General features: G+C 39.5%; 2 protein-coding genes across 20 annotated transcripts; one reads left to right on the top strand and one right to left on the bottom strand.

Annotated features, from left to right (window-relative positions):
- Positions 1-26,555: 26,555 nt before the first annotated feature.
- ELAVL2 (ELAV like RNA binding protein 2) lies at positions 26,556-114,462 on the bottom strand. Of its 19 annotated transcripts, none has more exons than XM_054652547.2 (8): positions 114,328-114,457; positions 73,245-73,360; positions 69,337-69,577; positions 48,388-48,491; positions 37,012-37,165; positions 34,295-34,520; positions 29,786-29,824; positions 26,556-29,306 (listed from the first exon to the last, which is right to left on the bottom strand). In XM_054652547.2, the coding sequence occupies exons 1-8, from the start codon at positions 114,398-114,400 to the stop codon at positions 28,979-28,981; spliced, it is 1,281 nt and encodes a 426-aa protein (XP_054508522.2). In that variant the 5' UTR covers positions 114,401-114,457; the 3' UTR covers positions 26,556-28,978. The 19 variants fall into 19 exon arrangements, with proteins under 19 accessions (XP_054508522.2, XP_077028072.1, XP_077028083.1 ...); XM_077171957.1 differs by having other exon boundaries at positions 26,556-29,309; positions 114,328-114,456; XM_077171968.1 differs by having other exon boundaries at positions 26,556-29,309; positions 69,337-69,574; positions 73,270-73,360; positions 114,328-114,452.
- Positions 111,830-113,599, top strand: LOC143692232 (uncharacterized). The gene is made up of 2 exons (XM_077171973.1): positions 111,830-111,976; positions 112,636-113,599. Exons 1-2 carry the CDS (start codon positions 111,934-111,936, stop codon positions 113,412-113,414), a joined length of 822 nt encoding a protein of 273 aa, XP_077028088.1. The 5' UTR covers positions 111,830-111,933; the 3' UTR covers positions 113,415-113,599.
- Positions 114,463-144,179: the final 29,717 nt, after the last annotated feature.

Raw genomic sequence — 144,179 nt, forward strand, 5'->3', positions numbered from 1 at the left:
AAAACTCACATACAAAAAAATTTTACTGGCAGTTAATGGAAACATAGGCATTTGAGACTGGTCTGCCAATGTCTGTTTGTTACGCTCTGCTCTTTGGGGCTTCACCATGTTGTTTCCAAAAAATTCCAGAATCCTTTATAATGACAAGGATTTTAGGACACTAGCAATACTCTTGATGTCTCCTATTCTGTTCCAGTGATAGGTTTTTTAGTATTTCAAAACCAGCATGTGATAAGAAGCACTTGTTTATGCTCTACAAGCATTTGTAGTCTACCATTTTTATAAATCCTTCTGTTTAAGAGAAATTTTTTTATTACAGATGACAAGATGTAGCCCTTACCCTTTTTCCCCCTCCCAATAGCTGCCAGAGAGCTTTGATTGCAGCTTTTTACCACAAGTGCTGCCTCTTCCACATCCTACAGTACCAACCAAGGTTGCAAAAAGATGATTTAAATAACTCATGCTATCCAAAGTGCCATCCCCTATTTTCCTCAAGAACATGGTACAAATAATCTCAAGAGCACCAAGAGTACAAGAGCGATTACTTAAATGTCAGTAACAGGAAATTATAAACTACTAAATGTTAAACTACAATTAGATCTAAAACAATCTCTCTCCTTTTACTCAAGAGAAAATCTACATCACCTACCCTTGAATTCTCATGGTCCTTTAACCAATACTGAAAGAAAATCTGCTCTTAGTATTCAATTCAAATAAAGAATAAATATATCTTTTGTGAAAAAACTGTCTTCAACATCTAGTTATCCTTTCCAAGCTGGGTAAGGATAATTTCAAAGAATTTTAAGGAATTAAACAAACTAGAATGTTTTTTACTTATTCTGGGGTAAAGTGCATCCACATACACCCCCTTTTAACAGGAATATTTTTTTATTTTACCCCTAGATATGGGAAAAAGAGCATGAAATATCTTGATGTAGAAATAATTATAGTTATGGCTAACAATAGAACTGCAACTGCTATTACAAAGCATAGTAATGGAACCTGTTGTCGTCATGATTTATGACTAAAAACCACTAAGCATTTCAAATGCATGGAAACAGAACAGGGATGGAGCTTTCAGACTCCTTGCATCTAATCCTACACCATTGTTAATGGAAAGCATTACTCATTTCCTGATCTGTATTTCCAGTATAACTCCTAATCAGTCCATGAATACACAAATAAACTTGTCCATCATCTGTATGGAAATGCTTTCTGCAACAGCATCTTATAAAAAAAACCAAAATGAACAGCTAACCAAACAACCATACATATTTAAAGCAGCAGCTGAAACTTCATAAGCATTTAAGTACAGAAGTTGAAGAAAAAGCACAAACATTACCACTTTCCTGGAGATTAAAAGAAAAAGTACCATGCACTGTAAGTTTATCAGTTTACCTCATATACTTACAGGGAACATTTAGAGATTACATTGTAAGGATCAACAATCTTAAACCAACACAGTAATTGAAATTTCTCTGTCAAGAAATTTTCATCTACAAACTTCTTCGCAATTTACAGTCTTGCAGTGGAGAAATAATGACTTGTTCTGTAAAACAGAGCAAGGTGGAAATTATTTCAAATTGCCACATTTAGCGTGATATCTCTTCTTGCAGGGTGCTCAAGCTCTTCCAATGACTAAAGTACTGGAAGAAGAATATTTACACATGTATTGTTCCCCCACACCACCTTAAACAATGGTTTTTACATCAGCATGAAGTCAGCAAAAATTGATCACTTATGTTGTTTTGATGTTGTGCTTAGGCTGATCAGATACTTTTTATTTCTAAATATCATTAAGGGTCCAAACATTGTTTAAATTTCTTTTTATGTGTACACTGCATATATATAATTTCAGTGAATTTTAACATAAATTTTAGTTTAAAGGGTTTTAAATTCTATAAACAATTTTGTCTCATCTTTAATTACTTTCTACTAATATATAAAGAGACAAGAAGTTTTTAACACTATAGTTTGCACATATATTCCTTGAGGAATTTCTCAACTTTCCTTCATACACTTAGTCTCTGTTGGCAACAGGAAAAAAACCACACAATAACTATTATAATCTCTCTGTTTAATTTAATGAAAAGCCTGCATGCTTGCAACACAGGAGAACATATGCAAAAAAATCAGTGAGTTCCACTTCAGATAAAAATAATGCTTTCCTGTACTTCTGTGTCCTAAATTCTACTTTAACAAAATGTGATCCAGAGGACCAAAAGTAATTTCACAACAACTTTAATAAAGAGCTGTTGCTATCTCCTGTTTTCTTCCCTTTTCCTATCTAAACATAAATATAATTTCTCTTTGGTGTCACACATCCTTGTTGCTATACACAGGAAATTAACCTCCCCTGGAATTCGTATTTGAGAGTTATCAGAAACCAAAGAATTCAGACACATCAGTAGATTACATCTTGAAACATACTGAGACTGGCATGGGATGTAGAATGACAAAATGGATCAATTTTCTTGATTAGGTTGCAAACTTCTTATAACATTTCAAAAGGCATATTTTGCTAATGTGCGAAATAACTTACAGTAATCATTTAATTTAGAAAAGTCAGCAAGTGTTTCCAGCCAGAAGGACTTTCCTTCTTTTTCTCATCTGTGGGAATATTTTGGTGACTAAACTACCAGCAGTTCTCCATGGATGGAAGTGATCCCCACAGAGCCCTCATGATCCTAACCCAGCCATCTCATCCCCTCAAGAAATGACATCAGATACCAATTATGGTACACTTTTTTTTCCCCCCCCTAGCTGACAGCTGAGAAAAACACTGCGCTGGTAATACTGACATGTCTTCTTGGTTCCTATAAAACCTGTCCAGGGAAGGAGCAGAAAACATATAACTTCACCTTTTCTGAAGCAGAGTAATTCCTGAAAGAGAAGCCAGCTATTCCCATCTTAGTTTTACAAGTTTTATTTGCAAAACACCACCAGAGAAACAGCAGAAAGCCACTGCATATATTTAAAACCCACAGAACATAAGCAGAGTTACAAGCTTCTAAATGGGTCGTAGATTGTGCCTCAGGGGCTCCAGCACTTAAGGTGGAAAATATAATACCTAAACCAGTCAGACTCAGGGAGTTTTGGTATAGTTTTCTTTTTCTCTCAATATCTGTTAAGGTCACGGTTTTGCAGAGATATTCCTACGTTATCACAAACTTTCAGCAGAAAAAGACAGTAAGAGTACAATCTTGGCTAAGACATTTTTCTTCCCTTTGCCACTCATTTCCTGCAGGTGAGCCTTTAACAAATGATAAAAAAATTTCTTATTTAGCTGCACAAGGGAACACAAAGCCCCTGGCAACAGAACTGGAAACACTCTAAGTGCTGTGGTAAGAAAACTGGAATACAGCAGATATCTCACAACTTTATAAGAGCTTTGTATCTGGAGGACATTGGACTTCAAAACAGAGTTCATTTAAACAGATTGATGTATTTCTTACACTAAAACCTTAATATATATTCAATTTCAAGCCACTTAATGGCTGAAACAAAACCATAATTTCAACAAAGATGGTATGTATGACAGTATGATATTCACCTGCAATGTTTCTGGCTGAGCTGGAGTTCATTTCCCCCACAGCAGCCCTCACCTTGCTGCACTTTGCACTGGTAATTGGAAAGGTGCTGATAACACACCGCTGTTTTGACTATTGCTGAGCAGCACTGGCACAGCTTTAGCACTGTCTCTTCAACATTCCACCCCATCCTATTGCAGGGGGTAGGCAAAACCTTTGGAAGCTAAAATATTCAGGACATCTGACCCAAACCAAACAAATGGATATTTCATGTCATATGATGTCAACTCAGATGTAAAAGCTGAGGATATGGAAGGCATTTGCTGTTTACAAGGCATGTCTTCCAGAGAAACCACTACTTATGCTGAAGCCTTGTTTTCAAGAGGAATGTGCCAAGTGGAAGTGGCCAGATGTTGCTTGCTGATGGTAAGTAGGGAATAAAATATTTGGGAATTTTGTTAGTTTGGGTTTTTTTTCTTTTCTTTTGCTTGCATGCAAGCAACTGTCCCCATTGTTTCAATAAATCGCCTTTATCTTCACCCACAAGGGTCTCACCCCTTATTTCATCACCCTGTTTCCTGCTGAGGAGGGCAGTGGTAGAGAGGCTTTTGTGGGCAGCTGGTGTCCAACCAAGGTCAACCCACAACAGTTCCTTTGGCTGCTCAACTTTGGGAATGAGGAACCTGAGATAATGATAATAATTGGGAGGTGTAACTGGCAAAACAAGAACCGAAAATGTTAGAGAATGGTATGATCGTGGGGAATTTCTGTTGTTTTAAGAGATATGAAGGAATAGGTTTTGTGTTGATATGTTGATTTCGATGTGAGGATTTTTTTGTTGGAGAGAGTGAAGATTGTGTAACTTAAAAGTGAATTTTTAATGATAATAGTTAAATATGTGATTCACAGAGGCAAGGGATTGAATATATTTGCTTCCCCATCCTCCTGTGCTGTTGAGGGCAGATGGTAAAGAGTAGGGAATAAAGTTAAGCCTGGAAAGAAGAAGGGAAGAGGTGGGGGCAAGGTGTTTTTAAGATTTATTTGTCATTATCTCACTCTGGAGTCATTCTAATAAATTCATTTCCTCAAGATGAGTCTGTTTTTCTTTAAACAGTAAGTGAAAAACTGATTTGCTTCTACACAAATATTGTATTTTTAAGCTGAATTGCTTTTAATGTATCTAAATTGCTCTGTTACGGAATAATTATTTAAGACAAAGGTGCTGTTTTTCTGAAATGCCTAAAATAACTCCTTAAATCAAAATAAGCTTTTTCTTCTGCATTATTTTAAGAATATATATGCCTCAAATATTGGAATAAAGCAACATTTAAGGTTTAAAAACATATTTCAGTAAATCTAACGTTTTGGCCATTGGCCTAGATAATCTTATGTGCATAGAGAACAATGGAAAATGCAAGAAGTTCGTACACACATTCCAAGTTACTCCTAGAGATAGTAATAAAATATTTGGAGAATGTACAACTGAATACATAGATACATAGGATCCCCTTCAGCCTCATTTTTGTATGGAAAAACCTCTCAGTGAATTTATGGACTTCAGTTTAAGGGAGTGCTTCAGATATTATTTATTTGTCTTGCTTACATGTAACTTTTTTAAGGTGTAAATATTTCTCTTCTCAGTTCTCTACCCTCAATCATATAGTTAACTAATTATGTGAGAGAAGTCGGTGCTCTGAACATAAGAAGCTTCTTAAATATCAGAATGTAAAGGAAGCACTGCCATTTCAAGACAGCAGAAGAAAGCTATATTGGTAGATAATACCCTATTCCTGCATTGTAGTGGTCAGGCATGATCCCATAGCAAGAACATTTCTCACTGTTTACTGCTAAAGTTTTGCACAATAAATTATTCAGCTGTTTCAAATTGTCAAGAAAATCCTTTGGTGTTACAGACTTAAACATGTATTCAGTACAATTTAAAAAATTATCTTAAAATTATCATGCCAAGATAAACTTTCACAGGATTCACCAACAGACTAGTCACATTGAAAGAGAAGAGACACAGTTTGCCCTTAAGAGTAGTTTGTGCTTGTGATCTGAGAAGTCCAAGAGCTGCTCCAAATTTTCAGGTATCAGTTGATTAGTGATCTTTAATACAGCAAGGCCCAAACATTCCATGGCATTAAACTTCACATGCACACCTGTGCAGACACCAGCAAAAAGATTTTGGTTGGCATTGTTTCTCCAACAGCATGTGTGTGACATTCTGGCTGTTTTATAAAACAAGGGGTTTTTTTCTCCCTGCTCTAGGAGTGAGTCTGAATAATTTACACACTTTGCACAGCTGGACAAGTGTGTGGAGAACAGTACTGTGTACAATTAAATGCGTGCCAGTCAGCCTACAAGCTGCTAGAGAAGTAAGCAGCTACAGCCCCTAGGGTACTTGTTAAACAGAGATCATTACTTTATCAGATTATGTCCTTCCACCAGGACTTCTCCCACTATACAGTAGCAGCTGGAAAAAATGGTAACAATTCTTAGAGGAGTAAATCTGAAGTATGTAAAAGACTAGAGATTCCTTTTAAGAAACAAACCAGAAACCTCCTTCATCAAACTAAGCCACTGATGAAGTGGGGCTGCTCTGCTCCAACTCACAGCCTGAACAGTGACACCCGTATCAGTGATATCATATGGGAACTGCTTCCCCCAGCTTCCCTGCCCAATCAATCACCTCTGTGGCAGCCATAAAAAACAGAGGAATTACCCCCAGTTTATGTCCAACTGGCAAGTCTGTGACAATATTCATACAGGCATGGATTTTTTAGGTATCTAAGTGGCAAAATACCCACATTGTTAGGCATCCTAACAATGCCTGTCACTAAAGGCTGCCCTCAATAGCCCTCTCTGCATCTGCTCCATCACAGCCAAATAAAGAAAACCCTGGCCACAGATCTGCTCCTCAGCATGGCCAAGCTTGTTTTCCTTGTTCAAATTGTCATTGCCTTCATAAGAGTAAAAGTTGTGATGATGAATAATGCTGCTCTTGCCTAAATCTCTCCATTAAACACAGGCCCTCATAGAGGCAGAGGCTGTAATGTCAGCCTAACAAAGACTGGCTGATGTATTAATGAGAAAGACTTAGTAGCAAAATTAGATCTGCTGTTCAGCAAGGGTTATTGGCGTCTCCCTATTTGTATTAGATATGCGCTGGATGGCAACCAGGATGTCTGGCAGAAAACTGTCAAAGTTAAATGTAACCCTTCCCTCCACAACACAGCAGCTCTGATTTAAAAGCACTAAAAGAAACTAAACTACTCATCCTCTGGCTGACAATCAGCAAATATTTTCAGCTGGTTGAGGGCCCCCCAGCCATGCATGTGTTTAAGAAGAAAGCTTTATGCTTGAATGACAGACTCTGCGTCTGACTCAAAGTGTCACTGCTACATCTGTTAACAGTGCACTTGGCTGGTGTCCTCTTGTCATTTTTCTAAAACACACATAAAGAAAATACAGCTTCTTTGGGCAAATGAAGTAGAGGTGCAAATTGCAGTCACACCTTTCTGCCTCGCTGCAGTATCACTTCTTGCCTCCAAAACCAACACAGATTCACCTACCCAATCATAGCAGGTAGTCACAGTTCACACTTGAAGTAGGGATCAGTCACAACACATAAAGTGACAGGCTTCTATATAGCAGAAAACAATTAAGGACTTCAACTTTCTTATGGGTCTGAATAGGTGCAATTCTTTTGAAAATGTTCCCTGCCCTCACCTCAGGGCCAGTGCATGGGTAGGGAGAAGAGACTGCAATAATACATATGGTGGTTGTGCATCTTGACATCTGATTGTAGGTTTTACTCTAATCTGAGGACAAAGATTACATGAGATGTAAGTTCTGACAAATTAACCCTCCCAAGAGGAGAAAATTTTAAAAAATCACAGAAAACCCCCTAGCATTTGGACATAAGTTATTTTGCTTGAGCACAATAAGGGAACAGGCATTCTAGAAGTCCAGGGATAGTTCCCAGAAAACCCTGATGGAATATGAGATCAACACCTTTAAGTGATAGTTCACTTGCCAACAGAAAAATGACTATGAAAAAAATTCTTTAGTTTGGACTAGTGTCTTGTCCAAGTGTGTTCATTGAATAGAAAGATGAAGATGAAAACATTTCTTGGATTTTGGTGCTCAAAAGTAGATTTTTCTGAAATCTTAAAAAAGTCAGTTGTTAACTTGTTATTTACCAGTGAGTTACCACAGTTACCTGCTAGTAACTGTGCATGAAATAGGAAATGGGAGCCATACCCATGACTCATCACAAAACAATTTTTGGGCATTTAGTCTCCTGTGCTCACTAATTCCTACACATATTTTGGTTAAGTGATCTGGAATGTAAACTGCTGTGAGCAGAAGAAGAATACAAGCTCTAGAACCAGGATCCTTTTCAGTGTTACTGATCATCAGTTTCTCGGATCAGTATGTATCTGGAAGGAAAAAGCAGAAAAAATTGAAATGCAATTAATTTTGAAGTACTTAGCTGTAGTACCTTTTTCTTGTGCATTGTGAAATGCTTGTACAGACTTCAAACAGGTGACATTGCTTTCCTCATCTTGGTGAGAAAAAGTAACTCCTTCCAAAAACTGGAACCTATATAAAAGGCTCTATTTTACAGCACAAAAAAGTTTGTGTCTTACAGCTAACACAATGTACTCACAAATTTTAATACACAAATTGTAAAGTTTCAAGGATAATCCATACTTTCGTTTACATTGTACTCTCTGTAAATGCATTTGTTAGGTATGGCAAGCAGATACACATAAGCAATTATAGACTGAGTGAGCAGATAGCTTCTGCTTTTTATGCATCATATTCCAAATGTTTCTTTAATGAAGACAAACCACTTCTTGCTGAGACTGCAGCCCTTTTTAAAGTATAAATAAATATTTTCAGAGCTTATTAAAACTACACCTTCTAAATTTTTAAACATTTAGCTATTACAACCATCACAATTTCAAGGCAAAATGGAGAGATGCATTAAAACGCATTACTGTGCATGTAATGATTGAGCAAAGACATGGTTTTGTAAGCAAGACACCTTTAAAAAGCCAAAAGAAAATCACACACTAACCTCCTCTTTTCACATAAATCCTTATAAATTTGAATCTAGATTACCAGAAATTATTAATTTTGTGAATTCCTCTGTATTTTTCTGTTTCAAACAAGAGATATTTTCAATAGGATTATTCCACATACATTGTCTGTCTTTTATTTTGAAATAATTTTTAAGTATTTTGTCAACAGAAATGCAAAATGAGAGCTTAATTTGGAAAAAACATTTCTTATAATATTTAAGATATTCTGCTTTAAAGAACTTCCATACTGAGAAGATTTAACACAAATTCTCCATCAAGTACTTTAGAATTTCAAGCACTTTAACCATATATTAGGATAGCATTATGTTACAGTATTTATAGAAGAAAAAAACCTGCAACACAGAAATCAGTATCTGCCCCTCTACTTTCCCTCATGAGGAAATTGTAAACTGCAGTGAGTTCTCTCCTCAGTCTCCTCCAGGCTGAACAGACCAAGTGGTCTCAGCCACTCCCCATATAACTTCACCTCCAGAATCTTCACCATCTTTGGTGCCCCCCTTCAGATGCTCTCTAACAGCTCAATGTCTTTCTTATTTTGCAGCACCCAGAACTGCCCTTAGCACTCAAGGTGAGGCTGCCCCAGAGCAGAGCAGGACAATCCCCTCCCTTGCCTGGCTGTGATGCTGTGCCTGATGCACCCCAGGACACGGGGGCCCTCCTGGCTGCCAGGGCACTGCTAACATGTGTTCAACTTGACACTGACCAGGATACCCAGGTCCCTTTCTGCTCTCCAGCCTCTCATTCCCTGTCCTATCTGTACATCCAGGGTTGCCCCATCACAGAATCTGACACTTGCCCTTTTTAAACTTCATAGGCTTGGTGATTGCCCAGACCTCAGGGCCTCTCTGTCTTCAAGGGAGTCAACAGGTCCTCCCAATTTAGTGTAAGTGGTAGACCTATTTAGTATCACTTTCAAGTCCTGTGTTCAAGTCACTTATGAAGAAGTTGAAGAGAGCTGGGCTTAAAAGGGAGCCCTGCAGAACCCTTCTAGTGCCAGTGTGAAGGCCTGAGATTTCTTTCCCAGACAGGTGTAAAAACAATAGTAATAAAAGAATCACAGATGCAATGTCACCAGTTCTTTCCAAATACTTGAAGAGCATGAAGACTTACTGACTTTGGTGTTCCGTCACTTTTGAAAGAAGCTGCAGCTAAACTAAACCTGAATAGATAAAGAAGTCATCATACATGCCCACATATGATATTTCCTCAGAGATAACTCAATATGAAGCAAAATATTGAACTTCAAGCTAGAACTTTTTTAAATGAACAACCTGCAAGGGAAACTCAGTTTCCTACATGATATCTTGTTGCAGTTCACTGCTGCAAAGCATAGTTCCGTGAGCAGCAAGAAAGTTAGGCTGTTTTCTGAAACAGACTAAAACCAGAGGTCAGGATGCTAGAACTCAGCTATGGCTTTCTGTTAGCTCTCTTTTCCAGCTCTGCAGACAGGGAAAAACCTACCAACTGATGCTTATGTTTGTCTCATTTCAGGTGAGAAATAAGAAACATCTATCACTCCAGAAAACAGTTTCATATGCAAATACCTTTCTGGAGTAAGGGAAAAAAGGGAAAAAAGCAGATGTTAAAAAGCTGTTTACCTGGCAGGGTGGGCATTTAGTTGTTTTTCGCTTTTGTTTGTTTGGTTGGTTTGGTTTGGTTTCTTGCTTTGTTGGTTTTTTTGGTTTTTTTCCAAAACCATGCATTCTCCAAATGTTCAGATGATAAAACCTAGGAAATTCATGGAGGTCAATCTGGTTGTTGGGTTTTTTTTCACAAACACAAATTGGATTGTGCAGTAAGACCCCATGTACTCAACTAAAAATTAAAAGCATAAGTTTATCTCATTTCTTTTAGTAGAACCACCAATTGCAGAAAGTACTTTCTGAAGTAAACTACTCGGGAGACTCAGTGGTTTCCTAACAGAACCTTAATGCACACAAAGCCTTGATGATCTCTGCTGGAACTCAGTGTGCGAAACAGCTGCAAGTCACTGTGCTCTAGCCAATTACTGCCACAAAAACAAAACAAAACAAAACAAAACAAAAAAAAAAAAAAAACAAAAAAACCCAAACCAACCAAACAAACAAACAAAAAATACCCAAAAAACAATCACGGGAAGAAGACTCTCTGCCAGAGAAATAACACATTTTTAGGCAGCTGGTCTCTGCTCTGAATCTTGGTTCAAGTGTTCCCAAAGATAAAATTTCTTCTCTAAGTGGTCGTTCCTCTACCTGTTTTTACAGATCAGTAAAAAGGGTTGCATGGTCTAGGAATTATTTCAGAAAATATTTTCTGCACTTACATTTTCAGTCAAAGTTCATTATAGAGAAGAGCTTTATATTTTTCCTATTTCAGAGACTTTGGCTTATCTAAGAGTATGTACTCTTGTATACTCTTCATGGAAACATTTTATGGCATACCATAAGTATGGTTAAAGTTTATAAAGTGCGATCATAAATATAGCTTCTTAGGAATTGCTATTCAGCGTGCTTTTGAGCACATTTTCTATAACATCATGGTGTGCCTTATCCCAGATGAATGCAGGTGCTTTAGTGACTCTTCAGCATTCATCTGCTCTTTAGCAGTCATTGATTAGGCATTTCAAATCAGTGGCACCTCGCAGAGCACAAACTGATACAGCAATCTGAAGGCACTATCAAAGATGCTCCCTGTTTCAGCAGCACAAGACACGAAGAATAGCAATTATCAATAATTATGATATGCATCAGAACTCCGAGACATTGACAACTATACTCTGGATGCAACCACCCAACTACTTTCTTATCCATCCAGCAGCCCACTCATCAAATCCATCACTCTCCAGTGTAGAGGGAAGGCTCTTGTGCACTTAATCATAGAATCATTGAATGGTTTGGGTTGGAAGGTCATCCATTTCCAATCTTCCTGCCATAGTGAGGGAGCCTTCCACTAGACCAGGTTACTTGAACCCCTAGCCTGGCCTTGAACACCTCCAGTGATGGGAGCCCACAACCTCTCTGAGCACTGTTCCAGTGCCTCACAGTAGTGCTTTGAGGTGAATCAATGATAACTTGATAGACCCAGCCTCTGTCATGGTATTGGAAGCATACTATAAAGAATGGTTATAATAATATCCTCGCATGATTAATACACAAGAAGGACAAAGTAAATCAGCTCTCCTGCTGGAGAGGAGTGATTACAATGTCAGCATTTCAGGAGAACACTCCTGTTCTGCACTTAAATGAGGGCTTCATGAACTAGAGCCTTTCTTTGTGTTTGTGACACATCCATGGGATGCCACTGGGTTCAGTGATATGGCATTAGCTGACCTATCATTACTGATGAGTGCCACACTTTGAAGCCAGGAGGTTTCCTTGGTCTTGATCAGGAAAAGGAGAACACGTGGCTTTCTGAGAACAACGAGTGCCAAAAAAATTTCTTTTCATGAATCACTTCTTGTGACGTGTAGTCCTCTAGCTGATTTTACAAATTTGCCTGTTTTTCACAATAGGCCCATTTTTTAGTGAGTTTTGAACAAATTATTTTGGAATTGCGTCTACCTGGATAAAGATTTCATTTTCTTAATCTCTTTGTCTCTTTTCTTCTCCTTCCTGTTGGTTGTACACAGAATATTTGCTTCAGTGTTCTCAAACAACAGAATTAACTCTAACTGATGATGTCAGGTAATTACCCAGCTCATCTTATAACACCTCTTGGTATGCAGAAAAATACTGTTTCCACATCATAGAAGAGGAAGACTCATTTTGCCTGTGATCCTGTAATTCCAAGAAAATTGCACATAGATTCATCTTATAATGCTACATTGTAAATCAGTGGGAAGTCTGGTTTTCGTCTCCGCAGTGACGATGTGTAATAAAGAAATTATTTGTAGTGGAATTTACGTAACAGAAATTTAAAAAAAAGGTGCGTTGTTTTTGAGCAGTTTATTTTCCTGCAGTAGACAGGGTCAAAATATTTTTGCTTTTAACTCTGACAGGAAATAGGAAATCTTCTTACCAGACAGAACAACTGATAACCATTCTTACTGAAGGGAAATGAATTATTAATATTACCAAATACCTAATACTAAACTAATGCATCTCTCCTTGATTCAGAGTTTTGGGGGAGAAAGCATTTTCATAGATACAGGCCTTTAAAGATTAGTTCAACAATAATGATCTTTCTATACACATTTTTTTCACAAAAATCTTGGTTTCAAAATGTTGTCTGTGTTTCATTAGCCTTTGAGAAGAATGTTAAACATGAAGAGATGAGATAACCACAGAGGTTAGTGTCTTCATTAATTATAAATTTAACCTTAACATTTCAGATACAATTTCTAGCACCTTTTAAACATTTAAGTGTCCTACTTCAGGAAAAGTAATAACCCAGCAACTTTCAAAAATTTCAGTATTTACAAACTGAGTTTGAAGCAGAGAATATATAAATTGTTACAGAAAGAAATGTTGAGAAAGAGTAAAAACTGACCATTATTAGAATATTTTCCAGTTCCAGAAAAACAATGCAATTCTACCTCAGTGGCATTTTTCTCTTTTTTAATCAACAATATCACACAATTTTCAATTTTTTACAGAGAATTTCTGAAATTTCACAGGGTAAAGCCTCCTAAAAGCCAACCAAACAAAAAAAAAGAGTATCCCAGTAAGTCATATCAACATTTACCATCTATTTAAACGCCAGTTTCCCAAAAAACCTTTAACAGATTTCTGGCAGAGTAGTTGTCCTTAAACATTTAAGGCTTGGCCTGCCTCCTTGCCAAGGCCTGTCCCAGACAGTGAGCTATCATAAGTTCAGCAGCCCTGTGGCTAGACACAAGCTATACCATGGCCTCCAATATCCTCCTGCAGTAGTTTGGACCACTCTGGACTTGCATTTTGCCTTGCCTTCACTTTGGCTTTGATGAAAGGTGAGGATGAAAGGGGTGACTGGTTCCTTTTCAGTCCTAGCAAAGGAGATACCCAGCACAAATCCTAACTCTCACCTACAAAGACCAAGAGTCCTGTTTCCTTTCCCAAGTAGCTACTCATGTATCTTTAGCACTATACAACAGTTTATGATTCCCTGATGTGCGCTTTTAGGGATCTGCTACAGCTGTGAAGAATTTGAAAGTTTGGAGCCTATTCCTGTTAAAAATTCACTCTGCTATTTAGAAGAGCATACATGCCCAAAATAGAGTGGCATGAAAAATGGCATGCTTACATGGTATAAAAGCTGTTCACACATAACATGATGGATTTTCCTACCTCATCTCTGCCTCTCTAAGAATAACATGCTGAAGCATCAATATCAGAGATTAAAGAGGAAGTGGAGAGGCTGAGGACTATCAGGGATTGTGTGAAATAGACTGGTGGAGTCACACCACCAGTGTGACTGAGGGTGTGACTCCCATCCCTGAGGGAAATGCAGGAGAGGGAGACTAGGCAAGAGTCAAAGCAGCCCCAGCCCTCTTGCCAACCGGCAAAAGGAGGTGACCGTAAAGATGGGGGAAATTTAAACACATCCCTACTTGGGATGGCAGAAGAGCCCCCTCTCTGGCTCCCTGGCCTTCCCAGGTGCCCTTATGGAATGAGGCTCTGCAACTTCAGGGTCAGGCAAATGAGAGGGGAGATGAAGGTCTGTCTGGGGGCTGCCCAGAGCAAGTCAGTCACTGGGCACATCCCAACTACAGGTATTAAGAAAGAAAGTGTAATTGTTGTAGGCGCCTCTCTTCCAAAGGGAGCTGAGGGCACTGCATGCTGGCTGGACCCATCCCACAGGAAAGCCCTGTGGCTTTCCCAGGGCCTGGGTAGGAGATATTATGAAAAGGAGGGGTGGTGGAGTGGCTCTGAAACCCTCCCTTATTAGGGAGGGTTTTGACTGTACAGAGCAGTGATGATGAGGTTGGGTGCCTGTGGGTAGGGATCAGGGGAAAGAGCAACAAAGCAGACATCCCAGGGGGAGTCTGTTACAGACCACCCAGACAGGACAAAGGGGCAGATGAAGTATGCTCTAAAAAGGTGGCTGGTGTTTCATGATCACCAGCCCTTGCTCTTGTGGTGGGAGACTTTAACTTGTGGGATGTCTGCTGGGAACTCAACACAGTGGAGAGGAGGCAGTCCAGGAGGCTCCTGGAGTGTGTGGAGCATAACCTCCTGACACAGCTGGAGGTGAGCCTACAAGGGACAGTGACCCACCAGACCTGCTGTTTACAAACAGAGCAGGGCTGGTGCGAGATGTGGCAGTCAGGGGACATCTTGGGCACACTGACCATGAAATGATACAGTTTTCTTTGTGCAGTAAGGAAGAGGGGTCAACAAAACTTCTGCCTTGGACTTCCAGAGGTGGACTTTAACCTGTTCAGGACACTGGTTCAGACAGTTCCTTGGGAACTTAAAAACAAAATCCCTAAAATCAAAGGGGTCCAGGAAGGATTAACGTACTATAAGGAGGATATTTTGAAGGTGTAGATGTGGGCCATCCCTATGTGCCAAAAGAAAAGCCAGAATTGAACAAGAAGAGTCTGGCTGAACAAGGAGTCTCCACTGGAATTTCAGGGGAAAAAGAGAGTTTATGAACTTTGGAAGAAGGGTCAGGCAGCTCAGGAAGACTACAAAGATATTATTAGGTCATGTAGAGAGAAAATTAGGAAGGCAAAAGCTCAGCTAGAACTCAATCTGGCTACTGCTGTGCAAGATAATAAAGTGTGTTTTTATAAATAAATTAACAACAAAAGAAGGACCAAAGTCATCCTTTTTTGGACACATGGCGGAATATTGTCATCAATGATGAGCATAATGAGGTACTTAATGCCTTCTTTGTTGTTAACCCTACAAGCACTTATCCTCAGGGCAACCAGACCTAGAATTGGCAGACAGGGATGGGTAGCTGAGTAGATCCTCTGAAATCCAGGAGGAAGTAGTTAGTGACCTGACATAGACACACAAGTGTGTGGGACTGGATGGCATTTACCTGAGGATACTGAGGGAGTTGGTGGAAGAGCTCCCAAAGCCACTCCCCTTCATTTATCCTCAATTTTGGTAAACTGTTACCAGGACGGGAGGTTGGCCAGTGCAATGCCCATCCACAGGAAGGGCTGAAAGGTGGATACAGGCCTGTCAGCCTAACCTCTATGAGTGGAAAGATTGTGGAAAAAATCACCTTGAGAGTCATCATTTGTCACATGCAGAAGAACCAAGGGAGCAGGCCCAGACAGCATGGTTTCAGGAAAGGCAGATCCAGCTTGACCAAGCTGACCCTCTGTGGTGAGGCCAGGTGACTTGCTTGGTGGATGAGGGAAAGGCTGTTGATGGTGTCTACCTGGACTTCAGCAAAACCTTTGATAGGGATTCTCCATGGCTTGGACAGGAGCACTCATCACGGGGTGAAGAGTGCCAGTTAGGAATTGGCTGGATGGCCGGGCCCAGGGAGTGGTGGTGAATGGTGCTGCATCCAGAGGTGGCTGCTCACTTGAGATGTTCCCCAGGCATCAGTGCTGGGGCCAGTTCTGTTTAACATCTTTTTAAATTATCTGGACATAGGAATCGAGTGTTTCTGCCATCAGTTTGAAGTTACTTGGGCAGGACTTTTGATCTGCTAGATGGTAGGAAAGCACTGCAGAGGGATCTGGGCCAACAATAACAGCCAAGAGTTTGGGGTTCAATCAGGTGAAGTGTCAGGTCCTGCACTTCATCCACAGCCACCCCATGCAGTGCTACAGGCTGGGGAAGAGTGTGCAGGAAAGCTTCCCAGCAGAAAAGGACCTGGAGGTGCTGCTCAACAGTACCTGAACATGAGGCATCTGTGTGCCCAGGTGGCCAAGAAGGCCAACAGCATCCTGGCTTGCATCAGCAACAACGTGGCCAGCAGGACCAGGGCAGTGACCGTGCCCCTGGACTGGGCACTGGTGAGGCCACAGGTCAAGTGCTACGTCCAGTTCTGGACCCCCACTTGGAGAAGGACATTGTGGTGCTGGAGCATGTCCAGAGCAGGGCAAAGGAGCTGGGGAAGGGTTTGGAGCACAAGTTTTATGTGAAGTGGCTGAGGGAACTGTATTTTTTTAGCCTGGAGAGAAGGAGGCTCAGGGGTTGTAGCCAGATGGGGGTCAGTCTCTTCTTCAGGCAGTCAGTGACAGGGGAAGGAGAAACAGCCTCAAGATGCACCAGGCGAGATTCAGGTTGGATATTAGCAAGAACCTCCACACTGAAAGGGTTGTCAAGGACTGAAATGGTATGCCCAGTGAGGTAGTCGAGTCACCATCTCTGGACTTATTCAAGAATCAGCTGGACATGGCACTCAGTTTAAGTTTAGTCTAGTTTAACATGATGTTCAGTCAAAGCTTAGACTTGATGATCTTGGACGTCTTTTCCAGTCTTAATGATTCTACGACTTTATGTTTCATATTTAAAACCACTTGTGTTTTTGGTGCTACATTCCTTCCAAATCCTCCTTTTAACTCTGTGTCTTAGGTTGCAAAAGCAAGATGTGGCTGTGGGTGTATATTCTACTGCTATCTGTCAGAGGCAGGGCAGTTATCTTTTGTTAATGGGACCAGTTTTGTTAACTGGAGCAATTTTCTTTATCTCTTCCACAACCAATCTTCCCTCTGGGGAGATATCTTCTGTTAATGGGCCATTGAGTCTCACTGCATGACTGATAAAATGACATCACCCCATCATGAGATGCTCTGCCCAGGTGAAGGAGCCAAGCATTCCTAGCCAGATATAATCTGAGATTTGGAACACCAGATGCAGTCTTTTCCCACTGGACTCCCAGAGGAGCAGTTTTCCTCTCCAATGGATTTCCAGAGGAAGACCAGGCCTATCCACACCACAACTGGGCCTTCAGAGGAAAATTACACCCTTCTCTACAGGATCACTGCTTCAACAGAATCACATCTATCACTCCAGGAGGACTGCAGCCACCATTTAATCAGACCAACACCCTGACCCACAGTGTGTTAAGTCGTATTCTGACTCTGCCAGTGTTGTTTTGTATCACTGCATTTTCTTTTTTTTTTTTCCCGAATAAAGGACTGTTATTCCTACTCCCATATCTTTGCCTAAGAGTCCTTTAATTTCAAAATTATAATAATTCAGAGGGAGGAGGTTTACATTTTCCATTTCAAGAGGGCTCCTACCTTCTTTAGCAGAGAAGACACCTTCCTTAGCCTTGAAAAGACATCATCTTTTCAAACCAAGACACTCTGCAGTAATGAAAAGATTGTGCTTAAATCCACAGAATGAAAGAGATTACATTGAAGTTGTGAACAGTGCAATGTCTTCTTAACGGTAAAGGCCTCTCTGGCAGGGAATCCAGACGAGCTTTCAATTATTTAAGAGTCTTTCCACCCTCCTCAGTCCATGAGGTGGTTGGATCATCTTTGGGTCTTGTCCCTACCGGCACCTTGGACAGATGCATCAGGTCAACTGCATCCACACACCTTGCAGCCATAGCAAAAGCACGTGCAGTCAAAATTAAAGGGAAAAAAACCCCCCAGTATTTCCACATCAAGGTAAATCTCATACCAGCCTAAATCTTACCCCCATTAATTTTCCCCTATTGTTTGGGAAAGTCTGGTTTTATTCTGCTTATCTAGAGAAGCTGCAGTAGTGCCAGAGCACATGATTTCTTTTATAACTGGAACTTATGGTTTCCTGATTGCATCAGTAATAGATGCAAGAGGGCACTACTGTAATTTCAGGCAGAAAGAAATTAACACAGACATGTTTGAGTTGAATGCTGCACTTCAAGCCACACAGTAAAAAAGAGCACAACCCTGGGAAAACACGCTTAGCTTGCAAGTTCATGCCAGTAGCCAAAAGGAGAGAAAAACATACCAGTGTTCAAAGTGAAACGACACTCTTATATCCTCCTGCTCCCCTCTTCTTCAGAGTCTAAAAACATTACACTGGCCAAACTGATATACAAATATTAAAATACTTCGACATGAGGCATGCTCTTTTCATAAAGCATTATGCACAAAATATCAGGCCAGAGCTGAAAGTGACAATACATAGGGAGATGAGAGATGAAACAAAAAAATCCTCCCCCAAATTCACTTTGCTTGATTTCTTAGGAAATACCAATTCTTAAGAGGGCTGATAGAGCCCTCAGCCCAGCTGGTGATCAACAGTCTAGATTTGCAAAGAACAGCTCAGAATCTGTAAGTTTTTAGAATATCCAACGACCAGTGCCAACATGAATAAAAATGTACCTACGTTCTCAAAGCTCTGGTGTGCAAAAAATGTGGAAAAAGTAGGTCCATTTAGGTCAAGAAAAGCATATCAACATGTCTGATGGAAGACTAACATTAAATACCTCCAACAGTTTCTATCTCCCCTCCTCCACAGCCAGGCTGAGCTGTTTAGGAAGCTGAAATGCATCTCTTCTGGTTAAATAGGCTCCCACATTCAAGTACACAGCTGCTCACTTAATCCTATTTTTTACTGTCACTTTGCTGATTTCCTGCATTGCTGCATTGTGCACGAATTCTTGGAGAAACAATAGAGAAGTTCAAAGCCATATTCTGAACCCAAAGTATCTCCTCTTTGCCGTGTGTCTTAGTGACCAAGTGAAGCCAGAAAACATTAGGAACATGTCTCTCCCAGAGCCTGACACTTCTTTCTCCCGGTGTGTTAATACTTGGAGAAGACTGCTTTGCCCAAACACACACAAATAAACTTCCAATCCAAAATCCTGCTGGTACTTTTTACTTCTGGATTCTGACAAATAAATTTGATTTTGCAAGTTTACCCTTTAATTCTAAATAAATTTGATTTTGCAAGTTTACCCTTTAACTCTTCAAAGTCCCTTCTGCTGAAGGAATACTTAACAGAGAGTAGACTCATCAGATTAGAGGGTTCTTTTCTAAACAGGGTATTTGAAAAAAGCTAAAAATCAAAATTTGAGAAGGAATATTTGTGACATCTGTCACAATGTTGCCATATTACTGAAAGAACTTTTATGTTTAGAGCCATCTACAGAGAAAATGATTTCAAGTAGCAGCAAATATGGTCTCAAAATGTCTTGACAAGACTCCCTGAAATATGCCCTGAGTTAGACATTGTAAGGCTTTTTTATAGTTCAAAGTTTATAAAAGCAAAAGATGAAGAACGAGACCATGCTGTAAGATGGTCACAGCTTTAGCATGCTGACGTTGAAGCACAAACTTTCCCAGCCAGAATATTTAATGAAATTGATCTCCATCAATGGAAGAAAGTATCTGCTAGTTTTGAGAGAAGAGATGAAAGAAAGACTTTGTGGCAGCATCTTCAGGAATTTTCAAAGTGTTTTTTTTTCACTTTCTATGAAAATGGAGTTTCCCTTTCAGAGCCTGGCAGAGACAACTTCCTTCATGATACTCTAGAAGTCCTCATCTAGAGCCACTGCTAAGGCAAAGTATCTGTGTGGAACTGAGTATAAAGTAAGGTATTTTGCTACATTCAATAATTCAAATTCCACCATGAGGGAAGACATTTGATCATGAATTTCTCGTAAGGTTTCATTTCCTTTTCTAGATGATAGCTACAGAATTTTATTTTGAATAGATGCTTAGAGCAGAGGCTTTCAGAGTATTTTCAAAAATTTACCAAGAAGTTCTCAAAAAATTTACAAACTTCACTGTATTCACTGCGGCAATTCAGCCAGACTTCACTTTTAATTTACTTAATTAAAATTTTATTTGAAGTTCACTTCTATTTTTAACCTTTATTTTTTTTTGCTTTCCATGTTTGTGCAAGTTTCAAAGAAGGACATTATCAGCTAACAGATATGCTGAAATGTGGTATCACAATTTGAAAGATCTTTCTCAGGCCTCTGATGCCCTTGTTTATAGTGGTTTCATATCTTTTTTTAGCTTTGTTTCTGCTTTTCTGGATAAGCTATCTTGGTAGCAGGAAATGAAATATCTGTTTTCCTTGAGTAAGTCATAACAAGCCCAAGGACCAAAGAGGGTAGACTTTGAAACAAGAATTCTTCATAAACTTCAGGCAAAACCTGAATTTTCAACAACTTTGACAGCTCTTTTGGTCCAGACTTGACACTTCTGGGATTTCCTCCTCTTTTTCCCCTGGTTGCTCTGCAGGATGGCCACATAAGATCCTAAGGTATGAATTTCATGTTTATGGTAAGTCTTATTAAGCTATGTTGAATGTAGAAGAATGTTTTCAATATGGAAAGCAAGCAGTGTCATTCTGGAATTAGCACACTTGAAAATAAGTTGCTAATCAGCTGTGGATCCCTTTTGTTAACTCATGGACAGGCAATCTAGTGGAACTAATTGAAGACTAATTTTACCTTTCTGGTCTCCCCTGAAGTCTGTTAAACACAGAGATGCCTATGTTGCATGCACAAATCTATTTTCATGGCTAAGATGTGTGATGCACCAGGGCTGGTTAATAACAGACCAGAGCAGTGGGACAGGGGACAGTCAAGTGTGACTGTAGAAAGCATAATAAACAGGAATCTGAGGAATTATTTTTTATTAAAAAAACAGCAAAAAAAAAAAAGCATCTATCATCACCTATCATCACCAGCTACCATTTACTGCAAGCATTGCACTTACATTCAAAATTCAGATTTATAATGTACCTGAGTTATTGTTAATACAACTGGATAATGTATCTATGCACAATGAATATGCAACACAACACTTCAAGAAAAGAGTAATTCAGCCAGAATGTGTTGAGTCTTAACTCCTCAGAAAAAAACAACTGTTGAGCAGGGGAGGCAAACAGCTTGCAGTGAAGGTTACAAATGAACCATTTTGGATCCATCAGATATAGTGCCAATACTATGAAGGACAGAAAAAATAAATTTGCCACTCTTTGCCTGTATTTTGAATGATGGCACAAAGCACTGACCAGCAGTAGGAAAGAAGTATTTCACTTTGACCTATCTTCACCTTCCTCTTGCTATAACAGGTTGTTACAGAGTACCTTGTATTTCTAAAAGCTAATATCAAACTTTTGAGACAGGAAGATATCAAGAAGTGGTGGATCATCTTTCAGGGATATTTAATTTTTATTAGAGAATATTGTCTTTCATAAGTGCTGGAAAATAGCACTCTTTAATGAGGGCTTTTAATAGAAGTTTTTAACAGCTGTAGAATCTGTTAACATTCAAGTAAACACTTGAAACTAAGAACATCCTTGCACTCAAAGGAACAGAAACACCAGTGCCATACTAATGAAGTGCCCTACTGCATATAAGAGAATTATTTAGTAAGAATTGCTTCAAAAGAAAGTTCAGCTCTTAAGTTTTTGTAAAGTAGGCAGTATTTATAATCAATACTCTTCCAGCACTTGTAATGACTTCACTTACACTATTACAAGGTCACTAAAAATGTCATATGGATCTAAACTCACTTATGTACAGGAATCACGATACAATACATAAAATAAGAAATCAAGCTTTACTAACTCTGTTTAGTTTTTAAAGTGACCTTATAAATATTACAAAGGATATTGTTTTCCTTGTCCCAATTATATCTGACAGAAAATTGCTTGAAAAAAAAAAGAGAGTAATTACAAGATGAGACAGTAATCCATCTAACTTCATTACATGAAGTTAGAAAACCTCTTAATCCACTGAAGTTGCCCATATTGTTTTGAAAATACCTGAAAGTTTGCATTGCTTCCTTAATTTTTGCCACAGTTACTGAAACCGTGGGCAGCAATCCCAGCTTTTCAGATCGGAACTGCTCTTCACCCCAAGAGCAGCCTTTTTGAGACTATGACAGCGTGCTACCTCACTCCACCAAAAGACCCAATCTCTCCCTCAGCTTTTAAGCTGTTTGGCCCAGATGAGCACTGATGTGCTAGCACATCTGCTGCCCAAACCACCAGCCATCACAGCAATAGTTTAGCAGAAGGTGCCTCTAGGGTGAAGTTTAATTAGGAAAGTGTCAGTGTGAAAAAAGCTGCACTTCATTATGAAATGTACACGCTGAAATGCTGAGGTCCAAATGCCACAACTGGGCAAACAAAGCCGAATGTTAAAACACATGTGCAGGCACAGCTGGATCAACAGTGTTGATGTGGTTGAAATTGTGCAGTCCCAGGCTATTATTTTATTTTTGAGAGATAATACCATCTCTCAAATTGTATTCATTTCTCAAACTGTTATAGATAAAAACCCAGAGATACTATCTCTAGTCATAAAGTACATCTATAATTCTTTTCATAGAAAGTTGTAATTAGTTGCTGCTTTTTAATGAATAACTAAGTCACTACTTCTATACATTTAGTCACCTTCATGAGGTAACAACACAAAGATTTTTAACATGATTCAGGCCTTCTCAGCAGTGCTGGTAAGAATACCCCAGACTTCTTAGCACTTGATGACCACTGTGTGTGGAGAAAACAAAGAATGCACACTACATACCACCCCAATGGACAGCCAGCAACTTTAAAAATGCCTATTTTTCTTTCATGCTGGGAAAACACTCTCTTGCCAAAGGAAGGCTTTCCTAGATGTAGGTGGGCAGGCCACCTGTCATGACTGATCTTGTTGCATGTATCTTTGCAGAAGAGGTCACACAAACCTTAAGCATGTTTTGCAGTAACAAAAACCTTCTGCAAGTGCCCCAGCTAACACTCCAGTTCCCTCACAGGTATTTAGAGATGTTCCTGGAACACCTGCTATTTACATACAACAGGAACTATTCCTCCACGAATGGCATGAGACAGCTTCACAATTTTTCCTCTAGCTTTATAAAACTTTACTATAGTAAGAAAAGTACTATTATGTATAAGATGGTCAGCTACATATAATCAAATTTGTATTTTTTAGCACTGACAGCTCCTCTGTGCAACTGTGCTTATAACTGCTAATTTTTAGTGCTCCTCAACTGCTGCCTTCTCTGCAGCTAAAGAAGTTTTGATTTTAAACTGAATGCATTTACATAAATATATTTTCATATAGCAAAATACTTCAACAATAGTTAGTTACACTGTACTCAAACTGGTCTAAGTTGAGAACTAAAAGCTACCTTTCTCTGAAAGCTGAATGTATGTCCCTGCTAGAGTACAGAGCTCCTTATTTGCATCCTCTCATTACTCCAGCCATCCAAGCACATAACTATATAAAAAGCTACCAGCACCCAACTATTTCCTCAATTAATCAGTTTATCAACCATGACCAACATCGTGAGATGCTATTGGCTATACCACCCATGTAATCTCAATTCCACAACACTGTACTGTGATGCTTACCAACACATGCTACACAGTTTTGTATCAAAAATCTCACAGTAGAGATGAAAAAGGTGAAAGGAAACACTTAAAAAATAAAAGCTATTCTGCACAAGACACTTTTGGAATTGTGTTCTCACTGATGGCAGTTCACTCTCATTCAACTGAGTGAAGCAAATGGAGTAAGATGTGTATGTATCTCAAAAGGGCAGAAGAAAGCTGACTAGCTTTTAAAGATTTACTTCAAGTACTGGGAAGGGAAAAAACTCCAGAAAACTACATGCAATTAATGGAGCCTAAAAATTAATGCAGTAATTAAACAACAAATGGACATAATGATAAAGAATAAGTCCTCCTCTCTTCCTGTCCTTCATAAAAACATAAAAAGACTAGGGTTGTAACCTGAGGATGGTGAATGGTCACTTGCCAAGAAAAACAGCCCTAGTGCAGATGTCCTGAGGCAGAGCAGGGGATCAAAGTGAGCAAGGCCAGTTTCTAGAGCTGAGTTAACTGCATTTGGCTGAGGAAACAGAGATGGAGTAGCAGTAGCAACTGATTTAAACACAACTCTCTATTCCTCCCAGGCTACACTTCCTTGCTTTCACTCTCTGTAAACTGTTTTAAGTTTGGCCAGGAGCGCCTTGTTCATATGTGCAGGCTGCCTGCATCCTTGTCTGATTTCTCTTGCAAGGAGACAAGCCTTGAACATCATCCAGCTCTCCTGCGGCCCCCTTCCCTCCAGGGCTCTATCCCCTGGTAGTCTACCAAGAAGAGGCTGAAGTCTGCTCTCTGAACTCCAGGCTAGTGAGCTTGCTGTGCAACCTCCTTGCTGCTGTTTAAGCAAGGATCTCAAACTCCACCATTTCACAGGCACTGTAGCCCAGAATGTCCCTGAGCTTCACATTCCCCACCAGCCCCTCCCTGCCAGAACAAAATCCACCATAGCACCTCTCCTCCTTGGCTCATCTATCCAACCTGCAGAGGAAGTTATCACCAAAGAATTCCAGGAAGCTCCTAACGCAAGAGGTTTTTGTCTCTCTGCAATGTCCTTTCAACAGACACTTTTTGAAGTGTGTTTGAAGTCCCCCACGAGAATCAGGGTTTGTGATGGCAAGGCCACTCCTGTCTTTCTGTAAAGGGCCTCAGCTGCTTGGTCTTCCTGGTCAGACAATCTGTAGCAGACCCTCACTATAAAGACACCTGTCCTTTTGTGCCTTGAATCTGGACACATTAACTCTCAGTCTCATCCATCCCCAGGTGAGGCTCCATGATCTCCAGCTGGTCACTCACATCAGGGCAACACCACCTCCTCATCTCCCTTGCCTGACCTTCCTAAGAAGCCCATACCTTGCCATTTGAGTCACAGGAGTCAACCTACATTTCCATGATGCCAGTGACTGTAGTCCTGCGGGCCTGCACATATCTCTGATTCCTCCTCTTTATTTCCCTGGCTGTGTGTAAATTAGCATAGAGGCATGTGAGTTAGGTCCCAGACTCCTATGAAGCTTTCTGGCTGGAGTATCTGGAATTCCCTGATGTTGTAATTCAAGTGCTCTCCTGCTGACCCTCTCAGGCTCTAGGCACCTCTTGAGGAGCATGTCAGCCCACACGTTCTCACCATTAAATCTGATTATATCCCCTTCCCCCAAGTGGATATCAAGTTTAATGCCCTATCAATAAGCTCCACGAGCCCCTGACAAAGGACCTCCTTGCCCTTTTACAAAAGTGAATCCCATCTGAATTCATCACATCCAGGACCATGGAGGCCAACCCATTACACAAAAAGAATGAAAACTGTGGCAGTGCACCACCAGCCCCAGAGTCATGTATTAAGACTGGATCCATCTGTTTTTTTCAATGTCACTACCTGCACCTAACAAAAGTAGAGGAAAAACAACCTGTGTCCTTGATTACCTCTCCGACCACCCCAGGACGTTGAAGTCTCTTTTGACAGCCTCTGGACTCTGCATTGTAGCTTTATCACCATGCACATGGACGACCAAAACGTAGTGTGAGTCCGATGGCTGAACCAGGCTAGGAAGTTTCCTGGTGATGACCATAACTCACATCCCAAGGAGGCAGACTTTTCTGTTGGAGACGGACCTTTGTCCTAATTATCCACTGATTTTCCTACCACATCCAGAGCCTCACACTTACTGCACAAGGCAGCTGGGAGGGTGAGGTGGACAAGAAGGGCTTTTGTCTGTTGTGCCAAGCAAGGACTTGCCTCCTTTCACTCCTTCCCTCTGATCTACTGCCTTCAGCCTGGCAGGGGGAGGTTATGCAACACTCTTGATATGGATTTCTTTCTGGTTTCTGCTCCTGTCTCAGGAAGGCCAGAGCACAGTTCAACTGGTGCATCTCCACCCTGGAGTCCCTGATACTACTTAATCTTTCTATCTCATCTCTTGGAAAACACACTGGGGCATTCACTTAGCTACACTGCATAGCACCTGCTAGACAGACAGCAAATTAATTTTTACTGAATGTATTTAATGACACTCATTTATTATTTCAGCCTAAGTACTGAGTGGTTAATGCAAAACTAAAGTGAAAAGATTCTACATTTAATTCTAAGGTAACAGAACTGGTACACAGCTCCACTGTTTTACCTCCTTGTTGGTAACTAGGATCCTAACCTAAATTACAAGCAGCTCAAGAGCTTTGCAGAAACCTTTCACTGATATTGCTTACTCATTAAAGCAGTGGAAAATATGGTAAAAGACCAGCTTATGAGACTGTTTTCCCTTCAACTTTGTTTATTGATGTACTGAACATGAAAAAGTACAAAGAATCCAAACACAAAAGAAAACATGTACAACCTCTTAAATACCCAACAGAATATATTCTCTATTCCAACAAATGTGAATTAAGTCATACTATACAACTTCAAATAAATACCAGCCTTATATTTTACTAAGTGCTCTGATAAACACTGTAAAGTGAAGCCCAATTTACATGCCTTCTCATCAATGCCGTTAGTTGCTACAGTAGTATAGGAAAGAAGCACGTAGCTACTATTTCTCCCACATCAGAAAGTTTGTGATTTCTATACTATATACAACTTTTAATGCAGAGGATTAGCTTTAACAATCTAAATGCACCTAAGAATGAAGAAGTACTCAGGAAGCCAATTGATTTTTGAATAGCATTGAGTGGGTCAGCATGAAAACTTGCTTAATCACTTTAGCACGCGCTTCACAGTATATGTACTGTACTATACTGAAAATTTTATAACTACAATTTAAAAGAATAAGAACCAAAAACAACTGCAAATATAGTGTACAACTATGTTATGCATAGAACATTGCTTTTTCTAAGGGGAAGCATATGAGCATCTCAGTTTATACAAAAAGCAGGACGTAACTACATAGTTGTCAGTGCATCCTGGTGAAGGCATCAAACCCTCAGCTTTTTTTTAAAAATTTAATTATAAGCTAGATGCTAATCAGAAAATATTCTGTATTTGTTTTCCTTAAATTTCTTCAATACATGGTAAAGACTTTTTCTATTTCCCCAAATAGTGATTTAAGCATCATACAAAGTTAAACTTCAATAGCATACAGGTATTTATGGTTTTCATATGAAAAATGTAAGGAAATTTGCTCAAAACATATGTTTATACTTGTTTTTTTACCACAAACATATTTATAAACAAAAATGTTGCATCACCATAAACAGCTGAAGCTAGACTATCTACAGACAAAAATAGCAACAGATCTGATGCACTGTAAATTCAAGTCCTCTGGACCAAAAAAAAAAAAAGAAAAAAAAAAAAAAAAGAAAAAAAAGAAAAGAAGCAGACCTCAAGTAACAATGTTAATGCCATTTACAAAGAAAAAACTTATACAAAAACATTCAAAATTGAACATCACTTGGCATGTAACTTTAAAAAAAAAACTATAATCAAAATTAGCTGAAAGGTTCGTAACTTAAGTTCTTATTTACATTACACAAAGCTCAGGTGTTAGCCTTGAACATAACTTTCAAAATACCTCCTAATGCATCCAACTCAGGCCACTTCGGCTGATTTGCTACTGCACAAATCATGCTTGATGTCTTTTCTTAAGACAAAACAATTCTTCAAACAATAGCAAGTACATCACTAAACACCTTGAGCTCTATCTGAAGGGAATTCTTTAGGAAGAACAGATTTTTTTTCCCCCATATCTCAGTGTTTTAAGTTTTCTGCTTGCTCTTATATTCTTTTTTTAAATTTTCATTTGCTTCAAAATCACAAATTAAAGTGAGCCACCTATCACTTAATAACCAGGATGATCAATGACTCCACTGATGATTACAAAAATGAAACCAACAGTGCATCCCATTGACTTTACTTCTTAATACAAAGGTCTCAAAAGTAGTTCTACATCATAAATCTTTCTAAATTTTTTCCCAACAATTGCAAATTTCCTGGTAAGTTTTAAAAGCTCACTAGTTGTCATACGAAGAGATTTCTCAAAGTATTCAAGTCAAAATATTTGTTCCAGGACCAGTAAAAAGTTTCTCCAAATTTTTTATTTTTTTATAAAAATAGATGCTTTTTTAAACCCACATCAAAGAGGCTCTTATCTCTTTGGCAAGGTACTGCTTTACGAAAAGTTCTCCAGTATTCTTACAATAAGCTTTTATAATGTGTTCCCACTCCCCAACCCAAATGAAGATGATGAAATAAATACTGCTTATAACTTTATAAATAAAATGTAAACTTCAGATACTTTTCTTGAACAACAAAACAATATTGCATTACAATGTAAATTAAACACAAAGCAAATCAAAAAATGACAAAAAAAAATATAGTATTACACAAAGCCTTGATATTTACTCATAGATTAAAGGCAGTCATGTATAAAGAAAAAAAACTTCTTCCCTTAGCTGAAACATTTTAAAAGGTCCACCTTCTTCAAAGAAGGCAATAGAATACGCATTGTGACAGGTAAAAACCCTGTACCTCTTGTCAATACTCAAACACAAAAGATAGTTAAGAAGTTCTAATTCAAATAGTAGCAATAAAAAAATCTCACATATTCTTAGGATGCTAAGTAGTCATTTTATCCCCATTTCCACACTGGCATACAACAAAGGCATTTACTAATGCATAAAGCTTCCTGTAAATCGCCTTTGTTGTATAGTTTTCATGTATTAATGCACTGAGAATAACTTGTTAGGCTTTGTGCGTTTTGTTTGTTTTGAAGGAGACCTGCAGTACTCTGTCACCAAGGCGGTATCCGTTCAGGCTGGCTATTGCCATAGCTGCCTCATCGTAGTTTGTCATAGTCACAAATCCAAAACCTTTGCACTTGTTGGTGTTAAAGTCACGGATGACCTTCACATTGGTCACTGCTCCGAAGGGTCCAAACATCTGCCAGAGGATACTCTCATCAGCATCAGGGGCCAAGTTGTACACAAAAATGCACCACCCAGTTCCTGCATGTCCAGGGATATTAATTCCGGCCAAACTGGTCATTCCATCAATGGTCATTGGAGGAAACCTACTAAAGAATGAGGGAAAGCAGAACAGAATCATCATATAGCTGTTCACACAAAACCCCAGCAAAGAAATGTCAAAATAAAAGAAGAGAATGATACAGAGCTTTTCACAGAATGAACATGTTGCTCAGACTAGAAAGATAAGATCAAAAATAGTTTTTGCCCCCTAACTGCGCAAATACTATGTAAAAAATTATACACAAGTAGGGAGAACAGTGCTAGGTATGTCTGAAATGATGTAACAGAAAATCAAAAGGAAAGCATGCTATAAAACCAGTGAAGATTAGCAAGTAATTTGAAACAGGAATTCCATGGAACTTCTACAAAAGGCTTGTCTATTTCATGCAAAATGCATCAAAATGAACAATCTCAGCTGAAGTCTCAACATGCAAAAATCCAACATAAGTCTTACTGAAAAGTAAGAGTTTGCAAAATACTTCAAAATAATTTGGTTGTTATGAACCAACTAATCCTTTATTACCTCTTTACTCCATAAGCTATGTTGAGCAGATTGTCCAACCTGCAAAACATTTAGCAACATGTTCAGTCTTAAGACTTTTCCACCCTTTAAGATAAGGAAACTTAGCATATTACTGTCATATCCATTACACTGTACCAAACCTCATCCAATGTTAAAGTACCACCACTGAAAGAGCCATGGCACCTTATTACATCTGATAGTGAAGACAAAACAGATGTTCTTCGTGGAGATGCTTATTGGGAAATAGGTAGCATCATCCACCATCTAAACCCCATGCTGCTACAATTCTTGTGTAGTAACCACCACATACTGTTACCATAATGTTATAGTCAGTGACCACATCAGTCAAGTTTTCCACATTACTAACCTGGTTGAAAAAAAACTTTTACTAAGGTTTCTGACACGTTTGCTGACATGACTATCAAGACAGATGCAGTATTTTGGATCACTAGCAACTATTGTAACATAAACTCAAAAAAAAGATTTTGCATGTTCCTACTCCTTCTGGCAATCCCAGAATGTTGGGAGGCAGAAGGCTGAATTGGCTGAGCAGGACTAAGCAGAAAAAGTAAGTGTAAGGACAGTGGAGGCAAAATCAGGTGGATATGGAAAGAATACAGAGCTATTGCTTGCCACTGGAGGGAAAAAATTTGTGTGGCCAAAGCTCAACAGGAGTTGAAGCTTGCCAGCAATGTGGGGGACAACAAGTTTTTAAAAATGTCAATGTCAAAGAGCAGTCCAAAAATAACATCAGCCTGTTACAGAATGAAAATGGTCACCCCACAAACAAGGACACAAACAAGGCAGAGAAGTTTAATTCTTTCTTTGCCTTCATCTTTAATGTTGATGATGGGCTAAGAGGGTCCCAGTGTCTTGGGCTGTGAGAATGGTGAACAACCCTGAACATGTGTGGGATCTCCTGTTCCAACTGAGTCCCTTCAAATTTATCGGACTGGATGGGATTCATCCAAGGACACTCAAAGAACTGGCCAATGTCTTTGTGAGGTCTCTTTCAATGATTTTTTTCATGATCTTGGGAAGGTGGTGTTGACTGGAAGCTGGCTGACACTACCTCCATTTTCAGTAAAGGCAAGAAGGATGACCTTGAAACTACAGGCCCATCAAGTCTCACTTCAGTGCCTGGTAAAATTATGGAGATTATTCTGGGAAGTACTGAAAAACACAATCACAGCCAGCGTGGCTTCAAGAGGGCAAAATCCTGCTTGTCAAACTTCAATTTCCTTTTATGACAGGATAACCCACCCAGCTGACCAAGGGAAGTCAGCTGATGCAATGTTTTTGGATTTCAGTAAAGCCTTTGATACTGCCTCTCCCAGGATCCTTCTGGACAAAATGTGCAGCACACAGCTGGATAAATGTATCATGGGATGGGTGAGCAACTGGCTCAGGGCTCAGGCACAAAGGGCTACAGTGAATGGGGTGACACGCGACTTGGTAACTGACACTACTGGGATTCCACAGGGATTCATTTTAGGCTCAGTGCTCTTTAGCATTTTCATAAATGACTTGGATGCAGGACTTAAAGAACATATACTTAGTAAATTTGCCAATGACACTAAGTTGTTGGGAGGACCTGTTGACTCCCCTTGAGGCAGAGGGAACTCTGCAGAGACACCTTGACAAATGAGAGGCTTGGGCAATCACCAACTAACTACATGACATTTAAAAAGGCCAAGTGTCAGACTCTGCACCTGAGATGGGGCAAACTAAGATGTACAGAGAGACTGCGGAGTGAGACACTGAAAATCATGGCAAAGGACCTGGGGCTTCAGGTCAACAGAAAGCTGAGCATGAGTCAGCAGTGCCCTAGTATGCAAGGAAGGCCCCCATGTCCTGGGAGGCATCAAGCACAGCATCACAGCCAGGCAAGGGAGGGGATTGTCCTGCTCTGCCTTGCACTGGGGCAGCCTCACCTCCAGTGCTGGGGGCAGTTCTGGGTGACAAAACATAAGAAAGATATAAAGCTATTAGAGTGTTCAAAGGAGGGCCAAGAAAATGGTGAAGGGTCTGAAGGGGAAATTGTACGAGGAGCAGCTGAGGTCACCTGGCTTGTTCAGCCCAGGGAGCCTGAAAGGTGGCTGGCCTCCTCACACTCTACATTTCCTTGTGAGGGGAAGAGGGGGGGCAGGAACTGATCTCTTCTCAGTGGTGACACTGACAGGACCTGAGGGAATGCCCTGAATTTATGTCAGGGGAGTTTAGGTTGGATATTAGGAAAAGGTTCTTCACCCAGAGGGTGGCTGGACACTGGAATAGGATTCCTAGGACATGTCACCAAGCCTGCCAGGATTCAGGAATTGTTTGGACAATGCCCTCAGGCAATGGTGTGACTCTTGGTCCTGTGCAGGGCCAGAAGCTGAACTCAATGATCCTTGGGGGTGCCTTTCAATCCAGGATATCCTATGACGCTATGATTTTACCAGATGAAGTGTTTCTATAATATACATACACACATATATATTATTTTCAAGATTTTTCCACGTGGTTCTTGCCTCACTTTTCCCCAATTACAGAATGCCACAACTCTAAACCCCTCCTATCTATAATCCTATCTAATAATCTAGCCAATATCTGAAATATACAGTGCATACCACTCCTATTGCCCTTATTCCTGCTTCTTTCAAGAAAAGTTCACCCTGAAGAAGCTCTTATTTCTTTCTGACAAATCACAAAGACATGAAAAAGTCTTATTATAGATCAAAACTCAATAAAATACAAGCTTAGGTAAAAAACATACACTTGATTTAGTTTTCCAGAGAGCACTGACTCTGCAGTGAGCTGGGTTTGCAGGATACACTGACAAGAAACTACTGAACTCCTAAAAGAGCAGAAAAAGGAGATTAAAAAATACCTGACTACTAGCAGTAGACAGTGTAGATGACTGAGGTCTACTGTCACTGACATGAGTGGTGGAAAGCAAGGTGAAGAGTTCTACAAACACCACCACTTATAGCTCCTTGTTACAAGGGCTGTCAGATGAGGACTTTATACAGTAATGGTATCACTTGTATGACTTTTCAGTTATCTTGATGACTTGAAAACACTCTGGAAATATTCTCAGAGACTTTCAGTGGAAAATTTTTAAAGACGCTTTAAGTTATACATCTTACAGAAACTGAGGAACAATTATATAGATCTTCTTTTGAAAGTCTAGCCCAAGTTTTCACTTAATAAGAAAAAAAAAAGGAAGCATTGTTTTGATCCTGTAACTTTTATTGTTAATACTGAAGAAGTTTTCAGGCCTCTGTCAACTATTAACAGAGATCGGGCAACTGCATCAGGTCACTGCCAGAGTATGTTGAATAAGCTTGTGACACAAACCCCATGATCCTATTTCACACAATGCACTTGACTCCATCCTGCCATTTCTGCCCCCAGACTTTTGTCTATAGAATAATGGCAAGTCTACTTTTATGCAATATTCAGAACACTGTTGTATGCTATCCCTTTTATTACCTAGGAAATAGTAAGAAGAGCCACAAAAAAGTAAATAAAATTTGTTATCCCCTCTCCTACAGCAGAACACCTACACCTCACACCTGTGAGATGCAGCAGATAACACCAAAAAGCTGAATAGAAGAAAAAATTTAAAAATTCTAACAGAAGTGCAGGCCATGAACTCTTGAATATTTAGTATAAGCAAGCCTAGCCAATGCAGTGCATTCGAAATTTGGTATATTCTCTTTGAAGCAAGCTGTCAACTGTTTTTTTTCCTTGAAAAAAAAAAAGACAGAGATACTCTTTGAGTATATTACTATTTAACACAACCCAGTCACACTGTTCAGGGGCAGAGAGAGGGAAGAAAAGATCACAAAAAAAAAATCCAAGGTACTCATGGATGTAGATAGTACAGTGTTTGTTTCACTTTGTTCTCACCATCAGTTCTTTTCAATACACTAAATAGCACTGGGAACTATATAGCAATAGTTTCAACATGATGGAAATGTAAGCCCCCAAAAAGCACATGAAAAAATATGTCAGCAATCTTCATTATGAAAAGTTGTAACAAGAAAAGACAAAGTATGGCATGGAGAACATAGACACCGAAACAGGAAAAAAAGTGAAAGCCAGAATGCAGAGGAAAAATGTATGGTTGGATGAAGAAAAAGCTGGCTGTGGCATGCCATATGGCTAAGAAAAAAACATTGTATCTCCTAGGTCAATATGAACTGAATCAACTTGCACATTAATCCAGAATAACCTAGGAAATGAAAAGTAATCTTTGAAAAAAAATTTAAGTGACTGAGTACAAGAGAGATGTCACCTTGGTTTAACTAAGTATGCTTATTAGACACCGAAATGCTATCAACAGGATGGCGTGCATTTTGGTTTTAGCTGTACTGTGGTAGCATAGCTGAAGTTCAACATTCAGATGTTTCCTTCCCACACAGAAGTCAGACAAGCAGGAATGCACAAGAGTGGAGGCAGTCAAACAGGCCTTTGGGAACATGCAAGTTTCAGCACACTTGTGAACATTATTTGACTTACCTAAAACGTTGAGCCTGCTGAGCTAGAGGGGCAGGATACCTTCTGTTTGGAGAATGGTACAGCTGGGAAAGAATGGCCTGATTGGTTTTTTGGCTTGGATTGTTAGCAAACTTTACAGTGATGGGCTCTGTGGCACCTGGAGGTTTCTGGCCATTCAAGCCTTTGATAGCTTCTTCTGCTTCAATTCGCTTGTCAAACCGGATAAACCCCACGCCCCGTGACACCCCTGCACAAGGTGAAAAAAGCACACAGTAATGAATTCACAGACTCCAGAATACTGCATATTAACTTTTACTTGTGTGGCCAATTGCTATGTTGATGGTCGAATGCTGTGAACACATGATAACTTTGAGCTTAACAGAACTGATTTCTAACATAAAGTAAGAATTTCCTACTGTAATTTTGATTTAAATTTTTAATTTAACTGATGTAAGACACATTTGTGTAAAGAGATTGTGAGTCTGAGGGAAAACAGTGGAAACAAATTTAGTGAGCCAAAGTAGAATTCAGAAACAAAGCAATTTTGTTGGATGGAGATGAACCCAAACCAGCTGCACTGTTACCTCTGGTCAGCTCATGCTATTCTGCAGCACCTAAAGTAACAAAAATTCTGCAAATAGCTTAGTTCTCTGCTCTCTAGCAGTAAAAGATGGCTTTTGCTCTCCTGCAGTATCCCCTGAAGGTCTCTTCAGAGCAAATATGCTCAGAGGATGATGATGTGCACATACTATATTGCAATAATGGGAATTATGGCCATGTTTTACCAGCCACTGGTGACCTCTGAGTAAAATACTTGGTTTCAGTCAATCACCATACATCACTAGATGTTACTTTTGAAGGAAACTTTTCTTGATATAGAAAAGTCAAAGGCAACATGCAAAGGAATTCAAAAGTGTTTATGGAAGGTCATAGGAACATCATGCATCAAAAATTCCAAGTGTCTTAGACATAAACATATTGAGCTACATTGGATACTTGAACCAATTAACATTAAAGCTACTAACAGCCAACATTAGTTAGATCAATGTTTTGTTGTAATATTTCAAGTGCCATTTAGAGCCCTTTTAAATTTTGGTTCATGAATAACCAGACAAGTTAAACATTTGTCCTCAACTGAGAAAGACATTAATGACAAGAAATGTATTCTCTTCATAAACAATGATTTAAGCCATCAAAAGTGACAATGAAGAGGCATAAGAAAGCTTTAAAGAGGCAAATGTGACAGCTTCAACTTTGCATTTTTTATCTGTCAGTTTGTGTCACAACCTTATTATTCATACCATTCTGAGCCTACCTCTTCCAAATTACTAAAAAGAAAGAGGCAAGAAAGCTTAAGCCTTAACAACAATCTATATGCCAGAAAGGATGCTACCAATAGCATGATTTATGAATATTAATAGAATTATAACACATATTAGAAGTTCAATTATATTTACTTACTGGTCCATTCGTTAAATGCCACCCATTTCTATGTATGAATATACAGGAACCTATTGTGAACAGCTATTTATTGCACACAGACTAGGAATCTGTCCCACAAATCTGCTATACCTACAAGTCAAGATTTGGCCTTTAGCTTTCTTTTCCAGGCTTCTATACACCCTCAACAACTCAACCTATTAAAATACTTTCTAAGTACTATGTGTCAACCTTGAGATTTCTTTTAACTTAGTGGAAGTCAAAGGAGTACACATAAGTTCCTCTAAAGGTCAGCCAAGACTCACATACTTGCAAGTGCAAACTTTTCAAAATAAGACAATTAAAAAACCTTATGACCTTCTACAGCTGAAAGCTGTTTGCCACCCAAGAGGATATGCAGCTTTGAAAAGGTACAACTATTAAAAAAAAAAATCAAACCCAGCTTATTCAGGGAATAATTATGGGAGTAAATTACTTCATCTGTCCCACCCCTTAATGCTCTGGAAGGGGGAGAGCTTGGAGAGTTCTCCAAACCTGCTTCTTTGTATGTCGTTCAATGCTCCTGTCATGTACTTGGGCTTTTCATTCAACTGCTTATTTCTGGCAGAAACCTCACAGCAGGTGATTCAGAAAACTATAAAGATGCTCAAGATCAGCCATCTGAGACAGCAAAAAACCACAGACATTGCTATCCTGAGTCTGAAGAGTAACCACAAAGTGCCACTGACAACCCTTACTTGATTGACACGCATACTATAATTACGCCAATAACCTGCTACATCTTATACTTTATGGCACAGGTAATCACAGAATTTCTCTGCTCCTGAGGAACTCAAAGTTCATGTGTGTGCCCAAATTTAATGAGTTAGCCTTGAAAACAGTCTTAATAGCAACTGCCAGTCTGGGGCTTCTGTAATCCTAGCCTCAGAGAACCAGCTGTGCATTTCTGCATATAATTTTCTTTTTAGGAAGAAAAAGTTTAATAGCATTTTGTAAGGCACTGGGAAACTATTTTCATACAGCAGCTTGGAAAGGAAGATTATGGAAGCTGTAAATTTGTTACAAGTCATCAAACAAGCTTCAGAACTGCACCTTCAGGGTGGAAATGACTCAAGCTGGCTCAGTACGCTATACAGTCTATTTTTGTCCATGCATATTTATGAACAATTCCAGGAGAAAAAAGCATTTTCTGGCCTACATACACCTTTTATACATTATAGAGACAAGACTATTGTACTGAAAGGTGAAATATCTCGAACTGTGAGTCCATGAAAGGCCATGCAAAACTGCCTACTTACCAGTGACTTGATCAACCAGAATACGAGAAGTAATAATACGTCCATATTGGGAAAAGAGCTGTTCCAGTTCTTTTTGGGTCATTGTTTTTGGAAGTCCACTAACATACAAATTTGCATCTCTGATAGAAGCTGAACTTGGTCGTGCATAAGAAACCTTAGGAAAAAAAACATAAAAATATCCTAGAAAACAAACACTTTCAAACCAGCTAAAATAGGACAGTGTTATCTGTTCTGAGACATAAAAACATCTCCAACAGCAGACAGAACAGTTACTTTGCAAAGCCAGTTCAGTGGGTTTTTTTGTTTGGGTTTTTTTTTTTTTTTTTTTTGATTTTGGAGGTTTTTTTGGGAGCTAGCTTCCAAAACACAGAAGGAATGCAAGTTAGACTACACAGGAGCAGCCGACTACGTGAATTCATATATAAAAAGTACTTCCGAATAAATGAGAAAAAGCTAGGTACATATTCCAGCAGGTCTTGGTGGAGGAGAAAGCATATGATTAAAGTGACAAATTTAAGAAGTTCTATGAATGCCCCATGTTCCATGAAGTCTCATTAAAAAGCAGTAAACCATACCAGGAATTAAGATTTCAGTGTGATATGTAGGCCAAAGGCACAGAAAGACAGTCTGAAACACTTATAGGTTTGCAAGTATTTTTAAAGCGCTGTGTCTTTTGTACATGTTGAGCTTGCTACCAAATGACTCATAATGACAATCATTTATGAGATCAAGATAAACTCTGCTAGATCACTTTCACAGGCCTGAGAATGAATGGCAGAAGTAGGACTCCAACCTGTATTTTGCCTGCTCAGCAGCTTCTCAATTTCTGCAACAGAGGCCTTAAAAACAAATGCCATTTATAGGAAATTCTTGGATCCTTTTGGACAGAAGTTTTTTACCTGCTGCCTTGACAAGTCAGTCAAAATTTTTTAAGGTGATTAAGTAGATTCTTTGACCTTCAGACACATGCTACAAAACAGCACTTTCACTACTTCCTACTGAAGTTTGTACAAGTGGTGTTACTACAAGAATGATTAGGACAGAACATCTGTGCTTCTCCAACACGACAAAATACTTCATCTAGGCTTTTCACCTATGTAAAACATAAAAGTAAAAAGGATCCTCAAGAAGTAGTCAGATTTATCTCCTTTCCTTCCCTCCCCCTTCATGTACTATTAGCCAATACTGGGCAACTGGAACTTGATTCTGTCATTCTTTTTGCCTAATTCTTTGATATTTATTTTCAAATCCTTCCTGTCTCATTTCTGTACAGACCAGCAGACTCTTAAGACTGCTATGGAAGCAAAACAGAAGACAACATGCCAGAGATTAAATAAGCAGTACCCTGAACACTGCTGTGATCCTTCAAGTTCCACCCAGAGGCTTTGTGCAAGGTACCTTTGTGCTAGTTGAGGAGGACTGACCTCAAAAACTTGCAGCTATCCAGCATGGAACCTTGTAAGTCACACTGCCTTGTTCTTCCCACTTGAGAGCCACACAAAAGCTAAAGGCCTATGATCAAAGTTACAGGAAAACAGAGTAAAGTGTGCCAGCATTCAGCCAATGAAGCACTATGACAGTAACAGTTACCCTTTTGGAATGAACAAACTTGTTCTACTTGCCCATTTAGCCTTGAGCTTCTTTAAGAAATAAACTTCCATGCCTCAGTTGGCAGGATTTTAAGGAGACTCAAGGCCAAGGAATGGAGACAGACTGCCTGGGCAACAGGATTAGTCCTAGTAATATCTTGAATGACCAAAGCCATGCAGACACTGTCTTTCAAGGGGGAGTTCACACTGCTGGACACATGCTGCCACATATAAAAATATAAATTCACAAAGAGTCTATCAGAAGAGAAGAAACCTGAACAAAATATTTGCTAATTTACTGCAAGTTTATCTTATGATACAGAACTGGTACCTGTCAAGATACAAAGCAGCTTTTGCAAAACTCTTTCATTTTCCTCTGGTAAGAGAGTATGAGCTCTTGCATTATGACAGCTGGTCCAGTATTACCCATGCCCTCTCTGGTTAAAACAGTTCAAATTGTTTAACACAGCAGTCAAGGCCTACACTGAGTGCAGGTAAATGGAAGCAATACTCTAACCAGTACACCCTACTCTTACATATCCAGTTTCACTGTTACTACCCTTCAAGTGACTACTCAAATACACTGAATTTGGGCACATTAGTCACAGTAATAACACATATTAAACCAAAATCTGTGGTTCACCACCAATATCTGTACACTATCTCTCCCTACCTATATCCTGTCAGTTTGCTCATTCAGTAATTACTGATAGCTCTATATTTAGTCTCTTTAAACAACTTTTATATGGACTGAATTAACAACTGTGCCAAGATTTTCATTCCACATCTAATGCAATAGGTGAACATTTCAGTTACATGATGTCAAAACCACTGAACACAAGGCAAGTCAAGAAACAGCCTGAAAGCCTGCAGTTTTAAATATTGAATGATGACACACACTTTACAATATTGAACAGCATTACTCTGGAGATACCAATTTAAAAGCAGTTTTACTGAAATTTTCCACTGCAGTTAGTAGGAAAGACTTGTTTCTAAGTGCAAATATTACACCATTAAATCTAAGTCTTTTCACTGCTTTAAAACTTAATTTCCTAACAACAGGATGAACTGAGTCACAATTTTCAAGCAAAAACTGTGAACGCAGGTTAAACAAAGAAGTTATCAAAAATTATATAGAGGTATAGCCCCTACAAGGGAATGCTTCAGTTTCTTGTTATCTGCTACTACCTATAGACACCTCACTACCATGCTTCAAGCTCTTTTATCTTTTTATTAGTAGAGTAGTAGTATTATTAGTACAAATACAAACTATTTGTATTCTCTCAAAAACTTGAGAATTTAATATAATTTCTTCCTAAACACCTCTACTTAATGTAGTCTTCCAAGGCTTTAAATCTTAAATCTCTAAGTGCTAAAATCAGTATTTCAGTAAATATTCACATTCGCTAGCTCAAGTGTAATCTTTCTGCTTAAAACACAACTTGTCCTTAAGAGTAGTGTCCAATTCTTTTAGAATACATGTTTCTGTGGGGGAAAGAAAACTCCAACAAAAAACTACTACCCAGTATGTCCAGATGAAAATGGGTTAAAAACTTACCTCCAAAGCAGACAGATTTATATTGAGAAAAGGAGTACATTAGGAACAGGTATGCCTCCTCAGCAAGCACAGTAAAAACAAGGACATACTGCTTTTTCTTACAGCAATGTTTTCAGAGGCCATTGTGCCAGGGAAGTGTTCTCAATTTTCACTTAAATTTTTATGCGATACCACGATTCAAGAACTCTTCTTAATTTGATTTCTAGTAAGAAGATGTTGCAGCATATCGCAAAGATGAGGTCTCAGCTGTCACCAGCCAGTGACAGGTTGTTGCCCGAAATAGGAGAGTACATTGCTGTACATATCCTGTATATTCATCAAGTCCACCTCCCGTCTCCCCTCAAATAAGGACTGTTCCACTCCAAACAAAACTTCAAGGCCACTTTTCCCAATACACAAGACTACCTTACTGAACATGTACATGCTGAGTTCATGGTGGAAGCCTGCAGTAGCACACTTCTGTGGACAGTGCAAACTGGAAATCCAGACTGCCCTTTGTAAAGGCAACTTACATCCACCTCTGTGGAACTAAAAGACCTCAACACAGCTCACCTACAAGTTTAGATTAAGCTGATAAACACAACCACATCTCAAAGGTCCTGATTTTACAGCCTGTTGTACAATAAGGAATGCATTGAAAAAACAGACACTGAAGCAACAGTCTTTCAGCATTATCATCAGAAGGGTTTCCCTGTTTTAGTTCACCCCTCAAAGTGTTCCAGCTCTAACAGCTACAGCCAGAGTCACAGGCCTGAGGTGGGTCATGGGATCCACATCTGTTGCCACTCAGCTGAGGGCATGAAGGGACCAATCTGACAAATATAGACTTAAAACCAGTCTTTTTTATATTTGAGGGGACTAGGATGAGAAGTCTTCCTCAGGATATATAACCAATTAAGGACAGGACACTGCTCAAAAGGAAGACCTCATAAAATGCTGCTGTATGTAGCAGAGAGGAAGACCAGAAAACAGGCTTTCAGAAGATTTGGTCTGAAGTGACTGACACCCAAAAGTCCACTTGGTGAATGGAAGCAAATGTATGTATGTGCTAAGAACAGAAACCAGCTGAAAATCCTGCCACTGATGGAAACAGAAGCAGAGGTTTTCCCAGAAGTCTCAAGATACTGTAGCAGTTTTAAATCAGAGTCATAAGTGTCTGACAAAAGAAAAACAATTATCAAGTTCACTGCCATAAAACATGATATGGGAATTATGCACTACATTCACAGAATAGCGATTCTGTTTTGGCCTTAGAGGGACTAGTACAGAAGAACACTTTAAAACTTGCAGTCTGCAACTATCACTATCTTGCTAAAAATAGGAAATACTCAACTTAGAATTTAAGTACAAATAAAATATATAAACTGAAAGGAGATCAAGTCTCCAAACATTTCCTACTTTTCATATTCTTAAGAGTCTCAAAAGACGTTTCCTGTATTTCACATTTATAATTCTGATCCCGACTCGTGCCCAAACAATGAGAGCACAGGGATTTCAGATGCACTAGGAATAAAAAAAAGCAGTTACCTTTCAAGGAGGACAGGATACAGAGTATAATATTAAGCCCTCCACATGAATAATATAAACAGAAATAGAATCTTAAATACAAGACCTCAATTATTTTCCTGAAGGAAATGAGTAAACCTCAGGTTATACTTAAGAAGCTTCCACTACTGACAGAGACTCTGACAAACACAACACTTGGGCATCTCTTGCACTATTCCACAGACACATCTAGAGATGCACAAAACAAATCCATTCAACTTAAAGTTCACTGGAATATCTTACAACCCTTCTGGAAAAACTATTACTGCATGAATGAAAGACAAGAGAGTCAACATTTAATATGACAAAAAAGCTTGAAAACGTGCTAGATTAACAGAGGTCTGTTTGTCTCAAGACTACCATAACTTCAAAAGTAAGCATAACCATGCTTTACATTAATAAACCCTCTTACAAATAAGACAGATACTGGATTTAAAACAAAATAAATTAACAATAATTAAAAACCCCAACCAAAGAAAGGAAAAAAACCCCTCAAAACAGTAGACTGTAACAGATCTCCGTGCCTGGCATTTACAGCATTTTGAATCCATGCAGAAAGCCACAACCTTCTTAGAGAACTTTGCATAGCATGGGGAGGGGGTAGGGTGCAAAGATGCAGCATCAATCTTAGTAGTAACAAGCAGGTTTTTGTTGGTTTTTTAGTTTTTGTTGGTTTTTTAGTTTTTGGTTTTTGTTTTTTTTTTTCTTTGCTTGTCTTTACTTGCATAAGACTTGGCTTTTGAGCAATGCTTACAGACTTCCATCAACTTTACATAGTACTGTTTGCCCCTTCTAACATCTCCATTTCTGTGTCAGGAGTTGCCTATGCAACTCAGGAAGGACCTTACTGAACTGCTGAAGTGTTCTGGCTGCAGAGCTGTGCAGCAGCCTTAGGGTGAGCTGCACTGGTCCAAGGATTCTCTCCCTCAGAGAAACAGGGATGGACTCTTACAAGACACTAATCAGCAGCAACATGGAACTTGGGGCTCAAACAGAAAACAAACTGTGATTGCTAAACATGAGGACAGCACATCTTATGGTCTGGCCTGGTGCTCTGAGTGAACAGACAACCAACCACCTGCCTATAATGTGGTGTACAGCAAGTGACAGTAACGTGCACTAAGAACTGAATCCTCCTCTCAATATTATTCAGCTATGTGAAGAACAAGCAGCCAGCTTAAGGTGGGTAAGTAATACTCAAAATCTGAGGAGATTTGAATTTCAGTGAAGAACAAATTTTACCTGGGAGTGAAAAGATGTGTGTGTATAGTATTAAAATCAAAATGCTGTCAAAACTTTAACTTTTAACATAGCTGAAAGATTGCATAATTATAAATTTATGTAACTCTTGCAGAAATTTAAGGGAAAAGAACCCCACCTTTAGATTTCTTCCAAGATAAATTGTTCTGTTTCAGGTCTGCCAGCACAGTGCAATTTGACCTTAAGAATACAGTCCTGAGGTATTTAAATTACTCTGTCAAGACTGCTAAATGTTCTGGCATCAGAGCCTCTCTCAGCCTTTGCTGACTGAAAACATCAGTGAAACTCACTAGATTTTAACTTCCACACAGGATTCCCTTTTGCTTCTTAGATCAAATCCTTAGAATGTTAGATCAATGTTCTTTAATACTAGTGTATTTTAATTCTCTCACCTTCCCAGCTCACTCACCTCTGGTATTTTAATAGAGATTTTACACAACTCGTGCATAATTCATTGCTACCCAAGGATATTAGTTAATCAAAGAATTACTACAAAAAAGGGACATTACAAAAATTTTTATCTACATGTATTGGTGGTGAAGACAGGAACAATCTCAATAGCTTTTATTTGTTGCACTGAACTCAGAAATCAAACCAGCATCTCTCTTTTTTTCAATATTTTGCTATTTTCCATTAAGTGTTTGAAGTGTTTTCAAGAATACTATTCTTGGTAAAATTTCTTAAGTGTGCAGCTACTGAACAGTTAAGTTAGACGATAATTCCTTTACAATTAATCTTCTTGTAAATCTAAGTAGTAGTTCAAGACACCAAGTGAAACCACATTGCATAATGCCAAGTTTTAATGGCAACGACTCAAAGAACACCAATGAACTTGCAGCACAGCCCTCATTTCAAGTCCTTCCTTGCTATATACAGCACTTTTTTGAGTATTTGTAAAGCTGAATGCTTAGTATTCACTCTTCTACTGAAGTTTTAAGTAGCTCTTCTCATTACACAACTTTCTACAGTAGGGCAGTCAACTGGGTGATGATGGCAAAATAGGACATCTTGTGTTTATAGCCAAAGAATTTGTCAAATTCATTCCAATAGGAAGTTGGAAGAATGTCACACATTAAGCCTGTTTTTATTTTTATTACATGCAAAGTTATAAAGGAGTGGGAAGAAAACCTACAGATTTAAATCTTTAGATAAAATATTCCTTAAATTCATATTCCCCTGAAAGGTAATAATTACCCATGTAAACATCTCAATAATCCCAACAACTTCAGAGAAGGAAAACCTTATTAAATTTTACTTTTAAGCAGCTTTACGCTAAGTAGAATACATCCATCTTATAAATGCTATCTTATAGAAAAAGACAACTCTAAGGCCTCTAGCCTGGACAAACTATTTTCCCCCCCTTTCCAACACATACTTGCATACATGTTTGCACATGTCTCATCAGCATTCTCTATTAAGAGAAATGCCAGGTCCTGCATGCAGAGGTTCTGCCACTTCAAGCACTCAAAAGCGAGGAACGAGCACAGCATTACTGTCATCTTCAGTGTCCCCTTGGCAGCTACAATCCACAAAGGACTGTGTCCATCATTAAGGCAGCCTAACATCCATGAAGAAAAGTCTAAAATATTGTCCTGTGTCTTCCTGTCTACATAAAAAGCTGCCTCCTACTCACCACCCCGCATGTTTCTCAGCCAGTCCAGAGAGGCCATTTGTTTTCCCACTCCTTTTTAGACAGTGAATCTTAAAACACTCTCTTGTTAATGTATAACTCTTTTACTTCACATTGAAAGATAATTCTGTTCAGATAATCTCACAATAAATTTACTTGGATCTTTTTTCTTTCCAGGAGTTTTCTCATAAAAAACCCCCTAACGGAGGGAAGGGGAAGCAATGGAGCACTTCTCCTCTCCCAAGCAAAACCCAAGAAAAAAGAACATGCACTCAATTTTCTTAACCCTATGTGTAAATCAGCGACTCTCATAACCAGTTTGTTTCTCTGAGTTTTCCACATTTGGGAAGAACTGATCTTTCCAGAACAACCTAAATGAAAAAAAGTCATGGACAAGCAAGCAGGTAAGAAGAAAAATCACTCCAGGCATAAAAAGTCCATGTTTTTACTGTCTCTTAAATAGAACAGAGATAAACTTGCAAGCAGCATCATCTTCCAAAACAGAAGCCATAAGAAAATATTTTACCTTTTAGAAGATGAGATTGTTTCCACACTGAAGTTGCATAACTTAGTGAAGCCCAAACTTCACAGGCTATGTGCAGTACACATAAGCCTGTTTACAGTGCAAATAAACCATAAATTATGCAGTTAAGGGCACTGTATAATTATAGATGCATACCATCCAGCTGAAAAGGGTTCACATATCTAACACACCCCTAAGTGAATTCACCAGCAGAGTATACACCCACCCTTAATATTCAGTTAAATCAGAAAGCAATACAACAGCCACCAGGTTAGACAAGACTAACACTGCTAATCCTTGCTTTGGAGATATACACCTGAAAATTGCTTGAGATATTTTGCAAAAAATTCAGTAAAGTATTCCATGAAGCATTCCACAGGATCTTCTTTTAAAAAGGGGAAGAGGTAATAGGATTTTGTGTTGCTATCAATATTAAAAAACCCAACCCATAATCCAGCATTTGGCAAATCCACATTTTTCAATGTATTTTATTTCAAGAAAACACTAAGCGGCATGCCCTTAGGGATGAGAAAAAATATATCCAATGACATGCAGGCTAGTATAGAAGCTGTGGATCAGAAGTATCTGTCACAACCCCAATCCAGAGCATCACACATCAGGGTCAGGACAGTCAGTTTCCTCTGAGTAGGATTACACTGAGTTCAGTCACAATGGGAGGATACATCACACTGTGACTGAACCAGCAAAGTTGCTTCCAGTTTTATATACTAACGAGGAACAAACTTGAACTATCAATCTAGTAAAGTACTAAGCATTCCTGCAGAAGTCCCAAAAATGCACAGAGAGCGCAAACCCCTAATTTTTTTCTTTTGAAACCTAAATATGCACTAGAACTCCTATTCAATAATTTTTCATATGAAGGTATACAAAAACATCTCAGTTACATCTCATTTTTTGAAGCTGAAAGTTATGGGTTAGATTCTGAGTTTATCAAACAGGCTGGGGTTTTGTTTTTGCTTGGTTTGGTTTTTTTTGGGAGGGGGAGGGTTTTTTTTGTTTGTTTTTTGTTTTTGTCATTGACTTACCAACTCTGGACAAATAGGAACACTGTGGTCTATAAAAAGGAAGTAACCTCTGCAAAGGCCCTTTGATTGAGACCTCATAAGAGACTTCCTTCAGCCAAGACGCTCCCTCCAGAGGCAGAAAATACCTTGGACCTCAACTTGACCTTGGCTCACCATTGCTCCCTGGCCGATCTGAGGAGCAACAAAAAGCCTCACAGTAGGCTGGGCACTTCTATTGCTTCACTGATAAATGCAGTGAGGTTGTGACTAGATGATCTTTAAGGTCCCTTCCAACCCCTTAACATCCTATGATTCGGTGATCTTGGAAAATCTATCACAAAAAACTTGGCCTGAAACCCCATGTCCAAGAAGGAAGAGGAGTAAATAAAGGAGAAGACAGTAAAGCAGTTTTTGCACTCAAATCATGCCCACTAACACTGAAAGGTGCTGCTGAAGTTCAACAGACCGGACTGGTAACTTGAGCCAGAATTTACTTGAAGCATTAACAATCAGCATTTAAAGATACTTTTCTCTAATTAGACAGAGATTTTCTTTATTTTAGCAAAGAGGCTATCATTTTGGCTTATGACAACTCCAGAGTTTCAGCTCTGCTTTAGCTAAAGATATCTAACGTACAAACACCTGAGTTTAGTGTCATTGAGAAGGTCTTTGTCTGGTATCTAACCTACAATTCCACTTTTTGCTCTTGGGAAAGCAGGAAATAAAAAGCATCACTGTCATCATTCATATCTGTCTACTCCATTTTCACCTTTTTTTTTTAAAGTGAAAATAATTAAATTAATCACTTAGCAAGGTGAAGGCAGATTAAAAATTCAAATATGGCTAGCATGAAGTAAGTGACCACAACTCCCCTGAAGGGAACACTTTGATTTGGGAGACCTGGCTTGATCTCCTCTAACCACCTCCTTTTTTTTTGCCTACATAGTCAACAGAACTTCCATGTCCAGAACCATCCTTGACATAAAAGTAATGTTGGCCCACTGCAAGGCATTACACACCAACCAATACTACTGGAACACAAACAGATTCCCTTTCTCATGACTGCACAAAAGAAAGCTTCAAAAGTCCTGGAGCACAAAATTAATTTGCTCAATTTTCCCCTAAAGTAGAAAATGAGAGAGGACTGAGGACAAGACATCTGCCAGAAACACATAGGGGGCTTTCAGTAGATAAGCATCTGTCCACATCTTTCATCCACTGTACTTGTGTGCCATGAGCCCCTATTTTTTACACAGGGGTATTTAAGTTTCAAATAGTATAATCCACTTTATTAAATCTTATGAATACACTACAGATAAAACACTTTTATCAATACTGGTATTTTATTTTTGTTTCAACTGTCTTTCAGTGCTCTGCACTGCTTTTTAAGCACAAATGTTTTTAGAGGGGAACTTTATTTCATGTCTCAAACATGCTTCTAGTTAGAAGGGAGCCACTATCCAAGTGATCAGCTAGCAAACCCTGCTGTTTAATGAGGAAGAATGAGCTAGTTGGAACATACACTGCCTTCAGGCACCAACACCTGTGAAACATGTTCAAAAGTCTGCATTTCCTGACAATTTTATTTAATCTACTCTCTCAGAATTTCGGAGCTCAATTGTTTAAATGAGTATCCCCAGTCTTCTGCTATTGGATTAAAAAAGGAGATGAGAAAAGTAACTCTCAAGATTTGTTTCTAAAAATTTGAGAAACTGAATTTAGTAAACAAGTGTGTGAGGAGTTGTAACATAACAGAAAAAGAATTTGGAATGCCAAACATTAGAGATGTAAAGACCAGAGCCCTAGAAATAAGAGTAATTCATACATAACCAACAGTTATTTCAGCATTTCACTCTAAGGATTTGTAAAAGGAAAAAGTAGCACCATAAAACTTGAAGTATTATTAAGGATGTTACACTATCTTTCAGAAAATGAGGAAGCAGACAGTATTCAAGCAACATGCAATATTGCATTTCTTCAGCTAAGGTATATAACAATTCCTCAGTTAAAGCAATTCAACTGTACATATAAAGTGTTAAGGTGGTTAGGAAAATGTAATTTTCTATACTTTCTATACCTAATCTAACTCTAAATATAAACACTACAAAGAACCATTTACTACATGAAATCCTAGTTTACTACTTGTCTACTGTCTACTGACATTGGCTGAATGCTTGTTACACCTGTAAAACAAATCAGGAAGTCAAAACAGTTCAGTGTCTTTAAATTATTTTAACCCTACATACCTTTATAGTCTTAGTTTGTAGTCTCAATCCATTTAGGGTATTGATAGCTTTTTCGGCATCCTTGGGGTCAACGTAGTTCACAAAACCATAACCCAAGCTCTGTCCTGATTAAAAACATAAAAGTGTTTTACATCATTAATACTGCAGTGCCACAAAATGAATAGCTAATTACTTATAACCTACAGACACACTCTGAGCAAATATTGCTTATATTGAAGAACACCTCCCACTCCAAAGGATCATAACATCTAATTTTTCCACTAACACTGGTAGATTTCAAGTACCTACCTCTGTTGTTGTGATCAACATAGAAATTACTACATTCAAGTTTAATGCAAGACTTAAAAACTGATATGCCTACTGAACCTACTAAGAGTAGGTTCAGAAGTGTATTATGATCTGTTTGACACTAGACGATGTGCAGAAGCATCAAGTTTAAAGTGACATCAGGAATCCACTACTTACTCTTAAACCTTTTTATTGAACAGAAGAAGTATAGTGGCAAAATTCTGGACTACTGCTTGAAAATGAAGTACATCTCAAAGTCACTCAATGTCAGAATTTGAGCCGAATAAGAAGCCAAAAAAATTTACAGATGTTACTCATATACTACATAGAGCCTTTCAGTAACAAGGAGTTTAAAGGCTCATTTTGTTCCAACATTCAAAACAAAAGGTACAAGTATCTGATCAAGAACTAAATATCAGCTAAAGGTGCAGTATTATTTTCAGGGTTTTTTAGTGCTGGAAATTCAGATGACAGATGGACATAAAGCATTTTTCATTAGTTCTTATCTCTAAACAACAGCCCCTTTTCTAATCCTTACTTTTGCCTAAGCACTTACTAAACACTTGACTTTAGCAGTAGTCCTCTTTTGACAACTTCAAAACCTACAGTACACTATCCCTAACTAGCATCCTACTTTAGAAGTACTTTCAGTGCATAAGAATGCAAACAGGTGGAAAATTTTAACATAATGAAAAGATATACTTAGCAAGAATACTATCCTTTATTAGCATAAATCTTCCCAGAAACACTCCCATACTCTGAGGTGGTTTTGCTTGTTGGTTTGAGATTTTTGGGTTTAAGACACCAAAACAAGATAAAATAAATTGTCAACAAGCCATAGGGAGCATCCAACATATCAAATTCACAAAATGCTAGTTAGAATGATTAGCTTGGGTACAAAACATTACATAAAGTACAAATGTCATATTCATTCATTGTCCAAAAAAGATATAATAGAATTCATGCTTTATCAAATTCTTGTATGGTATCTATACAGTATGCATTTAAAAGTATGAAATGCAAAAAAACAGCAGAAAATTTTGCATTTAATTAAATACCATAAGTGCGTTTACTAACTAGTCATTAGTTAGTAATGCCATCACTGGCATTTACAATTTTGCACCTATTATGCCTACCATGGCACCAAAGGTCAGAGGACACCACCACCCTACTCCCTAAAGCTATTTGCATTCTCGTATCTCCTCCTCAAAGTACCTCAGGCAAACAAATTGTCTAGAGGGATCTGTGAACAGGTTATACACACATTAACAGAGAATCCAAACCCCAACAAGACAGAAGACTGAGCACCTGCTCTAGAGAACCCTGCTCTGAGCAGGAGGTTAGACTCCATGATCTTCATGCCTTTAGCCTCAGCAGTTTGTCATGTTTCTGTAACAAACCATATGGAAACACACAAAAGCATTTCTCCATTCATTTACAGCTCTGCCTAGATACTGCTACATTTCTAATCCTAGAAGCCTTTTTACTCATTAGTTTGATTACAGTAGAGCAATTTCTGTACCTGTCACCTCCATCACTCCCACTGTGTCGGCACTGTCTGCAGAAACTCTTCCCAACAGCATCTCCGAAAGAGATGCATTCATTTTATGTGATGTGTTATCTACTAATACAGAAATGCTGATTTCAGGCAATTTGTTTTAATCTCCTGAGGAGCCCTCTTAAATGACAACCTTAAAAGATGTTAAAGTGTCAAAGTGAAAGAAAGGTATTTCATACAGGATGTTCCCAATACAACAATTCCAGATCTAACAGAAAAAGATGGGAAAAATTATTTCTCCTATCCCTCTCCGCTGATGTGTTCTGCTTTTCATATAAAAAACACCCAAACTGCTACAGACAAAGAGCTTACCCAGCTGTTACAAAGGATTCAATTCATGACCATTCTTTTGGAGACACTCTATTAGTTGGACTTGATAAATACTAGGAAACTAACCTTGGAAAGTGCACCAAAAAACACAGTAATTTATTCAGAACAAGTCTGAAATATTTTATGAAGTTTTATTCTATGATTTTACAATTAAAGAAAAGCTTTCACCGTGAGAGTGGTAGAACACTGAAACAGACAACCTGAGGGGCTGTAAGTCTCCATTCCTGGAGATACTCAAGAGCCTACATGGACATGGACCTGAGCAACTTGCTGAAGGAAAATCTGCTTGAGAAACAGGAAATGACTAGATTATCTCCAGAAGTTCTTTTCACCCTCAGTGAATCTGTAAATGGGATTCTATTTACTTCAGTTTTGTTTTACACAGGTTATCACCTAAAATTCAAAAGTGTTCTCTAAAATCCTCATTTATTTAGAAAGGTTAAGAAAATGCAAAACTTAAACATTAAAATTTTTCCTGAAGATTAGTGGTTTAATTAGACATTAACAATAATTGAGAGCCAAAAACCACCATCTTCAACAGCACATAAGAAAGATAAATGCTGACTTTGAACAAGAAATGCAAATAATTGTAAATCAAACCTGATTTCTGGAATCAGTGTTTGAGAAACCACATTTACATCTTCCTGCTTATATTAACCTCTTGTTAAGTGGTTTGTCAGTTCACAGACAGATGGCTGAGTTCCAGAAAATTCAGACAAGCATTAATAAAATGCAGTGGAAGCAGCTATTCCAAACACCCCATCGGATATCTCATTCCCAGCTATGTCTGACAGGTGGTGGGAAAATACAAAGTGGGTTACAAAGAAGAACTGCATTTCTAAGTGATAAGAACTTCAGTCCAAGCTTATTCAAGTACCACTATGGCTGCAACTACTAAAGACAAGTTTCATCTTATTGTGGATTTCATCTAGAGAGATCACCACATCCATCATGCACAAATTTTACTCAAATAAAATTATAGGCAACTGGCCAGGGTAACTCAAACCAATTCTCCTTCTGTGTGTTTTTTCCCTCATTCCTCAATGTCCAAACATTTGCTTTCAAGATAAAATGAGGAGAGGCTAGATTTAAACCAAATCAGCCACCATTTAGGATGTTTTAGAGGAACTTCAGTATTTAATGAATGTTATAACTAGTTGTATCGCCTGAAGATAAGGACTGAACAAAGACAAAACTGGACTCTTCCATCTGTACTTCTTCCACACCAAATTCCATTTGCCAAGACAGCAATGTCCTGCAGAACACACATTTGCTTAAAAAAAGATTATGTGTCTGAGTCTGTAAAAAGGTGACAGAACAAAGAAGGCAAATCTATAGCTATTCATAAGTTAAACAATCCCCAGACTTGAATGTGTATCAAAAAGCTGCTAGTCTCCTCCTAAGACAGGGTCAGGTCCACTAGGCTCTTGCCTTGGCTTTGTGTTTCCAATTTGTGATTCATGATGCTGTCTGAAAAAACTCTAACACCTCTCTAAGTCAGCTGTCCTCATGCTCTGTCTGATACTATGTGTTTAGCTATTTTGAATAACCAGTTTTACTTTTTGAGGATCTTTGAAATTAAGGCCTACTCAGCCTGAACAGACAAGAGACTACCTGTGTCATTTGTTCTTTATCTCATAACTCAGATCTACAAGTATTATTAAATTTAGATTATCCTAAATAAAGGAGTGCAAAGAGTTTCTTATTTAACTATCAGTTGACCTTAATCTCCTGGATAGTCCGTGTGGCTACTTCACAAACCTGCTTAAAGAGGTTTCTGTAAACTTCCTGCTAGATTTTATGCTTTTGACACCAAGAATATTAGACAACATGGTGCAGAAAAATCCCAACAGTTAGTTAAATGACTGGTAAAAGTCACCTGGTTAGGAAAAGTAAAAATGATTAAATGTTCTGAAAGGAATGAGGAAATAAATGGGGAAAAGCAGTCTGACTTGAATTTCCTTCAAAAAAAATCTGAAAAATCAAAAGCCACATCGTAGAAATAGTGCATCTCACAAGCCTGTAAGACATCAAAGAAGTTAGAATAAAAGCTATGATTTGAAAGTTCACATTACAGGCTCACAATTATTACTAACATTTTATCTTTTATGTAGCAGACACTTAAAGTCAAATTCAAGCACAAGTGGCAAAAAAATTTTCAGTTTGGCATTTCTTTGAACCTAGATATACTATATCCATTAGTGATTGACAAATGTTCAGTCTTTGTGGCCTACAAGAAAAAGTGCAGAAAGCACTATGCTATTCAGTTTAATAGGGGAAACTGTTCAATTTTTATTGCATGTTTTTGAGCTTCATAAATATGACTTGATCAACATGTATGATGTCGCAAATTAAACAGTAGTTAATTAGATAATGCCAAGTTGCTTTTCAGCACCATAGGCAATAGATGGAATGGATTTTGAGAGGGGAAGGGCAAAAAGTTAACTTCAAACAATTTAATTCTAATCAGTCTAATCAGACTACTCAAGAGACTGATTGGACATTCAAGTGTACATCAGAAAAGCATAAATGAAGTAATTATCCCCATTAAAAAACAAGTAATGAACATACTAATTCAGTATTTAGGAAAGGAAAGCAGACAGGCTTCACAAGCACCTATCACCAAAAGACCAAAAAAGTTTCAAATTGAAATAACTAAATAGGAAATCATAGCTATGGTCACAGTGCTCCTGCATTTACTATTCTGCTTTGAAAGATGACTTTTTTAGCTTCAAAAATACACAGGCTAATTCACAATACTTATCAGAGAAGAAACACAAATGAACTAGTTGTATCTTACCCAAATTGTTTCATAAATATTTCCTATAAACTATAATGCATGCAGCTGTAAAAGCCCAAAGAAAATCCTCTGCTTCAAAACAAATAGATGCTATCCAGAGAGAAAAGAGGTCGTGTAAAGTAGATGTGATAGAGGTGACATTTATCCATTTTTAATGTTTTGCATTTAAAGGTAGCAGCAACATTCCTTAAAGCGGGATAGGACCCTCTCTGAAAGCTAAAGAATTAAATCTGGCCAGGGATGCCAAAGCAAACAAGAAAAGCATCTACACAGAAAGTTGGCGAAAGAAAACATTAGGAAAAATGTCGGTCCTCTCTAGAACAGGAAGATGACCTGGTTATCAGGGATATAAAAAAGTCTGAGGGATACTGAACAACTTTTCTTTCCTCAGTCTTCACCAGCAAGTGCTCCAGCCACATTGCCTAAGTTGTAGAAGCAAAGAAGGGACTGGGACAATGAAGAATCACCTACTGTACAAATGCATCAGGCTCAAAACCATCTAAGGAACCTGAAGGTGCACAAGTCTATAAGACCTGGTCAGATACATCCATGGGTTTCCTAAGGGAACCGGCAAAGGAAATAGCTAAACCACTATCCATCATATTTAAGAAGCTGCGTCAGTCTGATGAAGTTCCCCCTAACTGGAAAAGTGGAAACATAACCTCCATTTTCAAAAAGGGAAATAAATACAGTAGGGGAACTACAAGCTTGTCAGTCTCATCTCTGGGCATGAAATCATGAAGCAGATCCGCCAATTATAGTATGACACAAGGAAAACAGAGAGGTGACAACAGCCAGCATGGTTTCACTAAGGGCAAACTGCCAGACAAACTTGGTGACCTCCTACAATAGGGCTGAAGTGTTGGTGGGTGAGGGAAGAGTTACTGATGTCATCTACCCACAGTTACTTAAAGCATTTGATACTGTCCCACACAACATTCTTGTTTGTAAGCTGGAGAAACAAGGACTCCATGGTGGCTGAGGAACTGGCTGAATGTTCACTGACAAAGAGCTGCAGTCAATGTCTCAATGCCCAAGTGGACACCAAGGACAAGCAGCAGGTAATATTCTATGGGGCCACTGCTGGGACTGTCTCTGTTTCACTCTGTCACCAACATGGACAATGAGATCAAGGGCACCCTCAGCAAGCTTGCTGACAACACTGAGCCGCATGGCACCATCGATACACCCGAGGGAAGGGATGCCATCCAGAGGGATCTGGACAGCTTGAAAGGTGCGTGCATCTGTGATGATCTCAGGAAGCTCAACAAGGCCAAGTGCAAGGTCCTGGGTTTGGGGAAATCCCAAGGACAAACACAGGGTATGCAGAGAATGGAGTAGGTATAGGCCTGCTGAAGAGGACATGGGGGCTCTGGAGGATGAGAGGCTGGACATGACTCAGCCATGAGCACTCACAGCCCAGAAAGGCACACATGTCCTGGGCTGTATCTAAAGCAGTGTGGCCAGCAGGGCAGGGAGACGATTCTGCAGAACCTCTCCTGTGAGGAAGATCTAAAAAAACTGGGTTTGCTCTCCCTGGAGAAGAGAAGGTTCTGGAGAGATCTTACAGCACCTTCCAGTACCTAAAAGGAGCCTAAAAGAGAGCTGGAAAGTAACATTTTGCAAGGGCATGTAGTGATAGGACAAGGGGGAATGACTTTAAACTGGAAGAGAGAAGATTTAGATCAGGTGTCAGAAAGAAATGCTTTACTCTGAGTACAGTGAGACACTGGAACAGGTTGCCCAGAAAAACTGTGATGCCCCATCCTGAGAGAAGTGCAAGAACAGTCTGGATGGGGCTTTGAATAACTTATTCTACGGGAAAGTGTCCACGTCTAAGATCATCCCTGTTTGATGATCTTTCATGTTCTCTTCAAAAACAAACTATTTTATGTTTCTAAGAGTTCAGTTATCTCAACTGTTAATTTTGCATGAAAGTGTTCAATAACTATATGATATACATTAAAAGACTTGAAAGGTTGATGAATACAACTTTTAACCTAAAAGTAGTTAAATAAGCCTTTTCAAGAGAGGTGGAGTCCCTCACAAAGACACAGTGAACTTAAATACTGCCTTTTCAGTAGTCCTGCAACATTTTATAGCTCCTGAGAAGAATGGATATTGCTTTCTGCCTAACACCAGCTGATTAGTACAGTGGTTCTAGTTCATGACTGATTAAAGCATCTTGGTATTCTACTAGGTCTTCTCTGAAGTTTTTTTGGGCACAAATTTCAATAGGTTTGACCCTAGACATCTCTGGACTATATAAAGCCTGGTTCTGATGTTTCCTGCTGTCTAGCTATCTACTAGACCTGTGTTCTTATAACTTCCCTCTCTAAATAGCTGCTGCTGAAAGATCATTTTCCTGCATGCATATCTGAGAAGCTTGTCTTCCCCGACAGAATCTAGAGCCAGTGCTGTAGAACTTCTTTGCTTGAGCACGCAGCTGGTACCCTTTTTCCCCCAACACTGCTCTACTAGTATACAATGGTATCATTACCAGATAACTAGCAGGTGCTGAAAGGGGAGCTATTTCAGCACTAGAAGAGCTTCCACTGCTGCATTTCTTCCCACAGTCAACTATTTGCATCATTTCAACACACACTATCTACTCACATGAACCAGAACAGCCTTTTAACAATGCAGCACGATTCTTCTGAAAATCTGGGACACCCACCACATGAGGGAGTCCTTGGCTGCTGTTTCCCATCATAGCTATGGAATGCCCAGTGAAAGGGCTGAGCAAGCTAGCTTTTGGAAGCAATTGTTGATTACATTACCAGAGTACCCAGATAATCCTGCATCTTAACTGGAATTCTTAAACATTCCTGTAGTGTCTGAAGGTCAAACAAAACAAATAATTAACGGTATCAGGTAATAATTTTTTCCACAAAAACCAGAGTCATGACAAATTCTACAATCAGTCAAGCTCTCAAAACCTCTTCAGAATGTACTGATCAAATAAGACTAAATGAGTTCTATGAAATGTACTGTTTCATTTTATGGAGCAAGAAGAGCTCTCATTGTCAGGTAAAAGTAATGTAAGAAAAGCAGTCCCTAATTGAATTCACTAATTGAATTCACTAATTCAAACAAAAAAGAAAAAAACAACAAAAAAATCCCAAAATGTTTACAACCTCATTAATAATACATTTTAAAATTAATACACAACATCTTTTATACCATTATAAGGTATAAAACAAATTTCAAGGTCTAATACCAAAATTAATCACAGACTAATCATACTCTGGAAAATTAGAAGTCTGAATAGCAAATAACACATTCATATATTTCCACAGGACAACCAGAAATTATTGATAAGCATACATTAAAAAAATTGGATTTTTCTACAATAGTCACCATATCATCATTTCAGACATGTAAGGCTATTTCAACTTCTGCAAAAAAGATCTTATTGCAAAAGACTAAGTTATAGGAATATAACCAGTAAGAACTTCAATATCACAGAAGAAATCACAGGTAAAAAGACCTGTCTTGAAAAAAACCCCAAATGCGACATACTATTTGCATCAATATCACAATGAAGAACAAAACTGAGGTTAATAAAGGAACTAAAATTCATTGTCTACAATGAATTTCTCCAGAAACAGAACTCATAGGAACTCCAGAAGAGTGAGGATCTTATTTCTTTTTTTAATTTAACTTCAGCTACACACACCACCTTCAGTGTTTAACTCCTCCAAAAACTGTCATCCAGACCTTGACTGAAAGAGAATAGTCCATTTTCTAATGAACAGTAGTGTATTTTCTGCTTCCAGCCTGTAAGTCGTCCTTTTACAAGCAGTGCTTTCAATAAACTACACTGTATTTAAAGCCACAAACTTCTGTCTCAGTGTATGAAGTTAATTGGCAAAGATCCACTAAACCAGTCCAAGAAAAAGCCAGCTTCATATTTTTGTAATCAAAACTTTTGACTGAGTCAAGTTCACAGAAACTTGGCATTAGGTTTTATTCTGCCTTTCATCACTCCGAAGGTTGTCTGCACTGGTGGAAGAATGCTGTTAAAAAGAAACATCTCTGACAACATATGAAGACCATATATGAATCTGTTATTAGAATTCATCTCAGATAATTTTTGCAAGTCTCCTAAAATTTCAGAGTGAAGATATGTTCCATGACCAATACACAAAAGTGGCACTACAGAAAATCCACAGGTTTATGGATTTTCTTTATGGATCAACCTAAAAGCTGCAAGTAGCAGCTATGTAGTCCTGAAAGCAAGCAAGAGTGGCCACAGAAAAGACAATACTACTAGACTCCAGCCAACTTCAGAAGCATGAAAAGCTTAACAGAGTTTTAGAGAGTAAAAACAGAGTACAAAACATTCAACCCTTTTGTCTGTGTGGATTTGCAATTTAAGACATCAGTATGCTCTACAATGTGCCAGAGGGATCCTGCAGAGTGACAACCCCACAGAGGACTTGTGAGCCAAGACAAGGCATCATTCAGTTGGTACCAGCTCTTTAACAAAAAAGTTGCCTCATCTTCCTAAGTCACTACTGTCATCTGTGATTAATGCCACGGAGACTACCACAGTATTATCCTGACACTGAATAAGGCTAGGAGCACACACTCACAATACACAACTCAATTAAGTGCAGCACTGTATCTGAAACTCCCTACATGGCTGTGGTCTAACAAGAAGGGCTAAATGCCTAAGTAGAGGATACCATCAAACTTTTTATTTACTCAATCTAAGTTACTGTTCAAGTTTCAAACTATATTTTACTTTGCACTAAGGCTTGAACTGAATTTTAAAAGCAGTTTAGCAAAATAAGGGAACCTGCATAAACTGTTGAGCAATCCCTAATTTAATTTCAGTTTGCTTATAGTTCCAGCAGATGGATTCTATTTACTGAAAACATTTGCTCATACATCACTGAGCAGGTGAAGCTGGGAAGCTTGTAAGAAAACACCTGTAAACTATGATCACTACTAGATTTCAGTATTTGATACTTCAATGCCTTTCTCCCAAACCATTTCTCAGCTATTGATCTAAATCTGGAATAATGATGGTTGAAGAATGAATGAAAAGGATCAAACACTGATCACACAACAAGTAGATTGTGTCTAATCTCAGCCAAGTTCAACTCCTTATTAATTTGGTGCCATCCTTCTGCATTATAGCTTATGGTCCTTCACATGTGAGGAACATCATCATCTGGTACTTCATCAACTTAAGCCTGTTGTTACTGGATGCAAAAGTGATGGTGCAGCTCTGGTTCTTCCCTGCAGCACAAGGAGAAAGTTCATGCTGGGTGGGTACCATGGATGCTAAGCATTGCCCAATGAAAGATGTTCAGCAAGCCAGAAGAGACATCAGCTGAAGGTTATTAACAGAGATCCACCATGTCCAAATAGAAAATCTCAATGTCAGAAAGTGTGGTTGAAAGCAGGAACTGCATGGAAAGGTGCATGCTGTTGCACAGGCAAAAGAAATCCTTATGGATACTACAGAAGGAGGAACACTTGAGAATCATGCCCATTATTGCCTTGGGTTCAAATATAACAAAAAATATGACAGCCAAAACCTACTTCAAATAATGAAGACTGAAGACACCCAGACCTTCTTACAAACTAGCCTGTCATATTACAAGAAGATCCTTACCACTCCAAGGTAAAAGAATACCATGGAATTTGCCAAACCAAATACTTTTCTGAAAGCTAGCTATATCCTTTAATTTATACCACTATTAATACTAACATGTTCCAGGCAACTCAGTTTTGTCTTTTGCAGTCAATTTACTCCTTGTCAGGAACATAGCCAGCAGTGCTAAATATTCTGTCTTACTGTATCCACCTAGTCACCGTAAATAAGCAAGTGGATGTAAAGCACTTTGTTCTACTCCTGGGGTTTCAAAATCTGTGGTAATGTGCTCACCCAAGTAAAAATATGGCATGACACTTTGTTGTGGTTTAAACCCAGCTGGCAACTAAGAACACACAGCCACAACTAACAACACTTCCCCTCACATCCTGGTCAAAAAGGGGAGAAGAATTTCAAAAAAAGCTCGCCAGTGAAGACCAGTTTAGTAATTTAAACAAAATAACTAATCATAACCACTAATAAAAGGAAATAAGAAAGGAGAGAAACCTTGAGGAAAACAAGTGATAGACAAAAAAACTGCTCATCATCATCCACTGATTTATACTTAATCCTATCCTTGAACTGTGAGCACCCATTTCAAGTAACTCCCCCAGTTTATAATTTGGGCATGGTTCCATTTGGAGGTTCCATGGAGTGGAATATACATCGTTGGCCAGTTCAGGTCCCTGAAATGTCAATGCTCCCACACCTGCTCTCTGGCAGAGCACAAAACAGTGAACAGTCTTTAATTCAGGGTAAACACTGCTCAGCAACAGCCAAACCATCAGTGTGTTATCAACATTATTTTCATACTGATTCCAAAGCACAGCTCTCTACCTACTGCTGAGAATAAAGGAACTCTCTCTCTCACCCAAAATCAGGACACACCTGAATTTGAATTCTTTTCCCAAACTTCACAAAAATACATACTACCTTGGAACGGTTGTTTTGTTTTGGTTTTTTGTCCAGGTTTTTACCTACTACTTAATCAGAATTTACCTACTACAAAATCTCAGAATTTTGAAAGTCATCCTGAAATGTGCCATGATCCTAAGTTTGAAAAATATTTCCCCGCTCTAGGGAACTTTTTCCTAGGTTAACTACCAATGTTACTTTAAATCACATGCTTGGGTTTTGGATTTTTTCTGGTTTTTAGTGATGAAGGAAAACCTGTAGAAAAATGATAATTTGTCCTCAAAACAATTTCTTTCCCTAGTGGAAGTCTTAACTGTCAACTCAAAAAATATGTGCTTGAAAGTATGTCCAAGGGGAGCATATTTTTTTCAATTTTAATAGCTGTAATTAACAAACAAGAACAAATGCTAATCTGCAATACTAAGTAGTTGGAAAAAGCCATTTCTTCTTGCAGTTGCTAAATGAACATAGGAAAAAAATACACTGAGAAAAGCTGAAGTTTTTGTTATTTGAATCTGAACTATGTCTCCACAGCAATTAATTCTGACATGAACAGAGAGAATTTCTTCCATAAGTAAGCATGGCTTTTTTAGTTTAGAAGCTGGGGGGGAAGAGAGGGGAGCCTAAATAATCAATGCATCTTACTATAGATGCAAGACTCCATAACCATTGTGCAGCTGCAAGTGCATTTCAAAAAGGGCTTTGGTTTAATATGCACAAAGCTACCACAAAGACTATGAAAAAAAACTCCTCTACAACAGATCCAGAAACTCAGAAGACAGGAAAGAATTCACATTACAAACCCCCTTCTATTTTAGTAAATGCTGCTAAATGCTTGAAATAAACAGAGGTAAAAAACAAAGTAATTGCAGCAACTGGCAAATAGCACAGAAATTTTGAAGATACTATGGCTGTGTCCTTGATAACTGTGGGAATTAGTAGATTTACAAAAAAAATTAAAGGAATCCTAAAATGAAATACAATATCTCAGCGCTCTCAGTTATTTTCTCTTTACTGTGGATTAAAGTATTAGGTCACTAAAACCACAGGCTTGTATAGTTTTCCTCTGTGGCATTCTACAGCTTTCTATTTCCACTCTGACATGACATACTGCAGGAAGAAAAATTCTACAGAGAATAATATAATAAGCCCTCTTCTGCAGTTGTACACAGAAAACCACAATGGCAGTCTGGCAAATTTTCACAGCAAGAGCTGCCAGTTGAAGTACGATGATAAAAGAAAATCAAATGCAGATATACATATATTTTATAGAAAATAAACACATGCAGCTACAAAGTTTCTTGCATGAATTTTAAAGTCTTGCTTCTGTAACACAATACACTATCTGCTTCAATACATAATGGACCAACCATGAACCTGGTGGAACCATTTGCAGCTTGAAGTCTTATTACTTGCCACTCAGCTTGTGGAGGCTGAGAGGAAGTATCTACTTTCTGTAGGATATCCAAGTCCCTAAAATCCACATGACATCCTTGGAGTGAAAGAGCTTCAGGGTGTGCAGGCCACTTACATCACTACCCAAACTGAGGCAGACATCACTGAAACAAATACCTTCATTATTATAAATACTCTGCTCTAATCTCACAGCACAGTCACCCTAAAAAGCAGTTACGCTGTAAGAACTTCAAGTTACGAGAGGTCTCTCTCACACACCAGCTCCCACTAGAATAAACATTTATCCAAACAGCTGGCCCAGGATCACCAAGATGTAACAGCAACATATACCTACATACAGGTACGAAAGAGTAAATAGTGTAAGATACATCAAACCAGCAGCCTGGGACTCCCAGGGTGGAAGCAAAGAACCCTACCTTAGCTAAAAGCACACAAGATAGCCCACATCACTATAGGACCAATGCCAGTTTGTATATCTCAGTGCTTTCATAGGCTTCTTGTAGATTATGGCAACCACTGACGAAAGTGAATGGTAATCTGTTTGCAGAAAAGTGCAAGATAATGTACATTGCAATTATCTCCATCAAAAAGCTCAGTGTTTGCTGAAAACAGAGTGACTTAGTGATCAGAAAGGTCCCTAATTATATTTAGTCATATAAAAAGAATTAAATTTTTAAAACATCAAGTTCTTGCTTATGCTATATATCGAGATCAACACATTAATTCAAGTTAATATATGATGAATAATCATTTTATAAACAGCTTGTTTCCACAAAGTTGGTGCTATGAGTGAACCCCTGGTAGGTTTAGTCAAACAGGTCTTTTCTACCTCTTTTACTTGTAAAAACAAAGCCTGTGAACTTCTGAAACATCAAAACAGTACTGTGTCTGTGTAACAGTGAAAGTCATATGAAAGTACGAAGAACATTAAGTGCTATCTTGAGTAACACAAGCTGAAACAATTTCCTTCATCCTCACCTGTTTACATGATTCATTTCCAGGAGACACGTGCAGTGCAATAAATTATGCCATTTACTATGGAAAGGTACAGTAAATGCTGCTAAATACTTTATAGTAATATTAAATAGCCATCAGAATTAAAAAACACCACAGAATTACCTGGGTTGAAAGAAACCCTGAAGACCATACAATTACATCCCCTCAGCAGATTTAAGATGTTAGCTGTGCTCTGGATCCAGACATAAAGCTGGTTTAAATCTTAACTCTTCCAGGATTATCCGTTCAGGATGGTACCTCAAGCACCCAAGCTGGCTAAGTAAGCCAATACTCTGCTGCTGCACTTTTCTCCAACAAGCACACAAAGTTCAAAATCATTTTATTAACTTTGTGCTATAACTCACCAAGTGAGTTAGGCCATATCAGAAATTTCATTTTAACATCAGCAGAGCTCAAAACATAAACTTGAAAATTTAAAAGATGATTTTATAATCAACCCTCCCTCGCCTCAGAAGATCTATACTTCAAGGTCTTGAGCAAGATGCTCCAGAGAGCACTTGGTCATGGCAGATAAATACATATAAATGAATATAAATAGAAATTTGCCTCCAATCCCATTTGGCTTCTATTCTTAATTTCACATTTTAGGCAAGTTTTGCACAACACATTCTACTGGCAAGATGCAGTTTTTCCAGGCAGCACCTTTTGTCCACAACCCTGCCTTAATCAGAAATTGTCAGGCTGACAGAAACTCACTCATCTCAGCACACCACCCAGCAGCAGCTAGCAAGCACCGGTGCATATCACAGACTCAGAACACCACAAAAGAGCAGGCAGCTTCAACTAGTTCTTCCTTTAGCTGCCAAATTACTCTACTCTTCAGCCAAGTGCACAAAACCCTGCAAAAACATCTGATGCATTAGAGTGATATAGGACTGCAAACACCAAACACACTGGGAGTAAAAGCTAACAAGGAAAAAGACCTGAGGAGTTTAACAAAGACAGCAAGCCTCTCTTGAAACATGATGACATTGTTGTGCTCTCATCATTCATGTGGTCCTCTCTGTCTCAGGCATTCATACTATATGAGCAAGTACCTGAAATTCCAGCTACTCATTGCCCTACCAGGCTCAATTTTTTTTTTTTTTTTTTTTTTGCCATGGGACTGCTTAAAACTTTCTGCACTGTAAATAAAGTAACTTTGAACACTAAGCCCTTCCACAGATATGCCACACCATATCTTCCTGCTTCCTCAGGGACATAGAAAACCACCTACTTTGTAGGCAGAACCCACCAACTTTGCTTCCTACCTTATCTTCAAGGCAGTAGTAAGCCTCAAATTCAGAGCCTCAGATTAAAGCACAATCACATTTTTTTCCCCATCTTCCTCTAAGGTTAGTTTAGATGCCCTAAAATTAGACTTCCATTAAGGGAAGTGAAAGATTTAGAGCTGGAGAGAAAACTAAGACTGCTCAGAGCAACAGTGACAAAAGACTTGAAAGAAACTGGCAGCCCAGGTTCAACTGAGATCATTTTCAAAGTCAGGAGTTTTAGATATGCAGTAGCACTGACTTAAGGTGCTGACATAAGGTTTCCCACAGCTCTGCCCTTGCCAGACACTAACATTTACAATGTTATGATAAAAGGAGTGAACACTACAGAGCTTAACAAGTTTCACATGTTCTAGATTCAAGCAGCCAGTCAGTTAACACACTTTGCATTGCTTCCACTGAGGACACAAAGAGGTTCCCCTTGATTACCAAAAGACTGCTGTACAAGTCACAGCAAGTGTAAGAGCCATCACTAAGAGATCGATGTTTCAGCCATGCTCTGCTGAAACAGGCCACTTGCCACTCAGAAAAGAAAATCCATTTCCAAGTCATGGCCTCAGCTGTTTTGGCTCTCTATAATTCAGCATTCTGACAAGCTTCTCCTCTGACCCTGCACTAGAGGAGGCTGAGTCCTCCATAACCAAGGATCTGGCAGAGCAGAGCCCTTCCCAATGCTGCGCTGACTGTATGCATACACATGGCCCACACTGAGTTGTGACCAGTGTTACCACTGTGAACACAAGCTCTGTCTGACAGCATTATGTCCAGCTCTATGTATTTCTTTATTTCTATGACCAACTCAGAATCCTTTGCGTTTATTACCATGGTACTTCAATGAAGACTGAAAACACACATGAGAACTAAAACTCTCTGTACAAACTTTAATTGCAAAATATCGACACAGCTGCTTCAAGAATTTTATGGAAGTGTTCAACTTTCAGGCAGTTTTTCTAGAATTACAGTTCTAGACATCTCAATCATGTGCTGCTTTTTATGTCTTCACTTTGTACAACACAGGAATGAGAGAATACTTCGAAGTATCTGAGAAACTACTATCTTCAAGAGGACAAGATGAAATCTACAAAATTAAGCAAGATATCCTGTTAGCTTTAATCTTATGGAAACAGGTGTAAGAGACAGAAACATGATCCTTCCTCTACATGGATAGATGGATACTCTATATGAGTATCCATCACAGTCCTGTAGACTAGACTACAGTACTCTGGATTGTATTCTAGACTGCAAAAGCCTAGACTGCCCATGAAATTTTTAAAGGGGTCACATAGACATGACTTGAAAATTTTACTCCCTGAGCCTATAATATTGACCATAAAGAAACACCACCACAATGTGACAGATAGCTGCCAGCCACAAGACAAACAGGTGCCCAGATTTTTTTGAAAAAGGTATGTAAGAGGAACAGACTTTCAACCAACATGTAAGCTCCACAGTGGCAGCTGGATCATGTGTGGAAAAAATGCCATGTAACAGTGATCAGCAGGATGTCCTAAAGTGGACTTACTCTTTATCTTCAAGCAGAGATGATAGAAGGCAGAAGCAATTGATGAAGTCTTCAAGTGCAGAGCACCTGTCTCCTTGTACTAAAGGTAAAAGTATTACCAGTTTCACAGCTCATACACAAGTCTATGAATGTGAAATACAGTCCCAGGATAGGCCTCTAAGCATATCTTGCCTCACTTTCTAGACAGAACAAGCATTTGCTAAACTGCAAATGAAATTGATATATAAGCATTATTGGTATTCAAACACAGCTAAAGAGACAAGAAATCCAGCCCTATTCATGAGCAGGTTCTCTTTTAAAGAAAAAATCTTGTGAATTTTATGAGCATATGATTATTTTAATAAGAGAACAGTATGGGAGCTTGGAAGCCAAGAAAACAAATACTTTCCCAAATTTAAGACATCTGAGTTAGCTGCTTTCTGAAATTAAGTAGTCTATGTTCCATGAGTTTCACTTTAGTTAATAATGCCACAAGCACAATGAAAACTGGGAGATTATTCCACAATGTGAAAATAAGGCATTAATCTTCCACATGTACAACTGAAATTGTACTGAAGACAGTGGGAGTTAAAAGAATGCAGGGGGTTTTTTTGTTGTTGTTGTGTTGTTTTTTTTTAAGGAGACTACAGTCACATTTTTACCTATGTTCAAGTTTCAGAAAAGTAGGTCTAAAAAATGTTTACCATACTATGATATCTCTTACTTTTTAAGTGCTAGCTATTACTGTTTCTTGTATTTTTTCAAAAGCTGCTAAATCCATCTATCTTGTGCAAGCAGAAAACTTTAAAGTGCTTGACCAGGGGCAGCTCCAGCAATTAAATTTCATCCCATTTTATCCTCTTCCCTAACACTTTGAATATTTTAGTTTATTTTTTGTAACCATACATGCTGAACATTTGATTACATAAAAGGCTATCATTATATGATAAATGTTACCTCTGCTGCCTTTAAATATGCAGAAGCACTTAAACCAAACTAAACAGCTATCTGAAGTGGCTAACTGGAATTCAGTTATGTTGCTCTGTTGAGACCGGGGTCTCCCACCTATTGTACAAGCACTATTCACTTACACTTATTGTAGTTTTGCAATTTATATTGACATACATCTGCATTAGTCAAAAGCACATAAGAGTTAACGCAGACTCTAAAATATCTAAGGCACAATGACTCATTCCTGACAGATTCTCTGGTTAGCAAGTGAAGATAAAGTGACGTTCATGACCCACTTATCAGATGCTGTTGTCAGTGGGATTCTTACATGAAGAGAGACTCTTGTTCAGCACCCTTTACAATCTTCAACACTACCAACATTTAATTTATTTACCTTCAGTAAAGCAACAGAACAGCAATCAGCTATTTAAATTCTTACTGATAACACTTAAAATGGTTTTCTGACAATACAGAAAGCAGACTTCACTCCAGCTACTAACGTCACCCCAACAGACAGTTCTGCCCATGATGTGCATGCTTGGAGATGACTATCAGGAACCTTCACACATCAGCTTCCTCCCTTATTCACAAGAAAATCCCTAGCTAAAAATCAATAAAATAATCAGGACTTGGACTTCAAACTGCTCACATGAAATTAGTAAATGAACTCTAGGGTGCCTCCTTCCCTCAAACAGGTTTTCCAGAGGAAAAAAAACAAGGAAGGCCTTCAAGTTCAACTCCTCTCAATCCTAAAGTGTGCAGACAGCTTCAAGGAAATGGGGCACTCTCACCTCTAGTGGGAGGTGTGCCTGACCACAGCAGGGAGGCTGGAATGAGGTGCTTATGAAGGTACCATCCAACTGAAACCATTCTGCTATTCTATGATAATGCAAGTGCACTTTAGTGTTGCAGATGTGATCACAGAGTGAGTACTAAACAATAGGGTGGGAGATAACTTGGTTTAAATTCACTGGATGCTAATGAGTATTTGGGTCAAGATGACAGTGGCTGGCCATGATCTCTTTGTATTTTAACACATGGCACTGGCAACCCAATGATCCTGGAAGGAGTAACTCTGACTCTCAGACAGGACTGTGGATTCTAACTGGGCACAGCTGCAGAGATCACACTTCACACATGGCCCCACTGGATGCCCTTTGGGGCACACAAGTTGATCTCCATCCCAGTGGTCTGTGGGCTATGGGCACTTCCTCCCTGCTGCTGCTCTTGCCCAACAGTGATAGTGGCCATGAAATGAAACACATTCTTTTACATTGAGCTTGCAGGATGATACCACTCCAAGCCAAGGATAGGACTGGATTGGCTCACATGTGTTCCCACCAAACTCCACTATGTTTGCAAACTAGCAGGCAGAGAATGATGGGAGACACAAGCCATTATAGACCTCAGTGATACCATAACTGTAAAAGTGTATTTCAACTTCTATGCTACCCTAATCTTATTTAAAGATACTCACCAAGTAACTAGCACTCCTGACACTTCATTTAAGAAGGACAAAACAAAATATTACATTTTAACAGAGGAATTAAACCAAGAAAAATCTGAAATTCATGCTATATGAATTTCACAGAACCTAGTAACAATCCCTGTTCTGAATTTAGAAGGAAAAGAAAAATCTGCTTTTCAAAACTCTCTGAAGAAAACCTGAAAATGAGTAAGAACAGGACTGAAAGTCGAGAGCTTTCTCCTAAGCATCTACAAACACAGGGTTATCTTGCTCCAGGCTACTTAAATCAGAAGTATTGCTCCCAATGCAGACACAAGGTCAGACACTGTACTTCTCAATCTCACTTATAATCCTAAAACCTTTTGGAACAAGACTGATGCAGCATTTTTGCTTGCAGTTGAAAGTGTATCTCAAAGCTGAGGATCCGCTCTCTGATAAAATAGAAAAACTATCTCCAATAATTTCAACTCTGGAGTTCTCTGCTACTGAGAATGTAATTTAAATTCAGGATTCTTCTTAGGCATCACTTCCTGCTATACAGGAAACATCACACCTTGAAACAAGAGGTCTTCAATTATGTCCAGCTCCATTCCCAGGTATGAAGTCTCTTGAAACTATGTAGCAGCAACTGTGTGCTTCTGGCATACAGAACATCAGACCCTTCATGTAAGGAAGTGGACTTTGAACATTGGAAGGAAGGAATTTGAGGAAGTGGAATTTGAACATTGATCACAAGATCTTGAGGACTATTTCTGTGGGCCAGAAGTAGCAGCCTTTGAGGTTATTCCTAAGCAGCTTCGATAAGGAGGTTAAACATGCTAAACATGTGGGATATACAAGACAGAGACAAACTGTCTGAATAGCCATCCCACTAACTGATGAACTACCAGTTACATCTTTCTACTTCCAGAACAAGAGGTCAGGAAACACCTAAGGAAGGGATCTTTTGTTTCAAAGCACTGAAGTCATTACCTACAAAGAAAACAGGCTTGTTTTCTCCATCAACCAGATTTCACCTGATAACAGCAAGCTGTGGCATCAGCCCCATCTAGTTTCTTTGGCATTCCAAGAATATTCAGTAATCTTCACACTGAGGAGCAAAGATTGCTTGAAGGTTTGGTCAGGCCAGATCAACTAAAAGCAGTGATTTCAGTATCCCAGACTACCATGCTGAAGGAGGGTGCTTCAAAGATTTACCCGTTCCACTACATCATGTCTTGAGAACAAGTCATCTGCTGTGGGAAGATCTGCTGGTTATTCAGAGCCATGAGGGAAATAAACCACACTCAGCCAACAGAAGTCAGCCACAGACTGCTCAATAAGAAGAAAGCCAAAGAGCATAAATTGACTCAAGTGTGCATCCTAAAGAAACTGTTCAGTGCTGCAATTCAAAAGCAGCTTAACCTGTGAAGTAAAATAATCTGCCCTTTTTCCAAGGTACAAGCTTCATTACCTGCATCCCTGAAAAGAAGCAGCTTTGCATCAGCATGCGCTGAAGTCTAACTTCAATGAGGTTGAATTACAATTCAAGGGAACTTTGTATAAATATCTGCTTTTCCACATGTGAATTTTCTTTTCTAGTACTCTGAAGCCCAATTTAAACATCCTGTTAGCATTTATAGCACTCAAAGTAACCTAAATTAAATGCAAATTAATATGCTTAATTTTGGGGTATATAATTAAAAAAATTATTAATTTAAGTTCCTTCTGACTAGCATTGCTTCATTCTGCCTTTATTCCATTACCTAAGAGAATTGCAGAATGCCATCTGAGAGTTTGCTGCTTGGAAAAATGAGAGGATACAGAAAACTCCAAAACCAACATACCTGTTATTTTGTCCCTGACAAGCTTGCAGGATTCTATCTCCCCAATGCTGCCAAAGAGACTCTTCAGTTCCTCTTGTGTCATGTTTTGTGGAAGGTAGTTGACTATTAAATTGGTCTTGCTGTCTTCTGTGTTCCCAGAATCAACTGGTGATGAGCAATTGTTTATGGTGGCTGAACCATGGGCTGTGTTATTACAAGTTGGTCCATTAGACAGTTGTGTTTCCATGGCAGCAATTACCTGCTGAAAAGAACAAAGAAGAACGATCAAAATTTAAATTTCAGTATCTAGTAGAAGAGTCCAAACAAGAACCTAAAAGACCTGTCGCTATGCAGAAATGGTATTGCCAAGGCCATATACTGCCTCTACATGCAAGAAAAAAAACCAAACACCAGTACAGAAGGGCATTAAACTGTTAGTCAAGACAACACTTTAAAACCTCGTAACAAATAAACTATCTTCTACAGGCTCACTAAATGAAATCAGCATTCAAAGCTTAGTTTCCATTCTCTGCCATTCCTCCAATTTAGGGAAATCACAGCCTTTCTATTATAGAAGTTACCAAACAAAACTGACCTGTTGCAAGAGTAATCACTTCTGTTAACTTACAGCTAGTTACTGAAATAACATGAAATGCAGTTTTTAATGAAGTAGCATTTGAATAATTTCAAGAAGAGGTGGGCATTAACTGTATCCAAAGAATACTTCTCATAAGAAATAGCAGAGATCAAGATTAGTATTTTAAAGAGATATTTAGGATATATGAATGTGCTGGGATGGAAAATATACTCTTCTTTGACAACATCCATGTCAAACTTTTCATCACAGGTTGGAATCAGACCTCTAGATGCTTTTACTTGATGAAATTGGTGATTTGTTATTATTTCTTCCCTTGCCTGAACTCTGTGAACAGTTAAATTTGAATCTTATTCTTGATGTACTTTTTGACCACTCCAGAACTACTCTGTGCCTGGGAGACCACAGAACTGATCCACCTGTGCTAAGGCAGATAGAGAACAGGAAGCGATCTCAGACAGCGAACATGGCTTCGCCAAGGGCAAGTCCTGTCTGACCAACTAAGTGGCCCTTCTGTGATGAAGGGACTCCATCAGTGGACAAGGGAAGGGTTACAGATGTTATCTATCTAGGCTTACTCAAAGCCTTTGACACAATCCCATTCAACATCTTTATCTCTCAAATGGACAGAGAGTATCTATGGGTGGATTAATAGATGGATAAGAAAGGGATTGGAGAGTTGCATCCAGAGGTGGTTGTCAATAGCTCAGTCTCGACAGGCATCAGTGACAAGCAGTGTCCCTCAGCGGTCCATACTGGGACCAGTGCTATTCCATGTCTTCACTAATAACACAGAAAACAATCAAGAGCACCCTCTGCAAGTTTGCTGATGACCCCAAGGTAAGTGGTATTGCTGACACTCCTGAGGTTCAGGCTATCATCCAGGGGGACCTGGACAGGCTTGAAAAGTGAGACCATGGAAATCTCATGAGGTTTAGAGAGACCATGTTCAAGGTACTGCACCTGGGTCAGGACACTCCCAGTATCAGCACAGGCTGGGGATGAGCAGATGGAGAGCAGCCCTGTGAGAAGGACTTGGGGTGCTGGTGGGTGAGAGGCTGGATATGACCCAGCCATGGGCACTCCCAGCCCAGAGAGCCAAATGTGTCCTGGGCTGCATCCAGAGCAGTGTGGGCAGCAGGGGAGGGAGGGGATTCTGTCCCTCTGCTCTGCTCTGGTGAGAGCCCACCTGGAAACCTGCATCCAGGTCCTGGGCTCCCAGCACAGGGAGGACATGGATCTGTTGAAGTGAGTTCAGGAGGGCCTGGATTAGAGGGACGGAGCACATCTCCTCTGACAAAATTCTGGGAGAATCAGGCTTGTTCAGCCTAGAAAAGAGATGACTTTGGGGTAGCCTAACTGTGGCCTTTTAGTACCTGAAGGGACTTTACAAGAAAGAGGGAAAGAGAAATTTTTGAGTAGCATGTAGTGACAGGACAAAGGGGAATGCCAGTAGGTTTCAATTACATATTGGGAAGAAATTCTTTACTGTGAGGATGGTTAAGGCACTTGCCCAGACAGGCTGTGGATGCCCCATCCCTCAAAATGTTCAAGGTCAGGTGGGATGGAGCTTAGAGCAATTTAATTTTAGTGGAAGATGTATTAGAAACAGACAAATTGTATTAGAAACAGACAAACTCCAAGGTACTTTCAACTCAAACCAGTATGATTCTACTGTGTCTCACCCCAAAGTCACTGACTGTATGACTGCAAGATGCAATAGACGTCATTAGGAGGAGTCTGCTTGTACACAAGCACTTGTCCACGTGCTGCCACATCTACAAAAGGCACTCTGCCCCCTCAGTCAGTGACTGAATGGCAACAGCTGGTAAATACAATGGATTTTTAATAGCATCTTAATATCTAAGATTTGGGCAGCCTACCCTCTTTGAGACCAACAGCTTAGGACTACATGCAAGAGAAAATTATGTACATGAATTCTCCAGTAATACATTTTTCAACACAAGAAGTTCACTAAAGAAATCCATCAATCACTGAAATTCAGCCTCATAATTAAACTGCTAAGAGGAGCTCTCACAAAAAAGCCCATTGTAAAATCACAGAGCAGCATCAGGACCTCTGATGGGTCTGTCCTAACAGTCCTGTTTAAAGCACCATAGGCAATCAGTGCATATCCAAACAGCTGATAAGGTCAGCTGTGTTCAGGGACTGCTGAATAACTGAATTTCCTAACAATACATTGAAAGGGGATAAGTTGAGTTTCTTACTATAAGTCCAACTTTGACATTCCTGGGAACACATTTCTATGTTCTATGTTTTGCATACAGAAGCATTTTCCAAGAGGTTGCCTCAGCATAACGCAAAAAAAGGGATACATCTATTAAGAACACTCATTAGAAAAGCATGATCTCGTTTTCCTGAAGACCTACAACTAGAACAACATTTTCTTCCCTTGAGACAAACTCCAAGAAGTAACCTGCTTCTGCTACTGATGAAACAAGTCCACTGAAAAGATGATAAAGTAGATTATCCCAATCAGGATAAATTACTTTTCAAAACCCTAGCATACCTGTTAAAGGTAGTAATCACAAATGCTGTGCTTTGAGGCTCTGTAGGATTGCCTTTTTTCTTTTTTTGTGTTTTATTCTCAAATTTGAAGTGTTCGTTGATCAAAATTAGCAGGATTTAGCAAGGACAACAAACAATTCTCTCTTAATTGCACATTTATTTTCACGTTCAGGTGGCCAAGTATGGGTTCCTAAGCCAACATTCAAGTGAACAGCTGCAGTAGCCTGTGTGTGCTGAAAATTACAGCATCTCTCAGCTATAGAACCATCTGCTCTGAATGAAGTGATACTAATATGTTTTGCAAATAATGCATACCCCACTAATAGGCTAAAGAGAACTGTTCATAAAAGACAAAACACTAAATATTTTTCACTCAGAAAAATAGTTTGAGATAAATTTACAGTTTAAAAGAATCTTAGAATAGACTGGCAAATATAATTTTAAAATAGTAATCATAAAAAGACAACTATACAGTTTTTCAAAGTTACTGCAAATTAGTAGTCAGACCATACCAAAACCATTTTAGTACAATAGTCCTCTTCAATTATCCACCGAGTATTTTCAATTAGTACTAAAATCTAATTAACAATAGAAGAAGGCAAGCCACTGCAGTGTAATTTCTACAGGAGATCAGCATTTTACAGAAAAAGTTGTCTTGTTACACCAGTGTGCTCTAGGCTCTCATAGAATAGGAACACACCCTACAGCCTATAATGAAACATATATGTGAGTTAGCATTCCAAATGGAAGGTTAAAAGACTTTGGTATGGCCTCAGCACTATTAACATGTAAAAAAGGAGCCTACAGAATTTAAGAAAAGTCCCACAGACCCCAGTCCAAGGCTCTGCTGCCCACGAACCACTTCTAAGCAGAGAAGCCACATCACACAGTCTGACTGCCATGTTAGTTTGGAGTTGCCGTCTGCAATATGGACACAAAAAGTACTGTATGTTAGATTAGCAAGATAATGCAACAAATCAGTTTGTACAAATTTACAGTAATTGCATTTATATTCCCAGCACGTCCATGCAGTGTGGCTTAATTGGATTTGAGGCAATTCCAATCTAATCTTAACAAATTCAGTTGTAAAATTATTTTTCTTACGTGAAATAAGATGCTTATTTTTAAGAAGACTTAAAAGATAATGCAGTCTAGTAACCCCTGCATCTACCACGGCAACTACCTTCAGTACCACACCATGCCTAAAAGAAACTGTATCACAAAACAATTTTTTAAATCTTCAAGACTGAAAAGGAAAGTAAAGAAATACAGTGAGTTTATTTTCCATCAGCACAGAAGATGATCATGCACTACAGCTCCCTTTACATGTCTTTCCCAGCCCACAGGAAAAAAAATACACAAAGATGACAAAGTACTATGTCAGAATTAATTCCATTCTCAAAATCCTGGGTTTTAAAAATTAGGTAAATGAAAATCTTGTGCAGATGGTATTCACTAAGCTTCCCTGCAACAGCTGTTTAAAAGTACCACTGCACATAAAAGTGGCAGTAGAGTCAAGGATTTATCAAGTGCAATAACTGGAAAAAAACATGCAAGTGTTTTTCATGAGAGTATTTTGTAACCAAGAATATTGTTCTTTGTTTTAACTAAAACATCACTGAAAATCCAGTTAGAATTACACTGAACAATGCTAGAAGGATACCACAAAAGCTAATAGGCCATTTACAGATTATTACAGGTAGTCCAGATGTGAAATACAGCCACAACAGAACAAACAGAAAGGCTCCTGACCACTGCCAGAGCTTGAGACTGCTGTTAGTAAAGAGATCCTACCCACAGACAGATGAGGTAAGTCTAAACTTGATAAAAAAAAAGGCTTAGGTTCCAGAAGTTGTTGTGCCGTCCACAACTATCCTCTGTGAGCGACCGGCACTCCCAGAGCCTGGAGCACACTTGCTTAAACTGCTGACAAATGAGGCGAGAAAAACTTTTCCCGTTTTAAAATGGTGCAAGTCACTCTTCAAGACAGTTTGCTACCAAAATCCGTATGCTTAGCTGACTTCACGTCTGGTCTTTATTTCTAACTTGGGTTAATTATGACCTTCAATCACTTCTTTATGCAAAATACTGAGGGCTTTGGTATCAAGTGTAAGTTTGCATGCGGTCTGAACCCAAAACTAACACTAACTACTTCTGAAGCTCTCAACTGTTCATAGGCAAATATGTTTGATGAACTGCTTACTACATTAATAAAATCTGGAGGTCTCAACTGACTTCTTTTAAGTCCAGAGAAGCCTTACTAAGAAGACTGCTTCAAAATAGCAGTCTCCAACATTCTTGTCCTACAGAGACAATAGTGAGGCGCACAAGACGATGTATTTGGATCTCTATGGCTCTCAGCAAAGCAGTGTGACCCCACAGATTATTTGTTTCCTTTGAACCGTAGGCAACAGCCTATGGTAAGAAAACTTCAATAGAACAGCTTACTTTCTTGTAAGGACTTCAGTGTACTAACTGGATACTTAACTGTCCTCTTAAAGACTGCAGCATTTCTCAAAAAAAAAAAGCCAAGAGCACCTGTCAGTTGAAGTACTTCCAGCTTGCATAACACATTTATCTTAATTGAAGCATTCTATACAGTACTTGCAATCAGTGTGCAAGTCAGTTCTCTGACTAAAAAAAACATTACATCTCAAAAATGTTTTGCTCTACCAGTTCTTCTACCATTTTATTGCTTCCAAGGCTGTAGAGACTGCTCTCTTACATCTACTTTGGAAAACTGGCATTCTTACCACTGTATTTACACTTCTATCTGACCTAAAAATAGTATTAAATATGGCTAATTACGTTCTAGGAAAAAAAAAGAGACTTTTCTGAAATGAGTTTTCAGCTGTAACACCATACTAAACTAGCAGATTAACATAGAATTTGAGCTGTGAGTTTTCTTCCACCCTCCTCCCCAAAAATTCTTAAAATATTGAACTCCTGAAGAATCCCCAAAAGCTAATTCAGTTTTTGACTATTAGCCTCAGAGACAGTATTACACTTCAGGTTATTGAAATAGCTTAAAAGTTACTGCATTCAAAACCGATAAAACATTATGTTCAGGAAACAGGGTTCTATACCTACTATGGAAAAGTTTGTCATATAATACATTCAGATTAAGAGGAGAACAATAACAGTAAACCTTTGACTGAGTAAATCTGCTCTCTTTATAATGTTGAAAGGAAGCAGAACTAAAGACAGTTGTTCATTTCAACAAACTGAGTGGTTCTTTCTCACATGCAGTGCATGGCAACCATCTTTCTATAAACTTACTTTTTCCTCATCAAGCACAAATAAGATTTCAAACCCAAACACTGTTTATGGCATTAATTGAATGCCAGTTTCTAATTAGCTGCAGTTCAAGCAAGTCATGAGTAAAGTTTGCCTAGCAGAGAAGCAAGTAGGCTTTTTTTGTTTTTCAAGAGAAAAGACATCAGAAGTTCAAAAGCCATATGGTTTATGCAATTAGTTCTGGTTGCCATAGAACAGTTCCAATTATAACAGCAGATTTTTATATGAGAGCTTTAGAAAATATAGTGGAACTAGAAAGATGAAGACTGGCTAAACTGGCTAAATAACAACAGCCACAGTGGCCTACTAACTTTCCTTTCAACGTAGGTATTTTGGTGTGCAATATACTCAACTATTCATGCTCAGCTGAAAATGCAGGCTGAGGCTGGATCCTGGCAGTGCTGTGACAGAACCAAGGAGGTGACACAACAGGTAAGCTTTCAACCACTATTACAACCTCACAAGCATCATACAGATGCTAGGGAGAAATGTTTAGTGCATTAGACTTCTGACTAAAGTCCTTCTACCACCTGTTTCAATTCATACTTGTGCATCCTGGTCATTGCTGGGTGGGAAATCATTTCACATAGGTTTTATATACATAATTTAATTATATTTATAGACACTGCATTAAAAAAATCACTGCACAGATGTCTGCTGCAATTACATTACATACTTCTAAACAGTATTATCACATAAAGGTGATTACACTCTGAATTTAAGACAGCAGAAACTAAACACATCTGCTTACTTCAATTGTTATCACTATTCAGAGGCAACCCAAACTCTACCATGAGATGTCTCCAGCCTCAAAGGTCACAGGTGACACAATGCCCTTGGTAAAGTCCTAAGAGATGTAAATGTGCTCCTGAAGATTCTCCTAGAGGCTTACATACCACAAAACCTTCAGAGCATGCCTTAATATGTATTTTGTGTTTGCCCTTCCATCCTGTTTTCCAGTGAAAGGGAAGCATGCAATAAATACAATAGATCACCATTTGGATAAGAAAATGCTAGAAATTTTGTTTTCATAATATCAAACGGCAGAACAAGAACCACCTCTGGCTGCATACATCGTTCTTTATCTCTTCCAGACACAAAGGTTTAAACCACAACTTCGTTCTCTGCTCGTAACGAACTTGTTCTCTTTCCAAAGGATTTATTCCATCCACTTTGACTCACAAGAGTAATTAATGCATTTTAACAAGGGTAAACTGTTTCTTGTCTGTGGGGACTGTTGCTAAACACGTTAAATTAAAAAAAAAATCATTATTTGAGGGCTCACTGAAAGGTAAGACCTGGCACAATACAGATGCTGAATTTTGCTTTAAAAAGCACAACTCAGCAAAACAAATTTTCTTTAGGCATTAAAATTTTAAGTGCAGAGTTACTGATAATTGAAATAGATGGCAATTCTTCATGCTTCCTCTTTAGTGATTTTTATCTTTACTGGAGTGTTAATTTGAAGGACTCCTTTTTTTCAAATGGTCAAGTACCTTAGAAGCATATACAAAAGCACAATGCTAATTTTTGCACACTCTAAACATCTGTACAATAAGAGATAACAGAGACTGTTCAATTTAGCATATGCAAAAACTATGACATAGCTTGCCTGAACATCCCAAAGTCCTTTATGGGTAAACGCACACAAAGGCCAGAGGCATGTCTTTAGTGAAGAACCTTGCCTGTCAGAACAAAACACTACTCACTCTTAGTTTCCCTATAAGAAGGATAGCTGTCAAGGAGAGCTTAATGATTGCTCTGAGATCCACATATTAACAGGACAGCCTGTGCTTGGTGAGTCTGCACAAACAGGCTGAACAACTCTTATTTCTCTGTCTCTGTTTTCACTTTTCGTTTAAGAGTATAAACCACCGTTTGTCCATTAGTAGCTCTCCCCACCTGCATGTACATTCATTTGCTGTTCCCTCCATTACACTATTTAAGAATCTCCAGCACAAACTAGATCAGGTTACTGCTTGGTAAGAATTCATGCAGCTCAGGAGAAGAAACCAGAAGAGCACCTCTTGATTTATGCTAAGTTATATGGAAGAACTTTGATAAAATAGATGAAAGACAGAAATTTTCACAGAAAACTTAAATTTTTTCTGATAATGAGGTGGTCTCAAATCTTCAAGTAACTTAAAAAGTTACTAATGTAAACACAGGCAATTAAGAAAGCATGAGCCCTTTGCAACAATAAAAAAGCAATAACTACCCTCTCAAAAGTGGCAGTTTAGAAGGGGAACCTTTCCACAGACTCTTCAATGAATCACAAAAGTACCACTTAACATTTCTACATCCTGGCCTCAGTGTCATGATGAGTTGAAATAAGTGAAGAAAATGAAGATAGTTATAAAAAAAAAGTAATCTGAATTTTAGGGAAAAGGATTGTAATTCACCCCTGTGATTGCTGCTGCAGAAATTAAACGGCAGAAGCTTTCAGCAGATTAACCCTTCTTTCAGCAGGAAAGAAGAGGTACCCGAAGCCAACTTGCCTATTCCAAGTAAGCAGTGAGAAGACAACTGAAAACCTGCAGACAGTTGAACAAGAAACAGCTATTTGTAGAGGCATGAAAGAGCTTAACAGTGTTGGTCACCACTAAAAAGGACAAATGCAAGAAAGTCCAAATTGTCTATGGAATGCAAATATTCGTAGGAACACTAAAAATGTATACATAGATTAAAAGAAAACATCTTCACTCAGTAGGAAATGCTTTTGGAAAGTCTTAACATTTCTGCAAAATACTTAATGAGTATTAGGATAATCTAAACAATCTCCTACTAAAGCTACTATGCATTAGGAATGAAGCCAACAAACACTTGCAAGGGGTTCTGAAAAAATACTACATGCACAACAAGGCAAGGACATTGCTTGGCAATGGACTAATCTACAGAAAATAAACGATCTCTTCTGACTGAAACTACAGATTATCCCATCAGCTGGGGTAAAGGGAGGGAAACATGCAGGATAACTTAAGTTATCCTAGAACCCATATTAGAAAGATAAACTCTAACAGTCTTCTGTAAAGAAAACAAGCACCTCCATTCCATTAAGTTCAAGTGAGACACCAATAAACTATAACCATTTTTACATTCCTAATTATTCAGGTCAATTTAGACAACCACTTCTACCACCATAACTAATTCCCTGAGCAAGACAGCATCAACATGCATTACTAATTAGCTCATATACACGGAAAAACCCCCAAAACTTAGCACAAAATTTTACTTTTTCCTTGTATTGCCCTCTTTCATATAAAAAACGTTGAAAGCCAGCTAAGGGAAAATTATTACTTTGGTTGTATTTGAAATTTTAACTAAATATTAAGTTGGGACTGTTTGAACATAGCCAGTATTGATATTCAGAAAGACTTTCACCAAAACAATGAATACAAATGATGAACACAAAATCACAAACAGCTATTCAGATCTCAAAAAAAATAAGCTGTGAACAATTCCGATACTTAAATAATACTTTAAATAAGACTGACTTTTAACAGGAATGATTTTTCAACTGCACTCTACCAGCCACAAAAATCTTGCCAATTATGTTTATTGCTGCTATCTGCTGTCCCAGTCTTCTGTGTTAGCTTTCCCAGCCTTCTAGCAAAATGCTCTCCAAGGCAATACGGCTCTGTCAAAACACATATGTATTCTTCAAGAGGTAACTGCATCTCATTGTAGACATTTCCCTTCAGCCTTAGACATTTGCAGTCCTCTCAAGTCTACTAGCACAAGAAAACAGAAGATTCAGTGGGGTGAAAGGAGACAACTTGATGACTCTTCAAATATAGTAACTTGATAGGTTGAAGGGTTTCAAAGTCAACATCCACTTGAACTGGCTAGGATGCCTACTTCAATTTTTCAGCATTTACCTCAGTACTCCAGCTGGGCTGTGTAAAACTTTCTCCCCTTTCATACTGCAGTTATATCCTTCTTCCCCACTGTGAATTTCAAAAGCTGATGTTTACCAATAGAGAGGAACAGGAAGCAAGCCAAGTTAGTCTCACTGAAGAGGTATACAAATCAAAAAAATACAAGTAAGAAAAAGATGCTCTTCTAATCAAGAAAGCATGTGTCACCTTCAAGGCCACACCCTACTCCATTTACTCTTTGGCGCATCTTCCTGAAGGACAACATTGTTTTCTCCCTCATGCACTCAGCTTTCTTCACCGCAACAGAGAGCCCATCGATGGATGACAGGATTCATCTTCCAGGATAAGGGTGACATGGTTAGGAGAAACAGTTATTTTGTGTTGGCTTTTCATGGCAGTACCCCTTGCTCAAAGCTCAGTGGTAAACTGGAGAGATGGTTAGGCCCAAAATGCAGCCCCATCACAGACATTCCATCAGAAGCTACACCTCAGCAGATCCACAGGGCATGAACCTTTTATCTCCATCACAGCCCTACCCTTCAAACTGCAGGATCTCCCTTCAGGAGACCTTTTGCTCTCTCACAGGGAACTTTTAGTCCAAATGCAGATTTAGACAAGAGAAAAGTTGCATGACTAAATATCACTACCCCTTAAACCCTCATGTATACTGCTAGTTAGCTTAAAAAAATGACATCCTCAACATCATACAAAGAAGGGGAAAACGCAAGCAGCTCAAAGTCAGAAACCAGTAATCGCCATGCCCCTCCCTTCCCCTATACCCATGTTTACAAGTACTATCAAAGTGGTATCAGGCTGAACAACAACACAATGCCTACACCCTCAGATGTCTCCATAAGCCCAGATCATCAGTGGTCTGACAGACAGACATGTCACAGGATCCCTCTTTCAGCTCCAAAGGTCATGACAAGCAAAGGTTACGTGCTAAACTATTCAAACCAAACTGAAACATGCACCATTATGTACACATAGAATTAAGTCATTTTTGCACAGGAAATATTTATTAATTCTTCCATTGAGGAAACCTTCTGGGGAAGAGATCTTCATAAGGACAACAGCTCAACTAGCAACACAAGGTGTACTGGGATTTGCCAGAATGACCTCCCTGTTCCTGCTGGCCACACTGTTCCTGATACAGGCCAGGATGCTGTTGGCCTTCTGGGCCCCCAGGGCACACTGCTGGCTCATGTTCAGCCGGCTGTCGGCCAGGACCCCCAGGTCCCTTTCTGCCTGGGCACTGTGCAGCCACACCATCCCCAGCCTGTAGTGCTGCAGGGGGTTATTGTGGCCAAAATGCAGGACTGGGTACTTGGACTTATTAAACACCATCTTGTTAGACTCTACTCATCCACCCAACCATTCCAGGTCTCTCTGAGGAATGAGAGAGACCACTACCTTCCAACAGATTGACACACACTCCCAGCTTAGTGTCATCTGCAAATTTACTAATGAAAAACTCAATCACCTCATCCATGAGATTTGTAACCTACAAGGCTTCTATTTTATCACTTCTTTAAAAAAATATTACAAATCAGCAAAAGTGAAGACATCAACAAGCCATTCTTGTTACCAATCCATAGTGAACTAATATAAAAACACATGGCCAATGCCAGTTTACTCTCAAAATCTACTATGGATAAAGACCAACTATTCAGTCTCCAAGAAGTGTTTTTAGTGGTCTCAAGTCAACAATCACATATTTTAGTCACAAAACCATGCTTAACTGGAGCTACAATTTGTCCCATCCTGCCTCACCTGGAGTAGGTTCCATGAAAGCAGTACAAAGGCTTCCTATACCAGATCAACAGAACTTTTATTTCTTAATCCTGATATACCATGAATAACAAATAATGCAATACAGATATAACATGACAGACCCATATGCTGTGCTGTCTTGTGTGCAGAAATCTTTATTTCTATAATGCAACTAAAATGCAGAGCAATGAATATTTAAAAGATTTGCTAGTTTAAAATACTCTTGCTCTTGCTTTCAGTCACCACAAAAACCGTGCCCAGGTCTTAAGGTTTCTGACCTCTGAGGATGGGAATTCTTGCACAAACATGAAGAAGAGAACATGCACAACACGAAGAACAGAGAAGTCAAAATATCAGAACCTCTTGATAAAACTGTCAATATTTTAATACATCATCATTAATATTGGTAATCAGATTTTCCTATTATTCTGTCCATAAATATGGAGTTTCTGGGACCACTTGGCTTCCACATGCTCTAGTTCTTCTAACCTTTTTGTCATGACTAGTTGTATCAAGTTTGTCTCCCACTCCAAGTTCTCTCCAGTAGTCCAAGTACCATTAAACTATGTATCACTAAATAGCCTTAATATACCTTTTCTCCTTACATGGGCTAATGCACATATTTTGACTCTCATGCTTTATTCTTTCATATATTATTCTATGCTGTGTCTTAGACCCCAACCTATTAAAACTACAATTGACACAATTTATATAGTTGACATTTCTATCATTTGTGTCTGAAAATGTCTGTCATTTATTACTGAAATCTAAATTTTTTAACAACAAAATCTAGATTAGGCAATTTTCTTTCAAATTAGTTTCAAAAAGATTATTTCACTTAGATATTTATCACTGCATTAAAAAAAAGCCTAAGGTAATACTCTCCTTCAATATAAAACTAATTACACGCCTAATTCAATAGCAAGAGAAACACAGCCACAGAAGGATGCCACTATAACAGAGCTCCCAAATACTTGAAATCATATCTTTGACAATTTATTTTATTCCCCTGTGTACATCTTCAAGTTTCAATATCAAAGGAAAATCAAGAGAATTGTTTGTTAAAGAGATGGTAAGAAGTCTTATAAGATAGCATGACAGTATAAATGAAGTCAAACCAACAGCACACAGCTCTGAATAACTTAAACTTTTCTGCCCTCTATCAATGCATATCAAGTTCTACAAAGTCACCTATGTCCCAAAAATCTTGCTGTAGTACACACTGGAACACAAAGAAAGAGCTTGGAAAGGGACAAATACACAACAGTAAACAAAAAAATTAGTTTGAGAACATCAACAGCTGAAAAATATTAGACTGATGCCATCTGACTTAGAATATGCTTGCTTTCTATATGGGCTAACCTGCATATTTTTACTATCATTCCACTACAGAAAAGCACTAAATCTGAGGCACTGCAGAAGGCCTTCTGCCTTCACCTAGAACACAAGTTTGAGATAAGAAAGTTAAGTCTTAGTTTATCTCTAACATCCTTTATAAGATGTCAAATCACATTATTTGTCATGGCACCCAAAGGCTGACTTCTCAAGTCTAAAGGAATATCTCAAACTAGATGCATTTTATACTGAAACATACGCTCTAATATGGAGAGAAGAACCCAAGTTTAAACATTTTAGTCTTTGTTTCATAATGAAACTGACTTCCAAAACAGGGACGTTTCACTTCCATGGGCTGAACATTATGCCCAACTTATGCACAGGAATCAGTAAGTTAATGAAGACTGTTTCAGAAACAGTATGCATCTTCCCTCCTCCCACTTTATCCGGCAAAAAATATATATATATATTTATACTACATCACATAAACTACAGAGTACTTACATCTACACTTCACCAGGAAAATCAAGAATGTGTTTCACTACAGCAGGGAAAAAACCCCCAAACATCAAAAGTAAGCCCTGATGACATGCTGACAAGAACTCAACAGGCACCCAGAGCTTTGGAGGAATCTGAACAAAGTGTTAGAGTCAGTATTAAAAACCTTGTTGGTGCCAGGCATGGGGAATCACTGTGCTACCTCATATATTCCCATTAAATATACAGAAGAGTCCAAAACAGTTAAAAAAATAAAAGTTACACATTTTACATAGTTTGGTTTTGGTTGTAGGAATTGAACTCCCTTAGATGCCACTGTCAAAAGAAGCACTGTCCAGATTACCCTGGAACAGATTCTTCACATTATAAAAGCAGCAGATGAGTTTGAAGAAATCTGTGCCATTGGATTTCAGCACATCCTAGCTCTAAAACAAAGTGTATCAGGAAGAAAGTATTTAATTCCCACTACTCAGTAGGACAGACTTAAATTAAGCTTTCCTGCCCACAATTCAGGTGTAGGTATTTAAAAGAACAGCATAACTAAGAACAAAAAACCACAGGCATAAGAATCACCCACTTCTAGAAATGAAGTTGTAGTCAGGATAAGCAAAATTTGAAAGGAGTTAGTTCATCCGAAGTACTATACTGTCTATAAAGTAGGAGTTTTCCTTCTTCACACTGCAAGTAACACTATCCACCAATTTCCTAAACAAAGACCAGCACCTCTAAGGCCAGCAACCCTGGTACTAACAACTCACACATCTCTGACTCAAAGATCAAAACTGTGTTTCATTATACAAATACGATATTAAAGACGACATGATTGGGAGACTATTTTTAAACCAACAAGTCAAATAGGATTTTTATCTGCTTTATTCCCTCTACAGACATTTTATACTATTCTATATTAAATGTAGCTTTCAGTCAATGTTCAACTTTTAGCCTTCAAAAGTTTATTCTTTGTTTTGATTTTTGGTAAAATACTAGAAGAGTAAGTTCCTAGAAGCATCAATAAAGAAAAAAGGAATTTAAGCTCTCCTTACTGCATAAATACTGTACAAAATGCACAGTCACACGTAACCTGCAAGTGAGTTCTGCAATACCATTTCTCAGATAAAAGATGTCCAAGTGCCCAGAGTTTGCTGAATTACAGCTCTTTTACTCTATGAAGACAGAGCACATCAGGACTAGCTGCCTAAGCACTAAGTTATTTCAATTTCTCCTGAAGAAGCCACAGCCCATAATTTGAACAGGGGCATGCTTCACTGGGTTAAGAACTGTCTGGATGGCCTGGCCCAGAGAGGGCAAAGGAGCTGGTGCAGGGTCTGGACAGTAAGTTTTATGAGGAGTGGATGAAGGAGTTCTGGTTTATTCTGGAGAAAAGCAGGCTCAGGGCAGACCTTACCACTCTCCATAACTACCTGTAAAGTGACTGTAGCCGGGCGGGGGTTAGTCTCTTCCTCGCAACCAGCAAAAGGACAAGAGAAAATGGCCTTAAGTTGGGCCAGAAGAAGGTTCAGGTTGGACATCAGAAGGAAATGCTTCACTGAAAGGATTGTTATCCATTGGAATAGGTTGCTCAGGGAGGTGGTGGTGTTCACAATTGCTGCAAGAGCTCAAAAAATGACTAGATATGGCACTCAGAGCTACAGTTTAGTTTACATGGTCATGTCTGGTCAAAGGCTGGACTCAATAACCTTGGAAGCCTTTTCCAACCTTAACCAGTCTAAGAATTTGTAGAAAATAAATATTTAAAGAACACTGGTTCTTGTAACTGCCAAAGTTCATTTAACCATACCAAAGCTCTGCAGTCTGATGTTGAAAAGACTTCTTAAAAGTCAGTGTGTGGAAAGGTTGAAAAAGTTAAAGTCACAGATTTTAATGTCACTTTATCTAAAATCTATGACACTGCAAGAGTCAAGGACAAAGGAAGGATAAGACTGGGATACCACACAAGTAAAAAAGAGCAGCATTCTGACACTGAGGACCTGCCATCAAGCATGACTTGACTGACTATGAAAAGGGCTTTTAATACAGTAATTCTTCCCCATTTGCAAGAAATGCACTATTGGTAAATTATCTCCCAAACTTACTGCAAATTCAAAGAAGAAAAATACCAGAGACTAAATTACTTATTATAACCTCTGCCACAGAAGCATGTACAAGTTTAGACTTTACTTTCTTTACTTCACGTCTTGAAAGAACATGAAACTGCTCTGTAAGAATTATTTTATTTGTATACAACAGCTTACTGAAAAATGGACTCAACATAAGCAATTATCAAATATATCAATATCAATTTCTGTTATTTGTCTCAGCTATGACTAAACTCCCTGCAGAACAAAAGGAAGAACCGCTGAAGTAGGGTTTGGCACGCATGTCTCTGAATACCCTCCACCGAGCCTACAAAATCTCAGTAGGTTGCTAGAAGGGTTAACAGCTGTAACAGGAAGGCTTGAAACAAATATAGCCAAGTGTTAGTCCTAATTTGCTGCTTATTTCACTGGTGTAACATCAATTTATTTATTCAGTTTGCTTTTAACAGAGATCAAAAATGCACTCCATCGAGAGAAGAACACAGAATACTGCTGTAACCATTTCTATTAAATTCAGAGAAAATAACTCCCTTTTCTTCAACATCTTTGGACAATGACAGCAGCTCTCATTTAAAGCCATATGACAACTTCACTTAGATAACAGCTAAAAATGTTTAGGCACAGAAAGTGCTTAAACACAGAAAGGTTCTCAACTAGCAGAGGCTGTCCTCACAATAAAGACATCCCATATGGCAACTATTTTTAGACTGTTAAGTATCAGAGGTTAGACAAATCACATGGTTGTCTCCAAACTACCAGTTCCTCAGCTGATTTTTATCTCTCACATAAAGAAAAAGCAATTTGGGACAATTTTTAGAACTAACATGGTTAAAATTTGAAAACTGTGACCTCTTCTGAGTTTGTTTAGCTTCCATAACTACTTATTCTTTCCAGTAAAGGCCTGAAAAGAAAGCAAGCTGGTAACTTTTGACAAAAATACGTAGAACATTCAAAGCAGATCAACTGAGTTTACTTAACCTGGCTCTAATTCACTGCAGCTGCATCTAATGAACCACGAAGAAAAGCTTCTTACTGCAGTAAGTGACAGAGCTCAGTGGCTGAACACTCTCCAAGTTTCCAGCATCCTTCAGTTGGCTGTACTCAACATCGGCTACTGAATGACCTGTGTAGTGTAGCTAAGCATACAAAACCAACAGATAATACCACCTTCCCTGCCCTTGTAATTTCCAGGATGTATTATCAAGAGGGTATCAGGTAGGGTATCCTACCAGATCCGTTCAAACAGTCAGCTGCTAGCAGAGAATGCCTGCAATTCATTGATCCTTTAAGTATTCACCTGCTTTAAACACTGAATAAGAGTTATAGAGTTCTTGTAATGATAACTCATACACAGACTTTGACATACGAGTATGCAATCTGCCACATGGGAGACAGGAGAACACCCTCAGCTGCCTGAAACACCTTCAATCTCGTCTTTACAACTAGTGATGGCAGGTGATCTAAAAACTTCAGGTCTTAATGCAACTTGGCTAAATATCAGTTAAAAACAGACCCATGCATTACCTCTACATACTCACACAAAAATAATTTAGGGATTCCCACAAAGAATTATATCAAAGTTTTATTTAAAATGAGCAAATGTGTACAGTGCACAGAAGTCTCAGTGACAGATTACTAAACTCAAGCTTAGTTCTCTAAAATTCCCTTCTCTAAAAGGAAATTTGGCCTTTGATATACTAGTATGTTTAAGCTCCTATTTTAAGACCATGGTTCCATGAGGAACTTCATCCATATCCTTCTCAAAATTTCATGTGTACTTTTCCATGAGCAAGTTTTCTAGTCTCAAATAGAACAGTATGCAAAACAAATAAATCAAAATGCTTAATGAGTAAACTGAAGCATTAACTATTATGTTAAATGCATTTGGTTCATGTTCTTCCTCTTATGTCAGAAAGGAGAGAGGGAAGTGAGGGATGTGGTGCAGAAGCTCAAAAGCCACAATGTTTTCAGCTTTGACTAAGACAGATTCATACCAGGTGCATCAAAAAGCACTAAGAAAAAAAAAATCACTAAGATTAAAGGTCTCCCTTCCAATTCTGGTAACAGAAAAGTGACCCACTGAAAACAAGAAACTTCACCAATTTACTCAACAGCTACCAAACTAACAGCTACTAAACAGCTACTACTCCCGTTTTAAAAGTATGTAGAACACATGTAAAGATTCCCAAACACACAGGAGAAACAATGACAGAGAAAAAAAGTTTTGTTCCAGGAAGTTAATGACTTTTTTTTGTTTGTTTGTGCAACAGCAGAGAGTGTTGAGCTTTCTACTTCATTAATCAAAGAAAATGTACAATTAAGTCAACATTCTTAAGTAAACCCTTCAGAAGGAAGGTGGGTAAACCTCAAGGAAAAGTGGTAAATTAACCACACATCAAGTTCTAACACAAAGCAGCACTGCCTTTAAACAGCCCTCCAGAGGAAGAAACACTAACAGGGGTTTTGGAATTATCTTAGTATGCTCAAGCACTACAGGCTAAAATTAGAAAGAATGTTTCTGCCAGAATTTCTCTTGTATTTCTCTCCCCCTTTAATTTTTTCACACACTACCAAAACCACTTAATTCATAGAGAATTTCAGAAAAGACACAAATGCTTAGTGATGTCTTTCCCCACACTTGATTTACAACACAGGTACCAACTATTTCTCCCCCTACCACTCCCACAGGGTCCCAAAACCAACAAAAGCATCAAGTAAAGAAGAGTCTCTAAATAGTAACTCAAAAACTAATATAAAATGGCAGAGGAGGAAAAAAATCCACAAAAACAATTCTTATTCCCAGTATTTTAAAAAACATTAAGTGGTGCAGTCTCCCAAGTGTTACACCAGCCTGTTACATTCTATTTTGCTTATGCAAAATACAGATTGTTATATTTCTCTACAGAATCCACTACAGTAAGTGGATTAGCTATACAGACTAACATTATTAGCAAGGCTCTTCTCCAAGACACTAAGAAGAGGTATAACTCTTAAGGTGAATTTCTGCATTTGTTAAGACAAGGCACAGAAAAGAAGCAGCAGGAATTTTTCAAGAGAACTAAGAAAGCAGTGAGTGGTAGAGGTAATTCAGCGGACAGAGAGAGTGCACTTGAAAAGCAAGTGGAGAAAAGTGGCATCAATTGTTTTGCAAGCCTATCACAATTGGATTACCTGATCCAGAATCAACTGTGCCAGTATAAACTGACCTAGCAGATTCTGCTCACCTCAGGGAGCAACCTGCTTCCGTGACTGCTTGTTCCCTCTGGTTTTTAGCCAAGTGTTTGTGATTCAATGATTGAATAGCACATAACCATAGGATCTTGGGAGTTCATTAGGGAGGTAAACACTCTTACTACCACCTCCATGAAACAAACTCCTTCACCCCATGAAGCTGTGTCCCCCAAACACTCATGCTGCACAAGACTACAAACCAGAAAGAATATGAGTAAAGTTTTTCTAGCAAAACACAGGTGCTCCTGAAAGCTTAAAAATAAAGGAACTGAAGCCTCAATAACTTAGCATTTTATTGTAAATATTTACAGGATGCATCAAGGAGGAGAAGAGGAGGATATCTCAAAAATTGACATAAAATGTTAAAGCACATAAATACAACCCAAATAATAACAGAGAGAAATCAACAAAAGCTTTATCAGGTTGCTGGGAGCCCTCTACTACACAAAACCTTGACTTCCAAACCTTTCATATTTGAAAGCTTCATTTACATTTTTCAAAAAAGCTATAAGCTATCAACCCTTACAACCTGCTCTAACTGGGTGTGTCTGAACAGCTTTGATTGGAAAAGGCTTCTATACATACAGTACACATCCCAACATTGTCAGTGCTGCTGAGTGGCTAATCAAATCACCTAGATTTGGCTATTTATCTTGTTTGGAAACCCCAACTACATGCCATACTTTTCTTCCTTCCTTTTGGAGAACTATCTAAACTTATCACATCAACTTTGTATTCTTAGTAAATGAGAAAAAGACTAAGTCACAGTTACTAATGTCCTAGTAAGGAACAACTCTAATGCTTAACCCCTTTGTTTATCAAGTTCACCTGCAAAAAAGTGGAATTCAGCAAGCTTGTGGGATGTTTTTTGGGGGGTTGGGTTCTTTTTGTAGCTGGGTTTTTGTTTCTTGTTGTTGCTATTGTTGATAGCTGAATTTGAGCTATTAGAGAAGAGAAAGAATCTACACACAGAACACAGACAAGAGACTTTTCACTTGCAAGCCTGATTTTGCCGACCCCGCCATGTTTCAAATTCCATAGCTGCTCCAGCAATTACATGTGCTGTTTCCCTCAAGTTTTCCAAAGCTGACATTCAGCTCAGTAAGGCATCACTACACTATTCTTAGAACACCTGACCACCTAAACCACAGACTCACACAATGATCACTCAGGGTTGGAAGTCACCTCTGGATCCAACTGCCCCTCTCAAACAGAGCTAACTACAGCCAGCTGCCCAGGACCACGTCCAGAGAGCTTCTGAGCATCTCTGACATAAGATACTCCACCACCTCTTTGCTTCATTCTGAAAATGTCAGCACAGAAATCTACCTCAAGAGCTTGAGAGAGAGCAAGATCTGGAAGCATGTCAATGGATATGAAATCTTATCCATTATAAGGTGGGAGGTGATTCTTCCCAGGTTCTCAGCCCTAGTTGAAGCTGGGGCTTCATGTGGAGGGCTGGGTCGAGTACTGGTTTTCTCAGTAGAAGGCAGACAAGGAGCTACCAGAAAGGGTCCATCAGAGGCCACAAGGGTGATCTGAGGTCTGAAGCATCTCCCTCATGAGGAAAGACTGCAGGAGCTGGGCCTGTCCAGTCTGGAGCAGAGAAGACAGAGGGGATCTCATTAATGCATACAAATATCTCAAAGGTGGGTGCCGAGAGGGTGGTGCCAGACTCTTTTCAGCATGCCCAGAGATAGAATGAAGAGCAACGGCTATAAACTAAAGCACAAGAAGTTCCAACCCAACATGAGGACGAACTTCTTTACATTGAGGGTGGCAGAGTATGGGAAGTATGGGTGGCAGGCTGCTCAGGGAAGCATGAAGACATTCCAAACCCACCTGGACACATTCCTGTGTCACTGCTCTACCTGACCCTGCCTCGGCAAGGGGTTGGGAAGGAACTGCATCTAGAGGTCTCTTCCAACACTACTGTTCTGAGATTCTGTAAGATACCAACAATCTCATCCAATTCTAAGCAGATAAACTGTCTAATAAGAGACTTCTACAAGCTCCTCTTTACTCTCTGTGGAAAAAAAAATCTCACTTTAAGAGCAGTTGTTTTCATACAGAAACAACTGGAGTTCAAAAAAAAAACAAACCACCAAGTCCAGACCTATCAGACACCCAGCCTGCTGTGCAACCTATTACCTGATGTCTGAAAAGAAACTTAACCTTAAAAAAAAAGAAAAAAAAAGAAAAAAAAAGAAACCCAAACATGCCAGGGTATGTCAAACATGCTACACCAACGTCACTTTTCCCAACTCACTCCCCTATCCAATCCCTTTATTAAGTCAGTTTTTAGAGCCTGTTTGATGTATCAAATAGTCCAGTTGCATTCAAGTGTGTTTATATTGAATTTTTTTCAATCCATTGCCTCACTAACTTAAACACTCACCTTCCCCCTCAGCACAATCTGTCATACAGGGGTAACACTGTCTCACAACCAGGAAATCTCACATAATGAATGATTCAAACTTACTGGAAGTGTTAATGGGCATAAGGCACAAAATAGTAACTTTTCTTTAGCTCATAACACTTCATTTCTGTACAGATTGCCAAAGCGCTTTTGATTCTGTTTTCTATTTTTTGCATCTGCTCAGCTCAACTGGTACACAGGACTCAAAATTTTGGAACACAATAAAGTTATTTAAACAGTGACAACCTAAAACAGATGGCCAGTTCTCCTCTGAGCTTAAGAGTCACAAAAGCTTGGATGTGCTCACTGGACCTGTTTTCCTGAAGCTCTAAGTCTAGCAGACTTACTCTGAAAGACTACCCTAACACAGGTTCAACCCATCTTCTACTTTTCATCACCACCTTTTCATCACTATGGAAATAGATACCAGACATTTGCGGTTTCTTGTACTCAAAAAAAACCTGTTTCAATCAAAACCTGTTAAAGCACAGGGGTTCCTATCTGCGTCACAAAAGCTAAGCTGGCCATCTCCAGGAGAGCAGAGCACCATCATGTGTAAAGGTTACTTGGAAAGATAAATGCTGTAACTGCAAACATCCTCCCCGTCACACAGCTTTATATACCAAGCAGGATATCATGTGGTCTGGAATATCCCTTTGGTCAGTTTGGGTCAACTGTCCTGGTGGTATCTCCCCCCCCAGCCTCCTCACCAGCGTGGCAGTACTTGTGTCCAGCACAAGTACAAAGGTACTTGGTAAAAAAGTACTGCTCCATACTCGCCACTGCAAAGAAAACTAACTCTATCCCAACCAAAACCAGCATACTCTCACACAGTAATAGCCCAGAAACGATGGTATTTTCTACAAAGCCTACCCAGAGATATAAAGATACTTCTAATCATCATGTCTTTGGTGTACTGTATCATTTTCTTCCACTCACTTCCCAATGGCTAAACTTGTCAAAATAGAGAGGGATGCCATCCAGAGGGACCTGGGCAAGGTCATAAAGTGGGAGTCTCATGAGATTTAACAATACCAAGGTATAAGAACAAGTACAAGGTGAGACATCTGGATCACAGCAAGTCCAGGTATCAACAAAGGCTGGGAGATGAACAAATCAGGAGCAGCCCTGTGAGAAGAATTTGGGGGTGCTGGTGGGTGAGAGGCTGGACATGACCCAGCCATGAGCACTCAGCCCAGAAAGCCAAACTTGTCTTGGGCTGCAGCCAAAGCAGCGTGGGCAGCAGGGGAGGGAGGGGATTCTGCCCCTCTGCTCTGCTCTGGTGAGAGCCCACCTGGAACCCTGCATCCAGCTCTGGGGTCCCAGCACAGGGAGGACATGGACCTGTCAGAATAACTTCAGACAAGGGCCACACAATTTGTCAGAGGAATGGAGGGAGGACCTCTCCTACAAAGACTAGGAGAACTGGGACTGCTCAGCCTGGAGAAGAGAAGGCTTTGGAGTGATCTAACTGCAGCTTTCCAGACATTAAGTCTCCAGCTATAGACTAACGTCCTACAGAAGAAACAAAAGACAGACAGAGAAGGACTTTTTGCAAGGGCAAGTAGTGACAAGACAAGGGTAAATGGCTTCAAACTGCAAGAGTAGGTTTAGATTAGATATTAGGAAGAAAACCATTACAGTGAGGGTGGTGAAGCACTGGAACAAGTTGCCCAGAGCTGTGAATGCCCTATCCCTGAAGTGCTCAAGGCCAGGCTAGACGAAGCTCTGAGCGACTTGGTATAGGGGTAAGTGTCCCTGCACTTGGAAGCGGGTTACATCAACATGATCTCTAAGTATGTTCCAACTCAAACCATTTTATGATTTTTACAGGGGTGACTTTGACAAGTCACAAAACCTTCTTGCTGAGCTCAAAGACTTGTGGAAGTTTATTTCTAGTCTCATCAGTAGTATTTTTGTCCTTTATTTAGAATTCATTTAATTTAGGATGATAAAATGCTTGAGTTTGTCAAAAATAGAGGACTGATACTAGAGCACTGGCTCAGAAAAGATATCTAGCTATTTCTGTAACAAGAAAATTACTTGTGGCTTTAGTATTATCTGTAATTTTTACTGGTACATCCGTTCACAGACAGAAAACCATAATGTAACATCCTTGATGTCAAACACAACTAGGAAAGGTAAATGCCAGCATGCAGACAAATTTTTCAAGCCATATTAAAAATCAGGATTTCTTTAATCAAGCTCTTAACTAAAATACAAACTCATGAAAAGAAACAGCCATCTCACTATAAAAGTGCCACCTAGTATAATTTCACTCTATACTGCAATTCAAGAATTGTTGCAAGCTGATTGAAACTCTAAGGATTATGTTGGCAGTAAAGCCTGAACACAACGGTAATGAGCTTCTCTAAAAAGCTTATGCAGATCGAAGATCTCTTACCCTCAAAAGATTTTCAGTTAAAGGCTGCAAAAATGATGAGGAGACAGCTTGGCAAAAATGTTCCCTGAGATTCAACAATAACTTTGTCCTGGATTGCCAAGCAAATTGTATTCCATTTGCCATCTGTAAGGCAGTTGTCTTCTGTTAAGTGGGCAGTTTTCCTTATCTCTTCCACACCTTTCTCTAGGGGGACATCTGCTGATAACAGGCTATTGAATGTCACTGCATGACTGTTAAGAACTACAGCATCCCACTGTAAGATGCTCTACCCAGAGGGAGGAGCCAAGCATTGCTACCCAGATATAATCTTGAGATTCTGGAATACCTGCATGGCTTCTCCACTGCATTACCCAGAGGAACAGCTGCCTTTTCTTCCACTGGACCTTCAGAGGGAAACAACACCCTTTCCACAGGATAACTGCTACAACAGAACCACACCTGATACTCCAGGAGGACCACAGCCACAATTCCAACTGGACTGCTACCAACACCCTGGCCAACAGGGTGTCAGGTTGTGTTCTGACTCTGTCAGTGTTGTTTTAGTTTACTGGTCTACTGCATTTTTATATTTTTATTTTCTTCCTAATAAAGAACTGTTATTCCTGGTCCCATATTTCTGCCTGAGAACCACCCTTAACTTCAAATTTCTAACAATTTGAAGGGAGAGGGAAGGGGTTTACATTTTTCCATTTCAGGGGAGGCTCCTGCCTTCCTTAGCAGACACCTGTCTTTCCAAACTAAGACAAGCTTCTATTGTATCAGACAACAAGACTAGTACAAATTCACTCAGCTATCAATTGTCTCCAGTCTTCACCATTTTGGTAGAGGATGTTGCTGATGACAACACATTTTACTCCTCCTCTGAACCACAGTTGTTGGGTTTTTTTTCTCCTCTATCTAAACAGCTGTTTAGGTAGTGCAAAGTTTTTCCACTAAAGATCTGAGATCAAAATCAAACTCTAGACATATTTGATGGTTATTTGCTTTCTGAAAAGGTCAAAAATAACTTCACGTAGACCAGCCGAACACATTTTTTAGGCAAGTTCTCAAAACAAGAACTTAGGTGGTACTGCACATCCAAGCTTTTTCAAAACCAGATCACTAGTAAGTATTGCATGCCTGTCACACAACTCACAGTACAGAAAGCAGATTACAAATAAAACACTAATTTAAAAGAGTACACAACCATGCACTCATACCACATTAAGTCTCCAGCTATAGCCTAACATCCTACAGAAGAAACAAAAAGGAGTAAATACTTATGTTGTAACACTATTTGCATACCCAAGTTGCATCTTTTAAACACAAGGATATTAACTACTCTTAGATAAGATGAAAAGCATGTTAATTTTTCAGTATATCACAGAAATTTATTTTGAATCTCTTTTTGTTAAGAGTGAGAAAAGCAGAACTAAAACCAGCCAGTCACACAAACTCTTAAAAATCAAGCACCTATACCTTAATATAGAAGGATAAAAAATAATTCTGTGCATTTGTTTAAACTGCTAGCAAGCTGATTGATTACACAATATGTACTTTAAAACTGCTGAAGTTAATACAACTTACCAGCATTGCTAGAGACATGTCAACTTCAGAAAGCTGTCTGGAAAAAGCAAGGCAGAAGAAAGAATACACAAAATGTGGGCCTTCTGCTGAATGGGGCAGAGAATCTGGTGACAACAGACATGGAAGAAGATGAGTTTGCCTACCTTTAGCCTTGATCTTTACTGGTAAGACCAATATAAATACCAGTTGGAGGGGAGTAAAGATTCTTTTTAGAGGTATCCAGTAGCAGAACAACATATGTTTAAACATACGAGAACTTATTCCCACAGCTACAAATACTGACAAGCACAGAACAACATCCACAGAGAACACAGATCCTCTGAGCAGAGCAGGAGACATCCAAAACCCAACTGGACATTGTTTGGGGCAGCCTGCTCTAGGCTGACCCTGCTTTAAACTAAGGATTGAACTAGACTATCTCCTGAAGTGCCTGCCAATCTAAATCATTTGTCATTAATATAAATTAAGTACCTTTGATAGCTTTTAATATATTAAAAAAGCTAATGTATGCAGTAGAGGGCTGTTAACCACTAGCATCAGCTCCAGTCAATGAGAACAGCACTGAACACAAAAACAGTACATCACAGCTGTGTCCTTCTGTTTTCCTGCAACTAGAGAAAGATCTTTTCAGAGGTTTCCATGTCATCCTATTATTTCACCTGTAATGACAAACAGTGTTCATTTATACTATAGTTAATTAACATTCAAAAGCATTTGCAGGTACTGGAATACATTATGGTACACCTACACATCAACTTTTACCTTCCACAATTCTGTCAACAGCAACACTGCTTAACAGTCAAGATAAGGCAATGAGAAAAAGCAGAAGAGAGCCTTAAGTAACTGTAGTAATTTTTTGGTATAGTGTTTTTTATTTTTAGCCAAGTTTCCAACTAGCATTGTGATATAATGCACATGAATGTTGGGATAAAAAGATAACGTGTCTTCCATGCATCCTGTGGATGGACTGATACCTTTAAAATGACCCTTAGAGAAAGCACCAACAGTAAGACAAAGGATATACTTACGTTACACCATTAACCAACATAAATGAAGAAAGGATTAAACAAAAGGCTCCAGAAAAGCTACCTGGCAAACCAGCATTCTACTTCTAAAATCAGCTCAATACTGCTGCTTACAAACTCATTATATTACAACTATTTTCAGTTTTCCACTTAACATGCAATTCCATCCTTCAGTTTATCTGATGAAATACATTTTAGAACATGGATCAGAACAGTGTGCTCAAGAGTACATAAAGCATTCCACTTATGCTCAGGAGAATGCCCTGTTTTTTCCTAAGAAGTCCCACTTTCCCCTCAAGCTTATAGATCTGCCACTGTTACCAGCATAAATAGGTAAGCAAATGCAAGACCTGTGTCAAGACAACACTTCTTTCAAACACCAACACCACCTTCATTTTCTAAGGAAATCAATGCAAATATAGTGGATTACCAGACTTAGCATCAAAGTTTGGAAAATAAAGCTTTATGCTTCAAAACTTTTGATAAAGATTCAACTCCTTGAATATTGAGTTGGTATACCTCCCCAGTTCTTTTCTGACATTTCTACTACAGTCCACCTCCTCAAGGCTGTTTGTGACAGCTTCTTTATCAACCACAGACAGACAAGATGTGACATGCCTTTACAGGGGCTTCAGAACTGAATTCTTCAATGCTAAGGAACAGCTGTATGCAAGCTATAAAAAGAAGTGCAAACACACACGGGAATGAACTGAAGCAGAAGCAAACTGCCTCCAACAGCAACTGTTGCATGATCCATTGTGCAGGTTCATCATCACTGTTCTGGCTTTCTAGGATTTTTCCCCTGCACACATCAGATCTTGCCTATGTAATTATTCATCAGAGTCTCCACAGACAGCTTCTGAAAGCACTGTTTTACAGCCCTGTTATACTGAAGTAATTCCGTGGTCACCATGCCCATCTGCTTAATCCTTTCTTGCTCAGAGCACCTGTTAGACTGAGTACACTTGTGTTTTTCCATTACAGCCACCTCTTCAGTGCTGGAGCTACCAAGCACTTCTGACTTTATTTCCTGTTGATTGTAGTTTTGCTTCAATCCACCACCCTCCATCCTGATGGATACCATAATTTTAAAACACTGCTACAAAATGATAAAGAAGGAAAAGACTGGAAACAGCCCAGTAACACCACCCAAGTCAGACATCTCCTAATTACTTCTAGCTTAAGATCTACAACCTGACTTTCACCAAATACTTATACCGAAACACAGATATGTCTATTTATATACCCATACCAAGAAGCAAATAATTAAAAGTGAACAAACCAAACTTGGCGCTTAATTCTGCTGGTAATTCAATGCACTCTTATTTTTCACATACAATATGGTTTTGCAATGTCACAAGGAGGCATGAAGAACAAAGTAGAAACAGTCATGCAACATAACCAGTGGCTCTCGCTTTTGTAGCCTTACCAGTGTCTTGCTGGCTTAGTGAATGTTGGAGGAGAAACAACACATACCAGAACAAGCTGCAACTATTCACAAGAGGCCACCTCTGCTTCTGGGAGCTCCACACAGCGGGTCAGGCACATGAGAGAACACCATCACCACTGCATATTCCACTTCTTCATTCATCTTGCATTAATTCAGTAAAAGATATATATGAAAAAATGAAGACAACTGATAGCTTAACATGAACAACAGTAGCTTATTACTGAGGTGAGGAGTATACAAGTATATGCAGGATCAATAATTTTCTCATTGGTAGAAGGCCTCACAGCAAATAGTCCTCACAGGTCCCATTTTCTTCTCCAAACTGGACAGAGTGACATATAAGCTTGACAACTTCAAAAAACACCTGCTACCTGCTTCTCACAAATAAGAGTGGGAAACATGCAAAATCCTAGGGTCACTACAACCCATGCTAACACAATCCATTTTGTGCCCAAGTATGTGTGATATGGAGAAGGAAGGGAAGAAAACACGGGTTTGTGTTTTCACATCATTTCCAACTATGTTACTGTTACACAGCAGTAATACTGCCGGTTTCAAGGGTGAATACACTTAGCTTAACCAAGTTTCATAATAATTTTTTTTTTCAAAGCAGGAAAATACTGAATAGACAGCAAAAGGCTGTGCTCCGGCTATACCTATACAGTACAGTAAGTCATAAGCACTTACTAATCATAAAACAACAAAGCAGTTCCAGGAAAATATACTGCAAGTAACTGTCATGAAGTATGCTTTTAGAGGAAGAGCTACAGAGACTGCCAACTGCTTGCCATCAAGAGCATGGCAAGTAACACTCTCCTTAATATATTGATGCCATTATCCTTATTTGCTACAGAAATTGACCTTGAGGAGAGGCTATTTTTAATCAAGTTGTAAAGTTATTACAACTCACTGGACTAAGAAGATGCTTAAAAATTCATGCCAGCTTGTCTAGAAGAGGGTGATCAAGTACTTGTTTTATACAGTTCCTTCTTGATGTTACTTGGAAAGGATGAGATTGGAGATCTCTCCTAGATATTAATGAGGAGCCTCTGTGGCAGAACAATCTCAACATTTGGTCACAGAAGAAGCATTAACTAAGGACAAGCAAGAGTTTCATCTGACTACCACACAACTGGAGGTTTTACCCTTCGCTACAATATCAGTCTCTATCCAAGCTTCTCAAGTTTCTTTTGTACTTCTTCATGACTGGATTCAGCAGCTTGCATAGACAGATCAAGCTTCTTCAATTCATCGCTCACACATTTTATTTGCATAGTTGGATGTTTGCTAGCCCCACCACTATCTGTTTGGTCACTCCAATGCATCAAAATGACTCACAGGATAAAATCCTGAGCAATAAGCTTCTCCTGAGAAAAGCGGGAACCAGAAAGGGAGAGGAAACAAGACTTTGTCACTAATTCTGTTAGGCCCAAAACATTAACTGAAGTTAGTCATCAAAGAGGTGAGGCTGAACCACAGTGGGTCACCTTATCCAGCCTCTCTGCTCTGGCAGCTTCATCCTAGAGCCCTGCTGCACCAGATTGCAGACAGACTGTTCTTGAGAATACCTGTGAGGGAGACTCCGTAACTTCTCTGGACCGCCTGTTCAGCACAGTCACCCACTCAGTAAAGAAGTTCTTACTTAGGTGGAACTTGCTGTGCATTGATTTCTGGCCATTGCCTCTCGTCCTACTGCTTTGCACCACAACCTGGCTGTGATCTCTTGACACCATCCCTTCAGGTACTCATAGACACTGATGGAGTCCCCCCTCAGATGTCTCTTCTTGAGGCTGAAGAGGCCCAGCTCCCTCAGCCTTTCCCTGTGAGAGAGATGCTCCAGTTCCTAAATCATCTTTGTCATCCTCCACTGGACCCGCTCCAGGACCTCCACGTGTCTCTTGTACTGAGGAGCCCAGAGCTGGACACAGCATTCCAAGTGAGGCCTCTCCAGGGCTGAGTAGAGGGGCCGGGTCACTTGCCTCAGTCTGCTGGCACTGCTCTTCATGATGCAGCCCAGGATGTCACCGCCTTCTTGGCCACCAGGACACTGCTGGCTCACGGAGAGCTTGTTGTCCACAGGACCCCCAGCTCCTTCTCCACAGAGCTGCTTCCCAGCAGGTCACCCCCAGGCTGTGCTGGTGCCTGGGGTTGTTCCTCCCCAGCTGCAGGACCCTGCCCTTGCCTTGGCTGAATTTCAGAAGGTTCCTCTGTGCCCATCTCTCCAGGCTCTGAGGTCCTTCTGAAGGGCTGCACAGCCCTCTGGGCTATTGGCCACTGCTCCCAGCTTTGTGTTGTCAGTGAAATTGCTGAGGAGGCCTCTGCCCTTCATCCAAGCCATTGATGGGTAAATTAAACAAGACCGGGCCCACTCTTGGTGGGAGACACCACTAGGGATGGGCCTCCAAATAGAGCATGTGCCACTGGTTACAATCCTCTGGGATAGCACTACAATGGCTAGTTATTAGCAGTCCCACATGAGCAGTTTTAGATCGACTTAACTCCTCCAATTTAAGGAGAAAAATTTCTTGTTAATTTTAACATACATTTCAAGAATCTATCATGACTACCTAAGACAGCAGCCATTATGGGTTTGATCCGTGGACAGTCCAAACTGCTACGTGGCAAAAATGATCATGAGGCAGAATGCCCTAGAAGTGCAAGTCAAGATTGTCAACACCAAGCTGGTATGGAGTGGCTGACACATAGGGATGGACAGAACACTGTAACAGACTGCATGCAGAGGTGACAGATGCCCCATTCCTGAAAATATTCAAGTTCAGATTAGGTGGGACTCAGAGCAAACTGAAGATGTCCCTCCTCTTTTCAGGAGAGTTGGACTACATGACCATTATAGGTCCCTTCAAACCCAAACCATCCTATGATCCTTATTTTTCAGTGCCTTTAGAGGTCATTTACATTACTTCACTCCAAGGACAGCAGGCAGAGAAGAACACAAGTAAGAAGGTGAAGAACATGAAAAACAACATCATGTTCAGTCATGTTTTCCAATCCTCCATACCCCTTCAGGTAGCTACCTGGTTTTCATGACCACTACTGTTTACCCCACAGAAGGCATAAGCTGCTTAAACACACATTCCATTCCTTCCTACCTCCAAGGTCCAAGAGAATTGTCCATATCATCTTTGAAGTAAAACAATTTTGAAGCAAAGTAGACACAGAAAAAGGGCAGTTAGCTATTATTAAAATACATGAGCCAGAAGCAATACCTTAGTTATTTACTATCCTCACCCTCTCTGCTATCACTTCCTTTCATGGCCAGGAGTTCCTTCCTAATCCTCCTGAGATCACCCAGTATACTATAACACAGAACAATGGACAGCAAATAAGGTACTGTTGATAAAAACAAGTTGTGATCAATTGGTCACATATTGCTAATTGGGAAAAATGCATTTCACAAATTACTGTGCGCAGAAGTACGTGACAGAAGCATTATTGCCAAAAGTAGTTTTAGACAAAGGTATTACATTTTTGTTGCCATACAGAAGTACCTCTTGCGCAAAAGCACATACATGTACCTAGTCCTTTGCCTTCCCTCTTTAAGTTACCATTTAACTATATAATGCCACTGTCACTTCCAGAAATCACGAAGCTAGAAATGCAGAAGCTATGTGGGTAAACAGGGATATTAAAGTCTAACACAACATAAAATATATCAGACTGATACTGCTCCATGAACAGGCTTACTTCAATCTTTACAGCCATTTTCTATCTCCTGACTCATAAGCCACATCTTCCCATTTTTCATCTCCTTTCAAGCTACATTTTTTCTCCTACTCTACCAAAAGGTGTCCTAACAGGTGAAGAAAGGTATTACCCACACCAAGGCACCCCGATCCACGGGACATCATACAGCCTGTCACTGAAAAGTCTAAATCAGGCCAAAACTCAGGCGTGCTCTCCTAGAGGTGTGCCCAAAACACCCTTTGTCATTGGAACCAATATTCACATTCAAAACCCCCAAACCAACAAAAACAAACAAAACACCCCCAACAACAAAAAAAAAAAACCTCCCGAACAAAACAAAACAAAAAAAAAAAAAAAAAAACCAACACCACAAAAAAACTCAAACCAAACAAAAGCCAGAAAACCTCACAGCTAAACTGTTACATAAGCAACAACTTTGAATATCTTCTATTTGACACAGATTGGGCCACTGTTGGCCAGTAGCTTGCTTATTATATCTCACCTCTTATAGAGAGAGGCCATCACTTACATCATCATACTGATCATTCCAGTTGTCAAAGGATTGTTATTTGGCCCCAAACTGGCCTTAAGAATTTTCAAAAAAGCCTTCTGACACCTGCTGCTCTCAAGTGGTTCATGCAAAGGTACATACTTTTAGCTCCCAGAGAACTCTTGAGACTACTTTAAAATCTAAATGTGTGTGCCTCTAGGCTGATCCCCACTAGGAAAACAAGTTTGGACAGATCACTGTTTATTCTTTTGATAAGCCAACTTGCATAGAGGAAAAGACAATTAAATTATTTTCTCTCAAAAGAACAGCATCATACAACTCCTAAGAATTAGTAAACATTTAGGTTCACAACCATTGATGAAAAAGTTTGTTGAAAAAGTGCTGACTGATGATATGCTCTAAGTGTAAAGTAGACTCATAAAGGCAACATATAGTAACTAGTAATATTACTTGTCCAATTACTATCCCAAATACCTAAAGACTGAAGGTCTGGAAGAGTGTCAAAGCTGTGTTACAACTGTTAAAACTGTGCAAATGACTGAATTTCACCTAGGAATGCACTCATAAGAACAGCTAGTAGTTTCTCACTGCATTGATGTTTCTGGCTCAACCACAGCAGAGCTTATTGCTTTTTTTTTTTGTAAGACCCAAACTCTGCCATACCTCCGTTCTCTTTCCAGTAAATACACTTTGTTTTATCAGCAAAAGTGGTAGACAGATGAGTCATTTGAGTCAGTAGGAACTTCAGATCATCTCCAGTCTCAACCCCCACCCATAGCAAAATCAGCCATGTGGTGAGATTGCTCAGGCCTTTATACTGTATGGGCTGAAAACTCTCCAAGAAGGCAAACAACACTGTCCATCTCTGTGGACACCACGCACACTGCCCAGCAGCTCTTGTGGAAAGAAAAGCTCTCCCTCACTCCCTGTCTCTATGGCCCAACTCAGCCCACTGCCCACCAGGGCTCAGGGCTTTCTGCCCCTAGCCCTGCTGCCAGGTCTGCTGAGTTTTCAAACATTGAAAGTTACATGGAGTCAAGCATACCTTAAACAGACAGATCAGAAGGCTGATTAGTTTTATAAATTCATAAATTTGGGTAACAAGCAAAATTTCAGCACCACTCAAACTATTCATATTGCATTTAGATACAAAAGGTACTTTCATCTCTTTGCTACATCCACAACACTTTTCATGTTTCATGAAACTGAGGCTCTTATTACCATTTATTAATTGTGCTGTACAATTTCCATATTTTCTTAAGAAGAATTAACTAACTCTTCAGTCCATACACATGAAGCTGCCCACTCAGTATCATGCCGTTCCTGAGTGTACCATTTCACATCCTTTTTTGTAGGTCAATGTGAAATCCTGCTTGCATGTACTGCATTTGATAGCAGTTTACTCACAGTTATTCTAATTTGGACTGAATGAATACCACATGTCTACAGCTCTTCCTAATACCCTGACAAGCAGAGTTTTTGAGATGTATGCAGACAAAAACAACACAGCCATCTTAGGTCAAGCAAGTTACGAAAAGATACACAAATCAGATTTTAAAAGGGCAATTTATAAAACAGGATGATAGCTACAATTAGATGGTCATTAATTTTCAGTACTTTAATAATTGAGCAAGTAGTACCAGCAGCCACAAAAATTAGGTCTCTGATCTTGGACACCCTTTCAGAACACAAAGATTACTCAAGATTGATATGCAGAAACCTAAGCTAAATCAGATACTGCACACTTTAGTTAAAAAAACCAAAAAAACAATTAAAAAAAAAAAAACAACAAAAAACTTCTGTAAAAACTATTGACTCATTTTCTGTTCTCATGCATTGCTTCAAGCAGGAAACCTGATGCATGCAATCATTCTGTGAAATTAACTCCAAAGACAAGCAATTTGACTTAGCACTTCTTCAGGAACATTGACATTCCTCATTTCAGAATATCTAAAATGTTCAAAACCAGTAATCCTTACTCCACCTGGTTTCACAACACACAGCATTTGTAAGTAAAGGTCAAGAAAACTGTAACCGCAAAAGAAAAACAGGCTTATTTTTGCCACAGCAAAAGTCTGCAGTATCTACTCCTTTTGTAACAGCTAGTTCTACACTTCTAACACTACCAAACTTGCACAGAAAATTTCTGTTGATTCACAGAACGGTCTAGGTTGGAAGCAATCTTCAAATCATCTAGTTCCAACACCTGTGCCATCAGCAGTGGTATCTTCCACTAGATTAGGTTGCTCAAAGCTTTGAATGTGTCATCTCTGTTATACCATTCAACATAGAAACAGTCACCATCTCAAACATGTGAGTTGCACATGAAACCTTCAACACAAAAAAAAGAAAACCTACAGCCCCGTTACAATTTCAGCATGATGGCTAGTTTTATATTGTTCAGCCGCACTGGTTCAGAGGAATTTCACTACAAGAACCACTTTTCTTATAAAAATAGCCTTTAGCAAAAGACAAGCATGACTCCATTTAATTTTCTTTCAGTTTGCTCAACTGTTACAGGAAAAATTCAGCTACTCAGTTGGTTAATGAGGCTGTAATTCTCATCTTGCCTACCAACAGCTCAACCATGGATACTGTCCAAGGCAAGTGCTATTGCTATGCCAAGTTTCACAGTTTAGCTATCTGAATGCAAAAGCAGCTTCTACAGTCTTCTTCACTTTATGCAGTTCACTTTGTCAGCACTTTTCCATTTCCCTTCAGAATGGGTGCTCTGGCCAGATTAGCAATAGCAGTTTTAGGTCAGGACCTCAATTTGGGCTTGTAGCTCAAGGTACAAGAACATAAAAATTAAAAAGTCAAACTCATTAATACACTAATTTCTTCTCTACTTCATGCATGCAGTAAAAGCATAGCCTGTTACAAGCAGCATATGGTGTTTTAGAGTTATGACTTTAGTTTTCCCTCTTTTGGTAACAGAAAGCAGCTTCTTAGGCTTATTTGGGTGGAAATGGTCCACACCAGGATGTCTAATGAGATTTCTACACGTGTTACTAGAGGTAAAAATAATATCCTTAATTACAATTATAGCAGGTACTAGGATCTTAGGATTTAAATTTCAAATATTTAAAAGCCTTTTTTAAATCAGCTGTGATATGCAACCAGTAAGTGCTCACCTCTAGTTATGCTTGCAGGATCAAGACTGGAGATGAACAGCAGATACAGAAAATTTAAATAAATCCCAAGATCTTGCTCCGCCTTTAAACTGGGCTGGGTTGATGCATGTGAAACTTAATGCTAATGGATAATAAAAATGGAGGCCACAGCATTAATTTTCCAGCATTTCAAGAGGAGAAACAAAATGGATGGCACTGAAACAAAGACTTCATTACAAAAATAAAATGGAAACAAAGTTCATATGCTAACATTGCTGCAATATATTGCCCATTTCAGTGCAATGGCTACATATGCATATGCTCAAAGGAACTTCAGAAATTGAAATACCCCATTAACAATCTTCTCCTTTTCCAAGACAGATGGCCACAATACTGACTCTTCTGCATCCATCTTTCTTTCTCTATTAAAGAGAAACACTCTTTACTAGACCAGAGATGTAAGGGACCACCTTCCCCTCCTCCTCCTCACCACTTTGCACACACTTCCCACAAGGTCACCTGGAGCAGTGGTGCAAGGAACCTTAACTATTTCTGTAGGTAAACAAGTACATTTTCACCTCACTAGTTCCATGAACTATCAAAAACTATCTCGCCATTCAACACATCTTTCTCCAAAGATGTGGCTCAAGTCCAGGCACAGCTGTTCCTGCAGCATGTAAGGTGATAAGACCGTAACTTCCAGAATGCATTCAGAAGATAAGTTAATCTCAAGTAAGATATGGAGAATTCTCCACTTTGGTACTGAAACTAAAAATCACATGCCACAAACACAAAACTAGAAGCAGCAAGCTTATAAGGCCAAGTTTGAAGAGCGGACAGACAAACCCTTGCCCTTTTTCTGCTGTTTAGATACTTAATTCATAAATTTTGATATCCACCACACCAAGCCTAACTCAAGGAACCATTTCTTTAAGGCGTTTTAATATTATTAACATCAGGTACTACCATAACATACATCCTTAGACAATTTTATTTACATTAAGGTATTTTAACAGCAAGCTTTCCATAACATTACACAGAAACAGCCTCTTGGATACCAAGGCAGACTGTCCAAATCCCAGTATATTGAGAGACAAGTCTAAGCACAGGACTCTCAGAAGCAGATTTATCCCTAAAGAAACTTAGGTACCATGAACGTGAATATTTGGACTGTATCTACTACTCATTTAGGAATTAGAGACAAAGCCAGCTCAAGAAGCCCATTTCAAATGTTTATTCCCCATGACATGCAGGTACAGTCTGAATAACTGCAAAACCCACTAAAATCTCTACCCCATCATGCCAGTGCAGGTAGGTGGAAATGGCAGAGTTTCTAAACTATCTTCTGACCTGACTCCTCTATCTCCTTCTAAGTAATATTGCATAAATTTTCATCAATATAAATAATAAACAACAGACAAAAAAAACAACACAGAAAAGATGGCTCAAACCACCCCTTCTAGTATGCAATTCTACTTCTGAAAAAATACATAATAACAGTATTGCAAAACATAATCAGCAGGGACACTTCTGGTAGAGAAGTTCAATTTACATTACTTTTCCCATTCCATGTCCGAATCTCCTTCTCTCAAGCCTTATAAGAAGTGACTAAGGCATTTGCCTCTAAATACTTATTTGAATTTTCAAGAGAAACTCTGTTCATCCATTCTGTAAAACAAATCCTACTAACTTCTTTTCTGACATCAAGATTTAAGGCACAGAAGAACATCAGTACTCCAGCAATCACTCAATGGCAGTTTCATTCCATAAAAACACATAAAGCTTATTCAGCTAAATTGGAGTAAGGACTTAGCTAAATAAACTCGTCCAAAGCATGAAAGCAAATGCAGCCAGCAGACCTACAGAAAGGCTGCTCAACACATCACAGTGAATATAACAGGAGACCCTGAGCACTCCTTCCTACCTCTGTGTAGCCTGTCTCACAATTTATTTGAATGGTAAAGTGTTCCCTCTTTTGCCAGTACTTAGGTAGTAAGTATTCATAAGACTGCAAATGCACGATTTACAGTACGTTATGGCAATTCAGTTACCTTCCATTGTATAATGCTTTCCTTCTATCTCTACTCCACACTCACCTGAAGAAGTAAAGAGTCTTACATCCTTAACACAATCAATGTTTTACTACCTCAGTATTTTCTAGCTTCTGCATCATTTGGGCAGCCACAGTGGCTTTACGTGGATATATCTGTTCCTTTGCTAACTGCAGCAAATCAAGATACTCATTCTTGCAACATCTTACAGCTCCCTCTACACTAAGAATCTCAGCAGTTTCTGATCAGCAGCTGGACTATTTGAGCCATCAGCAGTATCACAACTATGTGAAGGAATGAACAATTGGTATCACCAATATTTTACATGAATTTCAAGACTGCCTAAAATTATTCTTATTCTGATCCTTGGCTGGTACTCCCGCACATTTAAACACCTAACTCTCATCCCCACTTTCATCAAGAAACCACAGCTTTTTTCAAACCTTCATTGCACTGGGACTTACTATGACTACCAAAACAAATTAAACTCCCTGTTGCTTAATTACAGGAGTACCACAAGGCTCAGACAGAACAGCAAACAGTGTGACACTAGTTTAATCTCCAACTGGAAAACTTCAAGATTTGTTCCTAAAATTCACAATTTTCAAACATATGTAAGTAAGACCTTCCCATTACAATTTTCCACATTATGTAATTACTGCTCTTAAAACTCCACATATTTTGCCAGCCAAGTCAAATTTAGACTGTGAGCTACTTCAAAAATTTAACATGGCATTAAAATTTTTGAGTATGTTTCTGAGAAAGCATATTTCAGATTTCTGCCATGAGCTGTTTCTCTTTTGCCTAATTTTAAAGCTGAAAACCTGCAGTCCATATAAAAACACTGACTACTAAAGCCAAGTGTTTCACTGAGGTCATCTTTCCAAGAGGTACTTATTGTAGAGCTGTAGGTAGGAAAGTCTGTGTGAAACTGTGTCTCAGTATCTGTGTCAGTATCAGTATCTGTGTCTCTTCTTCCAAATACACTGAAGACCAACTAGCAATTAGGTCTCTTATCACAGATTTTGTTAGATTTAGCATTGCATTTAGCTGTTCTATAAGCATTAGATGCAAGGAGACCCTACAAACAAAAAACAATTCTTACTGAGCAAAGTGGGAATCATTCAAGAAGCCTACTCGTGTTTTTCAGCCACCAGAGACTTGCAGTATGACTCTCAGAATTTCAATATGGATTAGGCAACAAAACATCTTGCTCTGGCCAACCAGCTGTAGTAGCTAAAACTTACAAATTGTCTTATGCCAGCTTCTCCACAACTAATCCTTCTGAGTGCGTCAAATTAGGTAGATTTTACACTGCCAAGATCAAAAAAACATGTAGCAGCTTCCTTCAGAAATGGAACTACAGATGTCAAAACACAAAACACCATCAGCTAATCCTGCTGGACAGTGTCATTATTTCTCAATTGATTTGGGGGCCATTAGAAAAAGAAATCTGTGCACTAAATCAACCTTCTCACACTTTTCAAATGTTAGCAACAGCTGGTAACACCGACTGTCCTCTGAAGACGCTAGCATCTATTAGAGAAGCATTTCAGCAAAAGTGACGATGGCATCAGCAAAAGTGAAGATGGCATTAAAGCAATATTGAAATGTATATTCATCACAAATTGAGCTTATCCATTAGCTCACAATCGGCTTTATTGCTATGAAGAACATCACTGGCCACAAATATAATCAAAAGCCATTACGTTGTAAGACAAAGAGTTTTACCTAAAAAAGCAGCATTTCTGCACTGCTGTTACAAGACAGGAGCTTGTGCTTGCATACTTGTACTATTTTTAACTGCAAACTCTATATCTGCAGGAGCATTGACTTATTTTTATGAAGCACAAGAAAGCTGGACTACTCCTTGGGCTTTTAGAACACTAGATCATATGTCATCTATTCCCTACCTAGTCCCCAACTAAAGCATACTTAGCTCTGTCTCTCAAAAATTCTATCTATCTTGGAATTACAAGGACTTTCATAGAATTCAGCTTGAGCCTTCACTGTAGGTTGAATATTGTCATCTAGAAACCTGGGACATACTCTGTAAGGTTTTTTGTCTTTATTTTTTTGTACCTAGATCACCTAGCTCAGTCTTAACTGTGCTAGTTCACAATTTTTGGAAAGGCAGTAGGTAAATCTTTCCCTCCCATTTAAAAAACAGCAATTAAAAGGAATCCAGGAAGAAGAATAAAAATCAATGTCATGTTAATATGATAAACTCACAATAAATTTACTTGTGGGAATAATACACTAGCATGATTACCTAATAAAAGCAAGATATTTATGTAAATGTAAGCATATTTAAGACATACCCACTGCAAAGACTAAATCAATTAAAAATCTCTACTGCACATGGAAAAGATCAGCCACTCCACCAGAATAAAACCACATAAAATAAAGACACCTATTGCTGAAGCAGAAATATCAATGTGGGTACAACCAGAAGACATTTGAAAGGAGCATTAAAGATATGCTTCATCAGATTTGAATACATCTGATAAAATTTCTTAGTAGTTTTAGTATGTGTCTGTAGTTACAAATCCTCAATAATATATCACAGTAAAAACTTCAAATATCTATGTTTCTCTCCAATTAAGTAATATTCCATTGTACACCATGCATATAGAATTGCCAATTTTATATTTGCAAACAAAATTATTTATGCATAGTTGCTAGAAATGAGGTTCAAAGTCCACTGCTAGAACTATCACCCCTAATATAACATTTCTGAAAGGTCAGAGAAAAGAGATGAAAAAACCTGAATGTAACTTCAGGATTCAGAATTCATGGAACTGAAAAAGGAAAACGGAAGCTAAAACTAATACCACTGTGCTTCCTCAACCAAATGTCCCCCACATAGTGGAACACCTTCTAGCCCCCCCCCCCCCAGTTTAATATAAAATTTTCCATCAAAATAAAAACAAAGTCAAATGGCAAGGAGTTTTTCAGCACAAAATATCGGGAATCTATTACTTTTCAAGAAAATACACACATCCTGAAATACTCAATTCACTCGGTGCTACAACTTCATCCAGTATCACTTGTAAGAACACAAGACACTGACATCCTAAGTACTACTAAACTTTATCAACCAAGACTGTCTTCAAAACTTAAAAAATATGGCAACACCTTTTAGTCTCAGAGACTTCAACTGAATAAACTACCATCAAAGACTATTTTATAAACACAAATTTTCTTGTGTGTTTTACATGGTTTCTGAATTTTTTTTTTCAGTAACTATCAGCTTTCCAGTTCTAACAAGTAACACCTGAATTTAAACGGATGCTACAGAGCGGGTAACGAGCTTAAAAGGGGACCGAGCTGCCTGGCTGTTCCAAGAGTTCTCACCATCAGCATTACGCAGTTGAAGCAAAATCAACTCACTCTCCACGCACTCAAGGCACGAATGGGAATTTTTTTTCCCGGGGCAGGGCAACCTGAAAAGGCAGGCAATACACCGAACCTGGTAATGCTCCCTGCAAATGCAGAGATGACGGGGTTACGACCCCTCAGCCTGACCAAGCTCGGACGCGGTGCGACACTTGACTCCTCAGCGCGACGTAAACCCCGAAATAAAGCAAAGCAATTGCGCCGGGCACCCTCACCCCATCCCCCCGCGCCCGGGTCCCCTCTCCAGCGCGGGAACTCCCCAGCCCAGCAGGGCCCACTCGCAGGGCGGGGCCCTCCGCACGGCCGAGCCCGGGGCGTCGAAGGCCGGCACCAGGCAGCACCGGGTGCTCCGCCGCGCCTTTTCCATCGGAGGGAGCGCTGCCGCCGGCCACACAGCCCCGCCCGTGGGCGCGGCTCGGTTCCCCGCGCCCCGCAGGTGCGGCGGGCAGCCCCGCGGCCCCTCCGCAGCCAGGCACAGCTCCGCGCCCTCCACCCGCGGCCCTCTGCCGCCCCACGGCTCCGCCGCGCCGCAGGGCGCGCTCAGGAGGCGGCAGATGCACTACGGTGAACATAATGGATATAAGCGCTCCGGTTAGAGCAAAGTCAGACGCGAGCAAGGCAGAAAGGAGGGTGCAGCTTGCGGGGAGAATCAGAGCGACGCTCGAGTGGTAGGGCCACGCTAGAGAAAGGTGGGGTGAAAGTCATTCAGAGATGCTGCTGATTAAACAAAGGGTTTATTGAACAATGTCCGGGGGGACAAGTGTTTAAGCACCTAATTAAAACCACACTAAAAAAAAAAAAAGGAGGGGGGGAAAAAAGAAAGGAAATAGTCAGAAAAGCCCGAAGCTTAAAGCAAAAAACGATTAAACTCATCTAGTACGGGACAAGGGAAAGGGGATGAAGTAACCGTTCGCAGAAAAAAAAACCCTGATGTCCACAACTGTCAAGAAGCCGCTCTTAACCCAACACCACCAGTATATTGGAGTTTGGAACCCAGCCCGCAACAAGCCGGTACTGGTGGAAAGCCACAAGTCACAGTAGTAGGGGACGGTGAAGGTCTCCGCACACGCCTTGATTTACCTTTACGCTTTGCTGGGGAGTACCATGGCCATGCGCCGGCGGCCCGTAGCCCAGGCCCCCCCGCCTTCCCGCCGTGCTCCCCGCGCGGGCTACAGCCCCGCTCCGACTCCAGCTCTCCTCCACTCCTCCTCCGGGGCGAATCCAGCGTCCCGGCACGTCTCTGCCAAGACCGCATGGCTCCCCGTAAACCCCGTCTCCGTTCCCAGCCCCTCGACCCGCCCTTCTTTCAGCAGCCCGGGACCGGCAGTCCGTCTGCGGTCTGCAGGAGCGGCGAGTTTCGCGGAGCCTGGTTACCGCCGCTGCCGTCCGGGGCTGGGAGCAGAGTGGGGAAAAGGTGTCTGCTACCCGAGGGAGCGGCGCGGCGCCCCGCCTCACCTGATGGCTCCTGGCGCTCCCGCCACCCCACCGTCCCGCACTCGCCCGGCCGCCAACAGAGACGAGCAGTTCGCTGACGGGCAGATAAAGGCCCCCACAGCCCGCCCCCGCGGCCACCGCCTGAGTGACGCTGCCGGCGGCCACTCAAGAAGCCCGCGCCCACGGGGCCGCGCCCCCGGGCAATGCGGGCACTTGGCGGAGCCAAGGCCGGGCGGGCCCTACTCCGCTACTGCTGCCGGGCGCCTTGGGGCGGCGGGGAAAGCCTAGCAGCGGAGTCTGCTGATCAGGATGGGGCGGGAGCTTGCCTTCCCCGTCCCCAGTAGGGTCAGAGGTAAGATACCCACAGTGCTTGCCCATCTCCCTAAGGCTCCCCGTCATTCCCTAAAAAGTGTCGAGCCCCCGAGGCTCCACGCTGCCTCCCTCTCCAGAAACGGCTCGGTGGGGCGAACGAGCCCCCAAGCCGCCCGCCCGAAGGGGCGCAGGGGCAGCGAGCGTTCCGCGACCTGCGACGGGCATTTTTTTAGCCACTGACAGCGCCGTCCCGTTTCGTGCATCGCCCGGCTGCGAGGGGACCCCTCCTCGCCCCCCGCAAGGTTCGGCTGCCGAGCACCGCGGCTGCGCTCCTGCGGGCGGCTCGTTCCGCGCGGGTAGCGCTCCAGCGAGCGCCCTAAGGGCTGTCAGTGCTGGCGACGGGAGGTCCCGTCCCCGCGGGACTGCGTGTCCCCCGCCCTCCTAGCGCTCCCAAGACTAGCGCTCAAGATACACCGCCTCACCGCCGGTTCTTGAAAACGACTTGAGGTATAACTATCCATTTGCCTGGCTCATATAGGTATCACATTAGTTATTTTCGTATGTGAAATAGATGGGTACGGTGTAGCGCGCTGGCAGAGTATAAATTAAACAACAATGGCAGTGCTAGCGGCCGGTTTTTGCCGGTAGCACAAACTGCAGCGCCAGCGTTTACCATCGCCGCCTTCTCCTCCTTCCCAGACCCTCCCACCGCCGCAGGGACGAAGGGCGAGAGGACGGGGGACGCGCCTGAGGACGGGACGCCCCATCCGTCCCTTTGCCCGGAGCCTCGCTGGGACCCCTGCCGCGGCTGCCGGACGCAAACTTTCCTCGCGCACAGCGGCGACTGCTGTCCGCGTCCCCGCCGCCCCGCTAGGACCACGGACAGAGATCGGGGCCGCCCCGCCCACGCTGCCCATGCACCGCCGCGCAGTGCCCCGACGCCCGGAACAAAGGGACGCGTCCCCTCCCGCGGTGGGTTATTCATTCCCACGAAAAGACACGGGCCCGCCCCACCCGACAGCAATAGACTTCTCTCCGGGAAAGCCCAGCGGCTCTCCTCAGCCCGCCGCCCGCCCTCCGCTCCCGCTGACAATGCTGCCGACCGCGTCTTTGTGCGCCGTGGCACGCAGTCGCCTCCCAGCCCCGCAGGAAGCAAAAAAACCGCCGTGCGGCTAATGCAGTTAGGCGCGGAGAGCCTTATCCCGGCTAATCTGAAAATACGAGTTTATCTCCTCAAAGTGATACCGTCTCCCTTGACCAGCGCGGTGCGGGTCCGTCCCCTCGGATACTCTCCGCAAGGAGACGCATCCGGAGCTGGACGGGCGCGGTCACGCCGGGAACTTTGCGGCTGGGCCAGCCCAGGTAGGGATGCGCATGCCATCCTGCGTGGGCGCGGTGCGGTCCCCCAGTTTCAGCGGCTGCCCTCCCCACGCTGCAAACACTTTCAGCAACTCAGCTCCGCGGGCATGCTGCCATAGCCACGAACAGCCTCACTCAGCGCCGTCGGCACGAACCGTGTCAATACGGAGCAAACACAGCAGGTGTTCAGCATAATTCTACAAGGCATGCATCTCTGGAGTGGGTCGCGTGGACCCTATCGGACACGTACAGTAACAGAAAGAATCAAGCCATAACTTACCTTCCAGTCCTCGGATTAAAAAAAAAAAAAAAAGAAAAAAAAAGAAAAAAAAAAAAGTAACGGCGCAGTTCTCCCGATCAGGAGTAAGAGGCAGATGGATAGTTCTCTCAAGACAACAGACAAGAGCTAAATTGCTGACAGTTATAAAAGGAAGCAAATAAAAACCAAAACAAGACCAAAAAAATCCTTTCCCTCCCCCACCCCAACAGTCCGACACTAAGGGGGAAAAATCAAAAATTAAAAAAAATCAGAAAATAAAAAAATGAAAACAGGAGAACTCAAAAGTGGGAGAGTGACAGGACGACCCTCCTTTCGCAACCCAATGGAACAAAACGAGGGGAGAGAGAAATGAAGGAACAAAGAAAAGAAGGATGGAAGGGCGATTTTAAAGACGCTCTCTCTCCCTTCCTCCCTGCTGGTCACTTCCTAGCGGCTCACCACCCGAGCCAACTGCAGCATCGCTGAGTGCGCGGGGGGTGGGGGGAGGGGGGGGGGGGAACGACGCCGTGCGGTGCCGCGCCGTGCCTCGCAGGGAGGCGGACCGCTCCGCAGATTTATAGCAGCCCCGCCGCCCGGCTCCTGCCCGCCGCCGCGCCGGGGTGCGTGCGTCTGCGCGCCGCGCCCAGCAGCGCGGCCGCGGGGACGCGGCGGGGGGCGTGTGTCCGTCCAGAGGCGGCCGCGTCCCGTCCCGCGTCCGTCCGTCCGTCCGCGCCCGCGCCCGCCCCCCCGCCAGGCAGCCGCCCCACGCCTACCCCGGCGCCACGCGCGGCTGCGTCCCCGCACCCCGGCGCAACGCAGGCTGCTGGCGGCGCCGCGCGCCCACATTGGCCCGGCCGCCGCCCACTCGCCCCGCCCCCGGCGAGGCGGCGGCCGCCCATTGGCCGCGCCGGCCGCCACTCCGGCAGGGCGCATGGCGCCGCGCTTCAGCGTGCGCTGCGCCGCGCGGGGCCGCCTCCGCGCGCGCGGGCGGGCCCGGGGCTGGGCGGGCCCGACACGGCCCCGGCGGGCCCCACACGGCCCCGGCGGGTCCCGGCGCGCTCCGGCGCGGCCCTGGCGAGGCGCTGCGACCGCCCCGCGCCACTCCCAGCGCGGCCCGTGAGGCGCCGGGCGCTGCTCCGGTGGCGCGGCCACTGCTGCTACTCCGTCAGCCACGTGGGCGCGGGGCGGTGCATCAGGGCACGCCCGGGGCGGCCGGCGCGCGGTGCCACCATTCCTTAGCAAGAGGTGCCGCCGAGGAGGCAGCGTCTTTTTTGTTGTTGTTGTTAGTTGGTTTTGTGTTATTTGTCCGCTTGTTTTTGTTTGGCTTTTTTGGTTTTGTTCCTTTTTTTTTTTCCTTATGCCCCCACTCCACCCAGTTCTGGCTGCATGTGTGCCAAGTTTGTTATTACCGGCCAGGGACTGCTCTAGTCCTTCTGGGAGTGGATACATTAATGAGTGTTAAATAATAATATATTAATAATACTTCTAACAAACATTCTGGAAGGAAGTGGCGGAAGGAGGGAAGGAAGGGAGGAAGGAAGGAGCTTTTATTCATGATGTACTCAATTCTATCTTGCAGTGCAAACATGTTTGCAAAGAAAAGAGGAGTTGTACAGAAGAAACAATCCTGCGTGGTATTCTGAAGGGTGCCTTTTACTCTCCTTACTGTTTGACCTTCACTGCACTTGATCATTTATTTTCAGAATCAGAAGTGCTTCCTAAACATGGCTTTTCTTCTGTAACACAAGTGTGTGTCGTGTATTTTGAATAGCAAAGCACTTTCACCCTGCAGAAAGCAAATGCTTATTTAGACTATTCTGGCATTTGCGTGTAGCAAGGCACAAAAATAGAGGCATGTGATTTCAAATAGAGACAGTGTTTCAATGAGAGTGTCCCTGTGTGTTTATAAATGATATACAATGAATTGTGTATCCTCTGTTTATTATGATCTCCCTATCCTACTACTATGACAACAACTGAGAGTTATACAGGGACTGATTTTACATTTTACATAATTAGTTCTATGCTTAATGTAGCCAGTGTTTTTCTAGAACACACAATCTGATCATTAACAATGTATCACCAACTTTTTAAATCAGCAGCATTCCAAAACAGTGAATAACTCCTTGGTGGAACAAGTAGCAAACCACTGGCTCCGAGGACTGAATAAGGAGTGGGGTGGGGGCGCCTGCTTTCTCGAAGCTGTTTATACAAAGGTCCTGCATGAAGTGATGTCTATTCACACACAGTTTGTGGATGTATGTAAAAATTGTGCTCTTAGTAGTGTAAGTATTCAGAAAAGTGTACACTTTCTCAGCTTATGTCTGAGGCTCAGACTCGTTTAATTATGGCAAATTTTACCCTTTGAAACAGCCAAACTGCTTCTGAAAGTCTCCTAATGATTATCAAAATTAAGCTGCTCAGGTTCTTTATTCTATAGAAGCATTTATCAGCAAGTCTTATATATATTTATATATATATATATTTCTGAACTGAAGTGCTGTAAGTACTGTTTGTTCTATCAAGTAGAAAACATCTATAAAAACTGTGCACAATGTTTCTGTCTTCAGAATTACTAGATTTAGTTGTTTATTACTTTTTTGCTTCATGTGTTTAAAAAAAAAAAAGTGTTCCTTAGGAGAACATCTTTAATGTATAAAAAGAGAGAAAGGAAGAAAATTTTTAAAAATTATTTAGATGATTTCTTAAGCAGTCTGATGCATTCACTCAATACCCCCAAACATTTCAGGCCCTTCCCTCCCCCGCCCCGCCCCTGCCCAATTTTAGAATGGTATAATACATATCTGGTTTTAGAACTAAAGAAACCGTTTAAAGTGGATGCCAAAATGCAAAATGTATGCTGTTAGAAACCAGAAGAGTGTCTTCCTGAACTTTTAGGAAATGAAAGGACTCCGCTCTCAGCAGCTTCCCTGTCAGGTCTGATATTCAGAACTCCTGATTCCATCTTCCCCCCCATCCCTCCCCACCCAAAAGGAACAACCTTCCAGCTACAATTAGTGGCCAGCTTTTCGAGACAAAACCCAAAGGTTATGCATTTTCTTTCAAGCCTTAGTATCTCTACCAGTAATGTACTCACATCTGTCATGTTTGTCAATACACAGTGCTAAAGTGAAATTAGGCAGAAAATAGCTGTTTTAGCAAATTGCCTTGTCATCGGCCTTTCTCATGTCTGATATGTATTCAGAGAGCCTTGGTTCCAGCAATGTCAGAAGGAAAGCTAAATTTTCTGATCTCCCTGGAAAAACACTTTCCTGTGAAGTTCCCCTTTGCTTAAGTAATATGTCTGAAAAGAAGACTTTATGATTAGCAGTAGCTGGCTGTCTGGACATAGCCTTTAGCTAAAACGTGTATGGGTTATTTAATAGGCGTTGGACATGGAAGGAGAGAAGTAGGAGGAGAGAAGAGCTGGTTGTTCAGGCGTGCTGAACCCTGTTGAATCCTCTGGCTGGAACTAAGTGGTCAGGGAATGGCAGTAAAAGCAGCAAATTGCGCTGGAAGAAAAATGTTTACCGGCTAGCACAGAGGGGGATTTTTTAATTTTTTTTTTTTTTTTTAATGAAAGTGAAAAAATAAGAAATAAAGCAAGCGAAGCAGCGGCTGCCGCGCACGGAGTGGCTGTCAGGGCAGCGAACCGCGCGGCCCCGCCTCAGCACCACGGACAGCGGCGCGGCCCCGCCGCGTCTGCGGAGGGGCCGCCCCGGGGAAGGGGAACGTGCCCTTCCTATCCGCAGGAAAGCACCTCGATATATACGTGATACCAGTACACGCGGGCTTGGCACTCCCTCTCCAGCACTTCGGACAAATGGTTCTTGACTCGTGGTGCTCCGGTGCTGTCATGTGATTGGGTGTGTGTGTTGTGCCTGTGCGTTACTGAACCCCCGGGACTCTGCGGGGTCTTTTCCTAGGGGTAACCTTTGTTTGTTCCCATTCCTTTCACAAACAAACGGTGACATGCATGAGGGTCTCACACCAAGTCTTGACACACACACTTCCCGGGACAAAACATACCTGCATGACCTTCAGTATGGGTGTGCAATTGTTCTACCTACTCCTTCTCTGAGCCTCTCTTCGGTCATAAGATACAGACATTGTGGTAAACTACAGCAGTATGAACACTGCAGCTGAGGCTACTATATAATTTTCTATTCTATTACACAGCAATGTCTGAATTGTAATAAAAACTATTGTCAAAAAGCAGTTAGTATTTAGGAGGGGAAAGGAAAGGGGGATGTTTCACTTTTTTTTTTTTTCAATTGAGACTAAAAAGGTATCTCCACAAAAGGTAACCACAACTCCTCAGATTTTCTACAGACAACTGTGGAATCTTTGTCTGGAAAAAAAAGTAATACCTGAAAGAAGTTGTCTATCTAAACTATTATATATTTACTTGTTTCCTACTGCGACCAGGAAAAGGCAGATTGCTGCTGCACCAGAGCTGAGGTAGTTTCTTTTATTGAGGATTTGTATTTCCAGGAGTGTGAAATGCACATCTAATTGTAAAATAAGACTGTGTCACCTGCCAGTCAGTTGCTGCCATCAACCCCTTTTGTGCTTGGATCAAATTACTGCACAACAGAGAAAGTGACAGCATCAGGGCACAGTGACAAAGCTGTAGTTTGCACAGAAAGAAGACCGAGGCCCAGAGAGACACTGCAGCTACAGAAACAGCTGTCTTATCAGCACACTGCAGAGATAGACATGGCTTAAGAGGTCCTCAACAGATAATGACTTGAATAGCTTTGCAATGCGCCAAACTTCATGCTTGATAAGACAAGCCCAGCGTAAAGAGCAGCAGAGATCAAGCTCTATTCTATTTTATCTGTGCTGTAAATTAAGAAATTGAAATTCAGGTGGCACAGCAGCCAGCATGTTGCTGATAATCCAGTGAAGTAAACTGTCATTAGGATCTTTTCAGCAAGGAGAAATAGGTTTCTCTTACTTGATGCTGCTTTAATAAAAACACCCTAAAAAATCCCCACCCCAAATTGCTGTCCCAGCAGTACCTGAACTGGGGTGGGGGCTCCTTGTCTCTTCCACTGTTGTGACACATCTTTGAGTCCCAGAACAAACCATCCATTTGGCTGTCAAGTTCTTTACAAAGGACAAAATACTTTCACTTTGAAACTGCAGCAGCTTATTTTCAATTCCCCATTTCCTCTGCGGGAGAAGGAACTGCACTGTGATTTTTAATACACAACAGTAAAGCTCACATGAAAGCACACAAGCTCAATTCTCTAGCAGACAATACAAACATGTGTTTGTGAGCACAGCTAAAAAAAAATTAATTGCTGCTGTGAAAAGAATCTGTAATGACCTTTGGAATTACTCACTTGAAAAAATATGAGCCATAGTACACACACTAATATATTCTATAGAGAAAAAAATCTTGTTTCAAACTGTGTTTTTAGTTTGATTAAAATATTATCAGATTAAAATATTATAGCTCCACTTTTTTTCCAGCAGAAATACTTACTTTAGGCTGAGTTCAGTTTACCTTTGATCTGTGTTTTTTTGAAAAAAACTTTGTAGAAAATGCAATTAAAAGGAATATAACTGGAACATAAGAGCAGAGCATTATGTTCTAAAGAAGGGTTTGCTACATACCCCTAATTCCTTGTGATTGGTTCTTGAAGAGCCAGAGTAACTGTATAGGCTTGTAAACCATTAAGTTACCTAATTTTAGCCACTAAGGCTACCTTTCCATCTTCTTCAAATAATAAGACAAGATTAACTAGTCCTTAATGAAACACAAGGTACTTAAGCCAAGAGAAACCCAAACCTGAATAGAAACCTAAAGATTTACCACTCAGACTTGTTAAATGGAGGGCACAGCAGCAAGACTACTTCTATCCTCTGATAATATAACCACATGTATTTGGCCTTAGCCTGTCACTTAAACATATCTGATAGCATGAGCTATCAGTTACAAGGACCCAGAAGATGAGTCATTTATTTCATATATTAAAACAGTAAGCTTTCTCAGAGCCAAGAGGAAAGGCAGAATCAGGGGAGAAGAGATGCATCTTTGGCACATGCACTTTGTTAGATACAGCTTTTTGCCGGTCCCTGTGATCTGGTGGCTTTTCTAATCACGTGAGTAATGAGATGTGAGAAAGCGTTTGATGTGAGAAAGCATAAGGCACATGTGGATAAGGTCAAACCTGTTCAGTAACTTAGGTCCACTGTGCAGTTTCAGCACATGCAAATTACTGCCAAGTGGCTGTCCCTGAATGAAAAACACACTTAGTTTTTGAGAGGCACTTTAGAGTTCACAAGAAGGCAGGTTGTTTTGATAAAATTCACAAGCCAGAGAACTCAACTATAACAATTTGCCCTTGTACCTTCTAATTTGTGGGGAATATATAAACAGAGCCTGAAGTGATTGATACCCTTGCCAGCAAAACACTATGTAAATGTGAGGAGAAATAACCTTGTGTCAAAGAGACAATGAAAAGCAAGAATACAATCAATATTTTTAATGCTGCTTTTTATCCCAAAATAACAAGTTCTTTTTAAGTTCTCCAGTGAATCATCCCAAATACTGTCAATTCAGTTAGATTAGACTTCCACCATAAGTTTCTCCAAGAAAAAGATATATGTTATAAAGTAATTGTAATGAGCATATCCTCTTGTGGTATTAAAGCTGCTGGAATATTGACTTAAAAGATGGATTTTACTTTTTTTCAAGAGCCTGTGTCTGTTTTCATTTGTTGAGGTGGAAAGCACATATTACTCAAAGATAGCTTTTTTAGTATGCCAGCATATTTCCTGCTGACAGCACAGTGAAGCAATATAGTGGAAGTTGCTGCCATTATTTTACTGAAAAAGTCCTTCTAAATTCGTAAATTCCAAAGTGTTTGTATAATATGTGATTAGATCATTTTCAAATAATCAGATCACACAGGTAATAGATGGAATTTTTTTGACCTTGTAAAGCAAGTACTTAAATATATTCCACAGAATTTTAAGTATCAACTTCAATTTTTTGTTTTATTCAACTAAGCGAATGTGACTCCAGCTAGCGATAACGATTCAGTAAAGGTACACATTGTGTTCTGCGCTAACATATAAGGGCAGGATTTCAGAAAGTGTGTGAAACTAGCTTATCTCCCTCCTTCTCCAAATAAAGTTCATCTTTTTATAACACACACCTGCTATGATTGCTCAAATGTGGGGAGTGAACAACTGTCAGCATGCTCTTGAGAAAGGAATATTAAAACTACTTTTTTCATAGCAATATGTTAAAGGCAGTTATCTCTTTGTTATGTGTACTCCATGCTTGCCATGTAACTGTACAGAGTTTTTCATACTTTTCCTTTACATTTACGTGTTACATGTTACTAATTTTTAATAAAGAAGTGGCTTAATATTCAAAAGATGTGGAATTTGCCAATTATTTCTTGCAATTATTAGATACAAAAAACAAATCACACTTTCAAAAAGGACTTCCCTTATGTTACTTATATCATCAATATCTTTCTTTGAACTATCAAGCTTGTAAGTATCTAAATAACGACTTTTTTTCTTTTTTTATATCAGAATTACTAAACTGTGGATGACACAGTGGTCTTTCACTGGTGCTGGCCTAGTTTTCTTTTCTTTAAGTGCTGGAGGTTTTGCTTCTTCTGTTTTACAATTCAGTTTTTCCATCAGATGTACTATGCATAGCTCTGTACTACTTTGATTCTGCTGGAGGTGAGTCATCAGCAAATCCAAATCATAAATGATTGTGTAGCTTTAAATATCTAAAAGGTTATTCAAACTAATAGTAGCATACTGCACTGTGTCGTATGACTTAGTGGAACAAAATATGTCACAAAACTACAGCAAATTATTCTGATGTTGTCATGGACATACATCTCTTCTGAAAGTTCTTCTCTGTGTTTGGTCATCAGGTAATAAATATATGCCTTGCAGAACAGACATGAAGGTGCTATATTTCTTTTTGTTATTATTTTAGCAGAGATTTGGGAAAAAGAGAGACTAATGAGTCTTATTTCTGCTTCTTAGATAGAAAGAATCCTCCAAAATCAAGGCACTTTTTAACTGTAGTAGTAATGAATACTACTTTTAAGTAGTATTTTAAGAATAGTAAAGTACTCAATCATATTACTTAAGCAAGTCGCCAAGGTTCAAAGTTAGATATAAAGTTTATTTTCCCTCAGAGAAAAAGATTTTTGTATCATTTCCCACCACCAAAATGATGACAGTTCTAAATAATGTTTTTCCCTTTTTGTAATTTAAAATCAGTTGAATGTTTGAGAAAAAAACCCCAAAATCACATAAAACACCCAAAACATTAACACCACAGAAAAAAACACCCCAAAAAACACCACTAAAAAACCACACCAAGACAGAAATGGATCTCATGAGCTAAAAAAAACCTGTGAAGTACTAGACAAGTTCTCTACACATTTTTCTCCTGCTGTCAGTAAGCACTGAAACCAAGCAAATACAAGTCTGATGAGCAAAGCTATTTGCATTCTAGCATTTTTTTTCCAGACAAATTCAAGGACTCATTGTTAGTTTTATTTTGGTTTTGATCTTCCAGACCTCTAACTTCAAAGTGCCTTTCAGCATTTGGCTATTGATTTTCAATTTGCTTTTATTTGGTCCACATGGCACATGGTAATCCAGAATTAAGCTAGATACAACCTGCATTCTTTCTTGCATCCTTTCATAATTCTGATTTGGCCACTTAAAATGGTGAAATAGTAACTTATTGATAACTTTGGGCAACAAAAACCTGCATCAGGCACATAAATACACACCCACCAAATTCATCCTGGACAAGAAGGAAAAAAATTCTACACTTTAGGCACCATTATCAGACATAATCAATGATACTAAGGATTCACCTGTAAACTGCAGAATGTAAAACTACAATGAAGACTCTGCTTTTTATATTCCAATAGCAAAATACTGAAGGTGATTAAGGACCAGAATTAAATTTTCATGGTCTAGTAATGGCTCCTAATGATGGGAACTGGTTTGAAACAGTATTTTCATGATAACATGATTTCCATAATCTTTCCCGTATCATGTCTATGTTATTTTCTTCATCCCTTACAGAAAATGGAAGATACATTGTGAGACTAAAAGCTGATGTAAATCATGTGATATTTAACACAAAAGTGATAATAGTCACGTTATGGGTCAAGAAGCTGTAAAGTATCTTTTTGCTACTCAAATTTGCTTTGCAAACTTAAGATTTGCCTGCCTCCTTCAACTCACCTTTAACCACTTTTAAGTGGAACTTAACTTTTTTGTTTGTTTTTGGTTTTTTGGGAGTTTTGTTTGTGGTTTTTGTTGTTGTTTGGTTGTTTTTTTTTTACTTTGGGGACAGGAAGAAAAAAGGAAATGAGTATTACAGAATGACTGGATATTGCTTTTTGATTATGGAAACCTACTGTTCTTCACAAAGATATGAGATCAACATTTCCAATCTGCATGAAAGAGGATGTAAGCAACAAATGCAATTAAGCCACAATTATTAAAAACGTTGTAAAAAGGCTTACTTAGCTTTTCCATCCTCCTCCTTTTTCATCTTTTCCCCTGCATGGAAAATCTTGAAATGGACAGGATTTATACCAGATGTATTCTACCTACATATAATCAGTGCTCCTAGCTGCTAGACTAAGACAAAAGGAAAATATCAAGTTGCACTCAAATTATTTTAATTTTTTTTGCTATAGTTCCTCCTTAATCCTTTTAAAGCATCCCTGTAACTGTCAATGAGCATATTCAGAGCCAGAATAAAATAACTGAATTGTGATACTTATATCCATCTTCTCACTTTCTAACAGTCAGATTTGTGGCATTTATTTGCCTTCAAACAGGATCTTATTAGTTCTCCCAGTCTTTGTTTTATGTATTCAGATCCCCATGTTTCTTTAGCATGCTCAAACAGGCTAATATATTTTTGGGGTTTTTTTTATTTTAACTGGGTGTTTGAGGTCCTAACAGCCTACTATGCAAATGAGCATCATGGGCCATACAGATAGACTGTGTAATATGATGTTCAGACAGTCACTTATTCTGCAGTCTTTTCTGCTTGGAATTACTGCATTTTCCATGAAAGACTGAGACAGCTGAGACAGAGGGATCAACTATTTATTGCTTGTACCTGTGTAGAATCACCATAGGTTCTACAGAGTACGCGTTAAGATATATAGTGTATACATATCTTAAGAAAATCAATATTTAATTGCATGCTTTGATGAAGATGGTTTACCGAAGAACTGTAAATGAAGCCCATTTCCACAACAAGGATAAAAAGGCTAGTAAAGTCATAAGCATTAAAAAGTTTCTCATTAGAGCCTGTTCTACAGCACCACCACCTAGTTTGCCATAAATTGGTGTTAAATTGTGGCAATGCTGTACCACCCAGTGCCAGGAAGGTGTGGGCAGAAAACAAACAACAGTAAGTGAGAGAAAACAGAGGTATTAAGAAATAAGAAAAGGAGTCAAGAAAGTATTTCAGGCTGTACTTATTCAAATTGGGAAAGACTGCCTTTTTAATACACAAGAAAGAAAGAAACAGAGACTCTGGACATATAAGGAGACATATAGCAAATTTAAAAAAAAAAAAAGACCCATTACCCCATTATCCCATTTAAGCTTGGGAGAGGAGGTGGGGAAGCAACAAATGAATTCAGAACATATCCGTTTCACTCTCCAAAACCAGCATTTTCTCCTAGAACTTAATGCTTCCACAGGGATGCTCTTCTTGCATCTCCACAGCACATTAAGAGCAATTGAACAGATGCTGTTTGGAGACATCACCTCTAACATCTCTCTTCAGTCCACAAGGCTATGTCTTTCCTCATTCTTGATAAGATTGACACAAGGAGAAACAAGGTTATTAAAAACTACAGAGCTGGGTTTAGTCTTTATATAATTGCTGCTTCTCCCAGCTCTGATTGTAAAGTGCTGATTCAGCCATAGCCCAGTACTGTCTTGATTAGTCAAATGCTTTTGGACAGAAAGAAAACTTAACTACAGAATTTTTATGGTTTTTTATTTTTCTTTAAAAACCAAGTTACAGCTCCAGAAGATGTTTGTATAGACTAAATGCGTGGACAGAATGTGTTGTTCTTTGCATTTAGTTTTGTTGCTGCTGTGAAAAATGGCTTTCTTAATTTCCATCTGGGTAAGATGTAGGGGTAGTGATGTAGAGCTGTAACACTGTGGAGACTTCAACATATAGTTTGCTCTCTTTGTTACAGTAATCTTACTGAAATAAATGGAAATTTTTATAGCAGGTGGAGTCAAACAGGTAGAACAATTCTCATCTATTTAACTGCAAAGAATTTCTATTGCTTAACACATGTACCTTATGCATGTATCATTTTGCCTGAGTTAATTTTTGTACTGTATGTAAGAACTGTTCTCAAATGGACTGGCAATGTACATCAAATGTACCACCTTCTTAAAGCTGCAGTTTCATATGAGAAATAAATATTATTGTTGCTTTAGGAAGTGTTTTAGTAATCGTAAGAAAATTGCTCTGATGTAAAATGTAATAAAGCTGGTTTTAAATTTATAGAGTAGCAACAGTTATTTCCATTAATTATTCTGACATTATATACCATAGAACATCTCTTTTATTCTTACTATCCTGCCTTTAGGTTACAGAGGAAAGAAGAATTCCCTCTAGTCTTACATTGTTTAACTCCTATTATGCCAAGCATTTTCAGTTAAGCTTTTTCATCTTTCCTTCTTTGGTTTCAATATTATTATTTAGAGTAGACTTTCATTTCCTCTGTTTTGCTTTCTTTTTTTTTTTGATTCACAGAACTCTGCAAAAAATACCTGAGAATAAAGATACCATATTTTATAATAAACCTTCCTTCTTAACATACCCAGTCAATTTATATTCATAGCCTTTAAGTACTGAGGCACTATCTTCACAATTTCTTATAACATCACTGATAATTTATTAGTGTTTACTGCTTCTGTAAGAATGTTTTGTAGTTCTGCAAATTTTAGTTCCAAATTAAACAAGGAAATCACACCAGAAGCAGACAATGCAGGGATAAGATCAAATATCCACCACTGAGAAAACAAAAACCTGAAAAACAATTAAAAAAAAAAGACAAATAAAAATTACGGTTGTTTTCCATCCTATTGAGGTAATCCTAACATGCAAAATTGTAGTTTTCAATTAATTATGAAATATTCTGCTTTTGAACAGTTTTCTTTCATGCTTAATTTGCATATGTTTTCAATACCTTCCACATTAATTTGGCTAAAAATGCTTACTCTGAATGATCACATAACAAGAAGGAAATGTAAGCAAGTATTAAAAGATGCCTAAAGACTTCTTCAGCTGCAAATTATAAGAGCACTTTGCTACTAGAAGTATGTAGTGTGGCCAGCTTGCAAAGAGGACTCTGAAGTACCATTTGCCATTGTGAAAATGCACTGTCTGCAAAGAGCTTGGTGTTTGATCAGAGTGATATGGCAGAATGCACATTGTTACACTGCAAAACCACTACTGCAGAAACACACCTTGAACAGTTTAGGAAGTAGGTATGCAATTAAGCTACCTTAGGAATGGTAATAAATTTACACCCTAGATGTAGTGCTTTGTTTAATAAACCATTTATAAAAAGAATTAATACAGTATTCTCTACAATCTACAACCTGTAACCTCCTGCTCCTTTCCTCATTAAGTGCAGGACATTTTGCAAATACAAATTTGGATTACCAGCAATTGGAAAACTAAAACCTAAATACACTTTTAGCTCTATTTAATATAAATGCATATTAAGCAAGAAGAGGATAAAGAGCAAAGCAAAACAGTTAAAACATGAAGACAGGATTCACAGATCAGGATTTCCTGACCTGTGTCATTCTGCGCTGAGCTCTGATTTTTAGGCAGTGGTGACATGATAAACTCTTGCTAAACTCTTACATTAGCTGCTTTTAAGGTCAGTCACCTATTCTTTATTTGCCTTATGGATAGGACTGATCTCAGTGTCACTGTTTCTCTTCTTCCCATTTCATTTTCCTGCAGAAGGAAATACACTGCTGCAGCATCTAGAATCCTCCTGCCAGAGCGTGAGGAAGGAGGAAAACAGCTCAGGTCGAACAAAACTTGTCCTTAAACAACAGAAATGCAGACAAATGTAGATGCAGTATCAAACCTTTGGGGGAAGTAAATAATGTTTTCATTTGAAAGCAGTTTTCAAAAGGAAATGCATCTCTGCTATCACTCAGTCAGTGTTTGAATATGTAGGTTTATAAAACCCATTCCGGGTCTGCATGTGACAGGGGCACAATGATCCTTCCAGAGCAGACCTCACTGTTGTGGCTCCTGGAATAGATGGGAAGCTTGATCTGGTTCTAAGACACTCTAGCTGGAGATGAAAATGCCCCAGAACTGCTGGCCATACTGAACACAGCTGCTTGGGATTGAAAGGGAAAGCTCTGTTCCTGGCAGTCTGCTGCCTGGGGTCTGGGATTGGACCTTCTGCCTTTTGGTCTCAAGGAGATGTGGATTACACTGCTGATGCGAACAAGGCACTGTGAGTTCAGAAGACTTCATGAGTTTAGAAGACTCCCCATGCTGTACCAACAAAACTGCAATCAGTGGATGTTACAGCTCTGTTCTATCTGAAAGGGCTTTTTTTTTCCCCCCTCCAGTCTCTAGGCCATGCAATTTTTCTCTCAGATTGTGCTACTATAGCCAAAACTCTGTAACATTCTGGATAAGGTAGAAAGGCATGGGTTGACAGAAGTTTTGCTTCCATAATTGATAAAAAGAACTTTCTGGTAATTGGCTGAGTTTAACCTCTGCTCTCATATAGGTTTTTAAATTTAAGAAATGAAAACCCAAATTAATCCCTTTTTGAATTTGTACTTCTTTTCCTTGTCATCTCCTTTGCATAAATGTGACCTGTGGGAGATCAGAATTGTGAAAGATTCTTGCTTTCTTTGATGAAAGATCTATGTTTTAAGACAGCTGCTGCAGTCTGTCTTTAAAGAAGAAACTGATGATGGAACTGTTTTTGCACCAGCCCCCTTGAGTGGTAAACTGTGATTTATACAGAGACACTGTCACTGATTGCCTGCATAAACAAAGCAGCAGAGGACAAATGGCAACACATATGGTCAGACTTCTTCCTGTAAACTGCAGGAATCAAACTTCAGAGAGCAGGTAGGAAAAAACCCAGCAACACTACTTACATTTGTAAGATAAGGAAAACATCAGAAGATACCTGCAAAAATATAAATATTGAGGTTTTCAACCAATTGTGTGAACTAAAGAACTGTCTACATATTTCTACATCTTGAGAAGCCTCTGAGTCTTTTCATCCCTGTTTATCCCAGTGCTCATGAACTGACAGATATCACAGCATCTTGTTGCAATTCACAGGGATTCATTTCCCTCCAGCATTGATCTTCACTGCAAAACTGCTCCATGAACGTTTTTAAACTGGAATTAAACTAAAGTTTACTGCTGAAACAAACTCTAGAGAAAACTTCTGGTTTAGCCCAGCTCATTCCAAACGTCACTAGGGCTGACAGATACAAAGAGGGAACCTATGATCAAAGCTTGTATCATTTGCCTATTTAACTTCATTACTGTCTGTGTCAGTGCCTGTTCCAAGCTCCTTTCTTCCTCTCCCATGTTCCTGCTTACTCTTACTTCTCACTTCTTGCAGAGCTGACAGACAAGAAAATACCTTGCAAAATCGCTGTCCATCTGTATTTTGTCCTCCGGAAATTGTCCCAGGCAGAGCAGAACTCACAGCAACTTCTCTGGCCTCTAGCATTGTATTTCAAGCTGACATGAAGGGTCTGGTCTTCCAGTTGGCACCCCTATTACAGTACTGGCTACATCTTAGTGTTTGAAAAGCCTTCTGCTTTAACACCTCCTGTTATCTCAGTAAAGTGATGTTTAAATAACTGAACTGGCTTCAATGAACTGCAGTTGCCATTTTTCTTCTTCTTAGTGAGAAAAAATGGAGATAATTATGAAGTGGATGAGCAGGTTTAATGAAAGCTGGTTTCTTTTGGTATATTCCTGAAGCAGCAATCATCATCTGTTTGGCTTTTGAAGAGCAACAATTATAATCACTCAAAATCCCAAGGGGAACAAAAATAGAACTTAAATTAGCATATAAAATATACAGCTGGATTGGGCAAGCCTATAAAAGTCTGGAAAAATCATTCTAATTTGAAAGCTATTCAAAATTACAAACAAAATGAGTACAAGTGTATTTCACATGTTTCTTCCTTTCTTTCCCATTTTGAAGTACTAACATAACAACATTTATAGGATTTTCCTAAAACATGAAATGAAAACCCATTGCCAAGAAAGAAAGCAAGTAAAAATAGGCTAAAGGTGCATTTTTTAAATAATAGATAAACTTAAGCATTATAACTTAATTTTAGCGTATTTATCTCCCAAAGTTCTGATATAACTGTATTGCAAAGTCATGTGCAATGACTTTCCAGAGCTGGAAAATAAAAATATAGCTGAGACAGCCAGTTAAACATCTCAGCTTTATCAGACAACTGAACAATGATAATACTTAAAAGAAACTAACAACAAATGAGAAAAAGAAGTTGCAAAAATTTACACTATCCATGAACCTTTCAGTGATCATTTTGTACGGTCATTTTATAGTTAACAGAAATTCAGCAATGAGTAAGAAAATTATTTTCCTAATGCTGCAATGTCCACATTTTGAAGTTATGTAGTAATATTACCTTCTGTAAATTAATCTTCATTTCAGTAAACTGTGAACCCAAAGATGGAATTGCTTTTTTAATACTACTGAATATTTATTAGTTTTAGTAATTTTGACTTGAAATACCAGATCTAGTTATTCTCAGTCAAGGTTAAATAAGAGTATGCAGCTTACAAAATGGGATTAAAAAAAAAAGAAACAAAACAAAAGAGCTACTTCTAAAAATTTATTGTGGACATGAATACGAGGAATTTGGATGGCTTACTACCTATAATACTACCAGTACTTGAAATATCTCCTGAAAAGACACTGTCTTGCAGACTCATATTCACAGACAGTAGGGTCTGATTTTCATGCCTCTAGTACAAAATACATTGCTTGCCCTTGGTTAGAAGATTCTACATGCTTAGAAATTTTGAAACCATAACCAAGCAGGTCTTGGAGGCACAACTTTTAATTTCACAAGGAGACATCTGAAATCATAATTAAAAAAAATTAAATTAGAGGTTGCAAGACTTATCTTCTACTATACTGTACACAAGAATATTTAAAGATGCCATGTGAAAGTCCTGGTTAAATTTATTTTCCTGCATTGCTCAGTCCTGTAATAAGCATCTTGAAAAAAGTCTGCCCCCTTTCCCACTGCAATTTTCTATTCTTCCTTTCATCCCCACAATTTCCAATAATTTTATTGTTCTATTACCGTCAAATAGGTATCTGTTTTTATATGTGTTACTGTGATTGAGTAAGCATGCCTTCAGACATTGAGCTTCCTGAACGCTGTGTTAAAGCCAAAAATTACAGCACACTTACTCATCCTCTCTTTTGCTTTAAGGTAATACCAGAGAAGGCCCAGCAGGTTTTTTTGACAGTCTTCCCAAGCCATCTGTTTCATATGCTGCATGTTTTGAACAACATAGTGTGTGCCATGGAATGTAAAAACTCATCACAGCATATTCAGTTTAATGTGAAATCCAGTGGTCATTTACTTTTAAAGAAATTATGACTGACAGTGGGACACTAGTCAGGCAGCTTATTTTGTTTCTGCCTCTCCCTCTCCCCTCCCAAACTGGCCGTCTAATTTTTTTTTAATTTAAATTTTTGATATATTTATTAATATGTTAAGATATTTTAATGCTATATTTCAACACTTATATTAAAACAATTTACATCATCTGGATTAAATATCCGAACCTGATTTTATGAACACTTCATAACTAGAAAGACAAAGTGAACTTAACAAGCATTAAAATCTTATAGCTCAGAATCAAAACCTCGATTCACTGATATAAAAATAACAGCCTGTACTCCCCATGTCTCAATGCCCACTCCTGCCACTTTGTTTATAAATTATCACCTCTGCAGATTGTCTGACTGGTCAGTAGGGCTACAGGAACAAGAAAGTGTAAAGTCATGCCTAGAGGGAATAACCAGCTTTCCTTTAGACCATGTTGACCCCAGCAGCTATGACACATTGTAGAAAAAGTGGCCACTGAAGCAGCAAACACTTTTTACACATTAAATTGTGCTCTTGGGGGAAAATAAAAGTGCTTCAAATGGTAATATTTGTAGATTTGTTCTTATGCTGAGGCCATATGTGGCCATTACCTCTTGGTACTGATAATGACATCGAGTATTTAGATCTCATACTTTAAAAAAAAAGCAGTTCTCAGAAATGTGCCAATTTTGCACTTCTGTGGCCACAGATACAGCTGAGAGTGAGGATTTAATTTCTAGAAGAGAAGTCAGTCTCAACTCTTTGACTGAACATAAGCATCAGGTGAGCAGGGAAGGGATTCCAAGACAAGCACAGCATCACAACACTCCCAACAGACTGATCAATACCTTCTGCATTTTACAGAAACAACTTGTCTAGCCACAATAACTACTTGCTGACTACTCAGTAGAGTATCATCCTGATTTTTATATCTACAATTACTAATCCATACAGCTCTATTTATGCTGAGCTAGACTAGGCTGACATTTTTGTCACCATGGCACCAAAACAACACCCAGTGCCAGTAACAAAAATTGTGAAGCGAACTTCCAAGAAAAACATAGCTCTCGTGAATCCCACTCCACCACCTAAATGCTTTCATTTCAATACAGATTCTCCTTCACAGACACTTGAGTACATTTTCTTCTATTGACAGAGGTTTCTGAATGCCTGACATTTGAAGTACTGATCATAATGTCACAAAAACATGAAAAACCAAAAGTTTCAAGCGTTGAGGTTTTAGAAGATTTGGTGGCTTAAAGCCCGTAAGTATATATTATAATGTGTTTTGCACTCCCATGGTGCTTGAAGGTTTTAATTTCAAGGACTAGGTAAAATTAAAAATGTTTAATTCTCTGTAGTAAATATGTGGCATGTGTCTCTGGAAGTGTATCCACCAATACCCTGTCATAAATAGAGAATGGAAGCACACTCATGACGTACCTCCAGTACTTTTAAAGAGAATCAAAGATATATGCATTTCTCTAATACCATGTCTAAAGCTGGGTGGGTCTTTTTGGTTTGGGGTTGTTTTTTTTTTTTTTTTTGTTTGTTTGTTTGTTTACTTTTCAGGCATGCAGATTTATTTTCAGGATTTGGGTCAACAGCTTTCCTTATATGAATCACCAAACATTTAGGTTAGGAAAATTAGGCTCTAATAATATTTGTCTAAAAAGACCCAGATACCTCCTAAACAAAGCAATGTGATTTCTTTTTAAAATACTTTTATTTTCCTGCATGTGAAATCTTAGAATGTGGTACTCTTAAGCATGCAGTTAACTAAGCTTAAAATATGTAAGGTGCTGCAGTGACTTCCTCACTGAAGCTGAGATAAATTTTAAATGATTCTCACATCTCTAACTAATAGACATCTGCACTATTTGAAGATGAAAACCCCCCAAACAACTGCAATCTTATTTTTCCATTACTTTCAATCTCTTCTGTAAAAATAGACAAATCAATGCCATTCAGAACTTTGCCTCCCAAAATTTCAAACTCTCTTCTGAGGAGAATCATTACTGAAAATTAGTGCTTGAACTAGCAAATAGTTCAACATGAACTCATGCTTTGATTATACATAATCTGCAAAACAGAAACTTTCAAAGTATTATATATCAAGACTTTATGAAGTTATACAAAATATTTGGCAGAAAGGAAAGAATTTAAACAGATCTTGGTTTTATTTTTAATTATATTAAGGTATTAAAACAAGAGGTTCTTGCCACCTTGTTTTGTTAAGCTTCAAACATGAAACTATTGCTGTAATTAATTATTCTAACAGAACAAATATCAATGTCTTCTGTACATTTTTAGTACTTGGCATCTAGCAACTGACAGGGGCTTTCAGAATTATAGGTGGTTTGGGAAGGAAATAATCCCAAAGAATTATTTAGAAAGTCCTGAGGAAGCAGAAGAGGATGACCAAGAAGCTCCAGAAAATCACCTTTACCATAAATTTTCAAGAAATTCTTTCCTATTTGATGTAGTTCTGGTACTTTTACTGATGCCCTTCAATTTTAACCCTCATTTTTCACACTAAGGCTGGACTTTGAAGTTAGGAAGCATGATATCAGAATAATTTAAACTCATTTCCTACTTGTCTGCTCTAAGGTGTGTACATGGTCTTCCCACTCCACCCTTAGTAATTTTGCACAGGAAGTCTCTGTGTACATTTTGCTCACAGTCACTGCTCTGATTTTCAGTTCCAGTTTCATCAGAACATCCCTCCATGCATTTTTCAGGAAGGTAGCATACACAATGTGTTTGCACAAGCATGCAGACTTTTTTCCCTAGGTATTTCTAATTATTAAGGAAAATAAAGCCTTTCCTCTACAATCATCTACTCAGACAAACACATTCTTAGCCACTGCCAATCTATCAAATATTGCATCCACAAGTCTTCTAGTTTTCTTGATTGCCAATCTTTTTCAACAGTTTTGATTAAGTTTGACCTACAGCATTCTTAGATTTCTTGGATGATTTTTTTTGTTTTGCTTGTTTGTTTGGTGGTGGTTTGGAGTTTTGGTTTGTTTTTTTTTTTACATCAAGGGTCACTAATACGTAACCTGTGATATCTCCATAAAGAGATCCAGGTGAGGGTAAATGAAGGTACTGCTTATGCCTCTACACTGTGAGCAAGGGGGTGAGCTCTGGGCAGAGAGCACCAAAGGGTGGCAGCTGCCGCCGTGCCTGAGAGCATCTGTGTGAGAGGTGATATGGAAACAGACTAACCACGGGCACAGGTAAACCTATCTACCCCCTACCCAGGAACTTGATGACGTTTGTGAAGAATATATGCCAGAAAAGTGAGTCCCCTTCTAGTTATTTGAGTTTTCTGACAAATTCAGCATCCTCTCCTGCCAATGCTCACCACTTTGCTCCTACTTAGTGCTTAAAATAACAAAAATAAAAGGTGAGCCATTAGTGAAGGCATAAAAGTTATAAATAGTTACAGCACTTAAATTATGTGTCATTGCTATAAAAGGAGAATATTACTAAATGTAATATTAGAAGGAGGGAGAAACAGCCTTTATGATAGGAAGAAAAGAAATACAAGTTTCTGGCTACAGAAATACATGTATGGTTTACCACCTGTAGTTTCTTAGAAGAGTTCAGCTAACTGCAACCAGTTCAGGATAAAACTGTGCAGAAGCTACTAATCCTAACGAATATGAAACTGAATATACTCATATATTTTATGGATTATTGACTTTTTCAGAGGAAGAAAAGTATTTTTGAACAGAAGACACTGCAAAATAATTCTGCAATACATCAAGGTTTTTGTGGAAAATATCCATCTGAACATTACTGCCTTTGGACAGAAAACATTAAAATATAAAATAAGCCAAAACCTTTTTAATAAATATTAATGATTATAGGAAAAAATCAACCCTGACTATAGCTACAGCTATGAAGCTTGCAGTTTGAACTCTTAGCGAGGGCAGACTTCATTTTTTCTCACTTTCTTTTACTCTGTTAGACTCACTTTAGAGTGCATCACTTTAGGCTACAGGTAAATTCTGGTCCTTTCAACAACACTCAATAGCCTAAAAGTGTCATCAGAATAGTGACTAGATTTAAAACTGATGAAAATTATCTGTATTGCTTTAAGTAATGCTGAAGTTAAGTAATACTTACTGCTACTTCCCTTATTCTATTATTCTGATACCCACAGAATGAGGTCGGTGCAAGGTAACTATTACTGTCTACCACGCGACGTAAATTCTCACCTACTGCTGAATGTCGCAATGAGCACGATTACCTACGGTAATCGTGAAGCGAGGAAACTTGCTGTTTCTTTAGAAAACAGCAGCTCTGAGCATCCACCCCCTCTAACAGGCTCGAGCAGCTCTAAGCATCCACCTCTTAAGAAAATTAGATCGATTTGATGGATTAAATAAATAAATAAATGCAAAATGAGCCCTCTCAGCGCAACGCCCGGCTTCTCATTCTGAGTGCTCCCCAGGAGGGAGGCGGGGTTCTCGGCCGCGCTCATCCCTCCTCAGCGCGCACCCCGGGCGCAGCTCTCGGGCGCCCGTCCCGCAGCAGCTCCGCGCCAAGGGCAGCGGCCGCAGACAAGGGCGCCTGCAGGCGGCTCTTGACCGGACCGGCCCGGCCCGGCCCGGCCTCCTCTGCCCCGCTCTGCCCCGCTCTGTCCCGCCCTGCCCTGCCCGCCGCGGGGGGAGTGCCCGCCGCACGCCCGCGCCTCCCCCGCCTGCACCTCCGCTAGGCACGAGGAGGTTTATGTTACGTGCGAGAATGTTCTCCTCCTCCCGCCCCCACCGATAGTGCCTGCTGCCTTCTGTTTTTTTCTTTTTTTCTTTTTTTGAACCCCGATTCCAGAAGAAATTGCAATAATTTAAAAAAAAAAAAAAAACAAAAAAACCAAAACAAACGAACAACAAAAATAAAACACAAAAGCAAAAACCCAAAAAACTTACCATTCAGACCTCATAGTGCTTTGTCACAGGCTTAAGAAAAACCCCCCAGACACATACAGACACAAAAACACGCGCGTATTAATGCGTTTTCTAAACATTTGTGCCAGCGTCACATAGGGGATGGGGGGAACTGCCTGCGCTGCGGAGTGCACCTAGAAATCAGCGCACAAAAGGAGGGCGAGCCACGCAGCCCGCACCAAACGCTGCTCTCCCCCCCACTGCCCCTCCAGACCACGCTGGAACAGCAAGACAGGTGGGTGGAGAAGCGTGGGTAGAGGGGAGGGACCCACGCTCCCATCCGACTGCGGGAAACACCCTCCTTAAAAAAAAAAAAAAAAAAAAAAAAAAAAAAAAAAAAAGAAGAAGAAAAAAAAAAAGAGCTCTCTGGCGTGAGGGGTAAGGGGCGGAGGTGTAGCCCTGGAGAGGACGCTGTCGGAGCCCGCACCTGGTGTTCCCGCACCGCCGTCGGCACGCAGGTCCCACCCGCCCAGCGTGCAGCCCGCCGCCGTCTGCACCGCGTCCCCTGACCTTGGCCACCCGTGCCATCCTCCGGGCTCCCTCCCGGCCTCTGCCGGAACTGCTGCCCTGCGCCAGGCCGTGTGGCCGGGGAGGCCGGAGGTGTAACAGTTCTGTGAGTACAGTCAAAGACGTCTCTCCAGGAGGATGCTGCTGGTGCCTGTTTGGCAAGGGAGGTTTCTCACTGTCAAACGCCACTGTGGATTACTGACAGTCAAGGTGCACATCCAAACCATAAACTACCGTATCTGCAAAACACCCTTCTCTGTGGTGAGTGTTTTTTCCTCCCCTGCCATCACTGATTCAGCGTGATTTCCTTCTGATTTCACTCTGATTCAGTATGTTAGTTCAGATGACATTGAGCCATGGAGCCCATGGCTGTAGGCACCTTTGGCTGGAAAATATTTCCTCCTCTTCTGTCTTCCCTGCATATCATGAACTGATGCTACTGCCTCCTCCCCCTCCTTTGCTCAACAACATCCCCTCAGGCTCCTGGGCTGTCCAGCTGAGGAGCTGAGCTCCTCTGTAGTCATAAATCCCAGTCCTGGCACAAGGGCACATTTCATTCCTTTGGCTTATGGCATGAGTTTAGATAAATCAAAAGGAGTTTAAATTCTTGGAAGTCCTTTATATACCCTAGCTCATCTTCTGTCTGCTGTTTTCCCACCTATAATAGGCACCACAAATGCACTGTTATTGACCTTGCTGAGATCCTTGAATTTATAGAAAAATAAGAAATTACAGTTTGCTTTTATTATTTGCATTTCTTTATGTTTGAGCTGAAGAGAGCATAAAAAATACCTCAAACATTTTATTTCTAAAAATTATATACAAACAATGAATACTTAAAAAATAGAATTATTCTCATGCATAAAGATATATACAATGCACAAGCTGTACGAAAACCATGAGAGAGAACTCAGGTTTTGGACCCCAGTTTTTCTGGAGAACCTGAGAGATGAGAGTCAAGTCTAATATTTTCCAAGTAAGTCATTGTGTTGGTCTCTATGGACAGAGAGGTGGATGTTTGTGTTTGGAGGAAGGCTCATTCCACCCGTAGCACATGGAAATGATGGTCTGCTCTTGCACAAAGGCTCATTTTTGAAGGCAAAATAACAGGGAGTGAGAGCTTGCCATTAAATGTCAGGAGGAAATAAGGCCTCAACTAAGTTCCTAAGCATTTTGGTGGTCACAAAGTTGTTGTGTTCAGTGTTAGGTGTTTGTAGAGGGACATTGGAAAGAAGATAATAGTTCATGATAGAAGAAATTATAAAAACATTTTAAAAAGGAAGGATTTTTGAGCAATATTATCCTTTTTAGATAGAAAGGATATTAGAAAGTGTATACTGGGCATACACTTTTGAGTATTTGCTCCAAAAGACCATCTAAGCAAAGGTCCTGTAGTAAGAGCAAGGACAAATACTTTTTGAAAATTTTGAAAGCCATGTTCTTCTCTGCCTATTTCATAATGTCCCTAATCTCTCTGCAGCTTTTACAAGAGCTTTGCTTCATTACTGTTATGTGCTGTTAGCTAGTGAAATCCAGGGAGACTTCAGTGTACCCTCTGGTGGGTGTTGAATTGAAAGTATCTTTTCTTTAGTTTGTTCTTAGATTCCCTTGTGCCTTCCTATCCTGCTTCTATGTTCAACCAGTTTTAAGTTAATGAAGACAGCAGGAAAAGTTGGAAATTTAGTGAATTTCCTCAATATTGTCTGGAATTTGAGGAGATCAGGATGACCGCATCTTTTAAAAAAGGAAACCTTTACACTGACAAGATTTCTGTCCCTCAAAAATGTAGACAGTGAAAAAAAATAATTAATGTAGAACATTATAGTAGATGGTAAAGATTTCTCTTTACTTAGCCTACTGATATATTGATAAATCTGTTCAGAACAAAAGTAATAATAATAATAGGAGCATGTTTATTGCCGTGGATTTATCTAAATTTCTGACTGAGAGCCTTTTTTCTTCTTATTGGAGGTTGCTCTAGTTCACCTCCTTTTCTGGGTTTTATACCAGTTTACATGTAGCTGAACCTGATTGAAGTATGGATATAAGGTTTCATCTCTCGAGTCATTACAGTGTCTGATTATGAAATACTTCAAAGCCAAAATTCTTCTAAAAAAATGCATCTGCCATTTGCATATCTGTCTTCATGGTTTCAACAGATTTTGTGCTCTCACAATCTGTGTTTTTGGGTCGATGTTATTTATGTAACATATGACAAACAAAGAACAATTAGTTTCTCATTAGCTGCTAGGCAAATGTCATGCCCTCAGATTTTAATCAGCCAATGCAAATATCATCCAAATATAATCCATTTGCTATGTTTTTCTTATTATATCCTCTAAAAAAAGGGCTAAGATTTTTATTTCAGTACAGGTATATTAACTTATTTTTAGATCTAACTTGCTGAGAATCTATTGTTTCTGTTGATACTCAAGTGTTTTATTTTATTAATACAATTAAAATAAATAAATAAATATCTAGATAAGCATTATTGTTCAGTCTGGATTTGGGTAGAAATACGTCTTCATTCTGAAGTCTGGAAAGTGAATATTAGCAATTTATAAATGTTTGGTCTTGGCTTTCTGCCAAGATGAGATGACTTAGGCTTTTTGCTTTATATATCTCTCAGTAATTCATGTGACGTTGATTTACCATCCCCAGTGTAGCTGAACTGCTCGCTTGAGTTATTGGCACACCTGTGGCAGAAAAGGATGTGTGTTTCTTAAATGAAACGACAGGGGTTGTGTTGTTTCTTTCTGTCTTTCATTTTGGGATCTATGTAAGCAGTTTCAAATTTTCTCTTCTGCCTTGGGGTCACGACATCCTTAGGTACCATCTGGAAAACGGAGTCAGAATAAAATATGTATTTTTTTTATTAGTAAATTGCTATTGTAAACACAGAGGTACTCAACTTTTAGCATTAGGAAATACATCATGTCATCAAACAGAGCTAAAACACCATTGCATTGTGGTATCTTTGTGACAATAGCTAATGGTACAACAGCATGACCTGATGATTCTGTAATACACTTAGCTTAATGATACACATGCCACACATTTTAGTTTCTGCTCCTTTTACACCATGTCCAGTTGTTAAAATGCAGTGAGATAGTCACCCCACTTCATGTCCTTATGGGGATCAGGGAGATGCCATCTTTCCATTCCCTCCTCCTAGCAAAGATATTTGATTTCTCTGTGTTCTGTGATGTTACAGCTGCTAATGTGGTGAACATCCACTCCTGCAAAGTTAGTATTCAAAGAAATGCTAACTTTTCTAGGGGAGTTAAAATGCCAGCGACTCTCTTACAGCACGTTGTACCTATGTTCACTTGGGAGCACCTGAGTCGGAAGTGTGCTAACTCAGTTTGCTAACATTTTCCAGCTGCTGTTCTGTATCAGTCCTCTACAGCCATCTGTCTTGAGTTAAGAAAAGAACCTCACTAATTGTGAAAACACAAAATGTAGTTTAAAAGTCAGAAGACTAGAAAATCAAAAAGAAATTTTCACTCAGAAAGTAAATAGACAGATGAGAGTTGTGATGAAAGAACATGTAGCTGATGGCTGATAAAATCAGACAACCAAATTGTCAACAATTTGAAGGGTTGCATTATTTATCCATTGTAACAATTACCAAGAACCACGTGAATCATACCACTACATTTGAGAAATAATTTTGCTTCTATTTTTCCTCTCCTTCCATACCCCATCCATTAGATAAGATCTTATGGGAATGCTTTTCATCATAATGAGAAATATCGGTATGTGGTTCACCCCTTTCTATCTGCTTGCATGGCAAAGAGCTTTTCTCTTTCAGGAATTGCTTAAGCCACTCTGGAGGCTGTTTGCTGAAAAGAGGAAGCAGGGTCATTAGAAAAACTACAGTTAGAAATGTGCATTAGTACATATACAGTCATCACCATGAGACTCTGGTGCTGGAGGAAATTTACCCTGTTTTTCACATTAACCTGTAATCTTAGGGGTAATATGGACTTCCATTACTTCCTTTAGAAGATAAACTTACAAACATTTTGATGAAAGATACATTTTTGAAGACAAGTCCTTGCCTTTAGACAAGGAAAGATTTAAGGACAGATAAATAGACTGCATATTTATTTTATTTTGGATATGCAGTTCAAGTGATTTGTTTCTGATGTAAAACTATCTTTTGCTTTCAAAGTGCCTTTCCCTCAAACATCTTAGAATTAATTTAAGTTGATGTCTTCTTGGTCTTGTGAGATAAGTATATTTTTATCATGCATTTTGTAAATCGGTAAACCAAGGCAAAATCAACAATAAAATCTGTTTCCATCATTACTAGAATTCCTATTGAAACATGAAAATCTGAAAAAGAGCTCCAGGTGATTTTACTATATATTTGGAATATGTGGGGAAAAAAACCCAAAAAAACCAAAACCCAGGTCTTTGAAGATGTTCTTCATTTAAAAATGAATTCTTGCCTCCATGCCAGTTTCCATCACTAATTTAAATAGGTGTTGGACATACTTAAAGGATTCAGGAATATGCAGAGAAACTAAAGAAAAAGAAAAAAACCCAACACATTATACACAAAGCCTACTATTGATGTGTTTGTTAATTTAGCTAATTAATTGAGTGACAGAAGTTCCTACAAAAGGTGAGTACCAGACTATATCTGCAAAAGTGCATGTACGCAAATCTTTGTATCTCAAACATGTTTTTTCTGTGTATTTTAGTAATAAAGTTCTACTCGGTGTAGGAGTCTTTGATGTAGCATCACAAAAGATTACCACTAGAATTAAAAGCACCTGATGTTCTTCAGAAAAAAAGCCCACTACTTTTAAATTAAATGTTTTTAAAAGTCCTATAACTTAACAGTGATGTGACTTAATTTGGTGATTTGTTCTGACAGAGACACTTTGCTGAAGTCAGGCTTTTGACCATACTCTGTACTGATTGACCAGGCTTTTGATGAGGGGGAAACTAAGAAGTGTGTAAACAGATTGTATGAGCACACACAGTTAATTTCTTTGCAGGATATTTTGATGTTAGAGTAGCCATCGAGAAGGAGTGGAAAGAGTGCATGAAATATGCATCTGGTCATATGCCACATGAAAATCTGGCTCAATATCCCTTCAGCTTTAGTTTCACTGCATCTTGATATAAGAGAGCTGGTGGCAGGACGAGCCAATGAACCCATAGCCTGACAATCTGTTGGCAAAATCCTGGCTGACTGTCACAAGGCCAAGATTTCCCTTTGCGTTTCAGGCCACAATAAAATTGCCTTGTGAGTGAAAGTGAATTGCTGCTGAAAAGCAGCATGCTGCAGGCAGTGCTGGGTTTAATGGGAGAGTCTGGCTGCAGCAGGACTTCATAGCCAAGCAATGATGTCGTGAGTAATTTAGTGAGTGGTTACAAAGTGTGAAGGATCAATAAGAAGAGCTATTAATTTCCATCCTCACCTCAGACCCTAAGTCTGTGATAATATTTAATTCAGAAATCATATTCACGGGTAAAGCAGAAAGGAGGGAAAATCAATTTTTTTTCTGTGGACTACAGGATTCGTTTTTCTAAGCTGGAATTCCTAAGCTTAACAAAACTTAGAAAGCTCTCTCCACAGTATGTTGGAAAAGTAGCTTAATTTGGAGGACAATGAGCTTGCTATACATATGTGGAAAGTCCCATTCCCTGACTTGTGGTTTTGTGTTCACATAAATACTCAAGTGTTCCCTTAAGACCAAATTTTTCTTTTTTTGACTCAGATCAACAGCCTAAAGATCCTTCAGCAGTCTAGCTGCATAGTTGTGAATTTCTAAAGTAAGGACTATCTAGGACTACTCTTTTCTCTATCTAGAATTCTCTTCTTTCTTATAACTAACAGACCTTTTTTTTAATAATTAATGAATACTCTGAAAGATTTAGGTTGAGGAATTGCAGTGGAACTGATAACACACCAGTTCAAAACATAATTAGATTTCCACTAAATAACCACAGACCTTTAGTGAGATTTTAGTATAAGCCCCAAACTTTGTAAAAGGCATTGAAATGTAGTTTTCACTACTATTCTCCTTGGATTTGGATACTACTTTTTTATAAGCTACTGCTGGTTTATTATAACTACATTCCCCGAGCTGCTCCTGTCCTTGTAAAGTCCACAGGTGTTTAACTAAAAACAGCATTTCCTCAGAGGTATCCAATGTGTCTGTCCTGGTCTCAGCTGATACAGCTTTCAGTCTATTAGCAGGTACAGAGCTGTGGTTTTCAATGTGAAAATTATGTTGACAACATGCTGCTGGTTTGGCTTCTGCTGAGCTCTGCTTACCCTGAGCCAAGGACTGTTCAGTGTCTCATGCTCTGCCAGTGAGGAGTTGCACAAGAATCTGGGGGGCAGCATGGCCAGGAGAGGGGACCTGAGCTGGCCAAAGGGATGTTCTACACCACAAAAGGTCATGCCTAGTATATAAATGGGAGAATTGACCAGGAGCAGCTGATCCCTACTCAGGAGTGAGCTGGGCATTGGTCATCAGGTCGGCAGCTGTGTTCACCAGTTGTGTTTCCTGGTTTTTATTCCTCTGTCTCCCAATTTAATTGCAATTATTATTAGTAGTAACAGTAGTAGTAGTACATAAGGTTTCCTTGTGTGTGCCTGGCCCTATACAAATATGTAGGATGAATGGTGTGTTGAAAACCTTCTGGTTTTTCAAAATGCCCCACCAAACAGGGCAGTGACAACTGAACTAATGCTGAAATACAAAAAATTGCTCATTATACCAGGGTTTAAATATGGAATGTTCTGGGAATAATGATAAGTAAAAGAAGAGGTAAAAAGTAAAAACAGTAACTATCAAACAATAGTTAATTTCACCTGTGAAGGTTATATAATTTTTACAGGTAAATGATGTATTCTTGACTTTTTCAGTATGGAAAACACTGTATTGGGTTTGTGTGGTAATGTTTTCATAGGGAGGGTTGTGGGAGTGGCTTCTGTGAGAAGCTGCTAGAAGCTTCTCCTATGTCCAGTCCAGTCAAAGCCAGTGGGCTCCAGGATGTACCCAAGGCTCAGCCCATCTGTAACAGTCATGGGACCTTTGGGATAACATAGTTAAAATGGAAAAAAATGTTACTGTGCAGAAAAGTATTGCAGCCAGAGGAGTGCAGACACTAAGGCGAAGTAAAGAATGAGGAGGAGGAATTTCAGGCAGTGGAGAAGAGATTCCCCTGCCTGTGGTGAAGGCCAGTGTGAAGCAGGCTGTCCCCCTTTTTAAGATTTGACTGGTGAGGGAGGCCTCTGTGCAAAGCAGGGTGTGACTGAAACCATATGCCAAAGTCAATAATACAGATTTTATTTAACCAGGAATGTAAGAGAGAGAGATGGAAAGAAATGGAGGAGGCTGCAGGAGAGGGGAAGGAGGGGAAGGGGACAGGTGGGAGAGATCAAGCAGAACATATCCCAACCTGTGGATCCAGTGATGTCCCACTGGTCATTCACTCCTGGTTTCTCTGTGGTGGGCGTCCCCAGGTCATTCAAAACTTTCCAGTACTTTTAGAAGTACGTCTTTTAGAAGTTTCATGAAACAGAAAAGGACCAAATACATGAGTTCTGTATGAGTAAGGAGCATGTTGCAGACTTGCTGTTTCTGTTCAGTTTGGAATACTCAGGTATAGCACAAGTTGTGCAAAGGGGTCACTTCCTCAGAATTTCCTTCTCTGTCCTTCAATAGAGCCCCAATTCCTGTTTAAAGGATACAGCAGAGAACACCTATCCTCACAGAATTTCAGGTGACGGTTTTGAATGTGTTGTTCAAGATTTCCCTTTGTAACTGTGAAGGGTTCTTCATAATTACACTTAAGATGACTTCCAGCATCCTACCAAGTTTTCTTCTGATTCGTGATTACTTTGGAATATATGCATGTGTTTTATAAATGATGGTCAAATGTCAGAGCATCTTGATCAAGAGAAAGAAGAAAACGTTTTGTTCGTTTGTTTGTTGATGCAGCATGAAATATTTATTCTTCCGTTGTCTTTAGCATTCCATTGCTTCAGCTGATGTGTTTTATGCTTTCTCCTTCATTGAAATAGAGTTTGAAGCAGCACAATAATGCTAGTCCAGTTACTTTTCAATAAAGTCATGCTGGAATACAATACTTTATGTATTCTGAAGAGAAAATAGTACTAGTCAGTTGAAATCTTATTTTTCTTAAGATTTGAGCTAGTATGCTGTGGGCAACTGTTGTGTTTCAATTTCTATAGTGGCACTTTTTTGCCTGGGGAAATGAAACTTAACTCAGCCTTATACAGAGTGCCCAATGTAAATTTAGATTTATCCCTGTGAATGTGCCAGCCTTGTGAATGCAGAGATGCGATTTCAGTTCTGTGGTTCACTTTATCTTCTGTCATTCAATGCCCCAGAATGGGTGGTGCACACAATGATAGGAATGAATCAGCTGCTGCTTTTTCTGGC

The sequence above is a fragment of the Agelaius phoeniceus genome, chromosome Z (assembly GCF_051311805.1).
Source record: "Agelaius phoeniceus isolate bAgePho1 chromosome Z, bAgePho1.hap1, whole genome shotgun sequence".
Classification (NCBI taxonomy): domain Eukaryota; kingdom Metazoa; phylum Chordata; class Aves; order Passeriformes; family Icteridae; genus Agelaius; species Agelaius phoeniceus.

Bases quoted from the DNA above. Each gene is read 5' to 3' on its own strand.
- ELAVL2 (XM_077171957.1), bottom strand. From the start codon at position 114,400: ATGTGGGCGCGCGGCGCCGCCAGCAGCCTGCGTTGCGCCGGGGTGCGG. The intron at 73,361-114,327 runs GTAGGCGTGGGG...TCCATATTGCAG, and splicing joins CAGCCGCGCGTGGCGCCGGG to ACGGCAACTCCAAACTAACA. The intron at 29,310-29,785 runs GTAATAAAGGAT...CTCATTCTTTAG, and splicing joins ATAGCTTATGGAGTAAAGAG to TAGGTTTCCTCCAATGACCA.
- LOC143692232 (XM_077171973.1), top strand. From the start codon at position 111,934: ATGGGGCGGGAGCTTGCCTTCCCCGTCCCCAGTAGGGTCAGAG. The intron at 111,977-112,635 runs GTAAGATACCCA...CCTCCTTCCCAG, and splicing joins CGTCCCCAGTAGGGTCAGAG to ACCCTCCCACCGCCGCAGGG.